Raw genomic sequence first — 113806 nt, 5'->3', positions numbered from 1 at the left:
CAAGAAACAGAGCAGACATCCTGTTTTGGAGCAAACCACTGCTACTGCCTTCTTACTAGTTGTTACCTCCTCACTCCGTAGATCCTGGTCACTACCTGTATCTCCTTTCCACTTCTTTCCCCTCCCCGTGCCTTTTTCCCCTTTTCTGTGGTAGCGCATCAGCAAAGCCTGAACTAATTGACCTTGTAAATCTTGTTAATGATGTTCACTCAGTTCCTCGCTTTCAGCATCAATGCACAGGGCCTCAGCAGCAGAACTCACTAGTTAGGAAGCAGTATTTTTGGCTAGTAATGCAGGAAGTAAGCCGTAACCAACAGATGCATTTGATCGTTGTGGAAATATATTTCACTTTAAAGACAAAGGGAAGTGTCCTGAATGCGCCCAGGTCGCTGTTGTGAGGGCTTTTTTTTTTTTTTTTTAATGTTACATAAATGCAAATAATGTAATGCTATGTGAATTTGAGTACAAGCGGGAGCAGCGTGCGCTCCGGGTTCCCTGCCACCCTGGCCGCCTTCGCACAGACCCCCTGCAGGAGCGGCAAGGAGGGTACCGGTGCCAGCAGACTATCCGGCTGCAAACCAACCCACGGCCCGTAATGCACCGGGACCCAGCGGGGCCTCTCCGCCTTCCGCCGTGAGACAGCGGGAGCGGAGCGGGGCCGGGCCGGGCGGGGACCCGCCTCACAGCGCCCTCCGGCGGCCGAGCCGGGCCGGGCCGAGCCGGGCCGGGCCGGGCCGGGCCGGGCCGGGCGCCCGCAGTGCCGCCGAGCCGAGCCGAGCCGAGCCGAGCCATGGCCACCTGGCGGCGGGACGGGCGGGTGACCGCCCTGCAGCGGCTGGGCTGCGCCGGGCTGGCGGGAGCGCTGAGCCTCAGCCTGACGGCGCCGCTGGAGCTGCTGACGGTGCTGGCGCAGGTGGGCACCTGGCACTGCCGGCGGGGGCTGCGCGGCGCCGGGCAAAGCCTGTGCCGCGCCGAGGGGCTGCGGGCCCTCTGGAAGGGGAACCTCACCGCCTGCCTGCGACTCTTCCCCTACAGCGCGCTGCAGCTCGCCGCCTCCCGCCGGTAAGCCAGCGGCCCCGGGACAGGCCGGGGCTCCGCGGGGAGGGGTGCGCTCTCGCTCCGGCCTTTCGTGTCTGGTACGGAAGAGGAGGGGGTGGGAAGTGGAGGTGCTTAGTCCCCAGGGGCACCTGGATGTCGCTGGCTCGGCTGCATGGCTACGCGGTTGCGCGTCCCCTCTTCCCGGAGACGTGTACCCTGGGTAGCCGCTTCGTTTATTTCGCTTATTCGGCAGGTAGCAACTCTTAGTGCCAGGTGATATGCCAGAAACTGCTTATAAAGTCGGAGGTGTTCTTCGGATGGTGGAGGGTTGATAGTCTGTTAAATCTCTTCTGCTCAGCCAGATTCCTTTAGAAATGAAGTTACAGCGCTGCCCGCAAATGCGACTGCGGCATCTGTTCTTTGCAACCAATCTATTTTATTCATTTATACGCTCTCAAGTACTTATATTGTCTGTGGCAAAGAAAGTAACAGCAAAATCATGATTCAAATCTTTTACCCTATTATGGAAATTTGATCGGGTTTGAAGTCGATATGTGACATTATTTAAGACCTTGTTTTCGGTAATACACAGACATTAAATTAAGGTAAACACTGGAAGGACTGCAGCAGGATCAACATGGAGCAGCGCTGACTGAGCTCTGCCAACCCATGCTGTTTCCTAGGATTCCCTTTTGCTGCCTCTATCTTTCAGCCTTTGAGAGGAGTGCCTGGCTGCTTGCACGCACCAGCATGTTTTGCCACTTCCAGGGTTGGGTTTGTTTCTTTTTTTTTTTTTTTATTAAGGTCAGCTGTGCGCATGGTATGCATTTGACATTTCCGCCCAGCTGGGCGATGGGTTATTCCAGTTCGTGGGCCGTGCCGGGTGGGGAGAAGCATGGGCTCAGCCCACGCTGGCCAATCCGGCCCGCTGACGCCGCGCAGCCTGCTGGGGTTTGTCACTCATCTGGTGAGCAAGAGTCATCCTCCCGGCTCTGCCTGCGCCTTTTAGGAAATAATAGACGAAAGCGACCCTGGAACTGGGCAGCTCTGTTGTGTCCTTCTGCTTGTAATGCACGTGGTGGTCAAACAAGGGGAGGCGTAATGGCAGTGGGAAGGCAGAAACAGTGATTTAAACGTAAAGTTCCCAGAAGAGTCAGTGTGTTGCACCAGTATAAACCAGTTGATTTTGAGCAAAGTAACTGCCTTAATTGTTCGTTCGGCTTGAAAGAGTGCCTTCCCTTTGCCAGGCTGTAGTTGGTCTCTAGTTTGCACACGGTGTTCTTTTGAATTACAAGTGGAAGTAGGCTACCAGGAAATTAAATAAAAGCTGCCTACACATATTTCTTGATACCTTATTTGGGGATTTTTTACTGTATTTTCTAGTGGCAGAATGGTGTATATAAAGGCAAGAAACGCAAAAAGAGAAATGTTACACGGTAACTGAAGTAAATAGTAATGCCAACTGCGGAAGGACCTGGGCTGAGCACAGTCAGCAGCCCCAGGAGCGGCGGTGCGGGGGGAGCTGGATGGGGAAGGGGGGGTTTAGCTGACTCTGCACTCCCTCTGCGGTTACTGTGCACAGACTCTGTCTTTCAGTGGCAGTTTTAAATGTTATCTGGGTAGTGCCTAGAGACACCCCACAACCCTCCCCACACATTTGTGCACGCACAGGAAAATCAGGCTGCGTTGCTTTAGGGACTGTACAAGACACACAGGAAAAAAAAATTGTCTCCTTTCACTTCTGCTTGGCTAGTCTTTCTGCTCTGGGCTCTCTCCAGGGCACGAGACAAGTAGATACAGGGATCTGTCATGCGGTAGAAAATGCACACTCATGTGAAAAAACATCAACTGAGCAAGCGGTGACTTGTAAATCTTTGCAAATTATTTTGTTCTGGACGTGGTAACACTGTGTAGTTTAAATGTAAATCTGCTGTTTAGGCAGTTTAGTTAATGCTTCCAAAATAGAATAATAAGTTTCTTTACCACGAGCTAAGAGTCTCCTCTCAAGTCTTTTTACTTGCTTCTTGCTGCCTCCATGACACTTCTTCCTGATGTAGGAGTGCCCTGCGTACATAGAAAAGTCCTTCTGTGCATCACAAATGCACGAGTTGTAGGTTAGCCTTTAAAACTCTGTGCTTCAATTTCAAAATTTCAAATTTAGACTTAACCTCCCGAGCATAATAGTGCCTGGACAGAATTCTTCTCTAGAGAAGTATCCCTGTAGACCTTTGTGTCCCAACATAAGCAACAGAGGAAGGTTCAGTTGTTCTCAGAAGGCCTGTGATGACGTTATCTATGTATTTCTTCTTGAAATGATAACTTTGGGGGGCTGAACCAATGTATCTAACTGATGACCGATGATCAGAGAATTTCTTGCAGACGTGTTTTAAGTCATGGTAATTTTCATCCTATAGATGGAAATATAAATGAGGATTCTGTGGTCAAAAATTACTTTAAAAGTCTCTTGCAAAGCAAACAAGTAAATAGTTTGAACAATTAGTGTCCGTATCTTTAAAGAATTTTTTCATTGTTGAACTGGTGCTCTGCACCTCCAGCATGGTACCACAACTCAAGCTATGTGAGCTTAGTCGGTGCTGAGAACTGCGGTGCAGGTAGAGCTATGCAAGCTGCCTCTAAAAAAGCCCTTTCAGGTACTGGAAGTATTTTAGGTCAGTAACACTAAAATCAAAGCAAATTCCATTTGCAGAGGTTTTTTTTTCCAGTCCCTGGCTTAATTGTTAACTATAACTTTCGCATTTCTGCACTTCTGCGCAGCATGGATTTACCCAAAATCTCTTTGGGCTCTTAGGCATGTTTTTTGGACTCTGCTCATGTTTGTCTGTTCGCGTGTTCTGTTTCACAGAGGTTCTAAAGCTTGTGTGGTGTTATATATAGTAAGGTCTTGGATGAAATACATGTTAAACTTTCAACTCCTGCTGCTGAAGGGGCTTGTGGGCAGAAGAACAATTACATTGAGAATAATCTGCCTTAATTTTTCATGTGTTTTGTTTGTACTGTCATTAATAGTACCTCTTTTATGTGTTTACTCTAGACTTGTTATACTTTTCACGGATGAGTTGGGTCATATCTCCCACTGGAGAGCTATCATGGCAGGAAGTCTGGCTGGCATGGTTGCAACCATCGTGACTTACCCCACTGATGTAATTAAAACACGGCTCATTGTGCAGAACCGTCTGGAACCATCTTACGAAGGAATTCTTCATGCTTTTTACAAAATTTATCATCAGGAAGGACTCCTTGCACTCTACCGCGGTGTTTCACCAGCTATATTAGGTAAAATAATAATGGGGAAAAATCACTTCATTGCACATTGTTTCTTGCAGCTGTGTAGTTCTGCAGTCATTTGCTCACCTGATATCAAAAGCAGATAGTAATGTTCTTCTTTAGAAGGTATGTAGATTTACAAGGCACGACAATACTGATTACCTCTGCTGCAGCTTTATTGCTTCAAATTATGACCAAGTGCGTAGCATTTTATGTATGGTTAAGTGTTCAACAAAATACTCTTTTCCTTCTTTTATAGATGATCTAGTTGTGCTTGGATGCAAGGTTTCCGCCATTTAACTCTTTTAAAAAAAAAATATATATATACACACACACACACAGTGTTCCTAATTCCTCACAGGTGTGAGAGTGTCTCCCTAGCTGTTCAGTGAAACCGGTATGAGCAGTAATGTATAACTGATGTGAAAAGTGAAGATTAGCGATAATCTCTCTTTACATTAAATGACTTTTTAATTATTTATTTACTCTCCATAGCTTTTAAAAATGCCATTTAACTTTGAGTCCACTCTTTCACAATATGACATTATAAAAAAAAAGCATAATAATGTATAATCCCACTATAAAATTGATGAGAGCATGAAACAAGCAAAAGTATCCCTTATCAGCTTGACTGGAGAGGCAACTCTGTTTACCCATACAACTGCTAGGGTTGGGTTGAATGGGAGAAAGAGCTTGTCACAAAAGAGAGAACCTGGAGAAAGAGCTGACCTGTCATGAGGCTAAAGCAGCTAATAATTCTGACAACATGCATGTTTTAATATGTAAATATATGCTCCTATCAGCACGTCTAGATCCTACAATATGGGTGTTTGGTGGTAAACCAGTGACTAAAAAGTAACATTCTTCAAAATATTGATTGGGTTTGAGCAGTGCAAGGTGTAAACTGGCAGCGTCTCATCCCATCTTTCTAGGTTATGTGATGAGCAGCTCTGTTTTCTTAGTGTACAGTGTGTTGATATAAACCTGTCTGGTTTGCTTTCTAGGTGCTGTCCCATTTTCTGCGGGCTCATTCTTTGTTTATATCAATCTGGACAAAATCTGGCGAGAACCCATAGTTCATTTCACTCCTCTTCAGAACTTCATAAATGGCTGTGTAGCAGCTGGTGTGGCACAGACACTTTCTTTCCCCTTTGAGACTGTCAAGAGGAAGATGCAGGTACAGAGCACTCGTGTTACTAGTACTTTGTTATAGGTGCTTGTTGCAGGAGCCTGGGGCAAGACTAGCCAGATGATCATGAGTGCCACTTTATTTCTCTTACCAGTAGGCTACAGAGACTTTGTTTTAGGTTGGTTGGGGTTTGGGTTTTTTTGATTTGGGGTTTTTTGGTGGGTTGGTTTGGTTTTTTGTTTTGTTTTGGGTTTTGTTTTTTTTTTTTAAAGTCTGAAAATTATTCTTACAAGTGTGTTGTTACACTTTTAAGGTGGGTTCGAGTACTATAATGGGATATATGTATACTCTCAGAGTCTGTGTCTTTAGCTTTATTTCTTTTTCATAGCAATTCCATCAAATTCTCACAGTTCAGAATTGGCAAACCTTCAGGCAAATACAGGCATTCAGCCCCCTCGGTGGCAGGCAGGATGAATGAGATCCATGTCAATTTTCAGAGCCTGTGTGTCTGCCATTTATGCCTGATCTACATAATGGCAACCACAAGAAACTTGCACAGCAGGTATTAAGTCTGAAGTGTCAGAACTATCCTCATTCTTATTTCTGACTCCTCTGGTTAACAGGTGACTTCCCAGTTGCTAGTGCTGCTGCTTTCCTGGAGCATCAGCAACATGAGTTACTATATCAAGTTACTATATCGTTTTATATTATCTTGCTGATCCGTTCTCCTGAAAGTTGAGTAATAATGATCTAAAACAAACCCCAAACACAAAACAACCACTGCCCCACAGCTTCCATCTCACTGACATAATTCATTTGATGATGTTGACTTTTCATTAGAAATTCATCAGTAGAGTGTCAGTGAATAGCTGTCATCATCTGGTGGCTGTCTGGCTGGGGCATATGAGTTTGTTCTTTCAGCTTAGTTCATGGGACTGCAGATTTATAGGAAGCTTTTGTGATCGTAGAAAAAAAGCCGTCATTTGGTGTGGCAGCATTATGTAGGTCCCCGTCCCACTCATCAAGTGGTAGCCTGGGTGATAAGTCACAAGCTAGCAAAAGGTCAGTGAAACTGTGAATTCCCCTCTCCAGCTCCCTAGGTTCCCTCTTCAGACAGGGCTCAGATCCAGTGGCACAGAAACCTTCGTTGCCCTCTCTCCATCTTGTAACAGAGGACCTCAGCAGGAGGAGTAATGTCTTTTATTAGACCAGCTCGTGTAGCTGATGTGTCCAGAAGTCAAGCTTTAAGCTGAGCCCTTTCATCAGGTATCTCATAAAATGTCTCAGGTGAGAAAGAGATTCTGAGTATGAAAACTTGATCATTTTTTCCAGCTGTATCAGTGGGTCTAAGAAAAGCAATTACTCCGTACAAGTCCTCTTTTTCTTTATATCCTTAGGCTCACAGCAATACGGTTGCCCTAAAGAATAAAGAAAAGACAGACATTTACAGTGCTGTTTCCCTTTTAATATTTTCTGTCAATACATCAGTTACTTGAACATTCAGTTTTTGTAATCAGTTCAAAAGCAACTTTCAGCTGTAACTGGTGTGATGTTAAGTTCTGTGTCAAGCTTTGTCTTGACAGGCAAGTAGAGAAGTGGAACAGGCCCATCTTTCATTTTCCTGCCACTAGGCTGTACTCTTTCACCAAAGGGATGCTTAAAACATCTGATTGGCACTTCTAGAAATAAGTGAACTGGATTTATTGCCTAAATATGTAGGAAGTGGATATGCTAAAAATACTTCGGACAGAAAAAAGGCTTAACAACAGTGAGCTTTTTTTTCCTCATAGGTGCATTGCAACAACTGAATAGTGATTTTCCAAGCTTAGAGGAACACCTCCTGTTCAGGGATTTATTCTGAAGGCAAGGGAGAAGGCAAGGGTGTTTCAGAACTAGCTGCCTAGGTGTGAAAGCCTGTAATTTGTTTGGTACTGGAAATTGTGTAAGTCACAGAGGCCTGTCCAGAAGAGAGACCTGTTGAAAATCACACCCAAGCTGATACTGAGAGCTCACTGGAACTCATGTAAGGTCATCCAAGAAGTTTGTTTTTCACAGTTAGCACCAGGGCATGGCCCAGCTTTGCAGGGATCAGCTCTGCTTTGTGCTTACTTGCTGGCCTGTTCAGTTTGCAGGGTGGTGGTCAGAAGAGAGAAATGTCTAGGACAGCACCAGAAAAGGTGTCCTGCAAAGGGACCTAGAAAGGGGGAGAATAAAGAAGGGGGGAAAAGAGCTTCAAGACATTTCAGTGTTCTGTAGAAAACAGGGGAGCAGATATTTCTGATCACAGTTTTTCTCGGACGTCATATTCCGATCAGCCTCCATTCAGTGATTCACCTTTCTAGCTGACAGAAAGAGGGGTGTACAAAGCCTTCAGCTACCCCTGGGCCTGGGGTGAGTGCTCTGCAGTGCACGTAGGGAAATGCTGGCTTTGTTTTGAAGCAACGAACACTGGTTTCGTGTACGAAGAAGAACCCAGCACGTTACGGACATTGGTATCGGATTCTTCTTCCTTCCCTTCTGTCCCACTGATCTGACAGATGGAGACAATATATTGCCAAAGACGACTTTTCCAGTGAACCTATTGGTGATGGTGAACCAGGCAGTTGTAAGGCAGTCTCAGGAGCTTCAAAAACTGAGAAACTAGGACACAAGGCTGTCTTCTCTGATTCTGGGATGGAGTACAAGCCTGAGACCAGAACATCCAGTTCAGATCTTTACCTGACACACTAGGCAGTCTTGGAAGGGTTAGCTCCATCCATCTGCTCACCTAGACAATGCTTGAATTGTTTGCGCAGACTAGAAAATGAATCCTGCTATGGGAGGAAGGATAAGGTATTATTTTTAATCTCAGTTGTAAAAATTTTGTTTCATCCTTTCTCCTTTTATATATCTGAATCCTACACTTCTGATGTCAGCAGCTTCTGTCACTGACATCTGTGGGAGTAGGAGCTGACTGTCAGTGAACAATTCTTCCTCTGTGTTTTGGTGATGATTTATGATGTCAGATTTGCTCTGTAACCATGGCTTCTTCCCCCTCTGCCATTAGGATTATCTTTATCATGTTTACTTTTTTTTTTTTTACAAAGATGCTGTGTTGCTAAATATACTTGAACATTTTTCTTAAAAGAAATGTTAATTAATGTGAGTGAGTCTTACTGAATATGTGAGTTCTCAATGTTGTGCTTATCCTAATTTTATTCCTTTGTCTTCCTTTTTTCACTTTGCTCCTGATTGGCATGTTAGAGAATGAAGAGGTACTGTATGCATGTTTTGGCATGGAAATATGGCTTTTGTTGTGCATCTGTAGAAGGGGATTAGTGAAGGAGAGGGTTATTCAAAGGGATGTTCTATATCAAATGCTTTCCTGACTCACTCTTATGCTGAACAAAAACTTACTGATCTTTATATCCTTTTGACTGTTATGCTTGGCTTTCCTTCCTTACCTCACAATATCATGATCTTTGTTAAATCCAGTATCTAAGCAATATTCAAGTACTGCACTTTTACCTTGTAGACTTGCATACAAGAACACTTTTTTTTTTTTTTTTTTTTTTTAAAACCTTAAGCAGGGAAATACTTGCCTATGAATGAGTCTGGGTCTAAGGGAAGCACTGGTAATATTTTTCCACTTCCCCACATCATCTTTTTGCCTATGATGACCTTCATAAGTGCATATTGGACTGAGCTCTGGCATTACAGTAAAGGAAGATGAATTTAGAGCTGTTATATGCCATACAGAAGATTATTATTAGAATGACACCGATCCCAGGCTATGTGTGGAACTGAAAATCTACAAACATGCAAATGGTCAGCACAAACCTAATACCCAAGTTTGGCGCTTCCCTCTGTGCACGACCCTCAGAAGTAGGCTCAGATACCCCTGGCTGGTACTTCTCGGCCTTCGTTCCAAATTGCTCCGTGACTTTGGTAGTTTTGTTAGGCAAAATGCACAAAGATGACCCTAAAGTTTCACAGATACTCTGTCGACTGTACAGTTAGTCCTCACTTGCTTACATGAACGAATTTTGTATGGCTTGCAGAAGCTCAGTCCTGTCCCCATATTTTGATGGGATAATGTGTTCCAATTTCTGTGACTAAAACTTGTCTGAAACTCCTTTGCCAGAAAATGCTACTCAGGTGTAGCTTTACCATCAAACCCTTGTAATATAGAATAAGCATACTTAGTATACTGCAGGATTCAGCACATTTTTGGTGTTGACTGCACAGCATCCTCAAGTTATGAGGACATCTCTCCAGGGAAAGCATTGTTCAGTAGCAATCTTTCTGTTTTAAAATCCAGGCTTTGAATTCCCTTCACTGCCATAAACAAACAGGCTCACTGTTCTTGGTTAGTGTAGACTGTTGCTGTGCATCACGCAAGAAGTGGCCTCTCTTCAGTGACAAAAGTGAATTGGTTAGGTCTCGGCTGCCTATAAATCTGCAATGTGTTTTGGGGTTTTTGTTGGCGTTTTTTTGGTTTTTTGGAACACAAGATGCTCTGCAAGTGTGAAATCTGTGGTAAATTACATAAATGCTATGAGTTCTTAGTAACCTGGAGAAAACTCAACAATTATTCCCTTTGTGAGGTGGCCTGTTTAAAATAAGTGCAATCTTGTGCCCTGTTGGTGCATTTCTAGTCTGTTAAAGGAGCAACTGAAGTCTCTCCTTAAAAGTGGTACTGTTATTTAAGTATTTATTTAAAATTAGTCCCCTAACTACTTTCCTTGCATCGTAAAAGTCAGTCTAGCAAGAACCCAGTGGCTGGGTTATAAACAAAGCTTTGGAAAAGAAAATGATAAATGTTCGTTAGAAAAGCACCTTCTCCCTGCTGAAATGAGGAGACAGTGCTCCTGCGTTGCTTAAACATGAGTAACTTGCGGAGAGTGCTTTGTCATTGGAGATAGTCACTGGTGCTGGCATGGCAGCCTCTGAAAGCTCTCAAGCTGTGGTGTCCCTGCTGTTTGTGAGATCTGTGTTCTGGTCAGCTGGGAATATGAGAGTTATTGGAGTCATGACCTGGTTTAAAAATAAGAAATCCTTTTTGGGTCATGTGGTTCACATGACATTTCGAAAGCATATGTGCTCTGAGACTTTGTGCAGGGAGACCCTTTAATAGTGAATGGCATGGGAGCCTGAGCCTTGAAAATTTTCAGAGATGGAGCCACCTGAGCACACAGAGTGGCAAATTCCATAGTGTGGAAGCAAATAAGGAGCAATATTACTACTTTAGTCTGATTTCCTGTGGAAGTAAGGCATATATGGTTGCTAGCTGTCTGTCCTTGCCCCCAATAACTTTTGATCCTGCTGTCCAACTAAACTCGACAAAGGAGTGGAGGTTTCAGAGATACTAACTTCCTTCAAGTGTTGTGAAAACAAGTGCACAGATACAGATGAAACTCCAAAAATATTTCACCTGAGGGGGAGGCTGCAGTGTGAGTTCTTACTTTTCTTACTTCTCCCTATGATCTCATGCTCCCCTTCTCCTTGCTGCTGGGGTTCAAGCATCAGCCAGGATCCCATGCCCTGGGTGGTACTTGAAATTAGGACCAGCCTGGCTCCTCTGATTATTACCAAATAGGTAATAGATGTCAGATTCTGGTTTTGGTAAAATCCCTTCCTTCCTTCCTTCTCTTTTTCCCTGTGTCTAAATGCTTTGAGCTGCCAGCATTTTTTATTGTTTCATTGATGTTACTATAAAGATATTTTCTACCACTTTCTCTGAGGCTGTTGCAGAATAGTGCCCTACTGCCTTGGGAAGTACTTGGTCCAGTAAAAGGTTGAGACAATGCCTGAAAAAAGCTACCGAGTGTAACATGTGCTTTGCCTTCTGTAACAGCCTAGATCAGCTTTTGTGCATCTGAACAAACCTCAGAAGCATTTCTCTTAGATCCCCAGACTTCCACAGGAGAGAATCATGAAGACTGACTGCCTGTGAAGTTGAAACACAGAACAGTGTCAGTGGAAAACTGGTTAAGAGGGAAAAATGGTAAATCAAGAATCTGAAGCAGGACTGGGCTGATCTAACAGTCAGGTCTGCCTTGTGACAGCTCATGCTATGTCTAGTGGTCTTTAACCCTGTTCATCCAAGGAGCTGTGGTGTGATATGTATGTCATACTCGTTCTGAGGTGGACTACAGCAGTAGCTTAGCACTGCAGCACAGTGGTCTGCTGAAGAAAAGCAGGAAAATGCACTGTACCCATTTGAAATGCAGGATGTCTGAGGGAGGGCAGAATGCAATTCTCTCCGAATGATTTTCCCAGACACTGAAGTGGTCTCGACGCTCCCAGTCCTAGATTTGGTAGTGCCAGCTGAGCATGGCCACCAGCCTCTTACAGCCTCTGCAGCTCTGTGATCAGTGTGGATCTCGCTCATAAGCGAGAGCTCTTTAATCTGCTTTCGGGCAAATCAGATGGGTTAACTCAGCCCACCTTTTTAAACTTGGTAAGCTCACCCAGCTGATGCAGCCTGAGACAAGTTAGGGTACGCTGCTGTGCGCACGCAACTATTATAACCATAATTTTCAGCAGGGAGACAGTAATATCTCCAGAGTGACAGCTATCACAGTTACCCCTAACGTCAGTATTTTTACATCAGTTATATGGGAGAGCCTTGTATCCATTTGTCTTTGTTTAGAATGATATGCCTGTGACATGTAAGGTGATTAATTATGCAAAATACTCCATAAACAGGAGCTCAAACTTTGTGGACACTCTATTCTTTTATATCTGATTTATTTTGATTTGGTGTAATTCCTTTCCTCATCCACATAAGGCCAATGGAAATATGTCCTCTGTAAAGCGCCAGTCCTGTAAAATGTTAGTTTTCTCCTCAGTTCCTACACAGGCAGCAGGAGGTGCGGGAACTAGCATTGCTATTCACTGTGCGAAGCGTGGGACCAAGCTAGCCTGCCTAAGGGTTTGCTCCATTAAATAAACTAGTGTTAATGTGCATGAAAATGGTGCACCTGTTTGTAAGGATTGAGCTGAACCATCAGGAGGCATTCAGAAACCACCCAGAGGTGTCCATGCAAGGGGTTTGCACTGCCTTGAGAAAAAAAGTCTATATTCCACATCAAAGATTTCTTCATACAGCAGGTGTTAAAAGCTTAGGTTCAGCAGCACGGGAGGGATTCTGCAACAGACCGTGAAGCCTCAGGGTACAACAGGCCTGGGGATAATGTATTTAAAGTTAAGAGTCAAACTTTGGAGCAAGCAGTAAACTGTTCTGCTCATTCGGTGCCATTGATCTCAGAAAGGCGAGATGATTTGGCCCCAGTTCAGGTTACAAAGTAAAGGACAACATGTTCCTAGAGCGCAGAAAGCTGGAGGTCAGCTGCTCTGCTGTGCTGCTCTGGAACCGATTGCCTCCTGATAGCTTGTTATCGTTTACCTTCCGACATGCCTGAGTACCTTTGGTGGACTGTAGCCAGGGGTAGGTCAGCATTACCAAACCACTGACACAGAAAAGGTGCCTACCACGTAAGGCTGTCCTCCAGGTGAAACGATTGGTTAGCCCAAGAGAATGCATGCTTTTCCCACCAATATTAATACTCATTTACATTTTAATTCTTTCTTATTTGAGTGGAATGAAATACTCTTTCAAGCATTCAGCCTTCACTTGAGTGAAATTTCTGTTGACTGGAGTGGCATCAGCTTGAATGAAAACTGCAATCTTTGTCCTTCAGTTTCCCTTGAATGACAGTTACGCTTGCTCATTGCATGTGTCCTTATTAACCCAGACTGCAAAGACTTCTTATTTTAGCTTCCAGATTAAGTGTGAACTCGAGCTGTGTTGTAAACTGCCTTCATGTACTTTTTTTTTTTTTTAATTGATCAGAAGTGTAGGACACCTGAATCTGTTGAAAATATATCAATAACAAGCAATTTTACTGTATCTACCATCAGGATAGCGTACCACCTATGGCAGCTATTCACTGTTAGTTGATCTTTCATACTCTGTGCCAACAGTACTGCATGCTCAAAAAGTAAATAAATACCAAATCTTTGCAGCAACAAACTTTATGAACACCGAAGGGGGTAAAAAAGTACATGTATCGAGAGAAAAGTATTTCTAAACAGCCTCCGATCCATGTAAATTCAGGTAGTTGCAAACCAAAATGACCTAAAGCGCAAGAGGGAATTTTTTATCTGCACAGCTCTGGGCTCGGGCTCCAGTGGCCTAACCACCGTGTCTGCCGTTTCCTGACCGGGAGGTCTCTCCTTGGTCCCCGTGTGGCTACTGTGAGCCTTGGAAAGGTTCAAGTGATTGATTTTTGATGGGCATGGTTCCCACTGCAGCTGCGGTGAACTACATCCGTCCTTCGATCCTCAGAGGAAGAGAGGAGGAGGAGAGGGGCTGGGGGAGGTCATCGGAGGGGAAATCGTTATAAGGGTCTGTGAGATTAATTCCCAAAATGGGACTATGTTGTTCTGGAAGTCACCTTGTGATGCAGGCAATGGGAGGGATGGTGTCTGAAGAGTCTTGAGGTAACAATTAACAATTAGCTTGAGTTTTGTCGTGACACTTCACCCTTATTTTGTTTCTATAAAAAAATGTGAGTGCAGGTAGTTGTGTTTTGGGATTTTTTTTATACATGTCTCTCTCTGTTGGGTTTAGGTTGTCGAAATAGAACAGAGTGCTAACTTTAGGGATGTATCACAGTGACTTACTAGACTTGGTGGCATCTGGATACTAAAAGACGGTGTTTGTGAGAGGGCAGATGGAGTCAATTCTGCATTTGATGTGCTTTAATCATTTAGAGAACCCATCGTCCGTCAGAGGTAAAAAGATTAGCAACTTAGCCCCGCTATTACTATGACTAACAACTTGGCACTCTCTTATCAGCGCAGTGAGCTGTACTGTATCTCCAGCCTTATGCAGTATGAGACAGCCGTAACTGGGGGGGGGAAGGAAGTCTTTAAAAATGTTCGTAACAAACAGGTTTCCATGCAGCAGCCCATAGTGTCAAAGGGTGTCAAAAGAAAGGAATTCAAGCTGCTTTGAGGTGCATGGTGTGAAACATCTCTGTCATAAACCTGATCTTTTTGGCATGAGATTAGCTGTTTGATTTGTATGTCATAGTAGGTTTCTGCAAAAAAGGTAGAGAAACTAGTTTGGTCTGTTTCATTACTTCCATTTTCTGGCTCTGGTGCCATAAGGCGGTTGTGAGAATTGCAGTGTTGTAGACATGCTTAGATGATGCAGAACCACCCAAAACCCACAGCTATTTTTTTCATTAAAAGCAGTGCCAAATGAAATGCCTTCCTAATTTTTTTCTTTTATTAAAACATTTTAATTTTGTTTAGCTGTGTTCCAAAATACTGAAGTTTTAACTACACACAGTTTTTAGTTTTCCTTTTGTAGTAGGTGATTCTGAGATTTTGTGGACAATTGTTGCTTAAATACTGTGTGTAGGGTCCTAGAAACATGCTGCTCCTGTAAAGCAGAAAGACTGGCAAAGCATACTCCACACCACAGACTGAAATCTTGAAAATGGCTGTAACCGTGGTGAATGTGACTATAAATAGTCTTTCAGTAAATCTCTTAAGAGGTCAATGTCTGTGGGCAAATTAGAAATCTGGGGGTTTGACTTACCTGTTCCTTTTCAACTGTCTTCTAGATGTGTTTACTGCATGGAGAATCTTACTGAAATCTGCAGTGTGCTTGTCGCCTGTCTTGGTGGTGTAGGCAGAAGTACTGTAATCAAAACACTTTGATAAGTGCCTTTGCAATGTATACAGTAACGAAGGGGATTAAGTCAAACTCATGCAGTTAATTCTGGCAGGTCATGCCCTGCCTACCACAAAGGGACTTAGAAAGGAAGGGAATCACATGTTAACAGCACTCCTGCTTTCCTGAATGTTTTAGAAACCTGTCCCTCTACACTGCTTGGCTGCCTGTAACTTCCTTTACCAAAAAAGCTTGTGGAAACTGGCTGACAGTCTAGAAAGTAGAACAGGTTTTGAATCCAGCTCTCCTATGACTGCTGCTGCATTTTTAAGGATACTTACATCATTTGAGTGCTCTTCTAAGCATCCCTGGTGCTAATATCACCATTCTTCGTGGAACTGGTCCGTGAAGTCTCAGTTGCAGCACTCGGCATCTTCTACAGTACAGTCATGAGAGTCTTTGTGCAGGAGTTTCTCAAGTACTGTGGATTAAGGCTTGAAAAGTTATTTCTCTCTTTCTCACTGTTGGATCTAGCTACTGCTTTTTAAACCCTTACACCCCTCAAGTAACAGAGCTGAGCTTCCTTGTAGCAAATGAGCATAAGTGAACATGTGCATGTCCCTGGTGTACCAGACTAGCTCTGTTACCTTGAACTACCTGTAAGGGCAGGGCTGGTAATACTGTAAAATCACAGCAGTTAAATCCCATAACGTCTGCCTCTCTGAGTCCTGAAACAGGAAGCTGTGGGAGCTTGCACCACAGTTAGGAATTTCGGAAACAGCTGTAGCCCCATGAAGTTAGTAAGGCCAATGTAGATGCAAAGGGGACAAGCAATTAGAACAGTTGAAACGCTTTCTTCCCCACAAATCTGATCCCTCTCTTACAAATCAGGTACACTGTTGAGAAAGTTCAGAGGGAAGCAAATGCTTCTGTTCTCCTTAAAGTGTAAAAGACCATGGATTAAATCCTCAGCCCTACTCTTGTCTGGGGTAAAAGAGCCAGGACATGATAAAGGCGATCCAGAAGATGACAAGTCAGGATGTGGTTGGAAGCCTATTGCCTTCTTTCTCAGTGCAGACAGCTACTTTCCCAAAATCACCTCCCAAAGCCCTGTCAAAAGGAAACTATGGTTTTACCTGTTACCTGCTATCAGAATTATTTCACGTGCATTTCAATCATGCACAAAAGTGAGGAAAAAAATCATGATACATGATTTTCTTGTAGATAAAGACTATGCAGTTGGTGTATGTGATGATTAGGGGGGGTTTGTTAGCCTCTAAATTTTAGCAGTAGACTTGCCGGTAATGCAAGGGGATGCAACAGCATTAAAACTATTTGATTAGCAACTTCTCTTATATACCTGGAGCATGAGTTTTGATCTGTTTCCATTCCCAGCACTTAAGTTGCCAAGTATTTGAAATGCTATAGCTGGGGCATCTCGAGAATGTCATTACCACTTGTTGATTTATGAGAGGCTTGTCATAGGCTTAGCAGCTCTGAGAGGCTGTAAGTTAGTCTGGCCAAGGAGGGAAAAAATGCTACACCACATGGTGTTTCAGATCAATGAGGGGATAATGATATCCATATTCGCCAATCGGTTAACTGTACAAGTCCCATTTTTATCAAACTTCTGCCCTGTGGTGATCAGCTTGCACGCACAAGTCATCAGCCCGTGTCCTGGGGTCCCCACACACTCCTGACTGAGAAGTGTCATTGCCATGTGTTTGAGTGAAACCCTGATTTGCCAATGCAAAATAAACCCATGGCTGCATGTGCACAGACAGATGAGGATGGGATTATTCAAGGTCAGGTTATCCTGTCTGTGCTAACGCAGTAGGAGATTAACGAAGGAAGGATTTTGCTGTTAAAAATGACACACTACACTTCTTCCATGTGAACGGACACTGTCCATACTGCAGTTGGAAATGTAGCTGCAGTCCAGCAGGATGCTCCCAAGCTAACTTTAACCAGTCCGGATCAACTGACCACGTAGCAAAGATACAGGAGCACAGGCACCAACTGCTCCCCTATACAGCCCTTGGTGGACTTGTACAGCCTGGGCTGAAATCTCTGTTCTTCTGTTTCTGCTGTGCTGCTGCCACTCAACCCGTAGCACGTTTCGCCCTTCTCATTGCGCTGTGGACCCAGCCTCAGCAGCCAGAGTCAAGCCAGCACGTTCTTCTCTTTTGATCGGAATTACAGGAAGGCAGTGTAGCGTCTGGGGCCAGCCCCAAGCTTCCCTCTCGTAGGTGCTCCACTGCCAGCGATGTGAAATCCCTCTCCCAGACCTGAGCAGCTGGCAGACATGGGGCTGATGCGTTATGTGGCTCTAGTTCAGATGGTTTGTCTTCACAAGGGTGGGATTTATTTCTAGTAGCGACGTGGCACAAAAGGAAGTGCTGCGTGAAATTACTGCTCTCTTTCTCTTTCGTACCTATCAGAGAGTAAATTCCCTCCCTGTTTAGTTTGTATTTCAAGGCAAAATAGCTGATTCTTTTGGGTTGACGGAAGAATCCAGATCAGTCTGTTGAAACCTGGCATTAAGTGTTCCTTACGTACCAGAATGGAGAAAACAATGATCTTCAGTTACTTTGGTTTTCCTTTGCTTGTTCTAAATCCCCCTGGGTGTCTCTTGAACAGGCCCAGAGTCCTTGGCTTCCCCACTACGGAGCAGTTGATGTCCATTTTACTGGCATGGCTGACTGTTTCCGGCAAACTGTGAAGAACAAAGGTGTGCTTGGCCTTTGGAGTGGACTCACACCCAGTCTGCTCAAGGTGAGGTTTTGCTTTCACCCCAATCACAGACTATCCTGAAGTAATCAAGACACACTTTTGGACAGTTGGGGTTATAAAGCTTATGACACGCCTCTGTGCTTATTAGCAGCTTATAGATGACAGAGTCTGTGACAGAACAGGCATAACTTCAGGCAGGTTATAAACCAGCTTTGGAACTTGGTTTGGTCATGTTTCCCCAAATGTAAGCTTGGCTTCTAGATGTCACTACTTTCAAGTTCATTTGAATGTCTTTAGAGAAGGGAGTGGTGCTAATGCACAAGGTAGGCTATGGATGGGGGATTGCAAGTGATCCACTTACGACAGCTAAACAAGTTCTGCTTCTCAGCTGAGCTCCAGTAATTTGACATGTTGTACCGAGCTGTAAAGAAAATTGGGCGCGTATAAGCCACTTCCCCAGAAGTCAGAAGTAGTCCTTTCGAACAGCTACTTAATGCATGCATATTGGTTACTACAGCCCTTGCTGAGTTGAAAGCACGAAATAAAGCACGGTAGCTTAAACAGAAGGTAATTTAGTTTACATAAATACATTTTATAGTGCTGCGGTGAGGATTACCTACATGGAGTACTACAGGTCAGCTAATGAGTGGTAATTGAGTGACAATGTGATTGTGATGGCCTGCCTGTGCCTGGCCCTACCTTGGCTGGTATAAAGCCACGTGGCACCAGAGCTGCTGATTCTGCGTGGGGCAGAAGAAGAAAATTGTTCACTCACTCTGCTGTATTTAGAATAAATCCCACATTTCGTACTGGGATTTGCTGACGTTGCTTAGGATTTGCTTAGGTATTTGACAAGTTGTGATAATCTATAGGCTAGCACAGACCTTGTTCCTCACAATATTGTTTTAATTAGTTATGTACCAATAATAAACTCCTACTTTTAGCAGGTGCTAGCCTAGTTTGAGGTGAGACTCTCGTTTTATATAAATAAGCACAGCTCCATTAGCAGATCAGATCAGATTTGAAGTCCTAGAAGTTTCCTTTTTTAAAACATCTAAGCTAAGAATGCTACTACTGAGTCTAATACTGCTTTTTTATCTTATGTTGCCCTTTTTTTTTTTATTTTACCAGATTGTCCCATACTTCGGTGTTATGTTTAGCACTTTTGAATTCTGCAAGCGGGTCTGTCTTTACAGAAACGGTTATATTGAATCTCCTTTAAATTACAAGCTAACTCCTGGCGTGGACCAGAGTTTACAGCCACAAGAACTGAGAGAATTAAAGCTCCTCCGAAGGGAAAATTTTGAGCCAAGGAAATCAGCGCTTGAAAACTGACATCAGAGTATCCATTGCAGATGTACACAGTACCTTTCTCAAGGACCTTTGCAAGAAAGACACACTGAACTTACAGGTACCAGCGTCTCAGCGGATTGCATAGTTTTAGTACTGAGACATCAGTGCCAGGAATGAATAAATCTTGTATCTCATTTGCTGAATGGATATAAACAATATGAATAGCAAGCATATACTGAAGAGAAGAGATGCAACTGGTCTGAAAACACTATGCTATTGGAACTTGAAATTACGTTATTCTAGGTGCTTTTCAATACTGAATACCCATTTTGAGATAAAACCACTCGCAGTAAGGCAAGAGAACTGAGATGAACGTATAAATTGTATCTTCAAAAATATTAAGAAAATCCAAATAGATTTTTTTTTAAGTAATATGAGATACCAAGTCAGCCAAAAATGATAAACAGACTGAAATACATACAACATGCAAGAATTTCTACTGAAATCTTTTTTTTTTAGTGATACTGTGCGGACGTGGCATTCTGCAGATGCAGAATTAGTCCCAGTTGAGTCACACTCCAGAATCCCCTCTTCAGTTCTTGAGACTTACTTGAGAATAATAATTTTGTATGAATCCTTGGCGTAAAGATGAAAATATGCTGCTGCAACTGTGCTTTTGCTAAGAGAGGATTGTGATGTGCAAAATGAACTGTAATACACTGGAATGACAATCTTGGAAACAAGTGCATACTAGAAAATCTTCCCCCCTTTCTCCTGTGTTGTTACTGCATGTATGTGAATTATTTCAGGCTTTGAAAAATAGTTTTCCTGAAGTTCTCTAACTGAAATATTTCCTCAAAAATACAGTTCTTAAATGTGTTAGATATTTCAGAGCCACGAGCCTTGTCATGTTGTTTTGGTATTCTTAAAGCTCTATTTTTATATTAAACTACTTTTTAGTTCCTGTGCACAGACTCAGGCCTACTGTGCTGCTCAGACCTTGCCAGCAGAATAGCGCTGTGCACACCACCTGTGATTTTTCCACTTTAGCTGCTGTGATCCAGGAGCCACAGATAGTTTCTGTAGATAGGAACCTCTCAGCAAGGCCACGAGGCTATTGCCGGTGCCAATGCAATTGATGGGCATCTGAGCAGTCTAGGGAGCTTTTGGACAATAAAAGATCATCTTGGTATTTATACCTGAGGACCTGGGGTATTGCTCTGGTTCCTTTGTAGAAGTACAGCTATGGAACAGCCCCATCCTAGTGCCTTTAAGAAAACCTTAAACCCCGTATCCACGTGGGAAGGCGGCTCTGCCCTCTGCCGCATGTCCCACCAGCCTCAGGCTGTGGCAATGTGTGAATCACAGCAGCTCGGTAAGGTGTGTGCACGCCACACCTGCCCTAGCTGCAGCAGCCTGGGCTCAGCACAGGGTTTGCCTGGTGGTTTACACAGCTTTGTGTGTGTGCGTGTGTTTGTACCGTTTATGTCCCTGCTGGGTGTAAATAAGTCAATCTCAGAAACTGCTTGGTTAGGGCAGGTCACAGCAGGGTGAGGAAATGGCAGATCGATGCGGGAACAGCCTGTGACTATGGAGAGAGATTTGCAGAAAGATTTGGGATAATTGTAAGGCCTGCCTTGCACCTAGAACTCAGCGTTGATGTACCCTACAGCTGAGGCCTTGCAGTATCTCTTAATGGGCCTGCTCAGTTCTGCTGCAGTGGTGCTTCATACTGGTTTTCTTCTCAGAGAAGAAATGCAAGCATTGATAGCAAAAATTAAGACGGTAGAGAACAGATCGGGTGGCTCATGCTTCACACTGAGGCTGTAAGTGCTTTTGGCTCTCTAATCAACCTGCCTAGTGAACATGTTTCTCCGTGCCTCAGTTTCCCTCTCTGCACAGCGCAGGTAATACTACTGAGGCTTATTTGAAATGTATGAGTAAGGAGAAGTGACTTGTGAGCGTATTGGGGAGGAATGGATTTCTAAAGAGTGCCCTTACCTTGTCCAAACGTACCTGTATGTTTTTTACTAACGTTGTATTTCTAAATAGATTTTAAAGATTGAATGATGGGTGCATATGAATGTCTGATCAGCTCTTCAAACCTGGTAAGAGTCAAGTGAGTCAAAAAGTTAACCTCTAACTTGTTTCTGATATGCTACTAACACCTTTGTATTGTAATGTACTCCTACGATCGATAAATCACTCACTAACCCTTTATCAGCCAAGCCTCTGCTTTGCGTAATCACATCTATGCATGAGAACTCCCCCAAAAGGTAACACTGAAATACTTAAGACGGCACCGAAACGAAGTGCTTCAGAAGCGGATCACTGTAAAACGGTGTATGATCACGAAGAACCGGTTAATAGCAAGGCTAAATGGTAGAGACAACCCTTAGGTAGGTGAACAGTAACTCGGGTGACGTTTGGAGGCAGCCGTGCAGTGGAGGTGGTGGGTGGTGGGGTACGTGTCTGTCCGAGCATCTCGCCCCAGCTGAGCTCTGTGTGTGTGACTGACGGATGTCGGGAACCCGTGCGATACTTGCGGCTCTGTGACTCCCGGAGCAGGGAGATCGTAAGGGGAGAGGTCTCGGAGTGGGGCGCTCAGCTGAGGTTCCTGGAGCTCGGGCGGTCACACCGCACCCTGTCCCCGGCTGAAGACGGAGGAGGCTCCGCGCCCCCCCTAAACCTGGCCTAAACCCCCAGCCCCGCTGTCCGCCCGGCCTCCTGCGCTGTTGCCTTCGTGATGGCACCCGCATGGCGCGGAGGGGCTGGGGGGGGGGGGACACGGGACGGACACGACGCGGCCACGGGAGGCCCCGTCACCGCCACACGGGCTGCCCGCGGCGGGGAAGGCTGGCCGGGCCGGGCAGCTCCCACCCTCTTCCCGCCCGCGCGGCGGGGGGCCGGCGGGTTGCCCCCCCCCCCCCCGCATCCCGGGGATGCTGGCTGGTCCCCGGGGATGCTGGGCTGCGTGTGATCCGGCGGATCCCGAGTGTGTGTGTCCCGTGTCGTCCCCCCCCCGCGCCGCGGGACGCCGGCCGTGTGCCCCCCGCTGCGCGCCGCGGCTGCCCCCCCCTGCCCCTGCGGCGGCCACGCCCTCCCTCCCGCAGCCAATGGGCGAGCGGGACGCGGCGGCGCGGCGCGCCCCCGCCCACGTGTCCGCCGCCGCCCCTATATGAGGCGGCCATTTCAGCCGCCCGCCCCCCCCACCCCCCGGTCCGCCGCCTCCCGCCTCGCCCGGCCTCGCCTCGCCTCGCCTCTCCCCTCCCGCCATGACCGATGCGGCCGTGTCCTTCGCCAAGGATTTCCTCGCCGGCGGGGTGGCGGCCGCCATCTCCAAGACCGCCGTCGCCCCCATCGAGAGGGTCAAGCTGCTGCTGCAGGTGAGCACCGGGGAGGGGAGGGGAGGGGAGGGGAGGGGAGGGGGGGGGGGCCGCCGGGGCAAGGTCGCCGCAAGGAGACGGGGCGGGGGGCCAGGGGGTCGCGGAGCTGACGGCGGCGTCTCGGCCCCTGCAGGTGCAGCACGCCAGCAAGCAGATCGCCGCCGACAAGCAGTACAAGGGCATCATCGACTGCGTGGTGCGCATCCCCCGGGAGCAGGGCGTCCTCTCCTTCTGGCGCGGCAACCTGGCCAATGTGATCCGGTACTTCCCCACCCAGGCCCTCAACTTCGCCTTCAAGGACAAGTACAAGCAGATCTTCCTGGGCGGCGTGGACAAGCGGACCCAGTTCTGGCGGTACTTCGCCGGTAACCTGGCGTCCGGGGGTGCCGCCGGCGCTACCTCCCTCTGCTTCGTCTACCCCCTTGATTTTGCCCGAACCCGCCTGGCAGCGGACGTGGGTAAAGCCGGGGCCGACCGGGAGTTCAGCGGGCTGGGTGACTGCCTGGTCAAAATCTTCCGGTCGGATGGCCTCAGGGGCCTCTACCAGGGCTTCAGCGTCTCTGTCCAGGGCATCATCATCTACAGAGCCGCCTACTTCGGCATCTACGACACCGCGAAGGGTAGGTTGACCAAAATGGCGCTAGAAGGGAGACGCTGGGCTGCGGCAGGCCTGTGGTGCGTTTGGGCAGGTGCTGGTGGCTCGCCTGCCGTTCTCACCAAAACCTCTCTCCCGCAGGCATGCTTCCAGACCCAAAGAACACCCACATCGTTGTCAGCTGGATGATCGCTCAGACCGTCACCGCTGTCGCCGGTTTGACCTCCTACCCTTTTGATACGGTTCGTCGTCGCATGATGATGCAGTCTGGCCGTAAAGGAGGTAAGTTTCTGCCTCCTTGCGTAGGAAGCGTCGGGCATCCCTGAATCAACAGGTGGTGGTGGAGCTGAGGTGAAGGCAGAGTGGCTTGGCTTTCACCAAGCCGTGTGGATATCCTCATCTCTTGTAAACAGCAGGGTGTGAGAGGGGCTGCAGAAGTGGATGTCAGGCTTGGGGCACGGACGGGTCAGTCTCTGCAGCATGCCTGTAAGGTGGCCTGTATCGGTCAGATATCTGTCAGTAGGTAGCAACAGCAGAACTTGCTCAAGGATGTTGCAAACTAGTGTCTTTGGGCCAAGAAGAGAGACAACCCTGGTAGCAGGCACGGCCTGGCTGACTGTGCAATAGCTTTTGGGTCTGGAAGTGTTGGTGTCAAAGCAAACAGTAGCTGCCTTCTGCTCGAACCGGTCCTTCCAGTGTCTCCCAGGGGTAATGCAGCAGCAGCAGCGTACCTCCTGGGTGATCTTGTCCTCTGATGCACTAATACTGGAGAAAGTCAGTCAAGAAATGGGATGCACTCGAGATTATGAAGCTGGCACATACGTTAGGCCATTTCTGACCTGGATGTTGGGGGTCACGGGCATCAGATTCCTAACGCTGTCTGTCTCCCGCAGCTGACATAATGTACAGTGGCACTATTGACTGCTGGCGGAAGATTGCCCGGGACGAGGGCTCCAAGGCATTTTTCAAAGGTGCATGGTCAAATGTACTCCGAGGAATGGGTGGTGCTTTTGTCTTAGTCCTGTATGATGAAATCAAGAAGTACACATAAGTTGTTTCCTGTTGTGAACTGGCATGTTGTTCTATGTAGTCTGTGACCGTTCATGGACTGGTTTGAAAACCGTCTAGATGCTAAACAGTGACGGCGGATGTTTATACAGGTTGGCGTGGGGCAGGAGCGACTGCCTGCCCTGTCTTTATCAAGCTATTCCTCCCTGAACGGGACTTACCATGGTTTCTATTTCAGTCACTCCTGCTTAAAGAGTACAAAAAAATAAAAATCTGAAACCAACTTTCCTCGTCTCATGTTTGTTCTTGCAGCAGCTGCAGCATGAGGGGCTGGGGGTCTCTGCAGTGATTGTAGAGAAGGAGGAAGGCAAACCGCCTCCATCCTGCACGCCTCGCTGCCTGCTAACTACCTGTGGCCTCCAGCAGGTAAACGCGGTGCAGGCTGCCGAGGAAGCTGTGTAGTGTTTCCTCCCCAGTGGAGGCCAGCGGTGTGGGCTGGAATAGGGACTGGCAGCTCGGAAGGACTCACCCAGCTGATCTCCCCTGAGACCCTGGTAACCAGAGATGATGCGCAGGCTGTGTGCCACCAGTCCTGCCTCTGGCCTGTCTGCTCCCTGGAGCTGGTGAAACCTTGTTTTGAGAGTGCCAAGTGCCTAAGCCTTCTGCAAAGCACAGCCCTCGCCACGGCACTGAATGCCTGGGAGGCTGGAGAAATGTCTAAGGGGTATTTGCTGCTGTCCGGAGGAGCAGAGCTGGCATCGTGTACTCTGGCTTAGAAACTGAGCTACCTACTCGGGCATGTTAAAACCCAGCCAGAGAACATAAGTGCAGGTAATTGCTGCTCTTCTCTAGAGCCCCTGGCTAGTCTTGCCCTCGCACGAGGTGATGTGCTGTGGGGATGTAGTAGCTGAGCAGAGACAGACAGCTCCTGTGCCAGAGCTGTGCTTGCCAGGCAGGGAGCCGCGTCCCCAGGCTCATCCGTTACCCCTGGAAGTTAAGCTTGTCCCAGACCCAGATTCTGGGGGAATGGGGAAATTCCTTCATGCTGCTGGGGCAATTTGGGAAAAACTGCAAGACTGGGCAATGTGTGTGGCTTGGCCTTTACTCAGACATCTCAGTGGGTCTGTGAGCCGCCCCAGTGAAGCTGCCTGGTTTCTGCCTGGGGAGCTGGGGTGGTGAGTGGATGCTCTCCTGGTCCTCTGCCCTTCAGATCAGCGAGTCTTTCCTCACTGCCCCCACGCCTTTGGTCCTTTCTCGCTGCCCAGGCCTGCTGGAAGCAGTTGATCTCAATCACTGAAACCAATCTCAGCCACTGTCTGAGGCAGCTAAACAAGCCCTTGTGTTGCAAAGGGCGGTAGTTGTTTTTATTGCTCAAATCTAAGTGGGGCAGCTGGGCATGAGAGCGCAGCACTGTCCCGCCGCAGACGGCATCAGCATGCTTGGGTCCCTGTGAATGGGTGTGTGTGTTCGTGATGGGAGACGGTCTCATGCCACGCTGTTGAGCCAAGAGCCTTTGCTGGTGCTTTTCAACTGCCCCTGGGCTCCTGTGGTGTGAGATCCCCCACTGCAGAAACAAAACGGGCTGAAAGTTTCCCCGTGAGAGGTGGAGCAATGCCACAAGCAGTAGGCAGCGTGCTGGGGGAGCAGGCAGCAGCCTTACCAGGGAGCCCTCACCTGCTGCACAAATGCAAGCTAATTAATTAAGGGCTCTTGGCTGTTACTGCCTCCTGCTGCTAAGCTCTCCTGGATTTCAAGGGCTGTTCTGAAATGCTTCTGGTTGCTGAGCATGGGGCATCCTTTCCTTCCCTCCGCAGGGGATGCGTGGCTGGGCCGTTAGCACAGGGAGGTAAGTGCATCATTTCTTTCTCCGCGTGGTGGTGGGTGACCGAGGCGCTGAGCCGCGCTGTTCTGCCAGGCTGCGGAGGAGCTGAGCTGGGGGACCCGTAAGTCCTTAGACCTACAGCATTTCGCATCAGGCTTGGGGTGCAGGGCTGGCACCGAGTGAAATGGGTTGTAGCTACCCATGCTAGCTACTGCCTTTGGGTCTCAGGGAAGAAGCACGTGTTTCACAGGTTTCTTTAGGTCTGGTGGACAGGAGACGCAGGGCAGAGCCTGCAATGGGTTTTTCCCTGCGCTTTGCTGCCGGGGAGCACAGACTGGCAGCCCCCCCTGGCCTGGGGCCCCCTGGGGATGTAACCCCCCCCTCCTGGCAGCTCCCCTGGGAGCAGCTTTATCTGCAGAAGCAGGTTGCGGGGTCCAGCTGCTGCTTTTGCCACCACAGGAGCACATTCCAGAGGAATTAAGGGCTTTGTTCTTGCAGGGAAACTGAGGCACGGGAAAGGGACTGGGGCCAGCCAGTGGCAAGGCAGCGAGCTGAGCGCAGTCCCTCCAACACAAGCGTTTGGTCTACCAGGCTGTGCTGCCCCAAGGATGGCAGGGATGGATTTTCCTTTTAAGCACGCTTCTCTCATGGGGAGTACTGAACATCTCGTACGTCATGATTTCCTCCACGGGAGCTGTGCCCAGCCCCGCGTATCGGCCCCTTTGCTGGCGGGGAGGAGTGGGCGAGCGCCTGTAACGCCGCTTTCATCTCGGCCCCTCGCCCGGCGGCCGTAAATCCCAGGCTTAGGAGCTGTTGACACAGCACGGCTGCGCACAGGATCGTATGAAACACTTGCCAGTGGCTGGGGCAGGTGGCTGGTGGTACTGGAGGTTTGGAATGGCTCGGTGCACACCAGCCCCCCCGGGCTGCGCTGGCTGTGGTGCCGGGCGGCTGTGGGATGGGGCTGCCCTTGCCCCCCGCCGGCTTTGCGGGGCTGGGACCTCGCCGGCTGGGCTGGATGCTGCGGGGACCACCCTTCGCCTGGAGGTTTGGGTGGCGAGCAAGGTGAGGCAGGGGCAGCTGTCCTCTTCCTAGGGGAATTTGGGAGATGCTAATGGTGGCAGAGACGGGAGCAGGGCTCTGGGGCTCGTGGGGTGGCAGGAGGGAGGTGTGATGGCTGAGTTTTCCCTGCTGTCTCCTCTGCTGGAGATGGGTGCAGGGCCAGGCAGTGACCGGGGAGAACAGCAGTGTCCCCCAGCCCCCGTCTCACCCCACATCCAGGCTGAGCTGTGGAGACTACAGGGGAGCATCACGGCCAGGGTGTCCCGGGGGTGGCGGGGGAACAGGGGCGAGCAGGCACACACGGGCAGGAGGGATCTTCATCCACCTGGCGCAAGCAGGGAACAGAAACTCGGGGTACGCCTCGGCAGGCAGGTGGGCAGCCCCGGGCTCGCTCTGCCTGCGTGAGGCCACATTTCTACCTAGTGTTTCCACGTTCACATCTCTGCCTTCAAGGTGTCACTGAAGCCTGACCTCCTCCAAGCCGTGCCCAGCACTCGGGGCGGTTCAGCGTAGGGTCTGAGCGTGGCAAAGCTGAGCCCCAGGGCCAAGACGCCGTGGCGGGAGGAGAAGCAGCAGAAACCAGTTGTGTTGTATGGAGTTAACCTGCTCCTGAGGAAACAGGGGCTTGTCTAAAAGCTTTCTCCAATGCGCGCACTGCATCTCTTGCTAGAGAGGGGCTGGTGCCTGGATCTCACCAGGCCTTGCAATGGAGAGCATCTCACCTCAGGGACCTGACTTGCACAAGGCCAGCACGGTGCCAGCTCATCCCTCCTGTCATCCCCTCCAGCAGTTGTTGAGCTGCCCCAGGCTGCGTCTCTGGGCTCTGGATGGAGCCAGGAGTCCCCCTGCCGCCATGTCCTTGTCACCGTGGGCCAGGCATGGCCACAGCATCCTCCATGTGCTGCCTGCGCCCGTCCGGCAGCGGCTGGCGCAGAGGGGCAGGGGAAGGTGCGATGCTTTGTGTGGCGCGGGGTTAAATCGGTTGTTCCCATCAGGGTGGATGTGTTGGAACCACCTGCGGGACTGATCCTGCCACGCGAGGTGTCCCCGTCGGCTGCCCAAAGCAGGTGGGTCGGGCTGCAGGGCAGGAGCTAGAGCTGGTGTGCCCGTGGGGACACAGCCCCGTTTCTGCACACCCTGGTGCCATACCGAGCTGCTGGGGAGGGACGGTTTTGGGCACACTGAGCCCTCAGGAGCTGCCAAAACCCACACCAAGACCCGCAGCATCAGGGAGGTTCTGGACGGTGTTGTCCTACCAGAGTGTTGCTGGTTGTCGCTGTCTGATCCTGCTGGGGTCGACAGAAGTTACAGCCCTGGCTGCAGGGACAGGGCAGTGTTTTTCTGGCTGACAAGCAAGGAGAGATTGGCCACTTGTGCCTTTAAATCCTCCCAAAAAGCCAGCATGCTGTGGCCAGCTAGGTTCATAAAATCTCCCCAGTGGAGAGCTACAAGGTTTCCTCCCCCATCCCTCAGAGCCCAGCCCTGCAGCCTTTTAAACAAGCCCGTAATTTTTATTTTAGATTTTTAAATGCCTGGATGTGGCAGTGCCCCACGGACCTGTGGGGCTCTTTAGGGTAACACCAGCAAAAGCTGGGTCTAGTTTGATTTAGGCTGATCAGTCAGTGCTGCTCCCAAGCTGATCACATTGTCATACACCCCCAAAAAGTTAGCATGCATTTATTAATATTCATTGCAATAGTCTAGGGAGTCAGAGCGAGCCATCTATATGCCAGTCTAGCAGGTGAAATAGCAGAAACACAGAGCACAGTGCAAGGAGAGCTGTAATAGCTGACCAGAAGTATTTGCCTTCAGGTTTCGAGGCTGAGCTCTGCACATGGTCCAGCCACCTGGTCACATACCAGCTTCTGAACAAGCCTTAGTGTTATCCAGCACCGCGGAGCCTCTGTGACGGCACCAGCTGCGTGCAGGGAGGCAGGCGGGGAGGACCCTGTGTTGCTCCCCAGGTACAGCTGCAATTAACACCAACGAGGTCAGATGCGCCATTCTTCTTCTTTTCAGTGTTTGCAAACTGTATGGGGTTTTTTTTTTACAGGTTATGAGGAGCAAGGCAGCATTGCTACACATGGAGCTATTCTGACATGGTAATTCAGACTAGGTTCTTGCAAACGCACTTGGAAACTGGACTGGACTAAGCCATGAAACACACTAAGGTATGTCTGGCCATGTGTGGCATTATTTTTGGAACAGATCCTCTCCTCCGCTTTTATTTCACATGCTACTTTCCTTTGCAATACCTCTGCATCTGGACAAGTTCTTATGTACAATATAGTGCTCAGTTAAACAAACAAATCTATCAATCACCTACCTATATTTACAGATTTATAAAAACTAATGTTGGCTTTTACAGTAACACAAAATCTGACTTTTCTTTGGTCTGAACACTGCTGCAGATTACCCAGTTGCTACCAGGGTGTGGGAAACTACAGAACGGCTAGTTTTATCTATTATAATAGGCCATTTAATCAAGCATTTGAACTAGGTGCCTCTGCTTCCTGTTGCTGTAGTCAGCCAACATATTGTAATTCATTTAGATCTAGAAATGAAAAACCCAACTTGATTTAAATTGTTGTGACCTAGATCTAGTTAGGGTAGGAAATACATAATAATGTATTGGATCAGATTGTCTCTGTTGGCGTTGTTTTGGCCACTGACCCCGTAACTAGAGTGTATTAAATGTATCTCAGGGACTGCTTGCGTGATAAAATACATACTCCCCTTTCTGACTGGGTCCATGAGGAAGTCCTGAGCCAAACTAGGCAGATCTCTGACGACAAGAATGAAAAAGATTGACTGAACATGGGCTGGTCTTCTAAAAGCCAGAAAGAAGGAGTGCTTGTGCTGTGCTGTGAACGCTGCCTCAATGCTCGAGGTACGCAGCTGAGGAAGTTGATGGCAGTTGGTAACTGCTGCTTTAGACAACTTGTGCTGAGCTGAGCACTCACCGAATTTTCTTTGTGCCTCACTGAACTGCAAAGTTGGTCCTAGTCCCATCTGGCAGCCCCGCATCAGCTGAAGCCCTGCGTTTTGTCACTCCCAACCTTAACCCTAACTGTTACTCACACTGTCCCCAAGTCAGCTTTTGTTCTGGGTGTCACTTGAAGCATGACCATACTTCATCCTTTATTACAACTGGAGACGAAGCAGTCCGCATCCCAGCAGACCTCACATGGTTCACAACCTCTTTTCAAATTCCAAAGTCTTTGACTCTGGCTTGGAAAAAACTTCCTCGTTTTTATAGAGACCAACCTGCGGTTCTTTGGAGCTTGGGTCCCTCCCAGAGGCACCCTGGGGCCCTCACCTGGCTGCACTGTGCTACCACACTTGGAAAAGGGGTTTGTGTAACGGAGTTGTACCCACTCATCCCTCCTGCCCTTCCCAAGTATTACACACCACCTTATAATTGCTTAACTGAAGAGCCACTGGGCGTAGGCTTCTGGAAATAGGCCTCAGATTAGCAGATGATCAGCAGGGGACAAGATCAGCGCTGCTTGAGTTAACCTGAACACTGCTTACCCAGCCTGGCTTTAAATTGTCACAGGACTCACGGATGCATCCCAGTCTGCCAGCTCTGGGGCAGAGTTCACTCGCTCCATTACCCCTTATTTTCCCAAAGAAAGGAAGGATACATCCTTAGGCTAAGCAGACCCAAGTTTTCCCAGTCAGGGTTACAAAGCCAGATAGAAAATCTTTACTGATTATAGAAAGTCTTCCGCAATAATTGTGGGAGATGAAGCATCTTCTTCATTGCTCACGTTATCTTATGATACTTGGTAGAGTAAGAACACCCTAGGAAAAGTATTTTTGTTGAAATCCGTAACATGGTATTTAATCCCAAGTAGAGCAACAAAGACGTGGGCCATAGAGCACCATTACTATGTCACATAAGAGACACAAAATATTACTTCCCAAACAAGGTACTTTACACACCAATTCTTAATGTTGTCTTTATCCACGTCCTTAGTGGTCAGTGCATTCCAAACAATTTTTCCTTCTCCTTCACATTTTAGAACTCCAAATACTGATAATGTTTTGCAGAACAGGTTAGTTCAGACGTGCAGTTGTATTCTACATTAAATGATCACCAATCATATCAGTAGCTTCCAACTATATATTTGTACTTAGTGGTGTAACATGCAGGCAGTTTCTGTTTTCAGTAGTTTAAAACAGGGTTGGATTTCATGTTCTTGTATCGGACAGTATCCGTTGGGACAGTGTAATTCTGTACAACTGCGCCTTTCCGATGGTCAACAGGAGCTGAGAGAGCTGCAGCCAAGCCTGTGCTGGCTACCCTTGGCAGCCTGTTTGCTGGTCAGGGTGAGCAGCAGCGCGGTCCCCAAGCCTTGCATCTGAGTTGTTCCAGACTGTGTTGGAATCGCGTTGTCTCTCAGGCTGCTGCATGTTTTGGACACATTAAAAATAACAAAATGAGCAACAGGCAGAGCTTACTTTTATAACAATTTCTTTGTTGTACAGTTGACCTACTCTTCTAATACATTTATGGAAATCTTACACATTTGAAAACTACCAAAATAAAAAGACAGGTATTTAAAGGTGCACTGAACTCAGGAAGGCACCCAGTGAAGATTCTCCCAGAAGTAAATATTCTGGCTGGAACAGCTTGCTCGTAACACTGGGTCCATAGAGAACTGCAGTTTCAGCAAAGTCTCCAGTACCACTGGAGTAATTACAATTGGTACCAAATCATCAGTTAGGACAGAGAGGTACTCATCCTCCAAGCTGGTTGCAGCACGTTGCCCTTGAATGTTGTCTGTTACTTCTGCTTTGTTGACAGATCTGCGATAGCTCCTGGTAGCTTTCTCCTATCTCTGAATACCCAGCAGATGTGCAGCGTTTCATTTGAACTGGTTATCAATCAGAGTTCCTTTCATCTTGGCTTTCTTGGCTTCCAACTCAGCCTGATTAAGAAAATTAAGACAGAATGAAATAATGTCTGGATACGTTTGCCTTCAGTGCTCCAATAAGGTTTGGTCTTGTCTGACCATGCAAGCTTTTCACACCAGGAGCAAGAGTAGCTCAAGTTCTTTGCTGACTCCCTCCTCCCCTGAGGTACAAAATGAGGACCACCTTTAAAATCATAAAAGGTCCAAGACTAACTGCACAGGAGACAATTTCATACTTTCTATCCTCAGGTGGAAGCTACACATTCCCCCTACCCCCATCTACTCCTCTTCTGTCACAGCAGGCAAGATCAGCTGTGATGTTCTTGCCATTAATTCTTCAAGTGACCCTTCTGGTAGCAGCTGAGCTGGCAGGTCCTCCACAAGGGCCTTAGCTTGCCCTGACACCTCACGGCAAAGCCCTGCTCTGCCAAGCAGGCTTGAGAGCACAGCATTACGGGTGCTCTGGTTGGCAAAGCCATGGCCTGGTTTCCCCTTCCCTCGTTCCTCGTCCAACAGGTCACAGAAATTCTCCCTGCAAAAGCTCTGCTGCTGCTCTTCAGTTAGCTCTAAGGTAATTGTGTATAATTTTAAGTTCAGGAGAACTAGAAGAACATCTCTATAAAACCTGTAAAGGAAAAAGTCATCCTCACAGAGCTACAAGTTCCCCATGACTGTACCAGGACCTCTCTGTACTTGTAGTCCGATCTGCAAGATAGCTTTTGCGTACAACGCCAACAGATCTCAGGGATTCGCGTTCAACACCGATGAAAACACTCACCAACTCCTGTAGCCTTCTTTTGCTCATGCCTTTGCGTTCCAGCTGTTTCTCAATCACTTTTGCATTCTGGGCATAGGAGTCTGCAATCTCCCTCTGAAACACATACAGTGTCATTTGCAACAGCAAACCCCAAAGTAACACCTTATCCAAATGGTGAGATGATCACTGGTTCTGATCGGTGTCTGAGACAGCTGCCCAGTTCAGGTGTGACTGTCACTAAGGGCAGACAAAACTCACCGCTTCAATCTCCTCCTCCTCTTCATCAATTGTGGAGACTGTGACAGAACTGAACTTGCCCATGTCTTTGGTCCGTTTGGTCATCATCACCTGGGTAAGAAGCAGAGTATTTTGTTAAACCTTGGCAACAGTTGTGCCGCTAGGGATCACTTCCCCCTCCAAACCTTTTAAGTCTTCTCTTGCAAGTCATTAAGATTACCTGAACTCCGTGGGTGGCAAAGGAGAATTATCCCCAGTGATTTCTGGGCTTAGAGCTGTCATTAATCAGAAGCAAACTCACTGATACACAACAGATGAGCCAGATTTTGAGAATCACTGTGCAGACTACCAACGTGACCTACTTGCAAATGGAAACTTTCTGGTAACTGAGCCTAAGCATCAGGCACAGTCTAGATTTTCAAGTTTATTTTGCTTTCCTTTAGTGCTAGGACTCCGAGGTGCTCTGTAAAGGAAAACTGAAGGCAGACGGGGAGAAGACACCAAACTGAGTCATTGTTTAGAGGTCCTTTTCTTTCTTTTTCTCCGCTCTGCCCCTGCCATTAAGTGATTTTACTCACCACACCCTTCTGAAAAGCAGAGATAGCCTTTTTACTTCTCTAAAGCCGATTACCTTTTTGGGAGGTTCTTGTTTCTGAGTATATATGTTTGTTTTCCCAAAACCCTGGCCAAATTTGACCACAGCGCCATCAACAATAAACGTCACGGGAGCATTTTTCTGTTGGTGTTGATAAAAGAGCAGCAGTCCACACCTGGAAACAGAAACAGACTGTAACTGGGGGGGAAAACCCAGGCTCTGCATTCCTACGGTTACCTCGCAAACGGATTCTAGAAGTCACTCGGGAGCCACGGCGGTCACTCACTTGCCACACTTCTTCCTGAACTGCCGCTCTATGCCTTCGGGCCTGGGGGAGAGAGGAAGAGCTTGAGGGGAGCATGAAGGCGCTGGTGGCTGGTTGATGGGCCCCAGCCGGGTGAGGAGGCAAGGCCAGACCAGGGTAACCTCTTCCCCGGGCCGCGGAGGGGGTCTCAGAGGGACCGGGGGGGGGGTGTCGGCGGAGGCGAAGGCCTGAGACCCCCTCCTCGGCCCACCTGCGCAAGAAGACGCTCTCCTCCTCCTCAGCGTTGCAGAACTTGTGGGCGTGCTTGGCAGCGTCCATCACCCGAGCGCGGTCCCGCGGCCTCATCGGCAGCTTCTCCAGCTGACAGTCTGCGCGACAGCGGCGGCCACAGGCTAGCGGCGGGACCGGCACCCACACCCGCCGCGCCGGCGGCCTGTGTCCCCGTGTGTCCCCCCCCCACAACTCCCTTCACGGCGGCTCACCCAGCACCAGCACCATCTGCCCGCACAGGCAGTAGTAAACGTGAAGCGGCTTCTCCCCGTCGTCGTACTCCTCGCGGTCACGGGTGTCGGAGCAGACGACGGAGCGGGACACCACCTTCGGCATGGCGGCGGCGGCGGGGCCCGGCCTCCCCTCAGGCCCGGCCTCCCCTCAGGCCCGGCCTCCCCTCAGGCCCGGCCTCTCCTCAGGCCCGGCCCCCGCAGCAGCTCGGCTCCGCCCGCGAAGGTTTTTGAAGGAGCTGTGCCCCCCGCTGGGGTGGTTTTGGGTTGGTTTGGGGGTTTTTTGGGGTTTTTTTTTTTGGACGTTGTCAAGGGGAAGCGAGGGGGATGTTGGTGCGCAGCGGAGGGGGTACAGGCACCCCGCTTCCGAGCGCGGGATGGCACGGCGTGGTCGCGCGTTAAACGCAAATGACAACGGCAAAATTCAGGCCTTGGCGTCGTTCCTCTTAACGAAGAAGCGAGGCTGAACTCGGCACGGAGGTGCTCCGAACCGTGGGGAGCGGGGAGCCGGTCACGGCGTTTCCCTTTGCACCCCGTTTCGGGCTCTGCCCGCGCCTCCGCCACCGGCCGGGCGACGGGAACGTCTGTCTGTCTGTCTTGCCTGGGCAACGGGCATGTCTGTCTGTCTTGCCTGGGTAATGGGCACATCTGTCTGTCTTGCCAACGAACGGGCACCTCTGGCGAACCGAAAGGCAAGGCGCAGAACAAAGTCTCTTCCTGAGAAGCGCCATGAGCTCATCCGTTCCTTATTGCCCAGGCAAGAGCGGGAAGGGTCAAGGACGGGAGCTTTTCAGTGCGGCCACGAAAAGCGGTGTTTTTATTATTTTCTTTCAGCTTCTGCGAAAGGCTGTGGGTCCTCCTCCCCGTGTCTTTTGCGGAAGCCTCCTGCGCGCACGGCTGTATTACATGAGGTTACAAGTGAGGATGAGGTCGAAAAGCAGGGCCTATCCCGTCTACCCTAGGCAACAGCTGAGAGAAATTCTTTACTCCCAACGGCTATTAAAAAAAAAGGTAGAAAAGAGGTTATTTCCCCTCGGAAAAAGCTCTCTGTGGAGGCAGAAAGTGCAGCGTAGCGGGTTCTGCTGGTTTTGGCTGGGGCAGAATTAATTTTCTTCGCAGTGGCTGGTACTGAGCGATGTTCTGGATTTCTGCCCTCCCTCGGTGACGTCACAGGCCACGTTCCACCCCCGTCCGCCACGGTCGGTGGTACAGCCCCCCCCCCGCCTTAGGCACCGCCCCTCGCCCCCGCGCCGCGGTGGTAGAGGCTGCTCCGGGGGCTCAGCGACATCCGGCTCCGCCCCCTCTCCCCGCTCCGTTGGTACGTCCCGGGATCGCCCGGCAGCCGGCGCAGGAGTCGGTGGAGCCCAGGCCCCCCCCCCCCGTTCCCCCCCCCCCGCGCCAGCCTGAGTGGTAGAGGCCGCGATCGCTCCTGTTCGTCAGCGCTGCCGTTGCCTCAGTCGGAGCTCGCTGCCGCCGCCGCCGCCTCTGGGCGCCCCGTGCTCCCTCTGATAGTGTATGAGTGATCTATAACCCTGAGCCCGCCATGTCCACTCCGGCCCGTAGGCGCCTCATGCGGGACTTCAAGAGGTACCGAGGCCGCCGGCTGAGGGGAAAGGGGAGGGCGGGCGGGAGGAGGGCGACGGGCCCGGCTGCTACCGGGGGAGGAGGGGGGCAGCACAACATGGCGGCGGGGTAGGGCGCGCTCCGCTGATTGCGTAGCGCCGGCCGACGGCGTCCGCCTGCGGGTTACGCTGTTTGCGCAGGGGCGGGTAGCTACCTGCCTGGGTTACGCTGTTTGCGCAGGGGCGGCCGCCGGCCGCGCGGGGGGCGGCGGCGGCGGCGGGGCCGGCGCCTCAGCCCTCCCTGTGCCCCGCAGGCTGCAGGAGGATCCCCCGGCCGGGGTGAGCGGGGCCCCCTCCGAGAACAACATCATGGTGTGGAACGCCGTCATCTTCGGGTGAGTCGGGCGGTGGCGGGGGGCCGGGGGCGGCAGGCGGCGGGGTCCGCCGCCGCCGCCGCCGTTCTGCCTCCCGGGGCGGGGGGGGGGTGAGAGCCGGGCTGCTCGCGGGGTAACGCTGTGCTTTGCTTCTTCCCTCCTCTAGGCCCGAGGGGACCCCTTTCGAGGACGGTAAGTGCGGGGCTACGTACGGGCCCGGTGTTTGGCTTTCTCGGGGTAAACTGCTGCAGCTTGACACGGCCTTGGCGTGTCCCTGCCGTGGGCTTTGCAACAGGTGTGGGCCTGGGGACGGAGAAGGGACATGGGTGCATGTTCACCTGACCACACATCCGTATGCTGGACTTATGTAAATTTTGTTATTATTTTTTTTTTTATCCTACTCCAAGAAAGGCTTGTGGATTTATATTGCTACGTTGATTTACAGAAATGTACAAATTGGCTTGGAGGGCTTGCTTGCAATAGCTAAATCTGACTATCCTAAGCCTAATTTAATGTACCATTTTAAGGATCTCCAAGCTTTTCTGTTGAATCCTGGATCATGGTTTTAGGGACACTCGTATTTGGAGAACTGTCAAAAACCTGGTACAGGACCATTGTCGTTTGGTTTGAGTTCTGTTTTTTCTGATGCTGGAAGTGCTGTGCGAGTAAGTCCCGACGTGAGTCAGCTGAAGTAGGAAATGGGCTGAATGTCTGAGGAAGTTCAGAACAGAATTTTTGAGTTGGGTTTTTTTTTTTCTTGGCATCTACTTCACTCTGCTACAGTTGGTATCATTCAGGGTTAAAGATTGAAAGGACTTTCTAACTTCAAAAGCCGACTGAATAGGTTGTTGTAACATACCTGTGTCCTAGTAGTTTCTGTCTGGCCTTACTGTGTTTTATAGCTTTACTGATGCTGTATGAATACTTCAGCATCTTTGTGAAAACTTGTTAGACATGAAATACTGTCTAACTGAAATCAGTGATGCATTTTTTTAAGATACTTTCAGTGCAGGCTATAATTAATCCTAGATCTCCATGACTCATGACAAAAGCATAGGAAAAATTCCTTAACTCTTATGTTGTTCTTGGCGAACTCCTTTGTCTCTGTTTGTCCTCGGAGGTAGCACCTGTGGGCATGCCTGTAAATTGCAGATTTTTTTTTTCTGTGAAGATTTTGAGGATTTTAAGTATTTCAGGCCGAAGAAAACTCCAGAGACTCCAGTTACTTTTTTTAACGTATTAGATTAGTTAAGAAACTTGCTATAGTGGCTCCTTCAGAAGTCTAATGTTTAGAACTTGAGTATTCCATAACATCGCATAATAGAACAGATAGACTAAATGTATTCTGTTATCTCATCTTGTAAAGTCTAAGGGCTTCCTTAAACTTCTGTGAGGGTTGCTAGAGCTGCTTAGCTTCTGCCTAAGCACTGCCCCTAATAGAGTGATTCACTGTTTGGAGGAGAAAGCTGTCTCCTTGCAGCGTGCTAAAATGGAGATTGTTTCCACATTCAGGCTCTTCCAGCTCAGTGTGGGGTTAACAGATGCTATAAGGGCTTTTTTTCATATATTTTCATTTAGTTGCAGAAGGTTGGAGACTGCTTTTGAGAGCCCCGACATCCTGATTTCCTCTGTGCTTTCCACTGTGGCAGCACTGTGTCTTTATCTCATATACTTAGGACATGTTGCACTCACAGCAGTTTGAAGTTCAAACAGATGCTTGAGTCTGCTACTGCTGTCCTGCTGCTTTGGTTGATCTAATAATATAATCTCAGTGTGTGATGGATTGCTCTTTTCATAGCAAAGTGTGCGTTTTCACAGTATGCGCTCAGGAAAACAGATATATCTTGTGTTGCAGGATATGCTTATCTCCTTTTCTCTGGGACATATCTTGCATTGTGCTAGATAACAAAATACTAAGTGGTGCCTAGAGATATGGGTGTATTGGTGCCTCGGCTGCGCTTTTCCTTTAAGTGAGTAGAGTAGCACAGTTCAGATGCAGTTTAGCTTAATGTAGGTGAAATTAAGGGAATTCTTATTTAACAGTATTGAGCTGTTAGTTTGGGCTTGCTTTGTAACTGTGCAGGCCCTTATGAGTCAGAGGTACGCTGGAGCTCTGTAATCCTCAGGAAGCCTTTGCAGGGCAGAAGTTGCTTTGTACTTTCATTTTTAGGCTCTGTCACTTCCTGGTGATACTGTAAGACTTCAGATACCTTGGTTCTTGTGAAAGTAGCCTGTGAATTTTTTTGTGGTTGTTGTTGAACTAGAGGTGTAATAATTTCAATAATTTTGTGAGAATTACTGTTCTTTATCCTTATTCGGGTGAGGCCCTTCTCCAGTCGCAGCTTCTGAGGTTTCTTAGCTTTGTCTGAACTGAAAACCTTAAGTTCAAACGTGTTTGTTTACTTGCTGTGCAGCATAATGCAGCTAACAACGCTCCCTCCCCTCCACCCCCAGACTTTAGAGGGTGTTTTCACAACTCGGCACGCAGGCTGACTCGGCCTAGGAGCAACTACTAATTTAGATCAGCAGCATAACTTCCATCCTCTGGTTTAAGAGGATTCGATTGCAGGTGTCTGCAGTAGGACCCTGGGGATATTTATCCTGCCCTTCACTATATTTCTATGAATCTATATATGTGTGGCATCTAAAGTGGTAGTGCTGTCACAGTGATGGAAACCCAGGCTCTCCCAGTCCTTCAGACCTGTTTCTCTGAAACTGGAGGATATTGCGGTTAGTACAGGATTCCTGACTTGGACAGAGTTAAGTAACACAGCTATTGTAGTATCCTGCCTTTCTGTGATGGTGGAGGAGGCTTGAACTGAGAAAGCAAGGCATTTACCTTCTGTATGGTTGGTTTGTTGCTTATGGAATATGGATTCTGTACTCTCACGTGGGAGAGGAAGAAATCGTCCCTGCTTTATGGACAGTGGAACAGAGGGGGCTGCTCTCCCTCCTTGCTGTGAGAAGGGCCTCGCAGGAATGTGGGTGCTGCTCTGGCGGGGGTTACTCGGGCCAGTGTACAGGTCGTGGAGAAGCCTCACTGTTAGCCACGTGAGAGTCTGACGTCCTGAGGTAGGAGAAAACAGATCAACAAGGTAAGAAAGTACAAGAGAGAGAAGTGAATGTTCTACTAAGATCAGTGATGATCCTAATATCAATAATGGCAGTGAATATGGTAATTTCTGTTTTAAAATTGGCTGTCTAGGGTAAGTTGCAAGAAGTACCAGTTGAAAGCTTTAAAATTAGTGACAGAAGAGACTGGACGCTGAAGGCAGTGCGTGTCGTGATACCTGTTTCACTTGTGTGGACTTTTAAGTGTGAGTGACCCTTGGACTTTGGTTCATTGAATCTCTGGATTTGTCCTTTCATAAAGCTCAGCAATGAGGTGCTGTGTACTGTGGAGCTCTTTCAAAGAGCCATTGCCACTCTGGGTCTTGACTTGGAAATTTGAGTAGGTAGATGCTCCAGTTGGAAGCTGTCTAACCACTCGCTCAGATTTGTGTTAAAAGTAATGCTGTCCTGTCCCTGGTGGGACAGATAGCTTCCCTTTCTTTCAGTAGTTTTAAATGGACTCTAGGACCAAACTGCCCTTGTTACTGCTTTTTGGCCATCGTATCTGTCCCCTCTGCTCCCACTTCAGTCAGTGTTCTAGAATAGCATTCATTTTCTCAAGTATGCTTGTTGAACTCTGATGGTTTGTGCTCAGTTTTCAGCCTACTGCTTGCTTAGTCACTCTTCCACAGCACAAAGCGCCTGCTTTCCTACTTCATAAGGAGGCTACTGAGAACGAGAATTGGGGCAGGGAGAGCTGGGAATCTTTACGATTTAGAATCAAATCTCTAAGTGTTTGATTCTAAAGGGCCAATATTGCTTGGGATCGTCACTGTGTACGGAAGGAAGGGTAGTCCTGAGCTGATGTTCACAACTGGTAGAAGTTGTTACTAACTTTCCAGTGCTGGCTTTCAAACTGATCTCAGATCTGGCTCTGTGCCTCTGGATTAGGTGGAGTAAAGCTCTGAAGCCCCACTGCAGACTTGTGCTAATTTGAACAATCTTAACTATACTACTCTTGTTCCTTTTGTTTTACAGTAAGACAGCATGCTGTTGGCTCTCTGCTCTTACATTCTTAGGCTGCTAATAATTAACAAACATGCAAAAACTTATTTTTAGGATGTTGAGACTTCCCACTGCTGTACGGAAAAGCTCTGAAGCATCTGTACTGTGTGCAAACTGGAATGTCAAAGCAATGACCTTCACTTCTTGTAACTCAGTGTTATAGTTTATCTCCTTATAAAGGAAGGAGTCCCTGGGAAATACTGCAGGTCCTTGCTGATCTGAAAAAAAGGAAAAGGGGTTGAAAAATCTGTTCTCTGGCCACCAGCTGTTGGCACATGTTTGCCAGCCAAACAAAGGACTACATTAATTATAGTAGTGCTGGAAAACTCCCTCACAGTAGGAAGCAAGGATGAACTTCATATCAGCCCCTGAGTTTTAATTTGGGCACTGAGTGTTGGGGGGGAAAAAAACCCTGTCACCGATATGCAAGAATGCCTTTTCAAAAAAGGTAGTATGTCTGCCCTGGCAGCTTGTTACAGCTATTACTGTAAGGTACATTCCTTTTATAGGAAAGCTATATATTTATAGGAAAGTGCTTCAGATATTTCTCTCTGGGCATACCCAGGAACTTCATGAACTACCTCCCAGATTGGTTGGTCTGAGGTGATAGCGTGGTAAAGAGAAGCTTGCATGTTTTGAAGTGGAGTATGTAGAGTTCCTTAGTTACTGATCTGAATCACTAGCAGTGCTTAGTCCCTTGGACCCATATTTATGCAGTTTAGTTGACAGACTTCTTATCCTCAGATTGTCATAGCCTGAGGAGAAGGGCTAAAATAACTTATGTTGGTGCAGGCTGTCAAAATGATTGGATTGGGACTTAACTACACAGTTTTGTTTCTGCTTAATCAGTCTTTCTCAAAGAAAGACTAGTTAGTGTGAAGTAAATGATCAGATTTTGATTTTAAAGTGTCTGATTTGGATGCTGCTTTCAATACTACTTTTCTACAGTAAGACCTGATTACCTTACAGTTGCTGATAGAAATGTATTTTCTTGAAATTTAAACAGGAAATAAATAAGAAGGTCCTTGTCATGATAGCATGTTCCAGTCTCTAGGACTTACTAAATCACGGTCTGTTACACAGCTGGTTATACACCCACTTGTGTTGTTTTTGCAGTGCCCTGGGATTAGGCTTTGTGGAAGGGCAGATTTATTTCCTTACACAAACCTTTTGACTGGGGCGGTGGTTTTGGCAGTAAAGGTAAGTCATAGGAGAAACTCTCGTACCAGTACTGTCTAGGACTTCAGAGTTAATGATTAACTCCAAAGAGAGTAGAAGAATCATTGTAGGACTGAGCAATCCGTATTCCATATCTAACATGCATGTATGAGGACAACAGTATCAGTTTGTGCTTGTGGAGGGATGCTACTTACTCATCCCTTGTGTAAATTCATTCTGAATAAAGGTTACTTGTCTCTCTTTCAACTCCAGGAACTTTCAAACTCACAATAGAATTCACAGAAGAATATCCGAATAAGCCACCTACTGTTCGATTTGTCTCTAAAATGTTTCATCCCAATGGTAAGTACTTAGACAATGGTTTTTTTGTTTGTTTGGGTTGCTTGTGGTGGTGGTGGTGTTTTTATAGCTTGCTACAGTGCTGTAGAAAAAGGTCTATTTATTATAAAAGTTTCTACTATCTAATAAGCTAGCAAAATTCCACTGTGGTTCTGTGTAGGGTTGGTAAGGATGAATATGTGAGCAGTGCTCAGGCTTGAAGTGAACGGGGCAGTAAAAGGAGCCTCTTACCTTTCAGGTGTTACAGCACAGTATTGATGAGACACTCTTCTCTCTCTACTGCCTGTTGTTAAACCTTACAGAAGAATATTTTGTACTTAAATAGCAGTGCCTTGCACTTTGGTCTATACGCATTGCATACATAGCATAATGACACTGCTGAACGTGGTTGTCTTTTATCACTTCCCAAAAATGCCTGTAAGAATGATATACCTTGAAATGTAGTGCTAGTTTCCAACTATAACCGGTGATAGTAAGATCATTTAATTAATCCCCTTCCTTGGCAAGTAAAGGTTGGAGATGTATTCCTTGCCTCCAAACAAGTAATAAGCTTTGTGAAGAAATACTGGAAACTTTAAAATGTAGCAAGAAAGCATGTGTGGGTAAAGTGCACTGAGGGAAGGTTCTTCTAAAGCTGCCCTGAGAAGGGTGACTAGACACTGTTGTAGATACTTTCTGGCGAAATCTTAATGTGTAAACAGCTTTTTAGTTGTGTTCTTCATTTGGTTCACTTGTGGGTAGTTTAAGGTTTTTTTGCCTTAAAATCTATTCATGGTTTTCCATAGTGGTAGTTACAATGTCACAGAGAAGCTTGATGTTGAAGAATAAGCAGGGGTTGAGTTTAAACACCTCAGGCAGCTGTTGGTGACAGGCTTCACCTCTTCATAGCTACAGGCTTGTTTGCTGGATTTAAGTCTGTCAGACACTACTGATTTTGGTAGCGTTTGTCAGTATGTAGGTTTCCAGAATCACGCAATACTAGGAAAAAACTGAGTAGCTCTACAACTTCTGTTTTAAGCCATTCTTCTTGAACCTTTTCTAGTCTATGCAGATGGTAGTATATGTCTGGATATTCTTCAGAATCGTTGGAGTCCTACTTACGATGTCTCCTCCATCTTAACATCCATACAGGTAAAAGAACTTTGCATGAAAAAGCAGAATGAAATTAGGATGCTTTGACAAAAACAGCTCAGGAAACACGTTTGGGTTTTTTGTTTTGTTTTGTTTTTCTCCCAATAGCCAGTATAGCAGCTATACCTTGATATTTGCTAAAGTATGAATACTTCCCAGATGGAAATTGACTGGACAGTGACAGGAGGTGGTCACTGAAAGGACCCATCCAGCCATTGCACTGCTTGGGTATTGCTGCTTGACTGTCACTTAAAGAGTCAGCTGCACTGCTAAAATAGCAAAAGCTTCCAGTAACTTACACCTAGAATAATGCAGTGTATCTTACCTGTATCTAGATGAACTTTTGCACACTCACTAGGAGGGATAGTTTAAGGATTATGTTGGAAAACTATGCATACTTTCAAGTGCCTAAGAATCTTTTTCTCTTCGTGCAGTCTCTATTGGATGAGCCAAATCCTAACAGTCCAGCAAACAGCCAGGCAGCTCAGCTATACCAAGAGAATAAGCGGGAATATGAAAAACGGGTTTCTGCAATAGTAGAACAGAGCTGGCGTGACTGTTGACCCAGGATGATGCAAATGAACACTCTGTTGATGAGGAAAATAAACAAAGTGTCCGAGTCATCTTTTTCCTCCTAGCATTTACTTTGAAAGCAGAATAGCTGTTGTGCTGTTGCCACCCTCCCTTGCTGAAGCTTCTTCTCCTTGGACATCAGAAAGCACCCACTTTGAAGTCAAGTGTTCTGTACTTGGGTTACTTGCAAAAGAGTTACTGATGCTGAATTCATTTTCTGTGGTCCCTCTCCAGTCTTAGGGCAGTATTGTGCATTTCTGTAGTGTACACTAAGCTTTTAATTGTAATTGTGTTATACACAGTGATGCTTATGTGTAGCTTGATAAAAGGGATGTTTATATACATACACATTTTTTAACTGATATTAACTAAAGTGCTGATGTGTCCAGGCTGGTCATTTACCTCTATTGGTTTAGACCCCACTGCATTTGTAAGTACTGAGTGAAGAAATAACCTCTTGTTTCCCTTTTGTATTGGTTTACCAACTTCTCACTCATGGAAAAAAACCCAACTCTTAAATTGATTCCTATTCAAATATTTAGTAAGACTGTGGAATGCTAGTTACTTCTGCACTTCACATGCAAGATTTATGTACAGATATACATAAATCTCTACAGTTGTGGTATTTTGATCTTTGCTGAGGGGGAGAAACAACCACTCCCCCCCTTTTTTTTTTATTTTATTTTAAAGGACATGCCTACAGAGACTGCTTCAATAAGTTTCTATAGTCCTGTCACTGAGGCATTACTGGACAAAACCAGGTAGAGCTGTGGTACTCTGAGCAAAAGTCCTTCCACATTAAGGAAGAGGTAAAACCTGAAGTGTTCCAGTGGTGGAATTACTCTCCTTCAGCGTCTTTTTCCTGCCCCTTATCTTTAGCTGAGAAAGATAAGTTCTTTGGGATCCAACTTAGCCTTGTGAAAAGTTTGAATAAAGTACGGGGTAGGCACTTGAGTCTCTGCAGTTTCTGCTCTTTGTAGATGACTGTGTGGTTTGTGTGAGCTACTGCTGCATGCTTGGGTTAGTTTCCCTTCAGTTTTATGAAAGTATTTTTTCAACTGAAAAAAACATTTGTAAGTCCAGACTCACTTTTTTTGTAAGGCTAAGTTTGTACATTTGGATACAGTACCTTAAGCAGCAGTGTGGGATGAAACCTACAATTGTGTTGTCCACTGTTCCAGTGTCTTTTGTGTGCACATTGGTCTGTTAGTTGAGAAGTTTAACTTTGCACAAGTAACCCATGTAAGAAACAACTGTACATTTTTCAAAAGTTGTAAATAAAGTGTAACCTTAGTGCTTATTGTATAAATAGGCAAGAGGTGTATAACTGTGGTTATTTTAACTGGGAGGGTAGGAGTCTGCTGTGGGATCCAAGCTCCAGGTAGACTCTTACAGCAGGATGGCGAAATACTTCCTAACCTTCTGGGCAGGAGTTGTGCTTGGGCAGAAGCTCTGCCAGTTGTAGTGCAGGGAGAATGAACTTGGCCCTTCCAGCCAGCAGGAGGCGGCAAAGGAAGAAAGACAGGCCAGGATCAACTAACTAGCAAAGAAGTGGAGAAACAGACACAAGTCTTGGCAAAAAAAAGCACTTGCAGGAAGCTCAGGGCCATGTCATGCCTACGAGTGAACCATTGACAAAAATGGAGCCTGTGGTAACGCATTAGTTACAGCAACTTAACAGGTGCAGTAATGAATTGATAGAGGAATCACATTTATTTTTTCTCCTGTCTTATAAGGAGCAGAACAGGATTTAAAATGACTGACACATAACAAAAGCTGGTACTGCTGCTTAGCAATTAAGATAGAAGTTGCCAGGCTCTTTCAAAAAATTAAATCGGCATTTATATCTGCTGCGGTAACAGCTCATACCCCTGAACAGGCCTTTCATCTTACATGGAGCAGCCTTTTACCCCTGAAGTCCTAGCTAAGTTACACTTGCTCATTTTCTTAAAGGACAGAGTGTCTTAACTGGACCCTGATAACGGCCAGATGTGGCAATCATCTCGGGTGTGCGTGGAGAAGGCAGGACAGAGTGAGTCTGCCTCAAGTAATGGTCTGTCTCTGTTTCTTAAGCATTCCCTGTGCAAGACTTCCCCAAGTCAGAGCCAGTCAAGCAATGAGCACCTTAGCTGTGCCCACTGTTACAGACCAGTGCAAATAAGCAAAACCCAGCCCCACCACCTGCACTGATAGGGATGACTGAAGCCAACCAAGAGTATCATCTCAACCATCGCCCCTGTACCAGCCAAGCTATTGCGAGCAGAACCCTTTCTGAGTGCTCCAAGTCACTCTAACGTCACTGAACCTCTCCTCAGTCCCTCCATTTTTGTATTTGTCCTGCTAGTCACTAAAAAGGATGGAGTGGGCTCTTCAGGCAGCCAGAAACAAGAGCAGCACAGATCTGCAAAAACCCCACCTCACCTTTACACCCCTCTTAGGTAAGGCCTTCATCCACAAACGTAATTTTAAACCACGTACTGGCTCTCCAGAAAGCTTACGGCTACGTAACCACACCGGAGATGGCGAGGCTGGCAATTCTTAAGCTCAAACAGGTAACACCCAGTCATCCAACCCTACAGCCACTCACCAAACAGGAAGGCAACAGACAGGTCCTGCACAGAGGTACTGCCCTCGGCAAAAACGGGCACCCTGGAGAGGAAAAGCAACGCCCTGCACAGGCTCAACCCAGACACCTACCCCTGTTGAGACACCGTTATGTTTAACCAGCCACCCCCCCGCCACCAAAAGAGGCATTTTTTTTTCACCCCAAATACAGCAGTGGTGCTTTTGCTGCTTTTCTCAGCATCACCACACTTTGAAGACTTGCTGCATATCCAAGTTAGGGAGGGGGCAGCTGCACTCCTGCTTGCAGGAATATCTGCCTAGAAAGGACCAGGCTTCTTCCACACCTACATCACCATCTGCTAGAGCCCAGCATTCAGAAGTTGAGAGAGGGAATAGCGCACACAAAAAACCAAACAACAAAACCAACATACTTCCAGAATTAACTGCCAGATTATTTTTCTACAGAGGCAGCAGCAGCACGTTTTTATTTTGGAAGGCCAGGCTAAGCAGAAGCTGTGCTGCAGCCAGCCAGGCAAAGAGAGGAGGGAATGCTCCTTCTCTTCTTCCTGAGCAACTCTTACCTGCCAGGGCAGCCTCTTCCTTTTCACACTGTGAGGATGGAAATGCCTCTGACTGCACATCACCAGGATATTCTGCTTCATCAGTAGAGGTCAGTCACCCCCTCCTCAGTGCTGAGAGCATTTAGAAAGAGAGCAGGAGGTGGGAAAAAAGCTAGAGGATGACATAAAAAGATGGGAGAGGCAAATACAGGCAGCAGAAAACCAAAAGCAATAACCAAGACACAAGGCAACAGAACAGACAAAAAAAAATAATACTTCATTAGGACCAGCTTTGTGCTAAAGAGTATTCACCCTACTGGTGACAGAAAAACCCAGCGCCTCTAAGCACGTCTCACTCTTGGCTCTTCCAAGGTCAATTCCAAACCTCTATGTTTTCCAAGCACGAAGCGAGCGTTCCTCCAAGGCTCACAAAGCACCGTGTCCTGTGGTACTGCTGGCGGAACAGGGCAGAGGTCGGAGTCTGCTTCCCCGGCGAGAAGCGCTCCGGCCTCCCGGCAGCGCGTGTCAGTCCTGGAGAGACATTGCACTCGCATCACACATCAGAGCAACACCAGAAAGTTTACTTGCGAATCGCCCTCGACGTACACAAGCGCAGGTACAGTAATGGAGCAGAGAAATAAGTAGGCACGGATTTGACTTTGCTCAGGATTAAAGAGCTTATATTCAAAGTAAAAAAAATAAGTTATATAACAGTCCCCACAAGCTACACGAGCATCTTTGAGCGTGGGCTCTGCGTTTACCTCCAGTTTTTATATTTCACACTTCGCCACGGTATCTGCACATGTCAAGCAGTGCTGCAAGGTAAAAATGCACTGGAATTATCTCAGTCGGATACTCTGATGATTAAGGTGCATTCAGGAATTCTCAGTATGGGAGACCCAAGGTAGAAATCTATGAATAAAACTGTACTGTTAAACTGGTTAAGGACATCTCTCTACATATGTACACAGCAGAGACAAGACCTCACTATGCATATTTCTCAAGAATAAACGCAGTTTTCACACTTTTTTTTTTTTTAATAAAAAGTGTGACAAATCCTGGGGTTTTTTTTCCAGAAATAAAACTTTATTTTTATTGTCATTAATACCAACTTTACATACAGGTTTACTCCCCCACACTGCATTTCCTTTGCTTTTTATTATTTTATTTAAAAAAAAAAAAAAAAGGCATTTTTTTTTTCCTTCCTTGGTCAAGAAGAATAAGGGAACAATAATTTTAAATGATGTCAAATTCCTTCTCGTTGGACATGTGTTTTTGCTATTACAAAACTATTAAAATGTGAAGGAACAAGTAATATCAAAGACACATACAGTAACAGCACTACTGCTTTTGGGTTGTGCTAATATACTTGAACAGAACCTGGTCAGTTCTAAACGTCTAACAACATTTTAGAAATTATATTAACGAAGTGAAAGACTTGAACGTTAATATAACCCACGACAAGAAAAATGCAGCATCTCTTTCTTTAATCGAGTATCTAGGAAGCTCAGTCTCCGGTAAAATGGGACGCCTAACCTCAGTTTGCTTGAGGCATAATAAGCTCGTAATGCCCAACCTGGCCTTCCTGCTTCAGCTGGTCTAACAGATCTTCCTTGCGCCGCTTCCTGCTTACCACCAAGTATCTGTTGTGCCCCTGCCCGTGAGATTTACTTTTAAGACCATATTTTTGGGCAATCTGATGTATCTGCTTCCGCTCATCCATGGTCAGTTCTCTAGAGAAAGTCAAGTCAATGTGACTTTCTGAGCGTGCATAGTTTCGAATGATCTCTTCAATATCTCTCTTAGCGATTTTGTTCACCCTTTCTACATCAAGCCCAAGTCCTTCCCTTTTAAACTGCTCCTTCACTGAAATAGGCTCTCTAATTCCTTCACCATCTTTCCCTAGGCCACCACCTGTCCAGCCCATCTTTCTTAAAATTTGATTCCCAATATTGTCTTCTTTGATCTTCTGTTTGAAAGCCTCTTCTGCCGATCGACCCCGAATCTCATTTCTGGAGATGACGTCTTCGACGGTGCCTTTCTTCAGGTTATTAACAACAGTTGGCTGAGTCTTTTTGAGGATTTTCACGGCTTCCTCTGCTGCCTCATGCTTGACAGATTTCTTCACTCCAACTGCTTCTGCGATGAATTCATCTTCAAGCAGCACCTTGCATTTCCATCGCATGCCAGTCATCCTTTCAAAGACATACTCCACCGTCATCTTGTTGAACTGGGCGGTGTCATTCAGCGTACACACTGGATTATTGGAGTTCTCATAAACCACGAGGTCCTTCAGGTCCTTCTTCCTTCCGGAGCCCCGCGACGAGCAGCCCACTTTCTGAACCTGGGTCACTTTGATGGCTGCTATATTTGACTGCATCTTCTGCAGAATTTTCAATGCCTCCTCAGCTGCTGCGTGCTTGCTGGTCTTTTTAGTGCCAAATCCCTCAGCTAGGCAGTGATCTTGCAGATACACTTGACAACGCCACGAGCGGTTGGGCATTAATTCATATTTATATTCAACAGACATTTTGTTATATGAGGCAGAATTGTTAAGTATTCCTATTGCATCACTGGCATTCTCTGTGAGGACGAAACTAGTCCAGTGTTTGTTGGTATTAGTGGAACCTTTTACAGATTCAGTACCAGGCTGCATTGGGACACAGTCCCTGTTGGCAACTACGAACTCCTCATGAGGTTTGAGAGCAGGAGGGAAATCCGGGCGACTCACGCCTGCCTCGCACACCACCAAGTCTTCGTGATAGGTATGCCTGAACTTCCGCTGAACAACTCTAACTTCCACAGACTTCTTCAGCAGCTTGACTGCCAGCTCCGCGGCTCGATCCCTGGATCCGTTTTTGCTGCCAGCGTAACCGGTGGTCAGGTAGACATTCTGACATCGCACTTCACAAGCAAAGCCATCTGTTAAGAGCTTCTTGCTCTTGGGGAGGTCAGCAGGGGCAATTTCTTTCAGAGGAACATAAATATATTCAGGATTTGTCTTGCATGCCTGAATTGAACGTGTCAAAAGATACGTATAGTTAATTTTATCGGTCCCAGTGTTTGCATCTGGGTTCGCAAGATTTTTCCAGATAGCTGCTGACAGTTTCTCGATAAAACTCTGCTTCAGCATTATAGCTGACGGAGGGAAAGTCTCTGATGCAGACTGGACAGCTGCAGGAGAAACTGCCACCTGCAACACGCTGCTTGTGGTAGAGTCCATACTATTGACAGCCTTCTTGGCTGCTGCTGCCTGGCCTGCAAAGCCAAACCCAGCTGAGTTGGAGAGCTGGGGATCCACCTCCCGTGCACTCACAAAAGAATTTGTACAATTTTCAGCTGGCTGCGCTATGCTGTTTGTATTTGCCTCCTGGTTCACCTCCTGCATTTGGTTATCCAGAGAATCTTCCTTCTTGTCATCCTTCTCAGCACTGGTGACAAAGTGTATGGGTTCAAAACGTGGTCGCACCCGGAACCTGGGGACCATCTTTTTGGGCGGCTCAGGAATCTCTTCCAGCTCTGGACCTACAGAGTGAAAGAAAATGACAAAATTACCAATATATCCTATGACAGGGAGACAAATGTTTTCCCAGAGTAATCTCCAGGAGGAACCTGCAGGCTCTGAACACAAGATTTCCACGTCTTTGCCACAAACCAGAAGGTTTCTTTCCAAAGACATTCAGAATTGATCAAATAAGACCATTCATTCTTGCGCAGGTCACTACAATGGTATTTCCAGCTCCACAATTACCACACAAAAATCTCTACGTATTTAGTTACGTGGATTCTAGGTCCGAATTGCTTGCTCTGCCCCCCAACACTGCCCACTGAACCCATCCAGTCATTTCTGAAGTTAATCCATTCAAAGCTACTAACACAAGTAAGTACTACGGCCAATAAGACAGAACACCAGAGCGGGACTAGAGCCTCAGCTCTGACTCTGCCGCAGGCTTGCAGGCTGATCTCAGATAAACTACTTTACCTTCAGGTCTTCTCATTTGATGGAGGAACACAGTGATACTGAACCCTCCTTTCCAAAACACAAAGGGCTATTAATGGCAGCATTAATAGAAGCATATTTTCTGTAAATGTAACTACGCTTGGCTAAAGGACACCAAACATGGAGAAATCTGCCCGAGCCTCAGGCGACGGCTGCAGTGGCTGGGGGGGGGGGGGGGGCCATTACACATCACTGGTAGACCTCTTGTTTCCTAGCCAGAAGAAATGCACATGAGGCAGAATATTCTGATATGCACAGCTACTGCAGAAATTGAGAATCAAGTAGCTGATAAGCAAATATGTTACATCTAAAAGATGGTTATACAAGACTTCTCCTGTGAAAGATTTAGCCCCCCGAAGTGGTACATGTGTGTAATTCCATCGGGGAGCAAAAGGCCACCTCAGTGCCTTGCAATGAGCTGCCTAATCCAATGCCAATATGTGCAACCGTAATATAGGTCAGGCAACACATCTGTCTAGACATCACACTACCATACCGTATTTATCATAGCCTAGTTCATTGCAGATGAAAAAACCACTTCGCATACAGCATAAACATATTTAAATCAGGTGACAAAGCTCATACGCATGCGTTAAATCCTTTGGTTGTCAGTTTTCATGAATTATGGCAAGGTTTACATTTCTTGCTCCGTTTGGTATTTTGATGATTGCACTGCAGCAGCATCTAAAGGCTCTCACCAGCAAAACAACTCTTTATGCTGTCTGTGTAATGTGCAATAGAGAACGCCACCCCTCAGAGCTGCTGCCTGAGAGACAGACAAAACATGGGAGAAAAGCAGCATTTTCCTCAGTTTTGCAGCTGGCCCATGGAAGCACAGAAAAATTGCTGGGTGTCAAAGGGAAGAAACTTTGGCAGAGCTAGGGATATATCCAAGCCTAGAGGAGTCCTGCGCTGTCTGACCATTTGTGCTTTAAACAGCCAAACTACTGACTGACGCTGCCTCACAAAGCAAGGGCCTGCTTGCTCGCATCCACAACCTGCACCTGCACACCTCCGGAGAGAGGGCAGGGAGCTCTGAAGGTGCTGGAGGAGAGGAGCCAGCGGACGGAGCCACTGAACTGCCAGCCCTCTCTTCCTGCTGCATTTCCTCCACTGGAAAAAGCTACAGCTGGAACATCAGCCCCTGAGACCATGGGACTGGGCTGACATATGCAGGACTCTTCCAGGCCCAGTAGGGAGGGGGGAAAAAAAAAAAAAAAAAAAAAAGAAAAAAAAAAAGAAATTAAACTTCTCCCCCACAGTGCTCCCGGCAGGTCATAACTCAAAATCAGTAAGCTGAACTCCACATCTCCATGCACATGTACAATCCCTTCTCAGGTCAGAACATCGCCCCTCACTACAGTGAAGAAGGGCAGACAGATATTTCATTACATAGATTCAATTCCTACCACTATCGGTGTCGAAAATCAATTACCTGGTAATTTCAATGAAAAATGATATTTTCTTAAGCAAAAAGGGAACTCTGCATGAATTATGCACACCCCACAACATGGCAGAGGAGGGGAAACAGCTGCAGTCTAGCAGATTACATCATGGTTGCTTCTCTTCAGTTTGCCATGCTGGCTCTCTCGGAGGCAGCACCGTGGCACACTGTTGTCCCCACGCTCCCAATAATGCCCACCAAACAGTGACAGGGAAGGGCTTCTCCTTTGACACACAGGCAGGTATACTCACTGTCAGATGGAGAGTGGTATCTTTTTAGCTTCCTGCTAGGGACCAACTCGTATGTCCTCATTTCCCCGATATCGATGCCTTCAGCCATCTTGAGAACCTTCTCCATGACCTGCAAGCCATATCTGTGTGGATTCAACAGCAAACCACTTTAGAGCTGGTCCCACAGGGGCAACACACACACATGCACACACAAGCTTTATGCAAAACAAGAACTAAAGCTGCCCGAGACATAGTACCTGGTGCGAGGGAGATGCTCCCCCTGATTTTTCTGGAGCATTAACACGGGACCTGACCACCGGCCTCATGCCGTAGCTAGTTCAGTGCTAGCAGACAGCTTGCACACCAGCTAACAAGCTACCTGGCTCTAAGTGAACCCATTTGTGATAACAAACCATGCAGCCACCAAACTGACAGCGTTTTAAACTTAAATACATTATCTGTCAAAATATAACATTTGGCAGAGCTACTAGGAACACTAAGGAACACAGAGGCATGGAGAAGGAGGAGTCTCCATGGGCATCGCAGCTTCAGTGAACTTAGCGCAGGAGAGACTGACTGATACCCAAGTCTTGTCTGGGTCAGCAGCCACAGACTGCACGTCACCAATACTGAAATCGCAGACGTCAGATGACAAAGGCACTGCTCAGCCTTTATCGACCACTCTTTAAAAAGCCATACTAATTTCTAGCTTGGTAGCTGTAACTGAAACGTTTTAAATCCCTGAGCCAGGACAGAGGTGAGGTGGCTGTAACCAGCTCTGTGCAATCCCTGACCCTGCCGCAGCACACTCGCAGTTCCACATAGGCAGGACACACACTGTACAACCCCATCCCTCTTGGCCTTACATCCTAACCATCTAAGTTTTCCATTGCTCTGGGGATCTCTCACATGTTTTCAAGCCATTTGCATGCTGAAGCTGAACAAGAAAAAACCCCAAACCTTTCTAACCAAGGAGAAGCTACAAACATGGCCTGAAATTAGCCTCTGACAGCTTTGCACTATGGTTCAGGAAGAAGAAAAAGCAATCTTGCACCTGTTCCATGGTGCGCTCACCTTCAAAAGTCAAAAGCATCAGGTCACTGCCCACAGACAGGAGTCCAGAACCGTTCCAACAGTTAGTGCTGCAATAACTTGCACCAGCTGTTGAATACTACTGTTCTGAGGGCTCTGGAAATCTACTCACTCTCCACTCAAGAAATGCCCTTCCTGTTCCTGATTCAGAGGGCCAGGCAGAAATCAGATCCATTTGAATTACTAGGCGAGAACTCTAAACACACACTACTGCAGTCCCTGCTTCACCTGCAGGTACCGAGCACAGCTCAGCCCCCAGCAGAGAGGCAGTGGAACCCTGCAGGGGAAGAAAATGCCAAGAGGGATCAAAGGGAGGCGGACAGTGGTGATCCCCTCATCCTCCTGCAGCCAGAAGGGAGAGGGGTAGGAATCTCTATTCCTCTCCCTGGCTTACAGGGAGAAGAGTACATTACCTGTGATGGGAACATGAAGGACGATGCCCTTTTCCAGCAGGGTGCAAGAACAGCGTTAGATTTGACATGTGTCACTTCTTCACAAAGGATGGAGACGTTTTGGGGCTCAGATTTCTGCCTGGGGGGAAGATCAACCAGTCCCAACATGTGTTTGTCTAACCTGGCCTTAGAAGTCTCAAGCTGTGGAGACTGCACATGGAGGCAGAGGAATCCCATGCCTCCAATGCATAATTAAAGTCTCCCTGGTGTGACTTAAATACGTTACCTCTTATCCCAATCCCAGTAGCTCTGGAGCATAATGCTTTCCCCCCATTTTGCAGCCACCTTTAACACATCTGAGAACACGTGCATCTTCTCTCATCCACCCCTAAACTAAATGAATCCTGTTACTTAACTCCTTCCTCATAGGCCATGGTTTCTAAGCCTTCTGGGCATTCTCCCCAGCAGAACACTCCCTCAGATTACATCAGCAAAGACTCTTGATTTGTATTTACTCTGACAAACAGGTTGTCTTTAGCTAGCAAGTGATCAACATTAAAAAAAAAAAAAAGGCTAACAAAAAAACCCCCACCAAACCAAAACCCAACCAACTTAAAACAACAAAAATCCCCCCAAATCTGAAGTTATTCACTTGATACAGCAACAACAGCTCTTCCCAAGCAGCAAAGGCAGTTCCAGAGAAAGCTGTTACTTCCCCAGACAACTCTAAGTAAAGCTGCCAACTGCTCTTTAGCAGCACAGCGTGTTCACCGTGCCTGTGCAGTGTGTTCACATTCGTGCGCAACACAAGCTTTGGGGAAACATCCTCACTGATAACCGCTCTGCACTGCATCATGCCTAAATCTATTGCTCGTGTCTCCCTTGAGAGTTGTAGGTAGAGATGTTCATCAGGGAAAGTATGTGCACTTACAGGCTTAAATTGCATCATTTTTTTTTAGGATTTTGCCACATAGTTCTTCACTTCTGCTATCAGCACCCTCTAACCGTATTATTGCATTGATTCCCAAAAGCACTATCGCAAAGAAGACGCTCCATTAAGACAGCGCGTAAACACATTAAGATGAGCTAATGGACCAAAGAGACTATATCTTAAGAAGAAGATATTCTCAATTTTACTATACTACTCGAGCTTTCGAACTTGAAGCTGTTTTAAAACTACGTTCAATTTTGGTGCTTGCAGAGCAGAGTAGTTTAGTACTTGGACCAGAAAGAAATAAGAAAACGTGCAGTTCTACATTTAAAGACGTTGACTTGGCTCTGTACAAGTGACACAAAATAGTCCCCAACAAGGCTTTGGGATAGCCACTTTAATAAAAGCCGAACTATACCTCCTTCAGTGTTTACAAGCTCCTCTGTCACTGCACAATTTGCTGAAGTTGGTCGTTAAGCAGTTGCTTCTGTCTTTAAAGCCTTATCTCCAGTTAAAAATAATCACAACAGCAAAAGTGTCAGTCAGGACATGGGTGACGTTTCTGCAGATCTCCACAACCTTGCTAGTTACGGTACGGTGGTTAGGAGTAATCCTGGTGAAGGGAAACCTCTTCCATTCACCAGGCCTATTTCTCTCAGAAAAACCGAGCTTCAAGGCGATCGTATCGGCTGCTTTACGCTCAGAGGCATACTTTTTTCTCGCTTAAATTACGAAAAGCGTACCACCATGTGCTGAAGGCGTCCTCGGGGGTGGGACATCAAGAACTACTTTCAAAACACACGTACACTTTTTCAGCAGCTCGCTCCCCTCCGCATACAAATCCACGCGTATCCGAGCAACGAAAACCGCCCAGGAACCGGAGTTCTCCCGCACCGGCCCCTTCCGAAGCCCCAGCTCCCCTGGCGTTACTTTTTAAAAGGATCCAGCCCAGCACCACCGGCCCACGACGGGAGCCCCGGAGGGGAGCGGCGGGGACACGCCGGGGCACCCACGCCTGACGGCGAGCGCCAGGCCCCGGCAGACAGCGGGGCCGAGCGGCCGGGGACCGCCACGGCCACCCCGGGCGGCCGTCCTCAGGGCCCGGGGCCTTCCCTCAGGGCCGCCGGCCGGCCCCGAGCCCCCCCCTCACGGCCCCCCCCCGGCCCCGGCCGCCGCAAGCCCACCCCGCCCCGAGGCGGCGGCCCGGTGCCGGGGACGCCCCGCCGGGCCTCACCTGCAGCCCATGAAGACGTGGTTGGTCCAGAGGACGGAGAGCGAGAGGAGCTGGTCGATGGCGGCGCCGGGGTAGCCGTGGAGGTGGCGGAGGATGAAGCGGCGGCGCAGCCCCCATTGCCGCTCGGTCTCGTTGTACTGCCGCCACTGCTCCAGCACCGACTCGGGCACCCGCTCCGGCTCCGGTTCCGGCGGCGGCATGGCGGGCGGCTCGGCGGACGAAGCCGCGGGGCCGTCCCCGCCGGTGTTCGCCGAGCCGCCGGGCACAGACGCGCGACGGCGGCGGAAGCGGCCCGGGCGTGACCGGAGGGGAGCAGGCCCCACGTGCGGGAACAGGCCGCGGCTCAGCCGCGGGCCGCCGGGGACCACCGGACCGGCCTCAGACCCGCCGCGGCCCCGGGCCCGGCCCCGTCCCGCCGCGCCCCGCTCCCGCGAGCGGTGTGCCGGGAGCGCTCCCCTCACCCGCGCGGAGCGGAGCGGAGCGGAGCGGAGCGGCCCGGCCGGCGCCGCGTCACGTGGCCGCGCGTCACCAGCGCGCGAGACGCCGCGAGAGGAACCGCCGGCCCGCCGGCCGCCTCAGCTCCGCGCGCCCCCTGGCGGCCGCCGCGGGGCAAAGCCCGCCAAGCGGCGGCGGCGGCGGCGGCGGGAGAAGGGTCGGCAGCCGCGGCCCGTAGGACCGGCTCTGGGCTCCTCCCCGCCGGGCACCGGGTTGGAGGAGCCCGAGGCCTTTCCTCGCCCCTCACCGAAGGCCCGAGGGGGGTGTGTGTGTGTCTCTCGGCGGGGCTCGCCACAGGCCAAGCCTCCCCCGGTCGCGTAATGCTGGGTGCGGAGCCGCGGTTACCGGGACCGCGGGGATGCTTCTGCCCGGGAGGCGAGGAAAACCGTCCTCAAAACCGCACACCCGGCCCAAAACGCGCCGGGCTTTTTTTTTTTTTTCCTCCTCAGCGACCACCTAACGGTCTTCTGAGAGACCAGGCCCAGCCGCTGGCTGACCCCAGCAGAGCTCGCCTTGGGGTGCGAGTTCCCTCAGCCCCGGGCCCCAGGCGCGGGCCGCCAACACGACAGCACGCAGGCAGGCTTTCGTATTTTTTTTATTTAAAATTTACATTAAAGTTAGAAAGGTATCAAGCTAAACAGCGCCGGTTCTTCAACGTTTGTCGCGTGAATACGTAACTCGGTGCAGTTCTCGCGCACTTCCATGTGTAAAAAGGAAACAAAACCGGGAATGGGGAGAGAAGATTGGAGCTCGGAAAAGCATGCAGTGAGCGGACCAGGGCAGGACGGAGAAGTGAGAAGTGCAAGGGCTGGCTCCAGCACGCTCTAAGGACACTGCACCCTACTCACGGGGAGTCTGCGTGGATCACTGTTGTTATTGTTACACCAGCTATCAGCATCACCTCCCCCTCCTGACACCGCTGACTTTTTTCTAACTTTAAAGAACAAGAGGAGGTTTAGTTGGGAAGAAAAAAAAAGTACCACTCGACCCACATCCACCAGCCGATGGAGCTTGTTTAATAAGGTGGGGGGACACAGGAGGACACCAGTGAAAACACACAGTTCTTCTTACTTTATTTCTTTGTTAAAATTAAATATTTCGTGGCTGCCAACAGAGCAAATTGCACCATGTTTGTATTTCCTTTGACTCTGAATGCACGGTTTCCAAAACCAACCAAACAGCAGCATACTGAAAATATTCCTTAGGCTTCACACCTCATGGAAGCCCATGACATTTATATTATTAAAGACCAAATTAGAAAAAAAATACGCCCATAACAATGTTTGAAAATGTATTCGCTACATCGTTAGTCCAAACATCACATGTCTGTTGCTCTTCAAAATTCCAGGTAAACAATCAGTTCCCCCGTATTACCCTGTCTTGTCACACAAATCACAAGACACTTCAATTTTAGGTACCATGCAAGTCAGTAAAAGAGCTTCTTTCCAAGACACTAACACTGAAGATTTGTTCCCCCCCTCCCCAGACATAAGACCCTTAAACTCTTCTAGGAGTGGCAGTCTTCTCCCTCAGACCCAGTGCAGCTGGCGAAGACAGATTAAAAAAAGCTACAGAGAGAGAAAAGGGAAAAAAAGAGAAAAAAACAGAAGATTAGCAAAAAAGAGAAAGACATTCAAAAAGCAGGAAAAAGAGATGCAACGTGAAAACAGCTGACAGAGGAGAGATGGAACCTCGTGGTACCTCAAGTACTTCAAGGAAATCACACAAGTAAAAACCTTTTTTAAGTCTTTAAAAAGACTCTACATAACTTTAAATAACATTCTAATAAGGCAAATGGTAAGGAAGAACAGCCAGTGACCTGCAGTATAGTTAAAAAAAAAAAAAAGCCACATTAAATAGTTCTTTTAGCAGATAATCTGGAAATCACTGACAGACCGATACTGACTGGTTTGGGGAGCAGGCCGACATTCGACAGTAGAGGAAGAGGTAAATACTCAAATTATTTTAACTTGCTTAAAAAAAAAAACCAACAAAACAAACCACAAAACAGTCAAAAGACTTTTATGGGAAATAAAATTATATTTATGGTGAAACAGAATACCTGAGAAAATACATTGCAATCAAGAGTTTTAACTGCTTTGATTGCCGGAAATGGAGGCCAGACTGTCGTCTGATCTGAGTTACTGCATAAGGTTTGCTGCTGCTGCAAGCAGCGAGCCAGACCAACATGTTGTATGCAGAAACTGTTCGTGAGGCTTTAGCATCATGCAGGCTACCTTTCGAGTAAAATTCTCAGCAGCAGCTCGCACTAAAAACAGCATTACCTATCATGGCTAGGTCTGAGGCGTGCTTATCTTCCAAAAACCCAGGATTGGAAGGGTTTTTGTTGAAACTATTTGGCAGCATGCATCCTGACCTTTCAGCAGGGTCAGGACATGTGGATTCACCCACATACAGAGAACTTAGCCTGCACACGGTGCGACTGAAGGATCAGGGTCACAACAAGCAAGTCTGAAATGGAAATGAGGATTACATGCTAGTCTTCAGGTAGCATGAATTAGCAAAAGAGAAAATAAAAGCAAATAAAAAAAGATAGATGATGTCACAAAAATGACACCAAGAATAAAGAGAAAAGATTTTTTTCTCTCTCAACTATGCGATAATTAAACTAAGGTGGTGTTGTCATTTTAATGTCACCAATAAATACATTTAAACTGCGTTGTTATTTTGCCAGCAAAAACAACTCACAGAACTTATTTCCACATCCCTTATTCATCTGGGTGGAGAGGGACCAGGAGAAAGGGGAATCCATTAGTTGTAGAGAAAAAAAAATTGTAGTATTTAAAGTTGCAGCATCCAAAACCTTGTTAGGACTAATTTTACATTGTTTAATAAAAGCAATAACCACCAGTACATAGTAAAGACAGAATCACAGTGAGCATATAGGAGAGAGCAAGGGTAACACCATGGAAAGGTCACAGCTGAAATGCTGTCACGTTTTATTAGACCCTCCGATTTAACAAGTAAATGAAGGTCCATTCCAGCTCATTGTATTCAGGGGTAATTACTCAGTACAGAGCCATGGGTTACTGTAAAAGAAGGGCAAAAGAAAACAAAAAAACAAAAGTAGTAAATGTTAACCAGAATTCACTGTCTGATGAAGTCTTTATTTAAAAACAAAACTCATCCAGAAATACACAGAGAAGACACCTGCAGGCAAACCACAGTTGCACTTGGCCAGAGTGAACCCCCGGCCCCAGTGAGCAAAACACCCTCCTTTTTTAGTGCAAATCTTGCAGTAAAACAAGCCTTTTGCTGAATAGAAAATATGAGAAGCAACCTGCCAGCATCTGTACACTTCTAAACAGATGCCAAATAAAAAAAATAAAGGTAATACTTTTTGCATTAAAACCAGAAATTGTTGGAATCACTGAGAAGAAAGTCAAAGAAACATCATCGTCTTTCTTCACAAACACTGATATGTACAGCAAGGTGACCAGCTTTCCCTGAGATTGGATCCAGGATGTGCATCCAGGCCAGCACACTGAGAGGGAGACAAGGCAAGAGATCCTTCGTGACCCCTGCGGCATTCAGAGAACACTTAGTTGCAAACCGTGGATCCAAGTTTGAGAATCCCCCAAGCCTAGGGACTAGAGGTCTGGACTCAGGCCCATGCCTGTGAGGGTGTCAAGTTTTGCAAAAAGTCCTTTAAAATTATTTGAGTCACACACGGCAGCACAGAAGGGGGTAATGAGGGGTTAGATACAGCCAATTAAAAAGGGGAGAGGGCAGCCGGTCTCCTGAGACAGCATGTCCCACCCCACGGCAGCCTCGGGTTGCATTCACAGCAGTCCCACGACAGGAGCTAAATGCACACCACCAAGCAGCCGCGCTCTCTTACCATGCAGCCCTCGCACAAAACGGAGGGAGAGACAAAAAGCCAAGCAACTGAGAAGAGGGGACGCTAGCCCTACGAGCACTCGGCAGCCTGCTATTGCCCAGCGGGGAAGAGGTATCAGCAACGAGCATCTCTTGCCAGTTCCACGTAGGCTATTGCCGAGTTCTTCACAAGAACTACCATAACCCAGAACAGCCAAGGGTACGGACTCTTGCTTAAAACAAAATGGTGAGCGCAGGAAGGGAGCAATGAGTAAAGGTGAGCAAACAGGCACAATGGCATAGCCGCGTGTTAACCGAATGTGGGGGCATTGGCTTCTGGTGTGAAGGGAAAGGTTCTACAGGAAACCCGAACTGAAAATGAAAGAAAAAGGCAGATTAATGGTTTTATGGATTAATAACAAAAAACAACAAAATAAGAATATAAATGTTTCCTAACACACACACACAAAAGAAATGTTGCTGAGTGTTAATAAGGTTTAATTTGATTACAAAACGTGCTTTATGCAGACACACACATGCATACACACACACGCACACTCAGCAGTGGGATGAATCAAATTTATTTTCTAAGCCAATCCTTTCACAGTTTTGCAAGCTACAGGACTCATCAACTGTGACTTGTCTGTGTCCGTGCAAAACAGTGGAGCCCTGCAATACTTTATGGATCAATATGGAGAGTATTTTTTTGAATTCTGGAAAAATACCATATATACATATTTAATTTAGCAAGGACAAATGCCCATTGAAAAAGGCACTGTCTGCATTTGTATAGTGGGAACAAAGAACTTCATTTGATTCAAAGCTCAGCACACAACAGTGTACAGTTACGAGGACTGCCAAAAGCAATCCAAAACCAACAAAAATCAGTAATGTTCACTCAAACTGCACTTTAGCCGTGCCTTCGTGCTCAGCACCAGAATGAACACTGTTATTCTTTGAGCTTATTTTTCCACATTCAGAGCCTGATAAGCAGAGAATTGTTCTTTTTATTGTTTTACAGTTACCGTTGGCAGCAGAGACATTCATTCAACCAGACTGCTCAAGACAACTGCAAGCTCCAGTTCGAGTCAGTGCAAGACCCTTCTGAAGCTCTTCTGTTAAGTGGAACGTCCCATTGAAATTAAATTCAAATGCCTCTCACTGACAGCGTAATGTTTACTTGCTTTTCCATTTCCCTTGGTGGAGCTAAGAGGGAAGGAATCCTGGAATCAGCTTTTCCCTATTTAAGGGCAGACTGTTAAGTTAGTTTGGACTGTATCCTGGAGAGAACGTAAATCCTAGCTTTGTCTGCAGGGAAGTGTGGACTCGAGGCTGAGTTTTTTAGGGTGTTTTATAGTTAAGTGGTGCTGTACCAGCAGGTCCCTTCTCTGAGAGACCTGCCCACCTCAGCCTGGGGTGCTGTCACTCTTGCCTTGGATAATAAGTATCGCTGCTCTGTCAAGAAGCAAGACATTCTTGTGGGAGCTTTCTTTTTCATCTCACCAGAGAATCAACAGCAAATTAAAACCGCTCAATTAAACACACTCAACCTAGCTATAAGTAGACCATTGTCATGAGCAGTTTAACCAATAACCCTAATGAGGATGCTGCTCTCCTGCCAGGCAGGTGCATTTCTTACACATCTTTGTTTAAATGAGCCTTCATTTTACAATACGTCCTGGCACTTTGCACTGCAGACACTTGCTTATGGCCAGGTTTGTTAACCCTTTCAGGCAACCTTATCTGTTCCACGAGCCTGCCCATGACTACGTGGCCACCTTACATCCCTGCTCACATGAAGGCAGAGACACTCTGGACAGAGCCACAGCAACTGGAGCAGAGCAGACTCACAGCATAACACCACTGACAGGGCTCTGCTCCAGTGGGAACTCTCCACGCCTTGGCAAAACTCCTCGGAAGCTCAGATGCTGGCCTTATTCAGGGGCAAAGCACACTGGTTGGCTTTTGGGACACACCTGGAATACAGCCCTCTTCTACCACTAGCCTTAGCCTAACCATGGGCACACTTGGCACGGCTCCCAGGCGTGTGGGTCTGTGTCTGTCTGCTACACCTGAACATCCAATCCATGGGTGACCCATCTAACTGTTAAAAATGTCATAAAGTCTCTCAGTCTATCTTCAGAGCCTTCATTATCTGCTAAATGCTCAGCCCATCACTTCTTGCAGTTTTGGACAATCAACTATAATCGGTCAGCAGGTGAATATTGGTTTGGTTACTCAGCAGTAGCTTCTTTAACGCCCCCCCCCCCCCCACACACACACACACAGACACACACAGACACACACAGACACACACACACACACACACAGACACACACAGACACACACAGACAGACACACACAGACAGACACACACAGACAGACACACACAGACAGACACACACACACACACACACACACACACACACAGAGACAGTTTGGTGATTCTCTGGTGCTTTGGGACAAAGGAAAGCTCTAGGTCTGGCAGATTTTACCATCTGTTAGTATGTGAAGAGAGGGATAGAAACTCGTCTTGCATCTACCTTCACCTGCACTGTAGCCACAAGTTAACACTACAACTTGGGGGGGGGTGGGAGGGAAAGAGGAGAAGGGGAAAAGACATTTTCATGGCTAGCTAGTTCTATCATCAGTGCCATCTCCATAGCAATTGTTGCCATAGTATCAACATGGCCTACGTTAATTTATTTCTAAGGGCGACAGAATAAAGAAAATGGAGCCACCAAAGTGCTGGGAAGGTCTAAAAGGCCGAGAACCTAATCCCTATTTCTCTACATTTCATGTCCTAATACTGCGTCTCTCTGCATTTTACTTTGCAGAATCTTTAGACAAACTTCATTGCATCCTTTTTCTACAGCTGCATATGTAGAAAGAGACTGGTAGAGCATGTATAGTAAGGGTGAAAGCAGAGGAAGGCAGAGATAATACTTAGAGGCTTCTGGACTTGCACAGGATCTGCTTTTTTAGGAACTGTAACTGATCCCACTGTGAGGTCTGTATTAGTTAATGACGCTTACCAGGACAATGTGCCTCATGCACCATGCAGCCAAACAGCAGCTAACTGTAAAACAGCATACATGTAAGAGCTAATAATGATGATAATGATGTAACAACAACAAAGAAACCAAGTCAATGATTAGTGCAAATTACAGAGCTTGGGTTTAAAAGAGTCACCTGTGAAAGAAAAAGGCTAGTGTACTGCCAGCCACTAGTAAACAATACGATTAAGCTACAGCTTGTGAAATTCATGGATTGTTAAGAGATATTTATAATCTAAGTACTGAAATGAATTATTAAGGACAATTGGAGAAGTTACAGGGTAAAAAAAGCAGCACTATTTCTAACACAGCTATTTTCCTGGAGGAGAGAGAAGCCTAGTATCTTCCCAAGTCTTACTCAAGCACTGACCTATCTCTTTCATGGAGTTTTCTGTGCCTTTCTGTGTCCTTAACTGACAGAGGTACCAATGCTTTTCCATATGAATGCGCTTGGTGTCAAGGAGCCCTTCTGAGATCAGAACCGCTTCTAGGAACAAAAGTGTGACTTGGGCCACAGCGACTAATTGCTCATACTACAGGCATGTCATCTCCCTTTTCTGCATTCCTGACCCTGACTGATCTCAGGGCTGAAGTCTGCAGTCCTCAGTGTGCAGATGTCTGAGGGCTCTAGGCATAAAAGAACTCGGTTGTGTATTCCTCACACAGTCCAGGCTGGGGAGAGATGTCTGTCCCCAGTCAGTCTCAGGCTCCTCAGTATAAAAAGATATTAAAAGCCCCTGAAGGTAATTCAAAAGAGCAAATCAAAATATGCAGTGGAAAAAGGAACGGACAAGCGAGAAAAGGGCAGCACTAATTGCTCATCGCAAAAGAATGTTGACATTGAAGCGGCTCCAGCTCAAAACTAAAAAGACTAAACCAGGATCTCATTCTGGTTATTGGGTTTTTCCTCTCTTGTCTCACTTGATTCCAAGCTTAACAGTCAAGGGCTATTCTCCCTGACAAACAGTCCTGTCAGCTCTTCGGGCATGTGCCATATTGTTCGTATTAACAGCACTTCTCCATGTATTTAAGATTGCGTAGTACAGGCGAGATTTACTCTGGATTTGCCCCAGGGATGTGCAGAGAGGGGATTATGGCAGTGGTATAGAAACCAGACCCTTGTTTATCTGTGCACCGCTCTTTGTACACACGCTAAGGTGGCACAGCACTCCATTTCAGGAAATGTACCACAATGAGAAGAAAAGGAACTGCTCATTGCTAGGTGAACCAGGAGAACTGTTTCAGCTGTACAGCTGGTTGCTCTTGAGCAACGGCAGAGCATTAGGAGCCTGGCATGGGCACTGCTGACAGCCCAGATCATAGCACCCTGACGAGGGGCTGGATCCTGTCACACCAGTCCCTGGCATGGGGAACTCCTGCTAAAGCCATGCAGTATCTGTCACTGTTTCTGTGGAGGGCAAAAAGCTGATTTAGGGCTGGAGAAGAGTGCTAGCACTAACAAAGAGCTATGACCTGGCCCCTCATTTTGCAGCCTTACATTTTGCAGACTCCAGAATTCAAGACTATTAGTCTCCCTGAATAATTTCCACAGTATAAGCTTTTTCCCAACCTAAACAAGTAAGAACCTGAGGCAGGACATGCTCCTCTCTGCGGGTAGTGGGACATCCCTGCTACCCACAGCCTAGCTTTGGCAGCCAATATTTTTCCACTTCATTACAAGCGCTGACAGACCAAGGGAGGAGCAGGGAATCTTTCCATCCTCTCCCATGCTGTCAGCAAGCAATGAAGGAGGTTAGCACTGCTCCCTGCTCTTCAGGATGACAGCTAAAGGTAAAATGCTTCCAGCTACTGCTCAGCCTTACTAGGGATTAAATCTGGCTGCAAACCTTCCCCTGATAAGAACTGGCTAGGTTGGGAGAGAGAGATGAACACCCAGAAAAATAGTAAAGGAGAACCATTACCAAAAAGCAAATACCACTGGGTCAGCAACTTACTTTTTTCTTTCCTTATCTCTTTTAAGAGTTTGCGATCCTCCAGCCTGCTGAGCCTGAGATTGGAGCAATTCAGCTGCTGTCTTCCTTTGTTTAAATGCATTTACTTCATCATCCAGAGACTTCTTCTTATCCTCTAGCTTCTTTTTTTCATCCTGATGTAACTTCTTCAGGCGATCAAACTTTTCATGCAGCTAGAGGGAAAGGAGAGAGGTGAGCAGGACGCAGCACTACCAGATATTCTGTTCACAGGAAAAAACGAAGATGGAAGGATCCCATGAGATCTGAGCCTGCAAGTCTCTGTTGGTCTCTACATCATTTCTAGCCCCCTGAGCTGACACTGCATAGACAAAGGGCAGGGAACAGTCTCCTTCCACAACAGCTTACAAACCAGGCACTGTTCCAGTGAGGCACCACTGCACAGACTAACAGCAGAGGATTGAAAGAGTATAATCATAAAAATATTTTAATCCATTTCCAGGGGTCTCTGCCTTTTTCTTCTTTAAAGGTCAGTAAATTAATGGATTTTTCACAATGCTAAGGAAGCTGTATGGGCATATTTTTTATATAACAAGCTTATATCAGGGGCTGTTTCTCTCCTTGAGTTTTGCCACACTGCAACTCTCCATCAGAATCAAGACTACAGGACTTTCATGATGCAGTAAGTTGTACAGTACAAGCACTATGATCTAGTTTTGTCCTACAGGATGAACACCTTAATGTCCCCATGACCCCAGGTTAAACTTTAGGCTTCTTGATAAGAAAGTCCTAAACCACACTCTGCAGAAAGTGCTTTGGCAGCAGCTACCTACTTGGAAGTGGATCTATCACTCATAACCATGAAGAGACAAGTACTGCAGTCTTCACCTCTTTTTCAGCCTCCTTCAGCTCCGCTTCTTTTTCCTTGACCCTCTGGACAAACATTTGCCTCATTGCCTCTTCCTTTTTCTGCAGTTCCCCCAGAAACTCATTTCTTTTGGCTTCGTAAGTTTCTTGTAAGCTAAAAAGAAAGTCCAGTGATATGACTTGGGACAAACTCTGCTTCCCCTGAGCCTCTGAAATCAGGCCCTCACCAGGAATATTGCTTGCCCACAGCACATTTGCTACTCACCCACCCATGTGTGCCCAAGGTCGTCTTCATCCAACCGTTTTTGAGGTCTGTAACCTATTGCACTTTCATGTATGTTGAATGCTGGGCAATTCAAACAGCCCAGCTGGCAACAAACACTAGTTCAGAGGGACACTGCTGTATCCCTGCAGCACATGCATTTCTACTCCCATACTTGCAGTTTCACAGTCAATCCTGCACACTGTCTCTGTGTTTTCACCTTCTCTCACTCAGCCAGCACCTTTGCTGAAGTCTGGATTTATCTGACCTGGCAGGTTTTCTTGCTGCATTGGTTCTTTACATGCTCTCTCAAGGACACACACATACACACACAAGCGCAGCGCATCCAACAATGCCTCTCTTGAGCTCTCCTGTCTCCTCCAGGGTTCCCACCTGAAGGGTTTGCTGTCTGGATCGGTGTCCTTGAAACCCATCTCTTCCAGTTTACATCGCCGGTACAACTCATAGTGGCGCGTGTGGGTCTGTTCGCGAAGGTCTTCCATGTTCACGCGGATCAGCATCTCCCGCAGCTTCACAAAGTCACAGTGAGCTTCATTCTCCACTGTAAGAAGACATGATAAGGAGTAAGATGGGGGCAGAAACAAAGGTCTCTTCCCACATTCCCCACCTGTCTACTCCTCCAACAGGTTTAACAGCCCTTCCAAGCAGAGAAAACTGTCACTATAGGCCTGACACAAGGATTTAACAAAAGATAATTCCCAGTGAGATATAAGTCCAGCAGGCCCTTGCTCCTCTTACGAGAGCCCTCTGCCTCCTGGCAGAAGTGTCACCATTCATGCCACGAAAATCCCAGGGCTCAACTCACCCTGCACTGTGCCCCAGGGGTACTGACGAGCTTTCATCATTTTGTTTCCTATTTTCAGTTCCTCCGTGCTCCCGATCACTGCAAACGGCAAGTGGGCCTGGAACACATTTAATGATAGCCATGTTAGTCCCTCTCAACTCTGGCTGACTCGTCAGCACACAGAGATTAGCACAGCCACTGAGCAAGACAGTCATTATGCACACGCTAATCTCAGGGAGTCTAGTCACTGGCCACTAGCCCAAGACAAGGGGGGAAAAAGGGAAGGTCCTTTTTCGAAACCTTGTTAGTGCTACCACTCTACATCCTCTACCTGGCTGATCCTCCCAGCCACAAGGTCTCAGGTGAGATGAGCCAGTGCAAGACTAGCATCAGAACGACAGCTCGAACAACACGCTGCGCGGCTGTGACTGCGGTGCTGTCCCGGGGGCTTTCCGTGGCTGAGGAGAGAACATCTGCACAAGCACAGAAGCAATAAAAGAGGTCTTGGAGCCTTCTTGATTTTATCCCCCCACCACTCCCTCAGCTCACACTGGAGCACAAGACAACTCGCCCTATCGGATCATGAGATCGAAGTCCCTCCTTCACAACCAGAGTAACAGCTCTTTCCCCCCTGCTTGCTTCACCCCTGGTGAGGAAGGGCTGAACACGTCCCTGCACCGGGTCAGCCTCCGCATCCACGTGTGCCCTGGGGTCTGCCCCAGGCTGAGCTGGGAAGGACTCTGCATTCCCTGGGGCTATGCTGAGCCTGCCCCGTGCTAACACTCCATAGTGCCTCACGCTTCCTGCGGCTGTGTTGGCGCTCACCCTCAGCACCCCCCCTTCCCAAATCCCGCAGCACTTCTTTATCAAAACTGGTTCTGAGAAACCCAAAGGAGTGCCAATGGCTTTATAAAATCCTCATGATGTTGATGCTGTGTGCAACCACTGCTAGATGGCTGCATAGCTAGAGGACAAAGGAGGCCAAATCCAGGGATCACACCCATGAGGAGGGATCCTGGGCACAGCAGAGCAGAGCTGTACCGCTAGCTCAACTGTGCCTTGTTATGCTCTTCAAGCTCAGACACACACTCCACAGAGTACAGTTGTTACAAGTACCTGAAGGCTGACTAAGAACAAGAGGGATTTGCTTTTCAAAAATTCAGAAATAAAAAATAGTCACTTCTTAGTAAAGAAGGTACTTTTTGTCTTCTGCGGAGAGACTAACAGACTTGCCTAGTGCAAGCTCAGCAGAGTCGGAACAGAAACAACTCCTGACACCTCTCTAGGCTCAGAAGACTTCACCTTACACTCCCCACATTCCCCAGACTCAAGCAGCCAAGCAAACCCCCCCAGACACTGCTATCATACTTTGCTGCATTTATCTGTTGTGCAATAAGCAAGATCCCTCCCCACCTCTGCTTGCTCCTGGTAACTGTACTGCATTCTGCCAAGCTGCAAAGAAGTCAAGCACAAGGTTTCAGCACTTAAAAATAAAGTTGCCAGCTCCCTGCACCCACCCCTTCTGCTGAGTTTTGTGCAGTGACATTTGTTAGCTAGAGCTTCTGAAGTGCACTGAGTTCTGGGCCATTAAAAGGGCCCCAGGAAGCCAACTATATGGAAGATCAGCGACCCTGGATTGCTCTCAAGAGCAGGTAGTGAAGTTTTAATTCCACAGGTTATCTGAAAACTTGGACAAGTTCATGACAGCTGGTACAACCAAAGTATTTCAGAGATGATGTTTTCTGCTTTCAGAGTGTGGCTCATACAGTCAAACTGCAAATACAGCAAAACTGCCTGCAAGCACTCACAAAGATGGGCTCTTCAGCCTTTATTCCTTGGCCTCGCAGCTCTCGCACGGGACACACGCAGAGTAAGTGGGGCTGGTGGTCAGTCTGATGGGGCCACCCTGGGCCATGCAGAGGCTCTGTGCACTGGGGCCTCCTGGGTCACTCTCCATGCCGAGTTACCTTTGCAATCATACTGACATGCCAGCACCTAGAAGGACACAGGCCAGCACGGAGCTGTGCCTGCTCTGCGCAGGGTAAGTTCCCTGCGGGAGAGGCCAAGCAGCAGAAAGAGGAAAGGGGTCTCCCAGGTTGAAGGATTCTGATTTTCAGCAGAAGACTGTCTAATCGCAAAGGGCAGAGGATACAAAACACTGGAGGGGAAGGAAACAAAGCTGTCTCAGCTGAACAGCCTCCATACTGCAACATGAGGGAAACTCCCTAGCCAGCTTTCAAAGGAATAATTTGCTGCCTCATTTCTACAAGCTGTTGTTTTTCCGACTTCAAGACAGCCCACGCACAAGCAGCAGCACTATCCACAAACGCTTCTGCAAACAGAGTCAAGAAGACTCATCAATGGTCCCTGTGGAGCAGGTCACTGCCTCTCCACTGGCTGCAAACAGGCCTTGCACGTCCTGTGGCATCCCGCTGTGCAGCCACTGTCAGGCAGCCTGACAGGAGAGAGGGCAAGCAGAGACCCCAGGGCTGAGCAAGGGCCACATGCCACCTTCGGCTGCTCTGGGAGGAACCGGAGACATCACACCACAGGGACACGCTGGCTAGTGCCTGACACTGGGTGGGCTCTTCACCTACTGCAGGTCGGGCTCCTCACTATGGGATGCACTGGAACTGGTCTGTACCTGTGGCCAACTGCTGGAAACTCTGAAACGCCCCAGGTACTAAACCCCACAGAGGCTACAGCCTTCTCTGCAGGTCTACACAGTGCTATTTCCAGAGGAAAAGCCACCGCAATTCTGTGGCACCTGAGGTTTCAGGCCAGCCACTCCCCCTCCAGGACAGAGGATCAAGCGAATGTTTGCTAGTGGCAATGTGCTTCCCACTGGTGACTCTCTCCTCCACAGCCCACCAGAGCTGCTCACTTCTCTCCTCTTCCCATCCTGCCACTTCTGGGTGAGAGCTTCCAGACCTCCCTGTTGGCTTCTTGAGACTGTCCATGAGGAGCATCCCATGGTCAGCTTCTCCCACAGCTGTTAAAGCTTTTTGTTTGCTTCGTATCCAGGTCTCCAGGAGAGTGAAGTAAGGGGATTTCCAAGGGACAAAGCAAGCGATGGGAGCAAGAGGAGCAACCTGAGACAGTGGGAGAAACACCATGCTATGGCCACACAGACACAGCCTGAACTTCAGCCGTCCTCAAGCCCAGTTACCCTCAACAGCAGAGTCACTTCCTCCACTGGTACCAACTGTTTGGCTGCTGTCTTTGACAGGGAAAAAGTGCTGGTGATTTCCTTCTTCCATCAGCAAGGAAGTTCCAGCTCCCGCCCTGTGGGACAGCCCACGTAGCTGCATGTAGTTTCATTTAACTAGCAGGTGCAGGGAGAATATTTTCTTCAGTAATTAGACTAATTCATTCAAAATGGAAAAGCCAATAGGCAGTTGAAAGAATAGGAGAGCTTGTTTTTCTTATTTGATTTAAGAATAAAATCCAGATGGGAAGAGACCTAAAGGATTTTAGACAGTGTCTTCTCTGAAATTGTAAATATATGCTGGTGGGATTCTCAAAAAGACCAAATCAGTTTCAACGAAAATCAGGCATCTTGTTCTGAAGATGTGTTTAATCTGATTATTTTCTAAATACTTCACTTGACGCCTTTGTTCATGGTTAAATACTTTTGTTTCTGATCATGATGACACAGATTTTAAGTCCTTCAGTTAACCAATTCCTGCCAGATCAGGCAATATTTTCTCTGTTTAGTAAGCCAATTTGGAATGCAAAATACTCTGGAAAAAGATTCCTAATGCATCCAACACAAGTGGATATAATAAAGGAAAATGCATATGAAATAGTGAGTTTGCATATTTTAAAGCCTAATTTTTACTTTTCATGCAAAAGACAACTAATGGAGGTAACAAGCAAAACACTAAGTAATCAAAAGACCAGTCTCAATTTTCTCTGTAATTAAAAAAGAAAAGTAACCGATCCAGAGAAGCTGCTCATCAGCAAGAAGCACTACTTAAGCATGAAGACTGCATTTATAACCTTTCAAAGATGTTGATCTGTAACAGGCAAAGACAACGAAGCTTTCTGTAGAGAATTACAAACACAAAGGTTAAGGCAACTGATTTAAATCAAAGGTTCCCATTCCTCAATTTTAAACGTGACTAAAATGGCACTTTAAGTCACAAACCTAAATCAACCCATCCTGGCTCTTTTACTGGTCTCAATCGCTCCACAAGCTCATCTCCTGACCCAAAGCGTAAGATATTTGTCTTACATTGCTAATAAAATCAGTATTTGGATGCAAGTTTTCCAGGTCTGCAAAATTGCCTTGATCAGATTCAGATTCTGGCCTGCTTAGTCCCCATAAAACTGGTAATTATGATTTATATGAGTTTAATGGAGGATTTAAAGAGTTGATCTCTCTGTGCAGCAGCTGACACAACCTAGAACGTCTATGACCCAAGACAGCAATTCCCTCCCAGGAGACATGTAAATGGCTGAAAGGAAAGATGAGCAGAGGTTTACCTCCACCCTCAGAATGGCCAAGGGGGGAGGACTTCTCCCTTTGTCATCACACCTCTGGTTCCTTGAGGATGGAGTTATGTTGTATCTTCATTTCCAGGAGTAACTGTAATCCTACACAGAGCACTAAGCACTGAGAAAGATGCCATCACAAAACCACCCTGACGAGGAAACCACCACTGACAGCTCTTACGTTAGGACAAACTTCATGTTTCTTTCAGGCCTCTCCACAACACTCTACAACTGTTAATGTTAGATCAAGAGACGACACAAAAGCATGTCAGCTAGACCTGTACTTCATCAACAGCTGTTAAGCAAGCAACTTCCCCTACTTGCTTTCCTGTAAAAAGCCTTCTGGAAAACGGGAGCATGGTCAGGATACACTGCCAGAGGGGCCAAGGGGCAGCTTGCTCTGTCTTCAGGGAGCCACAGACAGGCACCCACAATGCTGGGAATGCCAGAGCGAGTGCCTGCAGGCACCTCGAGACATGTTTGGCCCAAGTTGTGTACTGTTTTTCACGCGTTGCTGGTTAAGCTGTGTAACTCCTTGCCACAGGATCCTGGAAGTTCGCTGATGGGGGGCGCATCAGGTGATGTGAGGGACAGAAATCCAGAGAAACCCTTGAGCTGAACAGGGTTAGATGCTGGGGAAGTATCTGGGGGAAGTGAAGCATCATATACATTCCCTCTCTTCTTGTATACTCCAAAAGTGACCAAAAGCAGATGTTTAGGGAAGAGAAGGGCTGGATGGGCCTCTGGTCCCACCCTTGTGTTTTATTTCTCACATCAGCACTTGGCTGGATGTAGCTCAAGGGAAGCCACTGCTCTAACCAGCCTCGTTGTATCCCCCTGTCCATCCATTCTGGCCAACAGCACCAGAGCCAAAAGGCCAAACCAGACCAAGAACCTAGCTAAGTAACCTGATTGATAATAAAACGGCACCTCAGTGCAGACAGGAGTCCCAGAGCCAGCCAGGTGAAGGGGCAATGCTGCAAGGACAGCCAGAGGCAAGAGGAGACACCCATGGAGGCAGGGCTTTGCAGGAAACATCAGCCCAGGAGAGCAAAACTGTTTGGTGCAAAAAACACAGGGCGAGGAGCAGAGAGGTGCGTGTCTGTAGGCAGCTTGCCCCTCACACCAGATGGGTAATACCCATCTGATTAATTCATAACCCAGGACTGTCCCTGCCCTGCACAGCCAGGCATCTGTCCAATTTTCTACATGTCCCTCAACAGATGAGCATTAGGACAAGGAAGGGGTTAAAAGTCTGTTTTCTGACTAAAAAAGCCCACCAGAGAGGCAGTAGCCTACCACAAGGTTCTGCTAGCCTAGGATGACACTACAAGCATGGGATCCCTGTGAAATCCTCTGGTTTTAAGACACAAAATAAAAAGGAAAGTGGATTAAGAAGCACCCCAATATGGGCCACCAACCCCTACAGTGACAGCGCTGTTCTGGGAGAGGAGGAAGCACTTACGTTCATTGTCCCATTTATCTCCGCCACGGATTCATCGTCTGTTGGGAACTGGTAGATCTGAACCCCGTTACTGACCAGTTCACTTGTGATTTTGATTTTAAATTTGGTCAGCTCACTCTTGGAAATGGCATCAGATTTGGCAATTATGGGAATGATGTTCACCTAGAAAGGAACAGAGTGTTAAGAAGTTTTGCTTTGCTCCGGGGAGTTTTCCCAAGTCTGCAATACAACTTACAAAAACTTACAAGTGCTCAATAAATCTACAGGATTTATCTGCCAACCTAGTCATCTGCACTAGCATAAGGGCTATTCAAGGTGGGGAGATGTGCTCTGGAAAAGCAGCAGCCTTTCCACCATGCACATGGCGAACCTGCCCAGTAAGAGTTAAACATGCCTACCTTGCTGTCAAGCTTCTTCATTGTTACCAAGTCCAGGGATTTCAGCGAGTGGCCTGTCGGAGCAATGAAGTACAAGCAAGCGTGGATCCGGGTGTCATGGTAATTGTGCAAGACCCTTTTTATCTTCAGTTCTTCTTGCAGGTAGGCTTCAAACTGAGCATCAATGAACTCAACGATGGGCTTATAGCTTTGGTGAAAGGAAAAAAAAAAAAAAAAAAAAAAAAGAGTTACACAGTAAGAGAGGTAAACAGACAGCGCTCCTTTGCTTGCTTTTAAGAAACAAGCTGCTTGTTAGATTTCACTTCCCAAGACCAATCCACCCGTAAGAAATTTTAAAGTTGCACTACTTTCAAGGAGATGTGGTCCTACATCAGACTGTAGCAGCCTGTTTGACAAACACAGTACTGGAGATTCAGCAGAGGACAGGAGACACACCGTCCTCTTCAGGGAAAGCAGACTCTCATACTTTGAAACGTGAAGGTGAGAGACTTTTAAAAGCAAGAATAATGTAGGCTCGTTCGCAGCAGTGGGTAACCCTTGCTTGCACTCAGGGAGCAAACGGCTTGCTGCTCTCTCAGCCCCGAGTCCTGCAGACGGAAGACACATCTCCATTCAGTACGACCTTAGCCCAGCGCTCTGGGGCAGGAAATCCCTGCAACTCCCTTGCAAAGCCATCTGAAATACAGAGCCTGTCAGACTCACAATGTAAAGGACATCAGTGCATCTCAACCAAAACTAAAAAGAAAATCTAACAGATTTACAACAAAGCAAAACTCATCAGCAGTGTCCCTGTGAAGATGCACCTTGGAGATGGTCTGGTGGAATCACACACCCCTTAACTGCCACGCTTCAGCCACGCTGGGATGTGAGCTGCCAGAGATGCTTCCCCAGGGTATCTCACTGCACATTTATCGTGCTTCCTTTGGCAACATGGAAGAGCCCTGCCAGAAGTGGCTGTTAAGCCAAGCGGTCACTAGCCCACGCTAGTGGTTTGGTCAGTAGCTTGCGGTCAGCACAGCACAAGGAAACAAGCACAGGTGCCCTGGAGCTCTCCGCTCTCCCCACCAGATGAATTTGGGCAGAAGGCTGCCAGCAGGCCAGATATTGCTCTGACAGCATGAAAAAAGCTGCTTTGATAGCTGGAGCAGTGCTGACACACCACAGCCTCTGTCCTCTCATCTACCTGTCCCATCCCAAAGAGACGACATGGACAACCAGTAAGAAGGAAGGAGGAAAACTTTACAGCACAGTCTGGCCCAACTAGGGCACAGGGAGAGACCCTGCATGAGAAAACCAGGTCACGATACAGCCTCTCTACCCCTTCACTCACCTGTCCTCTTTGTTGATCTGATCCCCAAAGCCTACTGTGCTCACAATAGTCAGTTTGAGGTTGACGTTGCTCTCCTGCAGGTCATAGGTATTGGATTTCAGCTGGACCCCGGGCTGTGAGTGAGATGCTGGGTCACCTTCAAACTTGGTGTTGAAAAGCGTGTCCATGAGGGTGGATTTACCAAGGCCAGTTTCCCCTATTGGAGAAAAAGAGAGTTTAAATGTTCTGTTGAATATTAATATGGCTTGGCCTTTCAGCTTCCAAACATTAACAGGGGTGAAATTGTAGCAGATGAAAGCAGATCTCATGCTCCAAAGGGATCGGCTGGCAAGCAGAAAGCCATGTACAATGGGAGGTCTGTATTCCAGGCAAATTACATTTCACAGTCTAATGGCCATTAATATCGTTAGAAAATAGAGATGAAAGAGGTGAAAAGGCAAAGGGGAAAGCATCATTCAGATCCTCCATAAACCCACAACTACACTACAGAAGATGCTGTTTTCATTAAAAAGTGGGAAGGGGAATTGGCCTCATTGCCATTTCCAAAAAAAGATGCTCCAGATCAATAGGTGTCTAATAAGCAGCCACTGAAATAGCCTTCTTCCGTGCAGAAACACTGTGAGTCGGTTCCAGTCCTACAGCAAGTTGTGTGGTTGGTTTCTTGTACCCACAATAGACTGAGTTGAGACATCAGCCTTCTAGACTGGGAGGGGACATTTTCTGTAATAACTGGTTTCCATACCTTAGAGGCTACACAAGCTATACAATACTCCAAAATCTGCTTCAGAAAGTTCTGCAGCATTGAACTGCTATTTGGATTCCATCTATCAACAGGGAACTATTTCCTTGTCTGGAAGGAAGAGACAAATCCCAGAGGCCAGTCTTAAATTTGGTTTAGATACATCCCAGGAAGAACAAAACAAATCCCTCCACACACTCATTCCATAGGGCAGCCTGCCTTACCACACTCTGACAATGGAGCCAGCGTTCCAAGCTCAAAGGATCTGACTTCGTGCTACACCCGTAAGCAGTCTGGTTTGCTGCCCTGTGAGGGCTGTTGTGTTTTGGGGAAACAGCGATTTCTGAGCTGCCCAGCTGGCTTTTGCTGAAACTTGAGGAGCCGGCCGAAACCCACCCACTGCGAAGGCTGCTCCTCCAGCCTGCTGCGGGACCACAGGGAGACTGTCTGGTTGAAGCAGCCTTCCCTTCCCTCCCCGAGCCCTCAGCTCCCAAGCAAGACAACTTCATCATTTTCCTACCCTGCTCGGAAGAAAAGAGCTTCTTAATTCTGTAGGTTTAGAGCTCTGCAACAGATCCAAACTTGCATGAAATGCCCAATTCAACAAGGGGAAACTCCTCCCCATCCTCCTCCGTCCAAATCTCGGAGCCTCACCCCTGCAAGCAGCCAAATTCCTCTCTTGGCCCTAGGAAGGACTTCTCTCACTCAAGGCTGAAGTACATGGCAGGCAGGGCAGGGCAAACATCCACTGCTGTGGGAACTGAGCGGTCTCCGATTGCCAGGATCGTGTATCAAGTATCTTTCCAGAGGCAGCAAGATTCATTAACATTTGAAAGTCAATGTACACCTTGAGCTGCAGAGCTGCCTGGGAGGCAGCTAAGAGCTTGCGCTGCATCACTGACTGATGCCAGCTATGGCCAGAACAGCCACAAGTCCAGTTGCTCTTCGCACCAATCTCATTTGCAATCCAAAGGGGAGAAAAGGGAGTCAGCACCAGGAGCTGGCACTGCTGCAGTCCCTTGTGCTACGTCATTGCATCAGCTGTATCTACAACGCTGCTGACCGGAGTGCACCGGCAGGATGGAGGGAGGGGGACCAGCAAAGCACAAGGTTCTCTCTGTCGCTGGAAGAATGAGCTGGACCATCCAGAAGACTCATGGCTGATCACAGCAAGCCCTGCATTGACTTGTAATCAAAACAGTCTGGGCTTTTGGAGTACCATTTGCCCCAAACGGGGAACAGGTGCACAAAGCACAGCAGACCAGAGCATTGGCACGGTTTGGACGGGGATTTTGAGAGTTAACAGCAGACAGCCTGCACAACCTGCCAGGCCTTTCTCAGGGATTCCAGGAAAACAGAAGTGTAAAAAAACCCAAAAATCTAAACAGCCTGAGAAGGCTGCAGCATTTCCAGAGCCCCTGCCAAGGGATGGGTGGGACAGAGCAGGGAGTTGGCTGCTTGCCTGCAAATGCCAGGATCCCCGACGGGACGTCTCAGGACAGGGGAGCTTGTCAGCCCTGGGGTGCAGGAGCATCGCCCACACACCAGCCTGGCAAAGTCTCCTCCTGTGCCACTGCCCCACGTTCTCTGTCCCATAGCCTGGCGGGCCCCGGAGCAGGCTTGGATCCAGCACTCTGTCCCTCAAGCTTCCAGGGCTGCAGGACAGGGTGACAGGGGAGAGCAGCAGTGACCAGGGCAGGGAGCTGCTCTCTGCAGTGGATATGCAAGGTCGTGTGTAAATCACGTTGGCTTTGGGCAGACAGAACACCCTGTAAGCCACCTCTCATTTCTGCCTCCCTCCTTCCTTAGGACGAAAGGTGTTCAGGTGAGGCCAAGATTACTGTTTAAACACATCCTGAACCTGCTAATCATTGTCTACTTTAAATCAGTCTAATGTGTTCTTTTCAGAAGGAGTGACTTTGACTGTCAGAGGGGCCAGGAGAAGTGCATAAGAGACGCAGGCAAATATTTAAGACAGAACATGGTTTTATACTCCATCTCATGCCAGCTACACAGGGCCAGCAAAGGCAACTTCGAATTTACACACTGAGGTTTTCCTTTTGGAAGGGGAAGATCTGAACTGGTACTGCATTCTTCCATAGGTTGGAGTTGCCCATCCAAACACCTACAACTTCGTGTTTAAAACACAAAACACCCAGCCACTAACACAGCATCTTAAACGTGAAGTCTGCACACCAGAAATGACATTCAGCCAGCAGATACACCCATCCCCACACTGTGTAACCCCACTTACACAGCACAGCATTAAAGCCTGCCAGGGAAAAGGAGGATGGAGGAGAGAGGAATGACCATCTCAGCTAAAAGAAACACTATGTTAACACTGGTGGAGTGACATGAGATGGCAAAAGATTGAAGATGTTCAAGTGCTTTACTGTGTTAAATATGACCAGAGCTAGGGAGCAGTGCTACTTTGAAGGGCAAAACGACGGAAGGGAGGATTTCTGAATCTCCTGGGAGTTTCTGCCTCACACAGAGGCAACTTTCTGCTGGCTGGAAGATGTAAATGGTGCCAACTGCTTCTTGTAAGGACAGGAGTCCAGATGGAACAGATGGTCTGATGAAAAGGACAAGGAGTCTGTGCTTGTTCCAGCCGACAGCGCTGGAATCTTCTCCAAAAAGCAGAAACGATGAATGGGGATTAAGGGAGGCAGAATTACTGTGGAAAAAGCAGCGGTGTATGCAAACTGAGAGGAGTCCTTCGCAGGGAGATTATTTCCTGATGTCAGGCTTATAGGCACACATGTGATTTCATCTCCAAAACCGTACTTAAGGATTATGCAACTCGGCAGTGGTCTGCTCTCCTGAAGCAGGGCTGACAAAGCGCTGTGGGGAGGACAGGGCAGGGAGGGTGACCTTTACTGTTAGACTTCTGCATCAGAAGCTCTGACAGCTACTGAAAAGCTGTAGCATTGTGCCTTTCATCATGGGATGGATTTTAGCTGTTAAGTCTGTCGATTTTCAGAGACGCAAAAAAAAAAAAAAAATGGCAAGAGACACCACATCAGTCAGGCTCTGGACATACAGCAACCTTACACCAGCGCCCGGAAGGCAGCATCCACAGTTAACACCCAACAGCCTGCCAGGCTAGAGACACTGTGCCGGGCTCCCCACACCTCCTTGCCGTCTCCTGAGACACGCTCCCCGCTCCAACTGCACATGCACACAGCGTCTTCAGTGGTCTATGGAAACGGTTCATCCAATCCATCATTGACAGAGCAGTGGCACCACTTGCAAAAACACAGCTGGGACAAGACCCACTCACCTCCCTTCAGCTACTCCACAGAAATCCTCTGCTCTGGGACCAGACTGCCCTCCCTGTGTTGCCTGGGCAGGACGTTGCTCACACTCTCTGGGGCTCTCCAGCTGGCGACCAGGCAGAGCCCATGCCAAAAGACAGCAAGCACCAGTGCCGCAAGGAGTGAGTGATCCAGACATTGGTACTGCAAAGTGACACATCATACTGTGCAGGCAAGCAACACAAGGGCTACCCAACACCAGCTACTCTGGGTGAGATGGAGATGAGGTGAGAGGTGGAGGTGAGGTGCTACCATACCCATTTCTGACACTAGCCAGCAGCTAAGGTGGAGGAACAGAAGAAGCTGCGCCCACAGCAAATGCTTCTTCCTTTAGGAAGCTCCTGGCTTCCCAAACCAAAATGGGTATCTTTGTGCTGAATGCATCTTCGTGGCTTCATCCTTGCACAGAAATTTTGGCATCCTAAGCACCTCGCAGCAGTAAGCTGAATTATACACCACAAAAGCTGTACCTCCTTTTTTGTGCCTGGCAATTTAATTTGCTTTTCCCTAGTACATGTTAAGTGAAACAACAAACAACTGCTCACTGGCCCCTTTCTCCACATCACTCAGGATTTAAGAGGCCCCAGTCCTATCATCCTCAATCAACTCTGTGGGAGGACAGAGGAGCCCTTGGAGTATTTCTCTGTTCAAAGGCATGGAGCAGCTTTCACAAGAGCACCCTTTCACGAGAGAGCAACACCTGTCCTTCAGGAGATTAACAACCATGGCTCCAGATATCAAATAATTCAATCCTAAAGAAAACGTATACACATGCACAGCCCTTTCATGCGAAGAAATGGGAGCTAATCCAATGTAGCAGGTTTGTTGAGACAAGCCCTGAGGCAGCTCAGCCTGATAAGGCCATCTCTCACAGAGAGAGGAAAAAATAGTTCTTTTCATCCGACAGGCGTTCAGAGACACCACACGATTCACCCGTCACAAGGCAAAGGCTGGGCTGCAGGAGCAAGAGGAGCAACCTGGGCTCACAAAAGATGCTGAAGCACCTCAGAGCATTACCCGGCTCCCCGCCACTGCTGTCCGCCCCAGGGTGTCAGTGGCGAGCAGGCAGAAGAGGGCTGAGGAGACCGATGGCTTTTTGGTTGAGGAAACCCTGTTCTCTCCTCAGCTGGTTGCACCAGTGACCGCAAAAACAACCATTGGGCAACTTCCAGGCTGTACAGCTCATCGCCCCAGAGAAAGCTGCCTGCTGGAGAGCAGACGGCAGCTCTGCACGAGGAAACCTGTGCACATCCCTTCCTTCCCCAGCCAGCGAGAGCTCACACACTCCAAGGGGCTCGTTCGTTTGGAGACCTCAAGCAGTTGGGGTACAGCCCCTGGGAAAAGAGAAGATATTCCTGCCACAAAATAGCTGTTTCACATTGCACTGAATAGGCTGGTTAGAACAAATCCCCTGCAAATCCCAGGAGAGAGGAAGAAGGAAACTCCTGCTTATAATGGGATACTAGTCTAATGCAACTATAATCTACCCCGGGCAAAACTGAGGAAGTTTACATTAAAAAATATCCGCCTATTCTTCCTCTTTCTTTCCCCCACCTCACTGAGAAATACAGTCAGCATAGAAGGTCTCAGCCGTTAAATACTTCTCCAGCCTTTGCACTGAACTAAGAGGGAACTAACATTTTAACACGGAAGCTTTAGGAAGAAAGTGGTTGTGCTGAGGAACAAAATACCAGAGAAACCATCCGCAACCCCTAACTTCTTATGAGAGGTTTGCTCATTTATTCTATCTTTGGCTCTAGTCTCAAAGGGGAGATAGCTTTCAGCATGAGAAGAGCTAAAAATTGCTCTACTCTGGACGTGCTGCTGAGAGCAATTTCTGAAGCTTTCCTTGGCTCCTCCACCAGGAGCTGGAGGAATCGGTGGCTCAGATCCAGTATGGTGCAGAGCAAAATTGTCATTGGATTTTTCCTCCAACAGACGACACACACAGCTGAAAAACGGGGGGCAATGAAGTGCCCTTCTATCACGCTTGGTGGCCTGACTATGGGATCAGTTCATCTATTTGCTGTTTTGTTGGCCCCAATCCTCATTTGCTCCCTGTTCTTTCAATTTTTCACCCCAAACTCCTGCTGTACAAGTGAGACCCAAGAGAATAAATTACAGATGGACTCTGGGACTTTTTGTTTTCTTTCTCCAGGATGTTTAAGAGTTTAACTTTGTTACCACAAGTTAACAGAGGCACCAGACAACTCTCAAAACACATTTTAAAGCCTGACCTCCTCAACTCAAGATTTGTACATCTTTTTCTAATGAAACTTACTGATTTTTTCTATAAAGTTTCTTTATTTCAAGACTGACCATGTCTATGTTATTACTATTCATAAAAGACTGACATTAATAATTAATGCATATTGATCTGGGCAAGTCCTTGTTATTCAGATCAACAAGCGATTAATGCATTCCATTTCTGTCCTGCAAAGAGGAAAGCAGAAGCATTCAACTCCTCTCCACACATCAAAGTGAACATATAACCACAGGAGGCATCCACTGCTACACCTATAACTTGTAGAAAAAAAACACAGCAGCTCGGTAAGCACAAAAGGAAATACTTCAAGGCTTCAGTCTTTGGGACAAGAGTTTCACTAGGTCATATCACATTCACGTACTGTGGAATCACCTAAGCCACTCAGCCTGACAGTGACCTCCGCTTGTCAGCAAAGTTTATCATTTGGCACGAATGCCCTTGTCAGGGAAAGTTTTCCTCTCAGCTCCATTTAACAGGGCTCAGCTCCCCTCTCCTCGACCTACGACTCTTGTCTCAGACTTAACCCTGTCCTGGGCAAACACCAGGTCCATACCATGAGCTGGATCTCTCACAGGAGGGGACAGACAACCTTTGTGCAGGTGCAGAGCTGACCACCAGCTGAGTCCCCAGGAGGTATCCACAGCTGCAGCTCTCCCCTCTGACACGCCAGGCACTGCTGGGAGCATCTGCAGACAGGGCTTACTCCGAGCAGCCATGGCCACACAATAACCTCTTGCTCCCAGAGGCAGGGCACTGGCATCAGTAAAACAAACTAATTGTCCTATCAGACAACTATTAATTCCCTCTTATTAATTTTCTTATCCACCTTACCAAACTACTGTACCAAAGCCATACAAGACTTTACTTCTGTTACCTCGGAGTGCCTCCGAGGAGGCACCATTTGGGATCCTAACCCTGGGGAAGACCTGTGAGACGGGCAGACGCTGCAGGGACAGACACCAAGTCCTACTACAGCGCCAGACCCCAGCTGAGATCCATACCACATGGCAGCTTGGATGATTGTCTGACCAGCTAAGGCTTGGCCAGACACTATTTTAATTCAAGTATGCACAGAAGGGAGGAGAAAAAAAAATAGCTTTTAGTGATTTAAGAGGAGCATGACTGGTATTTTGTTAAAATAATTATAATAATAATTCAATACCTAACCAAACAAGACCTCAGAACAAAGTTTTCTGGCACGAGTACCTATTTTCTTTTAAAAACATTTAATTCAAACTTACTAAGAAAATAAAGATCATCATAAAAGCCTGGGATTTTAGGCATTTTATTTCTATGGTTCACTGCTTGGTAGAAAGCCACACTGCATATCCCCAGCAGGGATTTCCCAGGGCACCAGTAAATCTTGTTACTGAAAACAGACAGAGCAGTTGGGGAAATTTAAATCAAAGCTACCTTGTTAACGCTGTCACCTACAAGCTACATCCAGCTGCAGAGAAACCCTTTTGAGCAAGAGAACTTCCCAAAATGGAAATACTCACCCACACACAGGATGTTGAAACAAAACCCATGATTAACTGATTTATTAACCAGCTGGTCAGGCAAACTGTCAAATCCTACATGTCCAGAAAGCGGGACAGTACGACAGCCTTCACCCTGAAATACAATGAAATAGTTGTGTCATTTTCAAGCAAAATACACTTTTCTGTATAAACCCTTAAGACCTCCCAAGCAGAATCAACCGCACAGCCCAAGCAGAGATTTGCACGCATACTGTAATTCATATACTGTAAATTGTGTCAGTGTGCTTCCCTCTCCTCCAAAACAAATCCAGACGGCACAAATAGAACGTTTCATATGCTGCACATTAGATGGTAGCCCCGTCAGAAAAATATTAAACTGTGCAAAACACGTACCCAAACACAGCTGCTGAAATAAAGAGGTGGCAAAACATTTGTTTCTTCAGAAATTATGTAGACACTCAAGTCTCACCTTACACTGAACACAAAAAGAATCCTCTGTGCAAAGGAATGTATTAATGACGCCTCCTCCTATAAGCCTATTACGATTCACTTAGTGTGAATTGTAACTCGCACGTAACTCACATTCGCAGCTGCAATTATAGAAACTAGCTAGAAACAGTTAGGAAAACTGTACCTACATCTAGTAAATGAACAACCCAAACACACTGCCTCTGCAAAGCTCAAGTGCTGTAGCATAGAAACAGCAGAGAATAGTCTTCAAGCTATCAAACACAGCAGTATCTTCCATGTTGTTGCGAAGATGAAAATCTCAGACTGCAAACAGGAGTCTGTCCAAATCTATAAAACGCACATTAGCACCAGAAAATCAGGGATCACTGAAGGAAGCTGCAAGGAAGATGCTTGCATGGGCAGGAGGCCAGACCATGCAAGGCAGCAGGTCTTCTCCAGCTCTGAGTGTTGCTCTCCAAGCTTCGGAGCATATCTTTCAAAGCTAGGAACTAAACAGGAAAAAAAAAGCTGAGAAAAAGTGTCCAGAACTGAGCTGCTCATAACCACACAGCCCCATCAGAAGGGAGCCTGCACAGAGGTTTGGGAGTGGAGGTACCCAAACCTGCCTGCTGGGGGGCATGGGCTTCTCCTGCCCAGCCACCCAAACGACTTCAGGAAAAGCTGCTCCCACGCCCTGCTCCCTCCTGTGCCCGACACCACTAACCCAGTCTCCCCAGCCAGGTGTCCCCTTTCTGTCCTGGGAAGCAGAACGGCCGAGCTCCAACTCCTGCTCACGCTGTGCTCCACACCCAGCACGGCCGCTTGCTTCTGGAGGGGGGGTCAGAAATTTTCACCTGGCCATTGCACAAAGGCTTGTGTACGACAAGGCACTCTGGGTTCCAAATCCGCACAGCAGACAGTAATGAACTATACGCAGAGGCTCAACCTCAGAAATGGCATCATACAAAATGGAGAGTCGGTGCTAACCCCACATGTTTGTGCATACTGGAAAGTTCCCCTCCTGCAGCCCTCCAAAAAGGTATTTCCCTCTCTGGAGCAAAGGCTTTTCTTAACAATGTATTAATGTATTTTAGTGTCAAATACAGAAAAGTCCCCTCTGGCCTTTCAGGGACATCATCAGTTCGCAAGAAATACTACAGCCAAAAGGCAAGAGTTTATAGGGTGTAATTTTTAACTTACTCTTTCAGAATCGTATTTTCACATATCTTGAAAGCCTGTTTATAGGGACGGCATACTGGTTTTCCCTCTTCTGTTAATGGCACTGGTATTTTAGGCTAGGAAAAAATCCCCACAGACTGCATTTACTACAGTAGCCTCAGACTACGATTACTTGCCTTGTTACTGTTTTGCCGGTGTGGGTTTTTTTTCAAATACGAGGCTCCAAATACACGTCAGCCATTAACCATATTTACCACCCTGTGATGTGTAAATATGTTTCCCCTTAGCCATATTTTGTGTATTAGTCTGACTCTTCCTGCCAAGATGTTCACCAAATATGGCGTTTTATTAATTCCTGAGCACCTTGCCTCCAAACGACATGTTCATCAGGAAGGCGCTCGAGTTCCCCAGCAGATTCTGTTTTTGCCTTCTGAGGATGCAGCTCCGAGGCTCAGTAATTCACAAACAAACAGCTAAAGCAGAAGAAAGGGAGACCGTCAGGCATGCAGATTTTGTGACGACACACCTAAACTCTCCTAAACTGCTTTCACCAAAACAAAAACCCAGCACTGGGGTATCTCATGATCTGCAGCAAGCCAACCATGGCACCGGTGCAGAACAGATGGGTGGACAGAGTCCACAAAGGCGCATGAGAGAACCGCAAGCAGACTACTCCTGGGGAAGGAGAAATATCAAGTGTATTTTTAATACTCAGCCTTAAAACTGCACCGTTGGAAGGCTGTTTGAACACTACCCTCCCCAGGAAATGTGGGAGGGAGTGTAGGCTCTCATTAAGAACAAACTTTCTCCTCATCCCTAAATATAAGTGTGACCCAGATGGAACAAAATAAATGGTAGAAGTTAAGCCGCTCTCGGCTGAGAGGAGGCATTTACCGTTGCACAGAATTCAGCCTGCAAGTCATTTCCTGTAGCCTCTTTTTCTAGTCACCTGTGGTTTCATAATGCAGTTAAACCACACTTCACATCTGCTACAGGCCAGGAAACAAGTACTGCAAAATCTGATTTCCAGTCACAGCAGCTGAGCCGTCATGTTAAGTACGCAGCCATGAGGTATACTGTGCTACTCTGGCTAAAAATCCAAAGCCTGCTTGGCCAAGGCATCAAGGAATCGGATGCAGTGAAAAAAAAAAAAAGAAATAATGTTTTAAGGTCAGACTGGTTTTGACACACCTCAGAAAGTTGTCAGCAATTACCAGACCTGCAGAGAGAAAAGGAACATTTTCTATCTGATCCACCAAGAAACAGTGCAAGTCACCAGACTTCACGCACGAAGTGGTGTCTCTGTATCCCAAATACTGCTATATATAAACAGCACCATCATAAACAACATATGAACACAGCGATTAGTCATCCTGCCTGTACATTAAATGTAGATTTGTATTACCTTGTTCAAAACTGAAGGAAAATATGCTAAGCTTATATAAGCTTTTTGCTGAAAAACTGTTCAAGAGCTATCTTCCATGATTTATCTTCAAAAAACAATCCTTCAGGGCAAATTTAAAACGTGTGAAGAGGTACCAACAAGGCAAGCAAGGTTTAGCTATTGTCCGTGTGAAGGCTTTTTCCACCAGCATCAGTGAGCACTGGATGGCTGAGAGTCCTTCCATACTCTCTATTTTAAGTTAGCATCTTCTTGGAACAAAGACAAAGATGGGATCTCTGGGAAGCCAGTGTGAACACTGGCACCACACCAAGACACCAGATGCCTTTTCTTTCCCCCCACATACACAGAGTGACCCCTTAGGATAGAATGGGCTGTTGTTGCTCGGGAGGAAGCAAAGCGTGTTTGCCACAAACAAGATTAAAAGAACAAAAAGAGCAACACGCTCTCTTGCTGCATTACCAGGCAGAGCTATTGTGGAGTGAAAGTAAAAAGTAGCCAGTTGGAGAGGTTATTTTATTTTTTCCCTGTCTTTGGAGGATTTACACACCTTTTGTTAGGGCTTTTCCTTGCCACAGAAACCAGCCCGGCCTACTCTGATTCTTACCGAGAACTATCAGAAATGTATGGAAAATACAAAGATGTTATAATAAATGACCCCAAGCCTGAAAGCACTGCACATTAAATATCGGTTTACACAAAATGGGCAAGATTTAGACTCCAGGTGTTTGAATCACTCCAGGGTCCTCAGGATGAAAAAACGATTAAAGGAAAATCTTGTTGAATGTGCGTCTCTGCCGTGATCTGCCTTACACAAGTAGGTACAGTGCTGTCACCTCCAACGTCCTCGGAGCGCCAAGAGGCTATTACTGCTTTGTGGAGATAAAGCAGAGCATCCCCCCCGAGACACAGTGCTGTTCATTGCAAATATCAACACTCCATACTCAGGACAATTTCTGGTGGCCTGGACTAAAGGAACAATGAAAAAGGACACCAGGGCAAAGGAAAAGCCTCCACTTGGCAATATTCGGGCAGAGCACAGCACATAAAGAATGCTACAGCTCTGAACCCAAGGGACCCCATGTCCAAACGAGGCCTGTGCAACAAGAAAACGCTCCCAAAGACTGCAGTACAATACTTCTTCTGCATCTAATTGAAAAGAGTGTTTCTGTTTAGGACGCTGACAGCTGACATTTAGTACTTCCGACGCAATTTCCCACCTCTCCCCAGATGAGAATCACTTCAGACACCGAGGCTGTGGAGACTTTCTTCAGAAGATTTCCAAACGGCTGCGACAAACACAACAGCACCATCCCTCAACAAAAACAAATTAAGCAGTGCTCACAGGGTTCCACAACCACTGCCGATGCTCACAGCACCCACTCCCCTGCCCCTCTGCCACCCCATAACGCTGAGACCTGGGGGGTTAACCTCTATACCCGAGGCAACTCTTGCACAAGAAGTCAAATGACAAATCACAAAGCAAGGCAGAACCTCAATTCAGGTTTCCACACCACAGTTTTTCACATCATCTTTAAGCCAGAACAACATCAGATCCCTTCTCATGACCTCGGTGTTATGGCATCCACTTCCCCAGACTGCATTTGGCTCTGATTAAACAGCAAATTAGAACAACACTTGTACCAATTACTTCTCACTTGTACAAGTGTGCAATTCTCTTATGCAATGAGAGAATTATCCAGCAGACAGTATAAACATCCTTCATGAGATAAATGCAAAGCAGGAATGTAAAGTGTAGATAAAGACCTTGTATTTCTTTTCCTTGCTTGGCTGATAACAAATTGTCAGGACACATATAAAAGAAAAATAACAGGAAAGTGGGAGAGAAAGAATTCTGAATCAACCACCACGGAAAGCAAGAAACGTCTCACCAAAGCTTCTGACCACTGACCACCCTCTTCAGGCGCATTGCATCATTCAGCCATTCAACGTTCACAAACAGTCAAGTGCTTCCGAAATCTCAAATTCTGACAGCTCTTAAGATTACATTTCTTTATGCCCCTGCCAAAGGGCTGCAGAAATGCCATGCTGTTTGGATACGTTCCCAGAAGTCTCCTCCAGCAATTAAAAAAATACGTATCTATATCAGCAGTCTTACTGATTTTTCTGACCTGTACTACAGAGATTGAGAGTTAGACAGTGCCCGGCAAGCCGGTCCTCTGCACCTGTCTACCACCCACGGGGAGCAGGGTGGACACATCCCCTGTGGGTCTCAGCATTTAAATCCTGCACCCGACCATCTCCACAATAAATGCCGGTTTAGATCAAGGGTTTGCTGGGACAGAGGCAGGGTGGTGACCCCAACTCCCCTACATACCCAACCCCAGCTCTCGCACGTGTTTAACCCTGTCAACACAAACCCGGCAGCCCTCTGCATCACCAGGATGTTACGGCTGACTGTTCCACAAACCCCAGCCGCGACCGGATGCCGAAGACCTGGGCTGACAAGTCGTCTGTCTGGACAAAGACATTTTCAATTTGCAGCACACTAATTTCACGTCCGTCTCACAGCTAGCTTTCCCTTTTGCCTCCAAAGAGAGGCTGTGCTGTATCACAATTCATTCCAGGCCACTAGCAGATGTCTGAAACTCCTGTGCATTATCTTAGGAAAGCCTAACGCTCAATTTCCTTAAAAGACAGGGGAGCAAGTGAGTCACTTTACATACCCTGGCAGTCACATACAAGGCAATGGGTACGTCCAGGAGGAAATAACATCACAAACTGGCAAGGAATGGCTACATCTACCCGTTCAACAAGATTTGGTCCATGCTAAAACCTACTGCTTTGAAGACAAAATGGCAAGCATTCATCTCAAGTATTATTTCTGTACTAACGCACGGACACAAAAGTTGGAAGCCCATCAAATCACAGACAAAACGCTTCCGCATGCAAACGCGCTACAGATGCCTCCTTAGCATTCCTCTAACAAACGCAGAGGTGGCTCAACTCCCTCTGCTCCTCTTCTGGATAATTCTCCGCAGGCACGCAGAGAGCTTTGCGCTGCGCTAGGAAGGCAGGCGAGCACCGGCGGCGGCAGGTGTGCCCATGGGGCACCCGGGGATGACACTGGGGACAGCACCACGGGGGGACCCTCGGGGACAAAGCGTAGCAGGGATGCGGTGCCAACGTTCGGCGAGGGCTCCCACGGTTCCTCCGCAGCACACGGTGCCGGACTGACGACCTTCTCCGCGTCACGCCCTAACGAGCACGGGATGACGGTTTCTTTGGGAGGAGAACAGCATCCCTGGAGAGATGGGGATGCCAAGGAGCGCTTCACCCGCTACCACACCCTGGCCTGGCGAGGGGTCCCCAGCCCAGGGCAAGGGTGCAGGATGAGGCCTCCCCAGCACGGCAGTCCGGCCAGCCCCGGGCTGCGCTGCGGGTCCCTCTGCGACCGCGGTGGGGCCCAGGGACGGAGGAACCGGCGGGGCAGGACCCCCGGGCCCACCCGGTGCGGGCAGCCCAAGGTCGCCGGGCCGGGCTGCGGCCCCGCAGCCAGCAGGCGGGGGGGGACCCCAAACCTCCCTTCCCCCAGGTAACCCCGGCTCCCCTCAGAGCGGCCCCCAAACCCCGACCCCCCTCAGAGGCCGCCGCCGCCGCCCCGGGCCGAACCCCGGAGCCCGCGGGAGGCCCCACGCCGGTACCCCCGCAGCCCGCGCCCCACCCAGCGCACCCCGACCCGGCCCGGCCCGGCTCGACCCGCCCCGGCCCGCCGCCCCGGCCATGCCAGGCGCTGCCGCCGGCCGTCCCGGCCATGCCCGGCCCGCAGGAGGCCGCCGCCGCCCGGCGCCCGCTCCCACCTGCCGCGCCACCTCGGCCGCCGCCATCGCTGCGAGCCCGCCACAGCGCCCGCCCCGGCCCGGCGGGCGGCTCCGGGCGCGCCCACCGCGACGCCGCGCGAGGGGGAGGGGGGGGGGCCGAACCCGCCGCGCCCCCGGCCCCGCCCAGCCCCGCGCCCCCCCCCGCCACCGCCCCTTCGCCCCGCCCCTCCCCCCCGCTCCCCCGCCCGGCTCGGTCCCGCCGCCGCCCTCCCGCTCCGGGAGGCGCGGGGCTGCCCGTCTCCCCCCCCCGCGGCCGCCCGCGATGGTGCAGCCCGGGCTGCGGGCGGGGCCGCCGCCACAGTGTGGCGGGGCGCGGGGCCCGGCGGGCTGAGGGCGCCGGAGGCAGCCGGGGCGGCGGCGAGCGGCGCCTGGGCGGGCGGCTGGGCCCCCCGCCAGCGGCTCCGCAGGCCCCGGACCCGCTGCCAGTGCTCCGCGGGCTGTCCGGCGGGCCGCTGCCTACAGCCCGGCCTCGCCCTGCCCGCCACCGCGGCCTCCCCCGGCCCCTGCCCGCTCCCGGCAGGGTGATGGGTTCCCCCGCACTGGCTCCTCAGGGCAGGCCCGGGGGGACCGTGCCCGGTGGCCCCTCTGGTAACCCGGGCCGCGCACCCGGGCAGGGCTAGGGCAGAGCCGTGCAGCGCTGAGCCTGGGCTGGGGTTTACGGTTCGGGTCTGAGGTGTCCCAGCCTCAGTAAGTCACTTGCTATTGAAAATAAAACGTCTGTGCGCTTTGCGCACTTTGCCGGAGGTCCGTCGGGACGGTTCGCGCTCGCTTCGGACACCGATTGATGGCGGCTGTGCCGATGTCTCGTCCAGCGGCAGTACGGCCCCTTCCCCGGCCCCTCTCGGCCCTTGGATGCAGCCTCCGCTCCCCGGCCTGGCGGGCAGGGGCTGGATAAGCCCATCTGCTGCTTTCAGGGTGTAGGTGGTGCCACTCGGGTTTCCCTTCGTTTGATGCCAGCACGAGCATCAAACAAAGGCTGAGAGAGAGGAACCTCAGTCCTCACCCAAAGCAAGTAACTTTCCCAGCCCCTGGGACCCCCTAGGAAAGCCCACAGGTTTGGCACCCCAGTTTTAGCCTGGTCAGAGCTCACCAGTGTGACCAGTCCCTAATGCAGGCACAACCAGGGTGGCCCTAAAGGGGTGCTTTGCATCGGTGCCCTCATTTCCCTCCTTGTTTTCCCCAGTTGCCACCCAACAAGTGTTTTAAACCGTTCCCCAGGATCCCACGGCTGTGTGGGTCCAGTTCGCTGCCTCCCTGAGCCCGCAGAAGCCACCAACAGCCAGTGACAAAACCAGGCAGCGCCAGAAAGGGAGCAAGGGGACAATTATTTTTTCACCACCAGTCATTTGGGCTTTATGGGATGACGCCGGCTCCCCACACATCCCAGAAAAACTGGTCCAAGTGGTTGGAGAAAGGCAAAGCTCCCTCCAGGGCTGACGACCAACCTGGGGCAGGTTAGAGCAGGGCTAAAGCTTAGGGAAGGCAAAGAAAAGGGTTGAAGGGGCTGGCACGGCTCTTAGCTGTCAAATCAGTCACAAAACCACCTGGTGGCAGTTCAGCCATGCTATGGGTATCTGAGGAGTCATGGATAAGAAAGGCCTTTGAAGAAACAGGACTGGGGGCTTTTGGGGCAGAGGAGTTTGTCCTGATTCCTAACAAAATTAGGGTACAACCTGCTGGTGGCTGCAGCTGCCAACAGTGCAGGGCACGGGGCCTTGCTGGGAAGTGAAACACAGCAAGAGAGGAAGGCCAAAATGCTGCTGGGCTGAAACATCGGGTGGCAAGGGACCCAAAACACCGCCCTGGGCTGGGTCTCCCTTACAGCATGGAGACCCACTGGTGACTGGGGAAGCGGCCCCTTGGGGCAGTACCCTCAGCCTTCCTGAGCACAGCACCAAGGAGAAGCATTGCAACGGTGGGGGGCAATTTTGGGGGGGAGCTGTAAGGCAGGTGCCTCAGCAAGGCACCCGGCGCTTTGGGGCGTCCCCAGGACCAGTGTTATAGATTTACACACGCCAGCCACCATGACAGGGTCTGAACCTAGGATCCTGCTGAGAATGCCAAGTCCAAGTGAAGGTTTCCAATTAGTCTTGTATTAGTTCTTTGGTTACAGCTTGAGCTGGGTGCCTCTGGAGAGGGACCCCCACCCCAATTCACACCTCCCAATTATACCTGTACCACCCATCACCTGATCCCTAAGTCCAATCATTTAATTCTGGTCAGTGGTCTCTTGATTTCTTACTGGTTTTCACTGTCGCTGGGCTGGCCTTCTTCTGAGGTTACCTCATTCTCCTGGAATTGTCTCCTTGGTCCTCATCTTCTTCATTCCGCTCGTATCCACTGAGTTCTTTGTTAGCAGCATTAGTTTTATCAAAAGTTGACGCTTGGTCAGCTCTCGCGGCCTAAGGCTTCAGCTACTTCAGCTGCTAATGCTAAGCCACAAGTGCTAAACGAGACTATTCACAGAGAAAAACCCAGTTAATCCAATTTTTTCCATAGCCCCAGCATCGGGCTGCCCAGGACCCCCCCCCCCGCCTCTGCCCGCCCCAGCGGTGCCGCACGCTCCCCGCGGCCCCCGCGCGCACGCCCGCTCTCCCTCTGGATACCGCAGGCGAGCGGGTCCTGGGGGGGGAGCGGACGGCCCACGGCTGCGGCCGTGCCCAGCGCCGGCAGCAGCCACAGACGTAGGATGACCAAAGGTCGCCTGCACCGCCCCGGTAGTGTGGCAGCGCCGCGGATCCGCCACCATGCCCAGCATACCCTCCTGCCGTGCAGGGTTGGTTCCTCCTTCGCCTAACGCCGAGGCAGGAAGCGTGGGGTGAGAGCTGGGGAGCGCGAGCCGCGAGCTGTGCCTTGCCGGGGAGCCGGGCTGCCGGCCAGCCCCGCAGAAGGCACCGCCATGGCCCGGCGGGAGCGGGAGCGAGGCCCGGCAGGGCAGAGGGTAGCTGGCATCGTCCGGACGTTCGCCTTCCTGGAAGCCGCCCAGCCCCAAGCGGGGAGCCTAGCCCGCAGCTCCCATCTCTGGCCGGCCGCCACGGGGACCAGAGAGCGTTTCCATCCGCTGCAGAAGATGGACACCAACAGGAGCGCCGGCTGGGGCAGCCAAGGCCTGGGGAGCTGGGGTAGGACTGCAGGCAGGCTCTCCGTCAGCCCCAGCGGTACCCGGAGGAAGGAGCTGAAGGAAATCCTCCTGCAGAGCAACAGCCCCGGCAGCACCATGCGGTTCGCCACCGCTCAGAAGACGTCCAACAGCAGCAGTCTCCTTGCAGGGCCACACCAAGAGCAGAAGCCCGAGCAGAGCCCCGAGGTGCTGTCCCTTGCCCTGGATCCCCTGGAGCACGAGTGGCTGCTGACGGTGGCCCAGGGCGATGCGGACAACATCGTCAGGCTGATGGACCTGGATCCCAGCCTGCTGACCAGGAAAGACTTTGTGACGGGCTTCACCGCTCTCCACTGGCTTGCCAAGCATGGTCACCATGAGAGCTTCATCCAGGTCATGTCCCACGCCCAGAAGAAGGGCTATCCCGTCAACGTGAACATCCCCACCGCCAGCGGCGGGCTCACCCCCTTGCACCTGGCTGCCCTGCAGGGACACGAGCTGCTCATCAAAGTGCTGGTGGGAGCTTACGGGGCGGACACCAGCCGCAGGGACCACAACGGGCGCAAGGCTTGGCAGTACCTGAGGGCAGACACCTCCAGGGAGCTGAAGGAGCTGGCGGGGGCCTTGGAGGAGGACTTGGTCCAGCTGGGCTCTCACAACACCAACAACAACTGTAAGTCATCCGGAGAGGCCAGGGCAGGGCGGGACTGTGTGGACTCCGGGGCTGCGGGGAAAGCCCAGCGCTCCTGGTGCCTGTCGACACTCCGGGCCTTTGTCAGACAGGCGTCTGCTTTCTTCCAAGAGCGCTGAAGCTCCCCTGGTCCATTCGCCTCCAAACCCCAGGTCTCGCCTGGTCTTTTGGGGCTGTGCCAGCGTGAGCGTGTGTGGAGCAACCACAGCCATCGGGAGCACTGCCTGGGGACAGCCCTTCCAAAAAACCACCTGTCCCTGGAGGGGGTTTTGCCCCCTGCCCCTGCTGATGGGGACTCCTTGCTGCAGCCCAGCAGAGCCCCACGGTGGGGGCTCACGTGCCAGCCCTGCTGCAGGGAGCTGCTTCTCCGACACCCCGTGTGCCCGTGGGGGCATGCTGACCCACTACGGGAGGTGGTGTCCCGTGTTGGGGGCCGGGGGTGGACGTTTGGGCTGCCTGGCCCGGGCTGCCGGCAGACTTTGCGTGTGACTGAAGGTAGGTCGCACAGCAACTCGGTGACTTGGTTCTCCCACCTGTAAAATGAGGCTGTCGGCACTGCCCTGGCTCCCAGCAATGCTGTGAGGCTGGACTGGTCATGGTGCCTTGGGTGCCTGGACGGAGACACTGGCAGAATATAATTAAATATTTCACAACCATACTCTGAGATGCCAGAGGCCTGGCACTGGGCTGACAATGGAGAAGAAAGTATGGCTTCAGAAACAACCCCCTTCCCAAACACTTTTTTATGTACGCTTCTCTGCCGGCAGGGAGAGCGGGTACAGACAAGCAGACCGTGCCACCGAGCTGCAATCGCTTTCCAGCTCCCTGTGAGATCCCCAGATCTCTGCCACATGCGCCTCCTCTGGGTTGCTGTTTGTTTATGACAGATAAAGCTGTTTCTCAGTAAAGTAAGAGCTGGAGTGCCCGTTTGCCAGAGGAGGCTGGACCCAGAGAAGTCTTTCAAAGTGCAAGACAAGTCCCCCTGGCAGCCCTTCCCTGGGGACCCCCGTCCAGGGCAGCCTGAGGCGCTCAGCCCCACTGGGGATGGGGGCCGGAGCGGAGGAGGCAGGAGGGATGCCCAGTGGGGTGGCTTGGGGTGGCTCCTGCAGGGACTGGAGTCCAGGAGCGGCTCTGGAAAGATGATTCATTGCTCAAAACCATGGAAAAGGTATGAAGGCTGTGAGATTATCTTTGTTGTTACTGAGGTTATGCTCAAAAATTCAACTCTCGAGAAACATCCCTGTAGCAGCATAACCCCACGTGTATGTACCGGTAACTGCATTAAAAGGGCAAAGCCTCTGCTCGCCTGTTTGTGTTTTGTTCACCAAATGGAACTCTGCCCAGCTGATTTCAACTTGCTTTTCACATTCTCGAAGGCCAGGGCTGCTTCAAAATATCTCCAGAAAAACAATTGCCCCTTCCTCTTTTTTATCACCATGAGACCATTTCTACCCCCTTAAATAGCAGTCCCATTTGAGAAGTGACTCTCAGACAGCAACTGGGGAGTTTCTGTTCCCCACTGCAGAGCAGCAGCCCTCGTGGAGACACCTCAGATGGGAGTCGTGGTTAAATCTTTCCAGCTGCCTTTCTGGGGGTCTGCAGAGGTGACCGAGGGACTCAAAATAATCTCTCGCCTGGCTGCGCAGGTGAATTTGCACCTTGATGCAGAATGATACATGGGTAACTCGCTCTGGAGAACTTGAGCCTGTGGGTTTCACAGACCCTGAGCAAACTCTGTTCATATTCAGACTCTGCTCTGAAATGCTGCCTGTGCACTGGGATAACCCAGTCTGCAGTGGACGATACATGTGTCCTTGTTTCAGCTGAGAGAGTTAATTGTCTTCCTAGAAGCTGGTGTAGTGCTATGTTTTCGAGTTCGGTATGAGAAGAATGTTGATAACACACTGATGTTTTCAGTTGTTGCTAAGTAGTGTTTACAAGAAGTTGAGGATTTTTCAGCTTCTCATGCCCAGCCAGCAAGAAGGCTGGAGGGGCACAAGAAGTTGGGAGGGGACACAGCCAGGACAGCTGACCCAAACTGGCCAAAGGGGTATTCCATACCATGTGACGTCATGTCCAGTATATAAACTGGGGGGAGTTGGCCTGGGGGTGGATCGCTGCTCAGGAACTAACTGGGCATCGGTTGGCGAGTGGTAAGCAATTGCACTGTACATCACTTGTTTTATATATTCCAATCCTTTTATTATTATTGTCATTTTATTATCGTTGTTATAATTATTTTCTTCCTTTCTGTGCTATTAAACTGTTCTTATCTCAACCCACAAGTTTTACTTTTTTTTTCTGATTCTCTCCCCCATCCCACTGGGTGTGGGGGAAGTGAGTGAGCGGCTGCGTGGTGCTTAGTTGGTAACTGGGGTTAAACCACGACAACATGGAAGAACAGCCTCCAGATGAGCGGATAGTGATCCAGTGACTGGACAGTGTCCAGTCCAGGTGACTGGATGGACACGTAGATGTGTCTGGACATCTTTTTAATCACTGAGGTCAGCAGCAGAGACATACAAAACACACTGGGAATGGATTTAATGCTTGATCTACACCGGTTTTGTAATGCTTTAACTCTAATAGATTAAAGACTATGGCAACATAGCTCCTTCCAGAACTTCTCTGGCCACATCAATGTCACAGGACAGCAGGCTGGCTTCTAACAAGTCTGGTCACACCAGCACAAACTCCATGAGAAGTACTGATGTCAAAACACCTGCTATCTTTAGTTCTGGTAACCAAAGTGCTCTTGGTAAGATAGGTGGGTGCATGTCTGATGAAATATTTTTTGACCTGTTAGTCCTCTGTCACCCTTTTGCGGCAGCACGCTGCCGGGGAGAGGGCACGGGACTGCTCTTACATCCTCCTCTGAGTAAGAAACAGAGTAAACAGTGGAATTAGTGAGAATTCCCTTGAAGGAGCTGTTTCCTTGGCATTTGTACCTGCAGCTTAGTCACACTCTACCAGGAAACTTGGATTTCAATGTTCCATTCGAGAGTAAAGTTTAACTGGCAAATGCTACACTTAAATATGACTATATGCCTCCCCTTGACAGCTAACCAAAACCCCCTAAAGGCAGCTTTTCCCCCCATCTTTTGGTTGGGGGTTTGAAGCTGTATTCTGCTCTGAGGCAAATTAGGCAGGCACTTCAGAAGGAGCAAGACCACAGCCCTGCTTCTCTGGGTGGTGTTACAAAACACTCATCAACGCCATCCCCTGCCTTAACTGCCCTGCAAGGGTTCCTCTCCACAGAGCAAAAAAAGGATCTTCTTCAAATCGCAGTACCCTTTCTGCTGCTGTACATGGTGTTTGCCCCAAACACCATGCCACTTCCAGTGACCCACCCCTGTCTTGCGCAGTTTATTTTCATAGCTACCGAGGGGCAGCCCGTTTGGAAATACAGACAGGTTTAAAAAATATTCCTCAAGTATACAATCAGCTCTAACTTTGCTTCTCACTCAGAAAACAAAAGCATATCCACCCAAATTAATGGACTAGAATATGCAAATTATTTAGATTTTTTTCTTTAACGCTTCTGTTGATGTCTGTTATCGCATGTTAGCCCAGTTCTGCAGAGATCCCTGATAGCCCTCGCAACTCTTACAGGGAAGGAGAGGGCAAAGGGAGCTGCCACAGAAACAACAGAAATAATTTAAACCCAGAGGTATTTGTGTTGCTTAAGGTTCTGCAGAAGACTGATTTAAACCCAATTTTAATTTGTACCAAACTTGCTTCGTGCTATCCCTTAATGTCCAATTTGAAAAGCAGATTCAGTCAAATGGGGAAAAATAATAGAAGGGGTTATTTTCCAAAGCAGCTCCTTGGTAGAAGCTGCTTCCATCTAATAAAAATAGCACAGTAATGATAGTAATAGGGAGACTCTCTACTAAATAGTAATAAATAGTTCAATCTATTGCTCAGGAAAGCTTTCCCAGAAATGCCATGGAGAAAACTGTCTCTTTCCATTCTCAAGTCCATAAAATTACTTTTTGCCTCCTCAGCCAGGTCCTCATAGACACAATTAAAGAGAAAGTCTGCGAGCAGCTTTGCCTGCCGGCAGTGGTGATGAGGAGGCAGGGGGTGGTTCACAGGGCTCCAAGGCTGATCTTTGATCCTCAGCAGTGCTGTTATTTCCCAAACACTTGCTTCAAAGAGAAGAGCACAGAAGAGATTTAAAAACCATTGGGGCAAAAGTGTTTGCAGCACATGGGCCTCTGTTGAAACATCTCTGGCAATACTGTTTGCTGCTTTCCTGTTGCAGGGACTTACTGCTTCCCCCTGATAACGAAGCCGAAAACAGACTCTTACCAGACAGGAAAAGAAGCTAGAAGATACTTCTGAAGTGTCCTGAAGTTGGTAAAAATCCCAGCCTTGCTCTCCTGTGCTCACAGAAACCTCCAGCACACCTTAGGAGGGAGAGACCGTCATGAACTCTGAGCGAGGCGTGTATTTGTTACGCATTTACACATGCTTGGTACATGCTGCTGCCCAGCATTATTTGCTATGAATTGTAACGCGAAGGAGATAAATCTATGTACCTTCAACATGAAAAGCAGCAACACAGGTGTGGTAGCCTGAAGCTTCCTCAGGAAGCTGCCACCCAGGAACTGAGCCACCACGGCAGGCTGAACCCAGAAAACAGCACCTTCGCAGCTCTGAGCATCAGGATGGGCTTTGCCGCAGCCACATCCAAGAACAGGCTTGCACCTTCCGTTACTTCCTGCTGACCACAGCACCTATCCCAGGTCTGCACTGCAGAAGGGAAAGGAGCAGCAGCCACGCAGGACTCGGTACCGAGCCACAGCCGCCTCCTCCTCCACTTCCCTGCAGTGAATATGTGATGTTTCACAGGCCCCAGCAGAGAATGCCGGCATCAGGCAGCTGGAGGGCTCACTACTCGGAGCAGTTTAATCCTTTCTTTCCTCTCTCCCCTTTTTAAAATAGCTGCTAACTCTTCCTTTGAGCAACATCTTGAGTTACCACCCTTCTGCTGAGAATGTTTTAAATTAAGCTCCACCTATGGCTGGCATCAAGACCAACTTGATCAAGCCAACACAGAGCTTCGAACAAAACTCAGGAGGCTATTACACATTCTAGGGAACATGCAGACATTATGTACTACAGCCTATAGGAATATTGCATTTTATAGGAGACAAATCTATCCACTGCCCTTGCTGTATTCTTCCCTTTCCTCCTCCTTTGTGAAACTTTCTTTCATTTGATTCTTCCACTGCATCCACTCCCCAGCCAGGATCTTAGCCCCAGGCTCCAAGGGCTGCCCTGCCCCATGCCCTGCCTGAGAGCAGCTCCCAGTGCTGCAGGGGCCAGACCCACGCGGGGTAAGAAGCCGCCATCCTCGGCTGACCGCAGGTGTGAGGCTCACGAGGAGCCACCTGCAGCTAACGCGGGGGGGGTGTTCAGGGGCAGCCTTGGCAGTACGCTGCCTAGGCGCAGAACAGGTCATCTTGGTATTCAGTATCACTGATTGTTCTCAGCTCCGCATTCTCACTCCCTGGGCAAGTATTTTTATAGGACTTCTGGGCATGTAAAAATGTTTTCCGACTGACCAACAGGCCTAGCTACACTTTACTATGGGGTCTACCCTGGACATTCAAAAGGGCCATGTGGGAGACAATGGCGGAGTCGAGAATCTGCAGCTGTGACAGAAGCCACCCATACGGAACATACATGCATCCAACGTGTAAGCATAATGTAAGAGAGGGAGGTAACTGGAGAGTGACTTGGTTTAGCAAAAGGTTTTGCTAGTTTGGATCTCCCTCACCTACCACAGCACACCTCGAACGGGAAGCCACCTTACCCCAGATGAGCATTTTCAGTGTGCTTTGCTTTCCAGCCCCATAAAATGCACCCAGCAGCTATACAGACACATCTTTAGCAAGTTCTGACAACGCTGTTTACTTTTCTTAGTAACATTTCATAAATGTACCAGAAATGTAATCCAGAGTCTTCCCTGGGGTTAAGTAATAAGAGGCTGACACTCCAAACAGAGTTACTGTAGCCACGGTGGTCTATGGATCATGAAGTGAAGTCTGCCTTTTTCAAACCTGCCTCTAAAATACTTTTTAAAAAAAAAAACCAAACTATTTCAGTTTGTCTAATAACAGATTTTCTTCAAATTAACTCCTCTAAAATAAGTTCTGATTTCTACCCATTTTCTTTAAAAAATTGGTACACCTGGCTCTCAAAGGTTTACAGTAAGTGAAAAGGAAGACACAGCCGACTCTATCTGAAAAGAGCTGACAAGGTTTCTCACGCTAAGTGACATTACATTCACAGTAATGTTAGTTACTATCCCACCATATATACATGAGAAATAATTTCAACCAAGTCGTTCAGGTCCATATTTATTAGTAAGCCTGTACACTGTCAATACTCATGATGATGCCTGAAAGAAAGAACACTAATAGAACACAGTCTTCATGTTTCAGATGCAAATTACTTCAAGATTTTCCCAGTTAACATCAATAACCCAGACTAGCTCATAAAAAACCAAATACTGGGGATTGCAGTCCAACACTACAGAAGGAATTGCTTGGGGGTCGCCGAACAGCATATGGGTGTATCAATCTGACGCAGAAAGACACGTGTTTATTAGAGTTCCCAGGAGACAGTCTCTCTTACAAGCCCAGTTTGGTCCTTCTCCAGTGTCTCCTTTTGGAGTTGTACCTAAGACAGAAGCAGTGTAAATTAGCAAAGTGCACACACACACGTTTGAGGATCCAGGCAGACTTGAAACCCCCTTGAATTAGCTCAACAGTAAAGGATGGAAATCTTTCTTATGTGCTATAGTGGCAAGCTGCCAACAATAATCGGCTGTGTACTCATTTTTTTAAATTTCCACCTCTGTTTACTTTCTTCATTCACTAACCAACTAGCACCTTACTGCAACAGAAACTAAACCTCAAAGAGATAAAGATGCCCGCAGAGATATATCAGCAGTGGTGTGTGAATATCCTACTTCCTCTTTTGGAGACAAGACCTGTAATCTTGTACTGATTGTCCAATGATAATGAAAACTATCCCTTGAACGTAGTTCATAGTCTAACACAAAAAGCATCATTTTTGTTCAAAATAGGAAAGCAGAGCAGCATATGGAAAAGGCCCTCCTCTGGGAAAGTATATTCATTTATGAGTACGTACTTGTACATGTTAAGAACAAACAGTTTCACCACCATGTAGGTGAAACTGAAGACAGTGTTTAACAGAGTTACTCTCAGCAGGAAAATGGCAGTACTCCCACGGAATGAAGCACTGTAATTGCAGCCTGCTTTAGCACACAGTTTGGATAAAACTGATGACCAGGGGAGGTAATGAAGTGTCACAAGACAAAAATTCATGATTTTGCCCTTGCCCCATGACAAAGTATTCCAAAGTACTGCAATTTAGCTAAAACAGAACCCCATTCTGAGTTGGTATCTGGAAGACAAGGATACAGTCTGGGGCACACAACACTGATTTTTCCTAGAAATAAAACAAGTTAGGAGAAGTAACAGGAACAGAACCTGGCAGTTCTGTGCTGTTTCGCTGCCTGAGCCAGCCACTGCTACCGTCACTCTCCTCACTACTTAGGACAAAAAACGATCTGGGAGAAAAAATCCTGTTCCCTTAAAAAGTCTAGACAAGGGAGTATATGAGATAAAAAGGTAGCTGCACAGCGTGAGTGACCGAACTATACTGGCTGAAGCTTTTAACCCAGAGGGTTCAGACAGGCACCGCCTTCTGCATGCCCCACATTTACCTAGTATTCTGCAGTACTCTCTCATTGCAATTTCCTAAATACAATGCTTGAAAATAAACACTGTAGGCAAACAAAAAGGAACTACTGCAAATTAATTCTGCAGTTGTGTGCCAAGGGTCTTATACTATCAATTTTATCTCCCAGACACCCAACAAGGCCTTTGCTCCCTTACACACAATCTTCTGTATCTTGGAACATCCACGCTCAGTAAGGCATTGTTCCTTGGAAATGCAGGAACCCAGAGGGACAGCTATGAGAGAGGGGAAAGGTGGTGGGAAGGGGAACAGCAGAAGCACAGAGGCTACCAGGGTACAAATTCTGGAATAAATTATCCACACATACGGTTCACGCTTTCACTTTACACGTGCCATGACCCACCACCTGTGGATGCTTGCAGAGCACTGGAACGAACTGAACTGCAGCAGAAGGAAATGGCACGGAAGCCCCACACCGCCTCAAGAAAACACAACGGGCCAGCAGCATCGGGTGGAGTTACGTATCTGCACTAGCATGCTTGTACGGTATTCACGGCCACAAAATCGCACTTTTGCTTGCACGAACGCTCTTACACAATCAGCTTCTGCCTTCAGTCCCCACGGCACAGGCAGCCTGATTGACACTCGTGCGGCTGTAGGCTGCGGCTCCTCACAAGACAACCGCTGATCTTATTACCTGATCTTATTGCCCGTTTTCATGCGAATCCACTGCGGGATAGGCCGGTTCTGCTTCTGCTTCTTCGCGAGGAAGCGTTTGATCTTGAACGTCTTGTGAGACGACTGGAAGAGAGAGCAGCCGTTACTCCCGCACGGCAGCCCCCGCCTCGCAGCCGGCGGAAGGCAGCTCCGCCGGGCCCGGGCCGGCCCCACCGCGGGAGCTCAGCCGCGCCAGCGCGGGCGGGAGGCCCCGCAGAGCAAAAGCACCGGCACCGGCGCCCCGCGCGGTGAGGCGGCCGCTGGGCCGCCAGGCCTCGGCGAGGCGGGGACGGGGAGGGGAAGGTTACACCCGGGGCCCTCCCGCTCCGCCGCGGCCGCTCCGCACCGCCACCCCGCGCGGCCTGCCTGCCGGGAAGCCCAAGCCAGCCGGCGGCGGCGAGAGGGCTCGGGAAGACGCGGCGCGGCGGCGGATGGCGGCCGATGGTCTCACCATGGCGCGGAGCTGCCCGGCGTCTCGGCGATGGCGGCGGCGGAAGAGACGGAAGGGGCGGGGGAAGGCGGCCAGAGAGGCGGGGGCGGCGCGGGCTCCGCGGCCACGGCGCCCCCTAGCGGCCCGGCGGGCCCGCCCCGGCGCAGACGGAGCTCAGTGAGGGACGGCGGCGGCACGAGTTTCTGCGAGTTTATTGGTTTTAGTACAAAATCGCTATGGCTAAAATTCGCTAGCTGAGGAGGAGCTGCTACTGGTGAAGTCTCTTTCTGGGCTGTAAAACAATACTTCAAGTTATGATGGAAGATGAAGCAGTACGGAGAGGGCAGGAGTTAGGAAACATTTCAGACGCTCGAGAAGGGAGAATGCTGGAAAAGAACAGGATGCTCAAACCAGCTACATTTGATTAAGAGTAAGCGTTTCAACGTAGGTAGACTTTACACGAGAATTTGTCAAGAAGTATTCCAATATTAAGCCAGCTTATTCATACACTCCAACTTAGTTACTTTATCCAGAGAACCGCTAAGGAGGAAGGTCTCTCCCTCCCTAACATTATTACTGCAATGCCAGATGTTCTCCTCTTTACATACCAGAGGGCTCCTGTTCACTGGTACCTCAGCAAGCCCAGCCTGCGTACCTGTCTCAGTGCTAGACTGAGATAATTTAGCTATCACTGCCTCAGGTCGGAGCACCACACAACACAGCAACACCTGCGTTGGCTCCGGGCAACTTCAAGCTTGCTCTGCTTAAGTGCATCAAACACACAGTAAAGCTGTAAAGCTCTGGCTTTAGATCCAGGTGTCATCTCCTCCTGACCACATGACTCATTATCATACTTAAGGCCATAAAGTCTTTCTACTTTGCAAAGATTCTCTTCTCTGTTGTAGTTAGATGCTGGGAAAATAAATTCAAATAACTGAAAAGACAATGAGAACACATTTCAAATTCCGAATCTACAACTGAGGTTCTTTAACCAGAAACATCCAACAGCACAATGCCCCCTTTTCTTCCTTTGTTCCTTCTTCGCTTCGAAGGCACTTCTGGATTGCGTAGTACATGCTCTTTGGCTGCACAGACAGTCAGAACACATAAGGCTTGCATGCTAGTCACTCCTCTTCCTTCATATTACTGGTCTCACTCTCTTGTTTCTTATCCGCTCCCTGATCTGTGGGCTTCGCAGCACTGTCTTCATACTGACACAATCTGCTTCGGCTTCGGGCTCCTGGCTGGTACAGCTGCATTGCTGGACGATCCTGAAATAAATCAAAACTATTTAGACTCTTTCATAGCCCCACGCTATCATGGTTATTATGGCATCAGTGATATTAGAAATGGCTCAAATTCAAACTTTTCAAGGTGTTCTAAGTTAAATTATTCCACCACGGTGGCAATGTAACTTCAACTGTCTCAAATCAAGGTTGTCTCTGTTGTAAGGCTACATCCCTGTTCAAGCCTCAAAGAACACTGCACATAGTTGAAGTTATTTGTAAAGAGTTTCCTCTCGAGACGAGTACAGCTGACCCTCTCTCAGAATAGAGGCCAACTTCAAAGCTTCTTCAAAACCTTGAGTTTCATTTGTACCCAATAATGCCTTAGGTGACATGGAAAACTTGCATACTGACGCTGCAAAGGGATATTTGCAGAGTATATAAAACTAAACTCAAGACATCATTCTTGAGTCTACAGGAGACGTTGTCATATTCTGCATGTAGCAGTCTTGTCCCTGTTTTGGAGGAACCTGTTCGATCACACTCCCATTTTGAGATGTATTTTCAGGCATGTATAGCATCAGCAGAGATACAGGTAGATTACTGATGCTCCACCGACACCTTAAAGATACAGCCTATGGCATAAGTCAGCAAATGAAAAGGGATCAGTGTCTTTACAATTTGGCCCATGGTATCTTGGCTTAACTCCTATACAGCGACAAGAAATATCACAAACAGTTTAGCAAAGTTTAGTGGACAAACGGGCAAACTTTCTAACAATGGCAGAGTTTGCTACCAGAACAGGAAGAAGTTTCAACAGAGAAACCACACGGTTCTTTCCTTGAAGTGCTTTTATCCTAAAACCCACAAACTGGTCCTTATGAATCAACATATGAATTTAAAGAAATCCAGCACCTTGTTTCTGATACGATCCCTCTTAATTGTATCCTCTTTTTTATCGTCTTTGGTTACTTTCTCAGATTTGTCCGTGCTGCTGGTAAAGTCTGTAAGATCACTTTTCTTTCCCTTTTCTCTGAGTAAGTCTCTCTCCTTTTTCACCTCTTCCTCTTTTCTTCTAAAAACCTTCTCTTTATCAAAGCGCTCTTTCTGCCTCCGACGCTCCTCTTCTTGGCGTCTCAGTTTCTCCCTCTGTGCTCTCTCATATTCTCTGTCTCTTTCAAAATCTCTATCTCGGTCCCTGTAGTCCTTTACACACTCATCTTCTGATCTGTATGAAAACAAAACTGAAAATTAAGCTCAAACGATTCATCAAACAGAGCTGGGAGATCAATGTAATACTGGCGTAAATTTGCAACACGAAGACGACACATTGGTAGGTTCTAGGGAGCTTTTGGGAAGCTGTAATAACCTGAGTCATGCATGATAACCAGAGATGACACTGACTGCTAGCATTTCCTAGCCTTCTACTCGCATAGCTGGCTGAGTCTCCTCTGGCTTTGGAAACCACCTGAATTTCTCTGTCACGTCTCATTTCTCACATGGCAGAACTGAATCTTGAACAGATCACAGAGCTGTTGAGAATTATGCTTTCCGCTTTGACCTTTTACAAGACTTAAAGGGACTAGTCAACTGGAGTACACCTCTCCTCTTGCCATGGTTGTAATTCTCTCATTGCAAGGACAGTGCTCACAACCTGTTGCAGTCACCTACACCTGGGCTTCTTTTGCAGAATTCCTACAGCGAGTTGCAAAAATATTAAAATTTGTCCACTAGTGAAGACTTGCCAGGCAATTCACACAGCTTTCTGTACTCACGGGGATGTGCGTTGCCACAGAGAACATATCCCATGCCTTGTATCAGAAAAATAATTTGAAAGAAATTTCAAAACATGGTCATGGCAGAGCAGCCTAAGCCTTGGTACGATCAGGAAACAAGTTATATATACATATATATATTTATAGCAAGTACTAGAATACTTTTTTGCCTTCTCTTCTTTTGTCTCCCCATCAGATCGTTTGGCAGATGCACTACTCGCATTTTTTTCCTCCCTCAGAGTCTCTTTTTCCAGTTTCTTGGATTTTTCTTTTCTCTCCAAGTCTTTTTCATCTTTTTCAGGCTTCTTAAGTAGCTACAAAGAAAACAGAAGTCTCAACTAAAAAGCTCACTCTAATACATATTGTCTGGCACAACACCGAAATTGCATCAAAGGAACCGTAGTCCAGTAAGAAACAAGCATTAAAGTAATATTACTGCAAATCGTAGTATTTCTAAAAGCTGGAGTGTATGAGTAAGCATAATCCATACAGCTGACTAGGATTTTTCTCCTAAAACAGGCCATTTTAGAAAGCTTAAAAATAGTCTCCATTCCATAGTGAATTCACAATTCTGTTTAGCACAACATGTACAACAGTCACATGACAAAAGCTTTAAATATTACTATGAAGCATTACAGCATGTAAACCTTTACAATGCCTAATATTGAATATTACAAAAGAGTGGTAATTTACTAACACCAAACTCATGTGATTCTTCACACAATACTCAAAGCACATTTTGAGAGACTGATATACAAATAATAGGGGAAAGGGAGCGTAACAGTTTATAATAAAGAACTGTTCTAGACCTTAATCTTTGGTTCTTCTTTTGATCTGTCTCTTTCTTTTTCTGGGCATCTGTCTACCTTCTTCAGTTTTTCTGCTTCTTTTCTCTTCCTTCTCTCCTCCTCTTTCCATTTTCTTCTTTCTTCTTCTCTTTGTCTTTTTCTTTCCAATTCTCTCCTCCTCCTCTCCTCTCTTTTTTCTTCTCTCAGTCTCTGTGTGTGTAAAAGCCAAGAGAAATAGTGTATTTCTACACTAGAAAACATCCCCTTAAGCCTAACACGATACCCTGCCACAAAGCGATAAAGTATTTCATCACCAAATAACTCACCACAAAACCGCCCCTATTATAAAAGTCCTGTTGTCTTTATTGTTCTGTTGTGAACCTGAACACGTTACAGCAGCATTTCTTTTTTTGAAATCTCGCTCATAAGCCTTGATTTGTACTGTCTTAAGAAAACCAAACACAACACAAGCCTCAGCCTTTATCACTCTAATTTTAATTAAATTTGCCCCATCTGTGATTTTCTCCATTGCTAAAAGTTAAAATGAGATTGTGTGCTAGGAGAAAGATCATCTACAAGGACCTCAGCCATAACTGCATTAAAAATGAAAGCATTAAAATGGAATCTGGTTTGGCAGTGCTACAAGAGACATTTAGCTGTGACCAGAATGCACACAAAGCACCACCATTCCTACAAAGGGCAGCATTCTAGTTGTTTAAAATATGTGAACCAGATGTTAACAAGTAAGTTGGGTCAGAAGCTGCTTCTTCAGGAGGGCAGAAACATATCAGTATATGTGTAGCAAAATATACACCCATGCTTTAAATGAACAAATTGTACATGCAAGCAACAAGAAGATTCTGGAGATAAGTCTTACCTGTTTATTTTTCAAGAAGTTCAATAAAGGAGTAGTCTTTTTAGCTAGAGAATATATAAAACAAATGTAAACAATTTGCCTTATCCAATACTGCAATACCTACAAGACCCTATATGAAATGAAGGAGCCTTATGAATGATCCAGCCTATCTCCTCTCACATACAGCAATACAGCAGTGAAACAAGTATTCCAATCCTATCCCTGAACAGTGGCAACTATTAGGATTCTATAAACTTCTTTAGGACACTAATACGATAATCCAGTACACCTATCTGTAACGGGATATTCGGTCTGCATTAGGTTTTTCCCAGATTCTCTTGCTTTGAAAGAGATACCTGTAACACACTTAAAAGGAACATTCTGGTCATTTTTGTGGTATTTTACCCGACCACACTATCTCTTAACTTGTGCCTGCACAGAACGTCACTGGTCACAGCATTTAGCATTAAACATCACTGCATCTCACTGAAAGGCAGCTACTCCACAACCTAGTCTGGCTAACAAACATCTGACGAGCAGCTTAAAACAGGAAGGAAGGTTATCACACGAAACTTAAACCTAGAGAAGAATTTAGAGCATGGGAGCAAAATAAAATACACTGAATAATATTAGCCTAAAGGCTTAACAAACACCAAGCAAGCACACAAAAGATTTCAGTCTCCTCAAGGCTGAGAAATCACAGCTTCAAGTTACACCACATACATTTCTTTGTGCTCTAGGAAAAGGTAACTATAGTACATAGATTTCCATACCTATTAGCTCTTTGTTTCTTGCCTCTATTTCCTCCAACAAAGTTTCAGGAGTGGAGGTTAATTTTTCATCATCTGCACTGTAACTTTCCAAAAACTTCTTGTACTCTGGATCTACAGGGGAGGGGAAAGGGGAAGAAAAAAAAATAAAAAAGAAAAAAAATACACTGTAGTATGAAAAGAATCTGCATTGCGCACTGCTGGAATTCTGGGTTAATTTGCATAAATTGCATTGTTTATATGTCACCTTTTCATAAGCTGGCAGCTCTCAAATGAGCTGCTGCATTATGTTTGTCCAGGACAATTATATTTAGTAGATTTGCAGCTGACAAAGCAGTGCTAATAAGCTTCCCATATAATTAAGCAAACATTCTATTGATAAGCTACAGTGTCACAGCAAAAATATTATATTCAAATTATTGCTAGCACTTTCAAGTCTACGCATGCAAAACAAACTAGCTAGCTGCTATACCATCTTCGATAGTTCCAGTTTTGGCATCCTTTTTCTTACTCTTCTTTTTTGCAGCTTTTTGGAAAGGTGCAAACTCAACTATGGCAGCATATTCCTGACCTGTTAAGAGGAGAGGGAAAAATACATTAAAACAGAGATGAAACAGATATAAAATAGAGTATATTGACCGTGTCTAAAGCAGGAAGATAAGCCTCAGAAGAAATATGCAATACTAGAAGAGACAGCATAAAAAAACCTCTTGTATTTTGAAAGCCATTTAATTAAAAAAAAATTTTAGAGACAGCAGAATTCATGAACTAAACACTCTCACTGTGTTAACAAAACAGCAAATTCACAGACTCGCAACAAGAAGGAAAAATGCTAGCTTTAAGACTGCCCATAACTGTCAGTTCAGCCACCTCAGCTACACCGCACCATGTAATATCCTCATCCTACAGACTGTGCATTCACTGTGCAAGTAGAAGGGAACATTTTAAGCTAATGCAACCGAGGCAAGCCTCAATTTTTGGCAAAACACAACAGAACGCAACACATTACAAGCAAGCTTTAAAGTTTTATCTTCTGACAAGAATGCTACATTTATGGCTGCGTAAATCCAATACTGCTGTTGGGTATGGCAAATACAGCGTGCTGTTACACCGCAAACCAGCTTACTTAAAAGATCTAGGTGTTTTAGAACCTCATCGTGCAACACTCCTAAATAAGGAAGAATCTTGTGGACCGAGCTGTGTGTCACATAAAACACCTGGCTGGATAAAGCGTAAAACACGTACTTGAAACAAAGTTCAAGGTGAAATCCTTAGCCTACTGAAGCCAACAGGAAGATTCTTGTTAAAGCTTTTGCTAAATATGTAAATTTAAGGTCTATCAATGAGAGACTAACAACTTCCAGTGTTACCCAACGCAAGCAGTTTTGAAATGCAAAATTTAAAAACCTGAGATGTACCGAATACCTAACATGTATTTAGAAAAAAGATAAGTGGCGACTAAATACTTGGATGTTTAACCAATGAATTAAACAAAATATTTGTTTCCTACAGATTAATGTCTCCAGAGAGCAGTCACTTTCACATCTTAGACTGCAAGGAACAAGCTGTTCCTTTTACCGAATCAAGATGACTCACTCAGTTATACATTGGAACAAGCAATAAACTGAATTAAAAACTGACCAAAAAATAAGTCCTGCTGTTAGAAGCATACAGAACAGGTGAGGGCAGTAGCAGAGGGCGGCATCGTTGACCTCAGCTTCATTTAGTTTGGACAGCGACACCACCTACCCGCTTTCGGTTTTCAGACTTTATACTCGGGTATGACAATGCAAGTACTAATCTCAGTAACGCGGCAACTGGTTTTATATTGATACTGCTACTACCTTGACGTACACTTAACGGGGTTTTACACATAATATACAAAACCAATTTAGATTAGTTTCCACAAAGCGCAAGATGTTTTCTTTGTCCTGTGAAATGCTGTGTGACATTCATTTAAGGCACCAAACCCAAACAAACCTGAAGGGGCACGTTAGGCTGCTGACACCCATCCCTCTCAAATTCAACCAGCCCGCTGCACGCACACGGGGAAAGATGCAAACACAGAGCCGAGCGCCCTTCACTTGCCTTTGTGATCGACAAAAACATAGCCGTCAAAGCGATCCCTGAAGAGGACTATGTCTTCCTGGTTTTTAAAGTTGATGTAGGCTCTCGAGAACATGTGAGGGTACAAGCTGCAGAAAGACAAGACCCAGAGACCAAGGATGACTTCGGTGGCAGCGGCGGCTCTCAGGAGCCAGCCGGGGTGGTGCGTGGGGGGGGAGGGGGTGTCCGGCGGCCGTACCTGGAGTCGTTGGCGAAGAACTCGAAGTAGTCGTGCTCGGGCAGGGGCTGGAGGTGCTCCTCCAGCTGCTCCTTCGTCAGGCTGGGCGGCAGCCGGCGGATCACCACCTGCGGCACGGCGGCGGCCGTCAGGGCCGGGCCCCCCCCTTTCCCACCGGGATCCCTTCCCTCCCACGCCGCCCCCCCGCCCCGCGGCGGCCCCCGCTCTCCCCTCAGCGGCCGCCTCCCGCGGCCCGCCGCCCGAGGCCCGTTACCCCCGCGCCGAGCAGCGCGCAGGCCCCACCTTGCTGAGCGTCTCCTTCTTGTCCTTGGGCCGCTCGAGGCGGTCAGGCTCGGCGCCGCCGGCCCTGCCGTCCGTGCCGGTGGCGGTCCCGCTCCCGGTCCCGCTCCCGGTCCCCAGCAGGGCCGGCGGGCCGGCGGCGGGCCCGCGCCGTTCCTTGGGCCTGGCGTTTTCCTTGTCCTCCTTCATCCCGGGCCGCGGGACAGCGCCGCGCGCGCCCCCGCGCGCCCATTGGCCCGCCGCGCCTCTCGCGCGACTGCGCCTTAAAGGGCCACGAGCCGCGCCCTCGGCCGGGGCCTTCCCCGCCGGACTACGGCTCCCGGCGTGCACCGGGCAACCGCCGGACTACGGCTCCCGGCGGCGTCAGCCTCCGCGCCCGGCCGCGGCCTCGTTTCCCGCCGCGGCGCTACCGAGGCACCGCCCCCCCCCCCCCCCCGGCTCCCCGTTCCGGGCCTGCCTCGGTAGTGACGGCGGCGCGGGGCAGGCCGGGAAGGGGCGCGGGGCAGGCCGGGAGTGTCCGCAGCCAGCCCGGGGCGGCCGTCAGGGTCGGCGCGGCACCGGCGGGATGTGGTACGAGATCCTGCCCAGCATGGCCATCATGGGCATCTGCCTCAGCATCCCCGGCCTCTCCACCGTCTACATGCACCGCTGGTGCAACGGCGGCAAGGTCAGCGCGGGGCGGGGTGACCGGGCCGCCCTCGCCCCCCCCCCCCCCGCCGGTCCCCCCCTTCCCGGCGGCCTTGCCCGCGGCCGGGGATCCCGGGGCTCCGCTTCCCCCCCGGGCCCCCCTTCCCACTGGGATCCCTTCTCTCCCGGGCTCCCCCTTCCCCCTAGATCCCTTCCCTCCCGGGGTCCCTTCCCTTCCCCCAGGGCCCCCCTCCCTCCCGGGACCCCCCTTCCCCGCGGGCCGTAACAGGCAGCGGTGCGGGTGCCCACAGGAGAAGAGGATCGCCCGCTATCCCTACCAGTGGACCCTGATGGAAAGAGACAGGCGGCTGTCGGGCGTCAACAAGTACTACGTCTCCAAGGCAGGTGCCGGGGGCTTCGGGCTGGTAGCGCTGGGAGGGAAGCGGGAGCCACGCACTGCTCCCCACATCCCCGGGCTGGGGGCTCCCACGGCCTCTGAGGCGGGCACTGGTCACTCTTGGGGCTGGTGGAGCTCCCTCTGTACTTGCAGCTGGCCTGCCTGCAGGGATGCGCATTTTAATTTTTTTTTTTTTTTGAATTAGGAGTCAGGTACTTAAGCAGAGTTTGAGAACCTGCATTTTCAGCTATGCCTTCTTGCCAGTTAGCGTCAAGAGTGATGCAGATACAGCTGTAACTTTTTCTTTTTCAGGGTCTGGAGAACATAGACTAAGGTGGTGGCACTTTGAAGAATCCACATATCTATATACAATGATTTAACTCTTTAATAAAGATATACATGTATTCAACCCTTTTATCTGTGTTGCTGTGGTGGGTTGACCCTGGCTGGACACCAGGTGCCCACTAAAGCCGCTCTATCACTCCCCTCCTCAGCTGGACAGGGGAGAGAAAATATAATGAAAGGCTTGTGGGTCAAGATAAGGACAGGGAGAGATCACTCGCCAATTACCATCACAGGCAAAACTGACTCAACTCCGGAAAATTAACGTATTGCCAATCAAATCAGAGTAGGATAATGAGAAATAAAGCTGAATCTTAAAACACTTTTCCCCCACCCCTCCCTTCTTCTCAGGCTTAACTCCACTCCCAATTTCTCTATCTCCTCCCCTCAGTGGTGCAGGAGGACGGGGAATGGGAGTTGGGGTCAGTTCATCACACGTTGTCTCTGCCGCTCCTTCCTCCTCAGGGGGAGGACTCCTCACTCTTCCCCTGCTCCAGCGTGGGGTCCCTCCCACGGGAGACAGTCCTCCATGAACTTCTCCAACATGAGTCCTTCCCATGGGCTGCTGTTCTTCAAGAGCTGCTCCAGCGTGGGTCCCTTCCACGGGCTGCAGTCCTTCAGGCACAGACTGCTCCAGCATGAGTTCCCCCGCAGGGTCACAAGTCCTGCCAGAAAACCTGCTCCAGCGTGGGCTCCTCTCTCCACAGATCTGCAGGTCCTGCCAGGAGCCTGCTCCAGCGCGGGCTTCCCACAGGGTCACAGCCTCCTTTGGGCATCCACCTGCTCCGGCATGGGGTCCTCCCCTGGCTGCAGGCGGATATCTGCTCCACTGTGGACCTCCCTGGGCTGCAGGGGGACAGCCTGCCTCACCATGGTCTTCACCATGGGCTGCAGGGGAATCTCTGCTCCAGCGCCTGGAGCACCTCCTCCCCCTCCTTCACTGACCTGGGGGTCTGCAGGGTTGTTTCTCTCACATGTTCTCACTCCTCTCTCCACTGCTGTTCCGGTGCTGGCTTTTTTCCTCCTTCTTAAATATGTTATCCCAGAGGCACTACCACTGTCACTGATGGGCTTGGGCTTGGCCAGCGGCAGGTCCGTCTTGGAGCCGGCTGGCATCGGCTCTGTCAGACGTAGGGGAAGCTTCTGGCAGCTTCTTGCAGAAGCCAGCCCTGTAGCCTCCGCCCTGCTACCAAAACCTTGCCACGCAAACCCAATACAGTTGCATATAAGCTTTGGACAGAATGGTTTCCTCACTTTATGCACTCTGATACACACGAGGCAGGTGTCTGCAAGAGGAAGAAAAGGAATGCCAAGAGGACTACCACAAAACTACCATTACGGATGCATCTGTAATAAGTACTTGCGAAATGCAGAAAGACAGCAGGACTGATCCTGGTTTTGCACCCACTGCTGCGGACCTGCAGTTCCCTGTAGCAACCCTGCTGACTTGTGCGGCAGTCTGCATGAATAGCCAGTGTCACCTCCTGCAGCTTGCAATTCTTCCCTCCTGGCACATTAATACTCAGCAGTTTTAACTTACAATACAGCCAAAACCTGCTTCTCCTACATCCTAAATCCGCTATAAACACTGACTCTTACTTGTCTGCTTGTTAAAGTATGGCAAAAGGGAGAGTAAAATGCAGATCTTGTGTCACTACCATTAACACTGATTCACTGTGAAGCATGAGGTGTGGAACAACCACAAATAACCACGTAGAGTGAACAAGGTGCAGAGTCACATAAATCAGAGAAATTTCTGAAAGATTTCCAGCCCAGTGACTGGATAGTTACACTTACTCAGCTGGACGGAGACTACTGAAAGAGCAGCCAGGCCAGCAGCAAAATATCCTTTTACTGGTCCGCAGCCAGCGAGAGCTGACGATGCCCAGCAGCACCAGAAGTTGTTTCCTGCTGACTGTAACCAAGTCTGTTTCTCTGCTCTGTGCAAGTGTCTCTCTAATATAATTCCCTCTATTTGCTTGTAGCCATATTGAAAAAGTAGTAACATTGCAGAGAAAGAAAATACACTGACATAAATAGAATTCTTCTGGATTTACATCAGCATGAATAACAGCAAGCTGACACAGAAATTTGCATCTGAATTCCTCTGCTGATTAGTTGG

At 48.3% G+C, this 113806-nt stretch overlaps 10 protein-coding genes and 1 non-coding gene across 23 annotated transcripts; 5 read left to right on the top strand and 6 right to left on the bottom strand.

Annotated features, from left to right (window-relative positions):
• The first annotated feature begins 713 nt into the window (after positions 1 to 713).
• On the top strand, positions 714 to 21366 carry SLC25A43 (solute carrier family 25 member 43). Its single transcript, XM_052813817.1, has 5 exons — positions 714 to 1062; positions 4091 to 4332; positions 5328 to 5500; positions 17763 to 17897; positions 18987 to 21366. Exons 1-5 carry the CDS (start codon positions 791 to 793, stop codon positions 19188 to 19190), a joined length of 1026 nt encoding a protein of 341 aa, XP_052669777.1. The 5' UTR covers positions 714 to 790; the 3' UTR covers positions 19191 to 21366.
• Positions 21367 to 22342: 976 nt separating this feature from the next.
• Positions 22343 to 24420, top strand: SLC25A5 (solute carrier family 25 member 5). Its single transcript, XM_052813988.1, has 4 exons — positions 22343 to 22534; positions 22668 to 23154; positions 23271 to 23411; positions 24023 to 24420. The coding sequence occupies exons 1-4, from the start codon at positions 22424 to 22426 to the stop codon at positions 24178 to 24180; spliced, it is 897 nt and encodes a 298-aa protein (XP_052669948.1). The 5' UTR covers positions 22343 to 22423; the 3' UTR covers positions 24181 to 24420.
• A 6287-nt stretch (positions 24421 to 30707) lies between these two features.
• STEEP1 (STING1 ER exit protein 1) lies at positions 30708 to 34466 on the bottom strand. The gene is made up of 7 exons (XM_052813102.1): positions 34280 to 34466; positions 34048 to 34165; positions 33819 to 33860; positions 33569 to 33707; positions 32959 to 33048; positions 32722 to 32814; positions 30708 to 31958 (listed from the first exon to the last, which is right to left on the bottom strand). Exons 1-7 carry the CDS (start codon positions 34401 to 34403, stop codon positions 31896 to 31898), a joined length of 669 nt encoding a protein of 222 aa, XP_052669062.1. The 5' UTR covers positions 34404 to 34466; the 3' UTR covers positions 30708 to 31895.
• Positions 34467 to 35608: 1142 nt separating this feature from the next.
• On the top strand, positions 35609 to 44887 carry UBE2A (ubiquitin conjugating enzyme E2 A). 2 transcript variants are annotated; one of them, XM_052813103.1, is made up of 6 exons: positions 35609 to 35884; positions 36174 to 36254; positions 36400 to 36425; positions 41781 to 41870; positions 42886 to 42998; positions 43433 to 44887. In XM_052813103.1, exons 1-6 carry the CDS (start codon positions 35841 to 35843, stop codon positions 43559 to 43561), a joined length of 483 nt encoding a protein of 160 aa, XP_052669063.1. In that variant the 5' UTR covers positions 35609 to 35840; the 3' UTR covers positions 43562 to 44887. The 2 variants fall into 2 exon arrangements, with proteins under 2 accessions (XP_052669063.1, XP_052669064.1); XM_052813104.1 differs by having other exon boundaries at positions 35653 to 35884; positions 42910 to 42998.
• Positions 44888 to 47869: 2982 nt separating this feature from the next.
• Positions 47870 to 56455, bottom strand: NKRF (NFKB repressing factor). Of its 6 annotated transcripts, XM_052813097.1 has the most exons (5): positions 56020 to 56134; positions 55204 to 55573; positions 53876 to 53993; positions 52392 to 52513; positions 47870 to 50221 (listed from the first exon to the last, which is right to left on the bottom strand). In XM_052813097.1, exons 3-5 carry the CDS (start codon positions 53941 to 53943, stop codon positions 48234 to 48236), a joined length of 2178 nt encoding a protein of 725 aa, XP_052669057.1. In that variant the 5' UTR covers positions 53944 to 53993; positions 55204 to 55573; positions 56020 to 56134; the 3' UTR covers positions 47870 to 48233. The 6 variants fall into 6 exon arrangements, with proteins under 6 accessions (XP_052669057.1, XP_052669058.1, XP_052669056.1 ...); XM_052813098.1 differs by lacking the exon at positions 55204 to 55573; XM_052813096.1 differs by lacking the exons at positions 53876 to 53993; positions 55204 to 55573 and having other exon boundaries at positions 56020 to 56455.
• A 638-nt stretch (positions 56456 to 57093) lies between these two features.
• Positions 57094 to 89731, bottom strand: SEPTIN6 (septin 6). Of its 6 annotated transcripts, XM_052814100.1 has the most exons (11): positions 89621 to 89731; positions 82787 to 82901; positions 74966 to 75161; positions 73636 to 73822; positions 73238 to 73399; positions 67297 to 67393; positions 66864 to 67032; positions 66230 to 66362; positions 65366 to 65556; positions 63390 to 63433; positions 59622 to 60726 (listed from the first exon to the last, which is right to left on the bottom strand). In XM_052814100.1, exons 1-10 carry the CDS (start codon positions 89645 to 89647, stop codon positions 63430 to 63432), a joined length of 1281 nt encoding a protein of 426 aa, XP_052670060.1. In that variant the 5' UTR covers positions 89648 to 89731; the 3' UTR covers positions 59622 to 60726; positions 63390 to 63429. The 6 variants fall into 6 exon arrangements, with proteins under 6 accessions (XP_052670056.1, XP_052670059.1, XP_052670057.1 ...); XM_052814096.1 differs by lacking the exons at positions 59622 to 60726; positions 63390 to 63433 and adding an exon at positions 57094 to 58986; XM_052814099.1 differs by lacking the exons at positions 59622 to 60726; positions 63390 to 63433 and adding an exon at positions 57094 to 58082.
• A 2544-nt stretch (positions 89732 to 92275) lies between these two features.
• SOWAHD (sosondowah ankyrin repeat domain family member D) lies at positions 92276 to 94731 on the top strand. Of its 2 annotated transcripts, XM_052814102.1 has the most exons (2): positions 92276 to 93414; positions 94200 to 94731. In XM_052814102.1, exons 1-2 carry the CDS (start codon positions 92541 to 92543, stop codon positions 94337 to 94339), a joined length of 1014 nt encoding a protein of 337 aa, XP_052670062.1. In that variant the 5' UTR covers positions 92276 to 92540; the 3' UTR covers positions 94340 to 94731. The 2 variants fall into 2 exon arrangements, with proteins under 2 accessions (XP_052670062.1, XP_052670063.1); XM_052814103.1 differs by having other exon boundaries at positions 92276 to 94313.
• Positions 94732 to 99787: 5056 nt separating this feature from the next.
• Positions 99788 to 102472, bottom strand: RPL39 (ribosomal protein L39). The gene is made up of 3 exons (XM_052814104.1): positions 102341 to 102472; positions 101870 to 101973; positions 99788 to 100125 (listed from the first exon to the last, which is right to left on the bottom strand). The coding sequence occupies exons 1-3, from the start codon at positions 102341 to 102343 to the stop codon at positions 100077 to 100079; spliced, it is 156 nt and encodes a 51-aa protein (XP_052670064.1). The 5' UTR covers positions 102344 to 102472; the 3' UTR covers positions 99788 to 100076.
• LOC128154085 (small nucleolar RNA SNORA69) lies at positions 100598 to 100730 on the bottom strand. Its single transcript, XR_008239239.1, has one exon. It is a non-coding gene; the product is annotated as a small nucleolar RNA SNORA69 (small nucleolar RNA).
• Positions 102473 to 102514: 42 nt separating the features above from the next.
• On the bottom strand, positions 102515 to 110563 carry UPF3B (UPF3B regulator of nonsense mediated mRNA decay). The gene is made up of 10 exons (XM_052814095.1): positions 110322 to 110563; positions 110040 to 110146; positions 109823 to 109929; positions 108207 to 108305; positions 107738 to 107848; positions 106986 to 107029; positions 106130 to 106318; positions 105483 to 105634; positions 104461 to 104773; positions 102515 to 103590 (listed from the first exon to the last, which is right to left on the bottom strand). Exons 1-10 carry the CDS (start codon positions 110505 to 110507, stop codon positions 103444 to 103446), a joined length of 1455 nt encoding a protein of 484 aa, XP_052670055.1. The 5' UTR covers positions 110508 to 110563; the 3' UTR covers positions 102515 to 103443.
• A 137-nt stretch (positions 110564 to 110700) lies between these two features.
• On the top strand, positions 110701 to 111751 carry NDUFA1 (NADH:ubiquinone oxidoreductase subunit A1). The gene is made up of 3 exons (XM_052813707.1): positions 110701 to 110985; positions 111257 to 111346; positions 111655 to 111751. The coding sequence occupies exons 1-3, from the start codon at positions 110884 to 110886 to the stop codon at positions 111673 to 111675; spliced, it is 213 nt and encodes a 70-aa protein (XP_052669667.1). The 5' UTR covers positions 110701 to 110883; the 3' UTR covers positions 111676 to 111751.
• Positions 111752 to 113806: the final 2055 nt, after the last annotated feature.

Source organism: Harpia harpyja, chromosome 18 (genome assembly GCF_026419915.1).
Source record: "Harpia harpyja isolate bHarHar1 chromosome 18, bHarHar1 primary haplotype, whole genome shotgun sequence".
Classification (NCBI taxonomy): domain Eukaryota; kingdom Metazoa; phylum Chordata; class Aves; order Accipitriformes; family Accipitridae; genus Harpia; species Harpia harpyja.
This window is presented reverse-complemented; position numbering and strand designations above follow the sequence as displayed.

Coding starts and splice junctions, on each gene's coding strand:
- SLC25A43 (XM_052813817.1), top strand. CDS start 791: ATGGCCACCTGGCGGCGGGACGGGCGGGTGACCGCCCTGCAGCGGCTG. Junction 1,063..4,090: donor CAGCTCGCCGCCTCCCGCCG/GTAAGCCAGCGG, acceptor TGTTTACTCTAG/ACTTGTTATACTTTTCACGG. Junction 4,333..5,327: donor TGTTTCACCAGCTATATTAG/GTAAAATAATAA, acceptor TTTGCTTTCTAG/GTGCTGTCCCATTTTCTGCG.
- SLC25A5 (XM_052813988.1), top strand. CDS start 22,424: ATGACCGATGCGGCCGTGTCCTTCGCCAAGGATTTCCTCGCCGGCGGG. Junction 23,155..23,270: donor CATCTACGACACCGCGAAGG/GTAGGTTGACCA, acceptor TCTCTCCCGCAG/GCATGCTTCCAGACCCAAAG. Junction 23,412..24,022: donor GCAGTCTGGCCGTAAAGGAG/GTAAGTTTCTGC, acceptor TGTCTCCCGCAG/CTGACATAATGTACAGTGGC.
- STEEP1 (XM_052813102.1), bottom strand. CDS start 34,403: ATGCCGAAGGTGGTGTCCCGCTCCGTCGTCTGCTCCGACACCCGTGAC. Junction 33,708..33,818: donor TTCAGGAAGAAGTGTGGCAA/GTGAGTGACCGC, acceptor TTCTGTTTCCAG/GTGTGGACTGCTGCTCTTTT. Junction 33,049..33,568: donor AACAAGAACCTCCCAAAAAG/GTAATCGGCTTT, acceptor CTTCTTACCCAG/GTGATGATGACCAAACGGAC.
- UBE2A (XM_052813103.1), top strand. CDS start 35,841: ATGTCCACTCCGGCCCGTAGGCGCCTCATGCGGGACTTCAAGAG. Junction 36,426..41,780: donor GGGGACCCCTTTCGAGGACG/GTAAGTGCGGGG, acceptor TTTCAACTCCAG/GAACTTTCAAACTCACAATA. Junction 42,999..43,432: donor CCATCTTAACATCCATACAG/GTAAAAGAACTT, acceptor CTCTTCGTGCAG/TCTCTATTGGATGAGCCAAA.
- NKRF (XM_052813096.1), bottom strand. CDS start 56,219: ATGCCGCCGCCGGAACCGGAGCCGGAGCGGGTGCCCGAGTCGGTGCTG. Junction 52,514..56,019: donor CACGTCTTCATGGGCTGCAG/GTGAGGCCCGGC, acceptor GAATCCACACAG/ATATGGCTTGCAGGTCATGG. Junction 50,222..52,391: donor ATACCACTCTCCATCTGACA/GTGAGTATACCT, acceptor TTCACTCTGTAG/GTCCAGAGCTGGAAGAGATT.
- SEPTIN6 (XM_052814096.1), bottom strand. CDS start 89,647: ATGGCGGCGGCCGAGGTGGCGCGGCAG. Junction 75,162..82,786: donor TTTCAACATCCTGTGTGTGG/GTGAGTATTTCC, acceptor TTTCTCCAATAG/GGGAAACTGGCCTTGGTAAA. Junction 65,557..66,229: donor TGAAGGAGGCTGAAAAAGAG/GTGAAGACTGCA, acceptor CTTTCCCTCTAG/CTGCATGAAAAGTTTGATCG.
- SOWAHD (XM_052814102.1), top strand. CDS start 92,541: ATGGCCCGGCGGGAGCGGGAGCGAGGCCCGGCAGGGCAGAGGGTAGCT. Junction 93,415..94,199: donor TCACAACACCAACAACAACT/GTAAGTCATCCG, acceptor CTCTGCCGGCAG/GGAGAGCGGGTACAGACAAG.
- RPL39 (XM_052814104.1), bottom strand. Junction 100,126..101,869: donor AAAACGGGCAATAAGATCAG/GTAATAAGATCA, acceptor CTTCTGTCTTAG/GTACAACTCCAAAAGGAGAC.
- UPF3B (XM_052814095.1), bottom strand. CDS start 110,507: ATGAAGGAGGACAAGGAAAACGCCAGGCCCAAGGAACGGCGCGGGCCC. Junction 107,849..108,206: donor AACTGGAACTATCGAAGATG/GTATAGCAGCTA, acceptor CCTCCCCTGTAG/ATCCAGAGTACAAGAAGTTT. Junction 103,591..104,460: donor GGGATCGTATCAGAAACAAG/GTGCTGGATTTC, acceptor GATTTATTTCAG/GATCGTCCAGCAATGCAGCT.
- NDUFA1 (XM_052813707.1), top strand. CDS start 110,884: ATGTGGTACGAGATCCTGCCCAGCATGGCCATCATGGGCATCTGCCTC. Junction 110,986..111,256: donor GCTGGTGCAACGGCGGCAAG/GTCAGCGCGGGG, acceptor GGGTGCCCACAG/GAGAAGAGGATCGCCCGCTA. Junction 111,347..111,654: donor ACAAGTACTACGTCTCCAAG/GCAGGTGCCGGG, acceptor TTTCTTTTTCAG/GGTCTGGAGAACATAGACTA.